Source organism: Salmo trutta, chromosome 12 (assembly GCF_901001165.1).
Source record: "Salmo trutta chromosome 12, fSalTru1.1, whole genome shotgun sequence".
In the NCBI taxonomy this organism is placed as follows: domain Eukaryota; kingdom Metazoa; phylum Chordata; class Actinopteri; order Salmoniformes; family Salmonidae; genus Salmo; species Salmo trutta.
In genome coordinates this window covers 65,461,011-65,604,421 of record NC_042968.1, presented here as the reverse complement: position 1 = coordinate 65,604,421, position 143,411 = coordinate 65,461,011, and the positions used below count along the sequence as shown (strand labels likewise).

At 44.5% G+C, this 143,411-nt stretch overlaps 6 protein-coding genes across 24 annotated transcripts in view; 5 read left to right on the top strand and 1 right to left on the bottom strand.

The window, feature by feature from the left end:
- The window catches only part of LOC115204004 (cytospin-A), a 25,112-nt gene extending 12,906 nt beyond the window's left edge, over nt 1-12,206 (top strand). Inside the window, exons 9-15 of one of the 2 annotated variants that reach the window (XM_029769192.1) lie at nt 3,572-3,650; nt 6,770-6,859; nt 7,025-7,142; nt 7,831-7,933; nt 9,667-9,783; nt 10,026-10,085; nt 10,781-12,206. In XM_029769192.1, coding sequence (XP_029625052.1) covers nt 3,572-3,650; nt 6,770-6,859; nt 7,025-7,142; nt 7,831-7,933; nt 9,667-9,783; nt 10,026-10,085; nt 10,781-10,870 — 657 coding nt within the window. In that variant the 3' untranslated portion in view covers nt 10,871-12,206. Of the gene's footprint in view, nt 1-3,571; nt 3,651-6,766; nt 6,860-7,024; nt 7,143-7,830; nt 7,934-9,666; nt 9,784-10,025; nt 10,086-10,780 lie in introns of both variants that reach the window. The other variant, XM_029769190.1, reaches the window with a different exon arrangement.
- Nucleotides 12,207-30,403: 18,197 nt separating this feature from the next.
- LOC115204003 (adenosine receptor A2b) lies at nt 30,404-36,042 on the top strand. Its single transcript, XM_029769189.1, has 2 exons — nt 30,404-31,278; nt 34,315-36,042. The coding sequence occupies exons 1-2, from the start codon at nt 30,947-30,949 to the stop codon at nt 35,387-35,389; spliced, it is 1,407 nt and encodes a 468-aa protein (XP_029625049.1). The 5' UTR covers nt 30,404-30,946; the 3' UTR covers nt 35,390-36,042.
- A 3,749-nt stretch (nt 36,043-39,791) lies between these two features.
- Nucleotides 39,792-44,536, top strand: LOC115204002 (small nuclear ribonucleoprotein Sm D3). Its single transcript, XM_029769188.1, has 4 exons — nt 39,792-39,915; nt 43,672-43,810; nt 43,948-44,140; nt 44,279-44,536. The coding sequence occupies exons 2-4, from the start codon at nt 43,685-43,687 to the stop codon at nt 44,344-44,346; spliced, it is 387 nt and encodes a 128-aa protein (XP_029625048.1). The 5' UTR covers nt 39,792-39,915; nt 43,672-43,684; the 3' UTR covers nt 44,347-44,536.
- Nucleotides 44,537-45,425: 889 nt separating this feature from the next.
- LOC115203998 (calcium/calmodulin-dependent protein kinase kinase 2) lies at nt 45,426-67,138 on the top strand. Of its 6 annotated transcripts, XM_029769179.1 has the most exons (19): nt 45,426-45,646; nt 46,507-46,568; nt 46,696-46,754; nt 51,730-52,325; nt 53,760-53,807; nt 54,398-54,451; nt 55,238-55,289; nt 56,449-56,582; nt 56,900-56,936; nt 57,216-57,237; nt 57,368-57,459; nt 58,629-58,828; nt 58,965-59,018; nt 59,155-59,228; nt 59,311-59,398; nt 59,496-59,627; nt 60,203-60,315; nt 60,752-60,805; nt 64,899-67,138. In XM_029769179.1, the coding sequence occupies exons 4-19, from the start codon at nt 51,798-51,800 to the stop codon at nt 64,969-64,971; spliced, it is 1,755 nt and encodes a 584-aa protein (XP_029625039.1). In that variant the 5' UTR covers nt 45,426-45,646; nt 46,507-46,568; nt 46,696-46,754; nt 51,730-51,797; the 3' UTR covers nt 64,972-67,138. The 6 variants fall into 6 exon arrangements, with proteins under 6 accessions (XP_029625039.1, XP_029625036.1, XP_029625037.1 ...); XM_029769176.1 differs by having other exon boundaries at nt 46,507-46,754; XM_029769177.1 differs by lacking the exon at nt 46,696-46,754 and having other exon boundaries at nt 45,427-45,646.
- A 199-nt stretch (nt 67,139-67,337) lies between these two features.
- On the top strand, nt 67,338-98,855 carry LOC115204000 (dual specificity testis-specific protein kinase 2). Of its 7 annotated transcripts, none has more exons than XM_029769181.1 (10): nt 67,338-67,976; nt 68,418-68,542; nt 86,154-86,350; nt 92,083-92,204; nt 92,332-92,380; nt 92,704-92,853; nt 95,556-95,762; nt 95,879-95,962; nt 96,777-96,863; nt 98,066-98,855. In XM_029769181.1, the coding sequence occupies exons 1-10, from the start codon at nt 67,855-67,857 to the stop codon at nt 98,165-98,167; spliced, it is 1,245 nt and encodes a 414-aa protein (XP_029625041.1). In that variant the 5' UTR covers nt 67,338-67,854; the 3' UTR covers nt 98,168-98,855. The 7 variants fall into 7 exon arrangements, with proteins under 7 accessions (XP_029625041.1, XP_029625043.1, XP_029625042.1 ...); XM_029769182.1 differs by having other exon boundaries at nt 67,343-67,976; nt 95,556-95,732; XM_029769184.1 differs by having other exon boundaries at nt 67,856-68,011.
- A 19,664-nt stretch (nt 98,856-118,519) lies between these two features.
- Nucleotides 118,520-143,411, bottom strand: part of nsmfa (NMDA receptor synaptonuclear signaling and neuronal migration factor a) — a 58,655-nt gene continuing 33,763 nt past the window's right edge. For 3 of the 7 annotated variants that reach the window (XM_029769170.1, XM_029769171.1, XM_029769173.1), the window contains 10 exons: nt 138,615-138,667; nt 137,782-137,871; nt 135,372-135,499; nt 134,558-134,641; nt 134,276-134,309; nt 133,307-133,377; nt 132,979-133,058; nt 130,187-130,289; nt 123,213-123,288; nt 118,520-120,042 (listed from right to left, as the gene is read on the bottom strand). In XM_029769170.1, the coding sequence (XP_029625030.1) occupies nt 119,945-120,042; nt 123,213-123,288; nt 130,187-130,289; nt 132,979-133,058; nt 133,307-133,377; nt 134,276-134,309; nt 134,558-134,641; nt 135,372-135,499; nt 137,782-137,871; nt 138,615-138,667 (817 nt within the window). In that variant the 3' untranslated portion in view covers nt 118,520-119,944. Of the gene's footprint in view, nt 120,043-123,212; nt 123,289-130,186; nt 130,290-132,978; nt 133,059-133,306; nt 133,378-134,275; nt 134,310-134,557; nt 134,642-135,371; nt 135,500-137,781; nt 137,872-138,614; nt 138,668-143,068; nt 143,138-143,411 lie in introns of all 7 variants that reach the window. The other 4 variants (XM_029769167.1, XM_029769169.1, XM_029769172.1 and 1 more) reach the window with 3 other exon arrangements.

Below are 143,411 nucleotides of genomic sequence, written 5' to 3'. Positions count from 1 at the left end.
CCCTGCAGCAATGTTCCAATATCTAGTGGAAAGCCTTCCCAAAAGAGTGGAGGCTGTTATAGCAGCAAAGGGGGGACCAACTCCATATTCATGCCCATGATTTTGGAATGACATGTTTGACGAGCAGGTGTCCACATACCTTTGGCCATGTAGTGTATTATTTAGTGTATGTAAAGACAAGATTAAATTGAGAATAGTCTAATGGGTGAGAATATAATCACTTGTGAATAATGCCCAGAGTGTACAATCAGGCAAGAAACAGCGCATGCATTTTTTTGCAACCTTTTTTTAATCCTAGTTTCATGCATCATGTGGCATATATGTTTTGCTAAGGTTTGTATCGCAACTGAAGTGGCCAAATAACTCCAAACATTGCCTATAGGCCTAGGACCCCTGAAACATGGTTGGAGAGCCCATTGACTACAGAGCCTAGTTAAGTGTTTATTTTTGTGGGCCGTTCTAAAATAATGTAAATGAGAGACTGATGAAGTGTGTGCAGCCTGCGCAAGAAACAGAGCAGAGTGCTTGCTTTGAGAGTTGTCTCATGTAATCTTAGAATGTGTTAGAGATCAAAACATATAGCCTAACGTTTGTATCACAACTGAAGTTGCATGAATAACTCAATGAATCATAAAGGAGGACATGTTTCTTTTGTTAACCGCTCAACACAGAATGCCCCCATATGCGCACTTCCTCGGAAATCGTTTGGGGAGAAATATCCTTTCTATTTTATTCAGCTATGTTCAATTGTATTATTACTATAAAATAATGCCACAGGAATTATAAGCAAATCTTACCTGCTTAAGTGAACTAGTGTAGCCCACTGACATATGGCATAGCCAGGTTAGGACCTAACATAAGGACGACTCAGAATATGCTATTCTGTTCTTTCTGAAATAGAAACATCAATGTTTCTTTAGACCTGCCTAAAATAATAGATTTATTTTGATTGTGTAGGCTATATTATACTGAACAAAAATATAAATGCAACATGAAACAATTTCAACGATCTTACTGAGTTACAGTTCATATAAGGAAATCAGTCAATTGAAATAAATTCATTAGGCATTAATCTATGGATTTCACATGACAGGCCCACTCACTGGGGAGCCAGGCCCAGCCAATCAGAATTAGTTTTTCCCCACAAAAGGGCTTTGTTACAGACAGAAATACTCCTCAGTTTCATCAGGCTCCCGAGTGGCGCAGCGGTCTAAGGCACTGCATCTGCAGTCCCAGGCTCCATCATATCCGGCCATGATTGGGAGTCCCGTAGGGCGGTGCACAATTGGCCCAGCATCGTCTGGGTTTGTCCGGGGTAGGCTGTCATTGTAAATAAGAATTTGTTCTTAACGGACTTGCCTAGTTAAATAAAAGTTACACATCAGCTGTCCTGTGGTATCGTCTGAGACCAGCCACCTGGTGAAGAAGCCGGATGTGGAGTTCCTGGGCTGGCGTGGTTACACATGGTCTGCCGATTGGAAGTACTGCCAAATTCTCTAAAACGACATTGAAGGCGGCTTATGGTAGAGAAATTAACATTAAATTCTCTGGCAGTCAGCATGCCAATTGCACGCTCCCTAAAAACTTCAGACATCTGTGGCATTGTGTTGTGTGACACAATGGGGTTTGTTAATTTATTGTCCCCTGCACAAGGTGCACCTGTGTAAGGATCATGCTGTTTAATGAGCTTCTTGATATGATTCTTGGCAAAGGAGAAATGTTCACTAACAGGGATGTAAACACATTTGTGGGATCTTTTATTTCAGCTCATGAAACATGGGACCAACACTTGCTACGTTTATATTTTTGTTCAGTATAAATAGATTTATTATACTTTTTAAAAATGTAGATGTTCCAAAGGTCCACAGCAGTGGCTTGTCGGCTATGCGTGGAAGCCGGAAATGCTAAACATGTTTATGTCAATTACCGGAAGTTATTTGCATGACAATCACCGGCTGTCATGACCCCCACAGCCCTAGGAACACCTGCTCTTTCCATGACAGACTGACCAGGTGAAGCTATGATCCCTTATTGATGTCACTTGTTAAGTCCACTTCAGTCAGTGTAGATGAAGGGGAGGAGACAGTTAAAGAAGGATTTTTATGCCTTGATGTAAATGTGTGCCATTCAGATGGTGAATGGGCAAGACAAAAGATTTGTACCTTTTTTGATGGGGTATGGAAGTAGGTGACGGGCACAGCAGCTTGAGTGTGTCAAGAACTGCAACGCTGCTGAGTTTTACACGCTCAACAGTTTCCCGTGTGTATCAAGAATGATCCACCACCCAAAGGACATCCAGCCACCTTGACACCATTGTGGCAACATGGGCCAGCATCTTTGTGAATGCTTTCGACACCTTGTAGAGTCCATGCCTTGACGAATTGAGGCGGTTCTGAGGGCAAAAGGGGGTGAAGCTCAATGTTAGGAAGGTGTTCCTAATGTTTTGTACACTCTGTGTATATTACACAGATATCCAAACTGCACATTTGTGGAGTTCTTAGTAACTCATAGGAAAAATCTTAATAGACTCATGTCCATCAGAATTATTTTCAGAAGTTATGTTAAAAATAATGAATGTTGATGTATTTAAGGTCAAACTTGGTTGTTATTAGGCTGATGTCTCCTTTTCTAAATTTGTGTCGTGTTTCATCGTTGGTTTATTTGTGCCAAGTCAGTAATTGCAGGCCTCCTGGAATAGAAAGAGTAGTGCAGTGAGTCAGAGAGGACAAAGCAGTGCAGGGGGGTGAAATATCTGGCCCGCGGGTAGTTTTGAGTAATAAATCCTATAGTTTCTTGACTGTCCAGTTCGCTAATAATCACCGAAGTGAAAGCTAGACAGAGGGCATCGGAAATTCCAAAACGATGGATAGAGGACTTTTGTTTTTTGTGCAAATTTTGACGGTGAGGAAATCTAACCTATTTTCAGTCCTGCCATCCGGACCTCGTTGAAGACCCAATGCGGCCCCCGGGGCAAAATGAGTTTAATGCCCCTGAAATGGAGGAAACGGGCTCAAGACACTGAAAGTGGAAGCACTCTGTGACCCACATCCTCTTCCAGTACACCATGAGTTATCCTAGCCTAGTCCCATCTGTTTAGCCTTTGTCTTGCCAACTCCATCTCTGTCATTGCAAAGCCAACAATGTTTGGCGTGACGAGGAGTTGGCATGACAGCACAAACAACATGGATGGCACTCAGGCTAGCGTTATTGCTCTGTGGCTCAAACTCAGCACCAACATCATTACATAATGATGGTACACTTCACCTTAATTAACAAACCCCAAAGTTTACTGATCAATTCATTTATAATTTGTAGGTTTTGTTGACTTTTATTTAAAAAAAATACACTTTGGTGTGGTTTTCATATAAGCCCTTGGGCTTTCAACAACTGCACTCTTTTTAAAAATTGTATTTTAATATATATATATATTTTTTAATCACTTTTCTTTGGTGCGACTAAAATATTAGGAAGTTCATTACTTTGAGTAGTTTAGCTCTGCTGTCCTCATTAATGAAGTATATTGCTGTAAGTGCGTGTGTGTGTGTGTAATTCTCCTCTGTTGCTGTGTTAGAGGCACACTGCGTCGACCCCCAAACCCCTGTCCTCCATGGTGGATAAAAGGTCCAGCTACACAGACCTCAATATGCCAGGTGGGTACAACAGTCTTCATTCATATCAACTATATTCTGTTGGACAACCGTTGACTCCAATTAGTCGACTGGTCGATTGTTTGGTCAGTAGGCTGTTGGTCGAGCAAGAGTTATTTTTTTGTCGAGCAGTAGCAAATGTATAGTACCAGTCGAAAGTTTGTTCACCTACTAATTTCAAGGGTTTTTCTTTATTTTTACTATTTTCTACATTGTAGAACAATTAATGAAGACATCAAAACTATGAAATAACACTCATGGAATCATGTGGTAACCAAAAAAGTGTTAAACAAATCAAAATATATTTGCGATTCTTCAAAGTAGCCACCCTTTGCATTTTCCAACAGTCTTGAAGAAGTTCCTACATATGCTGAGCACTTGTTGGCTGCTTTTCCTTCATTCTGCAGTCCAACTCATCCCAAACCATCTCAATTGGGATGAGGTTGGGTGATTGTGGAGGCCAAGTCATCTGATGCAGCACTCCATCGCTCTCCTTCTTGGTCAAATAGCCCTTACACAGCTTGGAGGTGTGTTGGGTCATTGTCCTGTTGAAAAACAAATGATAGTCCCACTCAGCGCAAACCAGATGGGATGGCGTATCACTGCAGAATGCTGTGGTAGCCATGCTGGTTAAGTGTGCCTTGAATTCTAAATAAATCACAGACAGTGTCACCAGCAAAGCACCCCCACACCATCACACCACCTCCTCCATGCTTCACAGTGGGAACCACACATGCGGAGATCATCCGTTTACTTACTCTGCGTCTCACAAAGACACGGCGGTTGGAACCAAAAATCTCTAATTTACCCTCATCAGACCAAAGGACAGATTTCCACCGGTCTAATGTTCATTGCTCGTGTTTCTTGGCCCAAGCAAGTATCTTCTTGTTATTGGTGTCCTTTAGTAGTGGTTTCTTTACAGTAATTCGACCATGAAGGCCTGATTCACGCATTCTCCTCTGAACAGTTGATGTTGAGAGGTGTCTGTTACTTGAACTCTGTGAAGCATTTATCTGGGCTGCAATCTGAGGCTGGTAACTCTAAAGAACTTATCCTCTGCAGCAGAGGTAACTCTGGGTCTTCCTTTCCTGTGGCGGTCCTCATGAGAGCCAGTTTCATCCTAGCGCTTGATGGTTTTTGCGACTGCACTTGAAGAAACTTTCAAAGTTCTTGAAATGTTCCGTATTGACTGGCCTTCAGGTCTTAAAGTAATGATGGACTGTCGTTTCTCTTTGCTTATTTGAGCTGTTCTTGCCATAATATGGACTTGGACTTTTACCAAATAGGGCTATCTTCTGTATACCACCCCTACCTTGTCACAACACAACTGATTGGCTCAAATGTGTTAAGAAGGAAAGAAATTACACAAATTAACTTTTAACAAGGCGCACCTGTTAATTGAAAGGCATTCTAGGTGACTACCTCATGAATCTGGTTGAGAGAATGCCAAGAGTGTGCAAAGCTGTCTACATGATTCCATGTGTGTGTTATTTCATAGTTTTGATGCCTTCACTATTATTGTACAATGTAGAAAATAGTCAAAATAAAGAAAAACCCTTGAATGAGTAGGTGTGTCAACTTTTGAAAATGTGTCTACCTGAATAGCCTACAGCACAAATGGCCTACAGCTGTGTCTGTCCCAAGCTCACTGGTGCAGGAAACTCTTGAGGGCACAGAATATTTTATACAATGTTGCAAGATTGCTGGAATCCGCTTCAGGGCCTGACCCAAGTTAATAGTTGATACAATGTTTTTTAAGTTGGTTGCAGACAGGCCATGCATAGCCAATGTGATTTGTAGGATGTTTATTTTTATCAGGATATTTTCTACCTGTGGCTGCAATGTTTTTATTTGTTGGCTTTATGTAGGCATGTTTTACATAGTTGGCAATAAGTTACTTTTTAGGTTTATCATTTGAATATAGATTTGGATAGAATTCTGGTTAACCACATGACAATGATTTTGCAATATGAATACGTTATTATAAATGGAACTGTTCCACGAAAATGTTCATATGAAAACCATAACTGGCACAGAGATCAGAAGAAATGGTAAGATAAATTGGCATTCCATATGAGAAAGGTTGCCGACTCCTCTAGCCTATTTCCGGCAACTTCAGGAGAGTAACGGCAGAATCTCCGAAAGCCAGCATGTGCGTTTTTAATTGTGTTTCTTCTGGTTATCTTGATCTCTGGCTCTCTTGAATCATTTGTGTTCTATTTCATCAAACGGTGTGCTTAAAGCATCAGACAAGCTCAATGCATATAGTTGATTTCATTAAAACACAGGGTGTTTTTAATAAAAGATTCTAATTGTAATATTTTGACTAATTTGATTGGTCGAAAGAACATACGACTACGATTTCGGGCAATCACATGACATTAGTCATTTTAGTAGATGCTCTTCTAGTCAGGGCATTCAACTAGTTTAGTAGGTTTCCTCACTGCGCCGTGACATCTCAGACAAAGAACCCCGCAAGCCAAGAGTGCCGTCTAGGAGGTCCATGTATCGCCTGGACAGTGGTGGTTGTAACGGTAGGGCAGTGTGTAGCAGAATGGTAGGGGATTGGATAACTCCGACCCACCAGGACTGTGAGATTGACCTCTATCTTGAGTGTCAGGTGTAATAATGGAAGAAGCCCCCCCAACCGACCCTTTCATTTTAAAATGAGGTTCATATAGCAGGCAGCCCTCAGTGGGGAGGCCACAGGCCCAGACAACAGGGCTTGGTGAAAATGGCATCCTATTCCCTGTATAGTGCACCACTTTAATGACCAGAGCCCTATAGGCCCTGGTCAAAAGTAGTGCATTTAATAGGGTGCCATTTGTGCTGCGGACCAGGAGAAATGGGAGTGTGCCACGGTGGATTTAGCCCCCCGTTCACACGCTAATTTAGAGCCACCGCTGCTAGCTCAGCTCACACTGTTTTTCCACGAAGCATGGCACAAAAGCAGCCCACTGCTTTTGTATTTCGAGAAAAAGTCTGCTTGCATTAACAGGTATTAATGAAGGTTTTAACTTGGGCTCTGTCGTTAGCTTATTTTACTGGTAGGGCTCTTAGTTCCCCTATGGGTTCATTTAGAGTAATAGGGACTGGTGTGTGTTCTCCATCCCCTACAGCAGATCACCTGTTCCGGGCCTCCTCTGGGACCCGCACCCCCTCTGTCCTTCAGAGGGTCCCCAACATGGACTCCTCCTCCAAGTCCCTCTCAGGTGTGTGTTTACGCCACCATATGTACCTGTGTCAGAGGCTGTAACATAAATCTGTTCCTGTGTGCTCCAAGTGACCTGATTGCGGCTTGATAGTTAAAGTAATGTGATTGTGGTACTGATGACACTGTGGTAAGCTACTACTAAAACAGTGACCTGTGTCCCCAGTGTCTCGCAGGAGCAGTGAGGAGCTGAAGAGAGACATGTCTTCCTTAGAGAACACCTCCTCCCCCGCAGCCTCCTCCCCCACCGCCTCAGTCCCTCCCTCCACAAGGGGACGCTTACGGTATGCACCCTCTCTCTCTCCGTCTGTGTGCGTCAGTATCTGTGTGGCGTGCTATCTGTTTGTGCGTCTGTGTCCCATGTCCCCATGGCTGAACAAATGAGTAGATGAGCAAAGTGACAGACTGATTGTCCAGTCTAACAGAGGGACGCAGGGGGCGAACTGGAAATGCCAGGTCATTTGGGAGGCGTTGACTGGAAATCTAATTGACTGTAACCTGATAACCATATATTGACCGCTGACAACACACACTGCTCTGAATGGCTGAGGGGCTCGACTGAAAGGACAAATTTCGTTCCTGAGCTCCATCTCTGTATTCCCCTCGCGCTCTCTCTATCCCCCTCTCTCTGAGTCATTCAATCTCATGGAAGGATTCTATTGTTCACCATCTTGACATGCTAGTTGGTGAATGCAGGGGTCTGGGAGAGTATAGTTACATAGGATGAAAGACAGATAACACATTGCATTTTTTAGTTTTTCAATGCCCCCCCGACGTGTTGTAGATCATCTTCTGAAAGAGACACGACGAGACTGTTTCCTGGACACAAAAAAAATCAGGCTCAATGGAGAATCTCCATAGAAAATGTATTTTAGTCCAAGATCAGGCTTACTCTGTGTCTGTAAAACGGCCCTTTGTGTAGGATCCTTCTTTCTGTCCGTGTGCTCTTTCATTCCTTCTGTGTGTCCATAGGGAGGGGAGAAAAGACGCCCTGTCTGCACTGGCCAGGGAGTACGGGGGATCCAAGAGGAACGCCCTGCTCAAGTGGTGCCAGAAGAAGACTGAAGGATACCAGGTACTAACAGGGTGGGGAATGGGTGGAGGGTACAGGCTGCCATAAGACCCCAACTAGCGCACCGTACTCACTCCATCCCATTGGACAATGCTTTGGTTTCTCAACCGGTTTAGATGCAGGAAAGAATATCAGATCATTACCGTTACTCTGTTTTGATCAATAGGGCCATTGCCTTATGCGCTTTCTCCAATAGCTGCAAACACAGGCGGTAAACGCTGCGTTTCCTTCCTGTTCGTTTCCAATCAGAGCCCCTTCCTACTCCTTCCAGGCTTTTAAGATGTTTACCCACCAGGAAGCATTAAGGACTGCCCTGTGTAGTTACCATGGTAGCAGTTAGGCTTTACCCTCTCCAGGAAGTGTGCCAGACTTCACCGACGTCCCGGCCCTTCCTCTGCCCTCTCCCGTTCGCTGAATCTCTGCACGGCATGGGCTGGGGCACGTTGGCACAAATGGGCATTTTGTGCTACAACAGAGACTATAAACCTCTCTTTTTTTAGGGGGGGGCCCCCTATGGAGTTGCCCACGAGTTCTTAGCTGTTCAGTCTGGGAAATGGAACGACAAGGCCTTTGCTACAATGCTAAATAGCCTCTTTAGTTTGTATTTTCTATTGGTCCCCTGGATCCCTTCTAAATCGTAAATTTTCTCTCCACAAACAGTCTTCTCTCTTGTTCTCTTTTTTTATATACGGTATATAGGCCTATGTGGCATTGTTTTCATGTGGCCCATAGTTAATGTGCTCATTACCTGTGCTCTGTTGCTGCTCGGAGTGCTTTGTGCCAGTTGACTCACTCACTGCCATGCTCACTGTAAACACACTGCTACCAGCCAAGCCTTTCCTACCGTAGCTCAGCCCTGTTTTTCCACAGATTATACTTTAATGCTCTCTGCTGGGATCCTCCTGTCGCTTGAACTCTACGATGCATCGTTGATTCATATCCTCCTCTGGTAAAGCACGGGGATGCATAGAGAATGCATTCCTTAAACATGCCTAATTTTTATGTTCCTTGTTTCTAAGTATGTCAGCGTTTTTAACAGTCCTTTCTCAATAGTAGTCCTTTTTGTGTGGGGAAGGTTTCCGAGGAAAAGACGAGTTGGCAAAGCTACGCAACCAGTGTGACTCACCATAGTTAGTGACTAGAGTGCCTTTGTCCGCAGCATGTGTAGTCCTGGTTAACACCAGTGAGACGGGTGTTGTGATCCCGGAGAGCCAGTGAATTGGGGTCCCACAGAGAGCAGTGACACCTCTTGGCGAAGTAAGCAGGCACCCCCTTCCTCTTCCATGCGCCACACTGCGGTGTCCCTTGTGTAATGGTGCCCTGGTATCTGTGCCATTTTCTTCTCCCCATGTCCCTTGACACGCAACCATCTCTGATGATTGACACAGGTTCCCTGTGACCCTTAGAAGACATGTGAGGGCTGCCTTGCTGTAGGCAAGGGCTGCGTCCCAAATGGCACCCTATTCCCTATATAGTGCACTACTTTTGACCAGGGCTCATTGGGCACGCAGAAGGGGGTGGCGGAAGGTTGAAGTCAAACTCTCTCGCTCGAGTGCAAGGCAGTGTGAAGTGTAACTAGTGTGCTAAAACATGTTCCTTCTTCCACTTCCCTTGAAAGACCACAGTTTGCGTAATCTACGGTTGTTGCTGGTGGTTTGGGATGACATGGTCAAACATAAGGATAGCATATGGCTGGGGTTTTGTTGATTCCTTACTGTTATGCTCCTTCTCTGCAGAACATCGACATCACCAACTTCAGCAGTAGCTGGAACGACGGGCTGGCCTTCTGTGCTGTTCTCCACACCTACCTGCCTGCCCACATCCCCTACCAGGAGCTCTCCAGCCAGGACAAGGTGAGAGAGGCTCCCACTGTCAACTAAGGCAGTCATGGTGGAGTCCCTGGACACAGATTAAGTCTAATCGTGGACTTAAAAGCATTTTCATTGGAGATTCTCCATTGAGCTTGCTTTATAGTCCATAGCTAGGCTTAAGCTGTGTCCAGGAATCCGCCCCTACAAGTGTTTGGAAATTTGTGTCATGTACGCGCTTTGTTGTTCGTTCATCAAAAACGTTTATTTTCTCCCTTTTCTTTCAGAAGCAGAATTTCACACTGGCTTTCCAGGCCGCGGAAAGTGTCGGGATCAAGTCCACGTTGGTAGGTGTCCGAGCTAAAAGGAACCCAAGACGGCTCCACCATTTGAACGAAAGGATATTTGACTACCACTAAAAGCGTAGCAGGAAATGAGTGAGATGCTTTATTTGACGGGGGTGAGAGAGACATTCCATGTAACTTCCTCCCCTTTGTAAGGCTTGACTAGGCAACAGAAAGACGGGGCTGATATATAGTTGCACCTACAGCAGCAATGCACACCAACGTCACATAGTTTGGCCGGCTGTAGCCTGTGAGGCCTTAAAAGAAGTGTTCATGTCAATAGCGAGCAGCTCCAGTTTATTTAGGAGCTGTGTCACACCAAGGCCAGTTGACTTCATCTTAACAAGAGACAGGCTGGGTTGCCTCTGTGGGTGATCCACTGTTTTCCCCAATACACACGCCAGAGAGACGACAGAGGGAGGAGATTTGCTATTAAAACAACAGAGACATGCTCTCTGGGTTGACAATTATATGACCATTTAGATATTAAGTAGAGGCAGGAACACCTCTCAATCTTTCTCTGGTGGAAAGTATTGTGACTTCTTACTCTTAGGCCAAACGAGGGGTGCTTGCTTATTCCTCACCATCTCTTACTCAGAGAATATTCTGCACGTACAATTTGCAGCGAAAGAAACTATGCAGTGTGTTACGCATTTGTATTGCAACCCATATTATCTCTCTCTGACTCACTCTCTCAGGACATTGGAGAGATGGTGTACACAGAGAGGCCTGACTGGCAGAGTGTGATGACCTACGTCACGGCCATCTACAAGTACTTTGAGACGTGACCCATCTTCAAGCCTGAACACCTCGCTGCCCCGCACACCCCAGACTACATTTCCAGCCAAGGCTGTCATCGCAACACTGGACAACCTTAGAGCAACATCAGCTAATGCTACCTGCAAGGACTTCTGGGACCCTGAGTTCTACATTTTAAGCGCTATCGCTTCAATCCATCCAATATTTTCCATGTGTACACTGCAATGTTCTACAAACTCTTGGCTTGGGATGCTCATGTGGCTTCTCAGTTAGACTGAAACCCTCGAAGACTATGCTATGGATAGACCGAGGCCCTGGTTATTGGACAATGTGTTGACCAGGCCCCCCATCTGTCACTCAACTTTCCTTGGATCAGTGACTTCCTGTATACTCAAGTCTTTTGACCTCTTGACCCCAGCCTTATGTGAACTCTGCGCTGTCAGCAGTAGCCTATAACGCCATGATCACCTCCAACACTACACTGCAAGTTAGGTAGTACATGTTTAGCGAGCTGAAAAATAATGTGGGTATGGATTTGGAATACTGCAGAGAACAGGACTGCGTTTTAAAAATTGCTTTGCCCATTTTGTCCGAGCAATGACTTTAATGGTAAGTGTGCCTTGCCTGATAGAGGGTCCAGCTTAACTGCAACGGTAGGTGTTGTGTACTGTTTTAGCCCGATGCTTTGCTGTGATGTACATTATCTCTTTGGAATATATATATAAGTTTGGCAGATGAAGATATCTTGAACTTCACAATAGTCAGTGCCATGTTAGTCTCTTGTTTGTCATAATTGGCCAATACAATAAGCATTGACCATTAGTAACAGAAGTCAATCGCATTGAAGTCTTTTACACCATTTTACATTTTTGTTATTTTTCTCAGTCTAGCAGTCTGTTGTGTCCAAACTCTGCGAAACTGATGGTTGGCCATCATGGCCAGTCTCTGGGTGTATAGTGAGGTCAGTTTCCCTGTAACACACCAATCCATAAATAGGCTGAACAACACAGGGAGCTAACCTGATAAGCTAACAGATTTGTCATTACGGTAAAGGCACCGCTTACTGTTCCACAAATCCTCACTGGTTTCAAAGCACAACGACGGGAGGGGAGGCTCTTTACTCAAATGGAATGTGTTTAAACCTTCATCAATGCCATAAAAAAACACTTTGAAGGTTTCAAAGGGTGATTCCTCATGGACAAACAAGGACAAAAAAAATAGACTATGATTTTGGGGATTTTCATGACATGTAATCCATAGAATGGTCCTTTGGAGGAATGATTGTTGACATACAGTGCCTTCGGAAAGTATTAAGACCCCCTTGACTTTTTCCACATTTTGTTAGGTTACAGCCTTATTCTAAAATTGATATAAATAGTTATTTTTTCTACACACACTACTCCATAATTACAAAGCAAAAACTGGTTTTGTAGAAATTTTTGCTAATTTATTAAAAATAAAGACGGATCACATTCACATAAGTATTCATACCCTTTATTCAGTACTTTGTTGAAGCACGTTTGGCAGCAATTACAGCCTTGAGTCTTCTTGGGTATGACGCTACAAGCTTGGCACACCTGTATTTGGGGAGATTCTCCCATTGTTCTCTGCAGATCCTCTCAAGCTCTGTCAGGTTGGATAGGGAGCATCGCTGCACAGCTATTTTCAGGTCTGTCCAGAGATGTTAGATCGGGTTCAAGTTTGGGCTCTCGCTGGGCCAGCCAATGACATTGAGACTTGTCCCAAAGCCACCCCTGAGTTGTCTTGGCTGTGTACTTAGTGTCGTTGTCCTGTTGGAAGGTGAACCGTCGCCGCAGTCTGCGGTCCTGAGCACTCTGGAGCAGGTTTTCATCAAGGATCTCTGTACTTTGCTCCGTTCATCTTTGCCTCTATCCTGACTAGTCTCCCAGTCCCTGCCGCGGAAAAACATCCCCACAGCATGATAGAGATGGTGCCAGGTTTCCTCCAGACGTGATACTTGGCATTCAGGCCAAAGAGTTCAATCTTGGTTTCATCAGACCATAGAATCTTGTTTCCTTTTTAGATGCCTTTTGGCAAACTCCAAGTGGGCTGTCATGTGCTTTTTACTGGGGAGTGGCTTCCGTCTGGCTACTATATCATAAAGGCTCCCATCTTCACAGAGGAACTCTAGAGCTCTGTCAGAGTGACCATTTGGGTTCTTGGTCACCTCCCTGACCAAGGCCCTTCTTCCCCGATTACTCAGTTTAGCTCTAGGATGAGGCTTGTTGGTTCCAAACGTCTTCCATTTTTAAGAATGATGGAGGCCACTGTGTTCTTGGGGACATTAAATGCGGCAGAAATGTTTTTGTAACTTTCCCTAGATTTGTGCCTCGATTACAATCCTCTCTCGGAGCCCTACGGACAATTCCCTCGACCTCATGGCTTGGTTTTTGCTCTGACATGCTGTGGGACCTAATATAGACAGGTGTGTGTTTTTCCAAATCATGTCCAATCAATTGAATTTACCACAGGTGGACTCCAATCAAGTTGTGGAAACATCTCAAGGATGATCAATGGAAACAGGATGCACCTGAGCTTATTTTCGAGTCTCATAGCTAAGGGTCTGAATACTTACGTAAAAGGTATTTCTGTTTTAGTTTTTTTGATAAATTAGCAAAAATGTCGACTTGTTTTTGCTTTGTCATTATGGGGTATTGTGTGTAGATTTCTGAGGATATTGTTTTATGTTATCCATTTTATAAGGCTGTAACGTAACAAAATGTTGACGTCAAGGGGTCTGAATACTTTCCGAAGGCACTGTGTGTCATTTAGTATCTAAAAGCATAATTGAGAAATCATTAATCAAAGTTGGCCTATTTCTGACATTTTGGCCTTATGTGATTGGTTACATTGCCTACTATGCCAATTTCTCTGTATAAAATGGGCCATTACATTTTTATATTTGTTTTATATTCATTAAATTAAGAAAATTATTGAAATCAACACACATTTCAGAGCAAGCGGTATTTTTTTTTTTACCTTTTATTTAACTAGGCAAGTCAGTTAAGAACTAATTCTTATTTACAATGCCGGCCAAACCCGGACGACACTGGGCCAATTGTGCGCCGCCCTATGGGACTCCCAACCACGGCCGGTTATGATACATTGGTAAAGCTTCATATGACACACATTTTTGCTTTGTGTCACCTACATATGAAACATTATGGAGTCTTTAGAGGCCTGCCTGGGTAAGGCTAAAATGCACACTTTGATAAATGATTTCTCGATTATACTTTAAGAATACATTTCATGAAAATCCCATGATAGCTTTTTGTCCTGGTTTCGTGAGGAATTACCCCAAAGACATTTGGTATCCTATACACTAAAGCCCTTTCCTCCACAGTGAAATCAAATTAGCTAAGTATGTTCCCATGCATGGGGAAGGTGTAAAATCTTCAATTGTTTTGAGGTTAGAAAGTATACAACTGTGTGTGTTTGTTTGTTTAGTTTACATACACCTTAGCCAAATACATTTAAACTCACTTTTTCACAATTCCTGACACTTAATCCTAGTCAAAATTCCCTGTTTTAGGTCAGTTAGGATCACCACTTTATTTTAAGAATCTAAAATGCCAGAATAATAGTAGTGGTGTATTTCAGCTTTTATTTCTTTCATCACATTCCCAGTGGGTCAGAAGTTTACATACACTCAATTAGTATTTGGTAGCATTGCCTTTAAATTGTTTAACTTGGGTCAAATGTTTCGGGTAGCCTTCCACAAGCTTCCCACAATAAGTTGGGTGAATTTTGGCCCATTCCTCCTGACAGAGCTGGTGTAACTGAGTCAGGTTTGTAGGCCTCCTTGCTCGCACAAGCTTTTTCAGTTCTACCCACAAATGTTCTATGGGATTGAGGTCAGGGCTTAGTGATGGCCACTCCAATACCTTGACTTTGTTGTCCTTAAGCCATTTTGCCACAACTTTGGAAGTATGCTTGGGGTCATTGTCCATTTGGAAGACCCATTTGCGACCAAGCTTTAACTTCCTGACTGATGTCAAGAGATGTTGCTTCAAAATATCCACAATTTTCCACCCTCATGATGCCATCTATTTTGTGAAGTGCACCAGTCTCTCCTGCAGAAAAGCACCCCCACAACATGATGCTGCCACCCCCGTGCTTCATGGTTGGGATGGTGTTCTTCGGCTTGCAAGCATCCCCCCTTTTCCTCCAAACATAACAGTGGTCAGTATGGCCAAATAGTTCTATTTTTGTTTCATCAGACCAGAGGACATTTCTCCAAAAAGTACAATCTTTGTCCCCATGTGCAGTTGCAAACCGTAGTCTGGCTTTTTTATGGCAGGTTTGGAGCAGTGGCTTCTTCCTTGCTGAGCGGCCTTTTAGGTTATGTCGATATAGGACTTGTTTTACTGTGGATATAGATACTTTTGTATCTGTTTCCTCCATCTTCACAAGGTCCTTTTTGCTGCTGTTCTGGGATTGATTTGCACTTTCCGCACCAAAGTACGTTCATCTCAAGGAGACGGAACGCGTCTCCTTCCTGAGCGGTATGAAGGCTGCGTGGTCCCATAGTGTGTATACTTGCGTAGTATTGTTTGTGCAGATGAACGTGGTACCTTCAGGCGTTTGGAAATTGCTCCCAAGGATGAACCAGACTTGTGGAGGTCTACAATTCTTTTTCTGAGGTCTTGCCTGATTTCTTTTGATTTTGCCATGATGTCAATCAGAGGCGCTGAGTTCGAAGGTATGCCTTGAAATACATCCACAGGTACAACTCCAATTGACTCAAATGATGTCAATTAGCCTATCAGAAGCTTCTAAAGCCATGACATTTTCTGGAATTTTCCAAACCTGTTTACATACACTAAGTTGACTGTGCCTTTAAACTTCTGACCTTCTGGAATTGTGATACATTGAATTATAAGTGAAATAATCTGTAAACAATTGTTGGAAAAATTACTTGTGTCATGCACAAAGTAGATGTCCTAACCGACTTGCCAAAACTATAGTTTGTTAACAAGACATTTTTGGAGTGGTTGAAACACTTAGTTTGGAGTCATTAAAACTCATTTATGTAAACGTATGACTCCAACTGTATGTATGTGTGTATGAGAACTTATGAGTGGTGTTTATGGTACATTGCAAAAGTCTCCTTATCTTAAGATTCTATGTGAATAACTCACAACATTATGTTGTTGCTCATAAAGTCGTCTGATAAGGTTGCCTGACATGCCTCTGCTAAGATGAGCTACATTCATTGAATAGGTACTGGTCATTGCCAGGATTTTATATATATATATATATATATATATATATATTAGTTACCAGTCAAAAGTTTGTACACACCTACTCATTCAAGGGTTTTTCTTTTATTGTACTATTTTCTACATTGTAGAATAATAGTGGTCAAATAGCCCTTACACAACCTGAAGGTGTGTTCGGTCATTGTCCTGTTGAAAAACGAATTATAGTCCCACTAAGCGCAAACCAGATAGATGGGAAGGCGTATCGCTGCAGAATGTTGTGGTAGCTATGCTGGTTAAGTTTTCCTTGAATCTAAAAAAAATCACTGACAGGGTCACCAGCAAAGCACCATCACACCTCCTCCTCCATGCTTCAAAGGCATACCTGTTAATTGAAATGCATTCCAGCTGACTACCTCAAGAAGCTGGTTGAGAGAATGCCAAGAGTCTAAAAAGCTGTCAAGGCAAAGGGTGGCAACTTTGAAGAATCTCAAATATAAAATGTGTTTTTATTTGTTTAACATTTTTGTTTGTTACTACATGATTCCATGTGTTATTTCATAGTTTTGATGTCTTCACTATCATTCTACAATGTATAAAATAGTACAAATAAAGAAAAACCCTTGAATGAGGTGTGTCCAAACCGTTGATTGGTAGTGTGTGTATTTATGTGTCCAAATTTTCCACGGGTGAACTGGTTTCTTCTCTTTTTGAATTTGCCTATAAATAAACTGCACCTCTGTTCACATTGTCATAGTCAAATAAAGTAAGATATTTGATATCTTCATGGTTGAAATGTTGCCCATCTGATGTCAGTGAAATAGATCAACACTGTTGTTCAGGGTTTTCCCAGTGGCTACATTTCCATTAACTTGTAAAGTATTTTTTTGTTGACATTTAGAACGCTTGCATTGAAAATACTGCGGTGTGTTTCCTATGAACTATTTTGCCGCTAAAAAAACAGCTGGATGTAATGACATCACACACAAACCTGGTGTCGAATAAAAAAGTGATTGAAGTGTTTCTATGATCCATTTAGGCAAATTGTGCGTTAATAAGTTGCTGACAGCCTGTATGCCCTCCCACCTATCTGTTTCATGTCTCAGGTAGCCCGCATGGATAGAATGCACACTCCGTGCTATGGTGAAACTTATGCTCCTGTAGCCTATATCTGAAATAATTGGATGGCGAAACTTGCATCCAGCCAACCAGAAAAGCAAGGCGATTAAGACAATCCTTGTTCTGCAAAGAAACATTTAGATGTAAATGTTTTAGATGTAAAACTAGATTTAGCAAGCAGTAGGTATTTAGAATTAGATTTGGAGTGGAGCTTTATAATAACGTGATGACATCACGTGCCCCGCGTACCTTCAAATTTATTCCGCAATCATTTTATATATTTTTTAAAGTTTCCATCATTTTTCGCGATGAAGAAAGTTAGACAAAACAAAAAATCCACCTATGCCGAACGGATACAAAATGTGTCGATTTTTAGAACATTTCTCCTATATCTGCCGTTTCTATTTGTTTGTTGTTGCGACATTGCTTTTATCGAATAAACCTTGATCAATGAAAACCGGCCTAATGACGTCTGATGCTTCACACTGACCACTGTGGTCATGTTGTGGTTGGGTTGGTTTCTGGTTTCTACAGTTCCTGGCTTGCTCATTTTCATGTGTTATCTGAAGAAATGGACTGGCTAAAAAGAGCAATCGGCTACGTGACAAAGGTCTCTGATGTCTCGCTGAAATAGAAATTAGATTAAAAGTAGGGTGAGCATAGCCAGAGCATGGTATGTACTGTGTGGGGAACACTTTATAAAGTAAAGAGTTGTTGAATTTATCAGTCCATCATAGCTAACAGTCGACAGGATGCCAATGTCGTCTTATTTCCTTCCCCCACTCCTTTTATAGCGCCACTCTTCAGTCAATGATTTAAGGGACCTGGGCTCGTTGATGTTTGAACCATAGAGATAGATAGAGGGCTAGTACCTAAAAGCTGTTTTATCATGGGCTGCGACATTGACGACTTCCTATAGGTTAAGGAAGTATCACACAATTCCATCCAGGTCACCAGGAGGGCTCAGCCAATTAATTATACTAGTTTGGAAACGTTCCATAACTGCAGGTCACAGACGCCACAATAGGACAGATAGAATAATGTGATGTCTATGGTTTGAGCCTACGGGCACGATGTATTTTTGTTGGCATGTACCAGTAAAAACTCAAACTACTTACAGTATGTATCAGAGGACCATTCAAACTGGGTCGATTTAACAGGTCTTTGAAGTCCTCAATGTAACGTTAACACTACAAGACCGTTTAACTTATTATGAAATTACAAAAAGCTTTGTTAAATTTGATGAATGAGGTTGAGAAGTAGATTTAACGAAAAATGTATGTATTATGTTTTTTATTCACTTGTCTGTGTTTGCAAGCTAATATCTATAAGCAATACAATTATGACTGCAGTTGAGGACACTGATTAATTTAAATCACATGTTCTTATCATTTTTTTACCCGTCTGTAGTGCCATACACCTCATCAGCAAGCTCTTTTATTTCCCCATTTCTACACAACTAACACACTGAAAGTTACATGGCTTACAGGCTTATTTTTATTTATTTATTCTACCGACATTCTTAAAAATGTAAGCTACAATTGAATTCTTGGCCCAATTTGCTTCGCTCCACTGCAGAATAGAACATTAGATATGACTCCAAAGGCACCACAGACAGTAGATGGAAACTAAGTGGTTCTGCTGATAAAAGGAAGGTGTCACATCCTCTCCACCAACATCCCTCAACATGGGTTGATTGTGTGGGCTAGACCCTGAGCTTCTCTCCTCGTCAGCCTCACAAGGAAATGGTTTGTGAATGTGTTGCTGCCTGAAGATTTTTGTCAACACTCATGTAACATGATTGCGGTCACCATGGTGCACAATTTGACACTTCTTTTATTGTCTGTTTATTTAAATTCCATAGCCGAATTATAGACAAATCAAAGCAGGTTGGCAAATATCCTTTCCGTAGACAAAATTTTGTGACATCAGGTGAGTGATGTTGACTCTCTCCTTTTAAATCCTCATTGGGCCAATGTGAGACACAGGCCCTCCTAATGTACAATACCGGCCAAAAGTTTTAAAACACCAACTCATTCAAGGGTTTTTCTTTATTTTTACTATTTCCTACATTGTGGAATAATAGTAAGACATCAAAACTATGAAATAACACATATGGAATCATGTAGTAACCAAAAAAGTGTTAAATAAATCAAAACATATTTTATATTTGAGATTCTTCAAATAGCCACCCTTTGCCTTGATGGCTTTGCACACAGAAGTCATGGATTACAGGCAACATCCGCACTGAGCTAAAGGCTAGAGCTTTCCTTTCAAGGAGCGGGACTCTAACCCGGAAGCTTCTAAGAAATCCCGCTACACCCTCCAACGAACCATCAAACAGGCAAAGCGTCAATACAGGACCAAGATCGAATCCCACTACACTGGCTCTAACGCTTGTCGGATGTGGCAGGGCTTGCAAACTATCACGGATTACAAGGGAAACCCAGCCACGAGCTGTTCAGTGACACGAGCCTATCAGATGAGCTAAATACCTTCTATGCTCGCTTCGAGGCTAGCATCACTGAACCATGAATGAGAGCACCAGCTGTTCTGGATGACTGTGTGGACACACTCTCCATAGCCGATGTGAGACTTCACTGACATATTCAACCTCTCCCTGACCTTCATGTTTCAAGCATACCACCCAGTAGCAGTGCGTGGGTAAAATCACTGGGGAAGCCAAGCCAGAAAAAAATGAATATTTTATTACAACCTATGTGTCACAGTATCCACAGAAAATGGTGCCCCTCCTCGGCCGGGCGGCGCTCGGCGGTCGTTGTCGCCGGTCTACTAGCTGCCACCGATCTATGTTTCTGTGTTCGTTGTGTTTTGTCTGTCTAAGTCCACACCTGTTTTCGTTTCTGTCATTAGTGGGGGGGGGGGGTATTTAGTTTGTTCCTGTGGGTGTTGTGTCTTGTGCGGGATTATTTTTGATTGTCAGCGGGCAGTGTGGTTGTACTTTGTATGTTGCTCCAGCATTTTATTATTTGGAGTATCGATTTAAGCCGGGCTGCGCCCCGTGCGTATTTTCGCCTCTTCATCTGGATTACCTGTTTCCCTTTTGGGGTTTTCTGCGATCTCTGTGTTGTTGATACACCTAGCGTGTTGAGTGCAATTAAACTTCGGCCTACTGAACTATCACATCCTGCATTTGACTCTGCTCCTTCCTCCTGTCCTACATACCCGCGACACTATGTGTTGTGATAATTGCGTTGTTTGCTCTATAACCTTTTAGTTTATATGCCTTGCGACTGAAATATACGTCTGAGACCGAGACAATAAGAAGACACAGTGGCAGAATAAATTCAACCACATCACAAAACCGGAAAACAACCTCTGTCCGGTGAAGTGCACAAAGCATATTGCATGTACAGTAACAAACAGTTACATGACCTACAGTATGATCAAGCAAATTAAAGTTTCCTTAATTTTCAGACTACTAAACAACTATTGATTTAGAACCACAGAGAGTTACCGTAAGTCGCAAAGAAAACAGGAGCTGCCTCCACTATTCCAGCACCATTTAAACTTCAACATTTCAACATCATCAAATCAGCTATGCTTAGTCTAATACAGTGACAACTAAAAAATACCAAAAATGATTTAGTTCAATCAACGTAAACTAAATATGATGTGGCTGTCTGGTTCTGATTTGTGTGTGTGTGCGTCTGTGTGCGTGTGTGAGTGTGTGCTTATGTTCATGCATGTAGAAAAAACATGTTGACTCACCCTACTTATAGAGAATGTCATCCTCCTGTCTTTCATGTTGATGAAACGGTCTATGACTGTCATACAGTACACACTTGTATTTTTTATTGTCCTAGGCTACCTGGCTAAAATGCTTGCTTACTAGCCTAACTTCCACTCATTGTCAACGTTAGCTAGTTAACGTTAGCCTTCTACATCTAGCTACATATTAAACGTTCATTCCCTCAGTCCAGGGGCACAATGTATGAATTTATGGTTGTATCAGAATCGTTGTTGTAACCATTGGCCAGTACAGAGAATGAAGTAAAACCAGAAGTCCAAATCCCTATCTCCATTCATGGCTAATCTAGGAAATGACCAATTTTAGCTAGCTAGCCACCAGAGGAAAACAACACAACGAGATGCAACAATTGAAGTTGTTTCTGTCAATTACGTATTTCTCTTGATACGATGTGATAGGAGAGAAGCCAAATCCAAACTGGCTTCCCATAACATTTTCCTTTGGTGCACTCAGTTTAGCTCAACACTGACTGGCTATTCTTTTATACTTTTTTTATCAAGGGAGGCAAAATGATCGCTGGCTTCCCTTGCAGTCAATGCTACAGGTGGCAACACTGTCATACTCTTTATGACCAGACAGTATCAGATAGATGGCCTGCACATACAAAGACAGAGGGGCAAAAGACAAATTCTATATATATTGTTTTAAATGTCTTGGTTAATGATTTGGGGAAGCATGGCTACCCTTGGCATCCATGAATACACGCCACTGAGAACACCATAGCCCCTGTGCCCAAGAACGCCAAGGTAACCTGTCTAAATGACTACATCTGTACCCATGAAGTGCTTTGAAAGTCTGGTCATGGCTCACATCTTCATCCCAAACACCCTGGACCCACTCCGATTTGCATACCGCCCCAACAGATCCACAGATGACTGCCCTTTCCCACCTGGACAAAAGGAACACCTACATGAGTCAATGAACACCTGGGGGCTACCCATCCAGGATCCAGTTGCAGAGGGAGGTGTTTAATCCCAGGGTCCTTAGCTTAGTGATGAGCTTGGAGGGCACTATGGTGTTGAACGCTGAGCTGTAGTCAATGAACAGCATTGCATTCAGCTCAGTGTTCAACACTACAGTGCCCTACAAGTTCATCACTAAGGTAAGGACCCTGGGATTAAACACCTCCCTCTGCAACTGGATCCTGGATGGGCCACCCCCAGGTGGTGAGGGTAGGCAACAACACATCCGCCACTCTGACCCTCAACACGGGGCCCATCAGGGGTACGTGCTTAGTCCCTTCCTGTACTCCCTGTTCACCCCCGACTGCGGGGTCGTGCACGACTCCAATACCATCATTAAGTTTGCAGATGACACGACGGTGGTAGGCCTGATCACCGACAATGATGAGACAGCCTATAGGGAGGAGGTCAGAGACCTGGCAGTGTGGTGCCAGGACAACAACCTCTCCCTCAACATCAGCAAGACTAAGGAGCTGATCGTGGACTACAGGAAACGGAGGGCCGAGCACGCCCCCAACCACATCGACAGGGCTGCAGTGGAGCAGGTCGAGAGCTTCGAGTTCCTCTGTGTCCACACCACAAAGGAATGATCATGGTCCACACACACACCAACACAGCTGTAAAGAGGGCACAACAATACCTCCCTCAGGAGACTGAAAAGATTCAGCATAGGCCCTCAGATCCTCAAAAAGTTCTACAGCTGCACCATTGAGAGGATCTTGAAAGGCTGCATCAGCGCTTGTCTTGGCATCTGACCGCAAGGCACTGCAGAGGGTAGTGCGTACTGCCCAGCACATCACAGGGGCCAAGCTCCTTGCCATCCAGGACCTCTATACCAGGCGGTGTCAGAGGAAGGCCCTAGAAATAGTCAAAGACTCCAGCTGCTACCACACCGCAAGCAGTACTGTTGCATCAAGTCTGGAACCAACGTGTATATAGCCAAACTGTGTTTGCTAATTAATTGTGTGTTATTCTTTTTCGAATATTTTTTTTTTTTCTCTCTGCATTGTTGGGAAAGGCCCAGAAGTAAACATTTCACTGTTAGTCTACACCTGCTGTTTACAAAGCGTGACAAAAAAAATAGATACATTGAGTGATCTCTACATTTACATTTACATTTACATCATTTAGCAGACGCTCTTATCCAGAGCAATCTCTAGACCTCAGTGAGCTGGTACCCCCACAACTGTTATAGATTACCCCTGCCACAGTAAAGGGCTAGATTAGTGGTCATATGCCAGGTTTGTACTATTAGATAGATTAGTGGTCATATGCTGCTTGTACAGTAACAATGGATACATTTTACCATGGTCTAATTTTAGCAACAGATCGGTAGAAATTCTGTGGATTCTGATGTCACTTTGGGGATTGACGTTTATCCCACCCGCAATGCTTTTTCATCCACGATAAACTTCAACATGTATCAACGTAATCTGCTCATCATTGAAACTGGTCCAGGTACAGCTATTCTGAAGTAAATGTACAATTATAACAGACCAATAGTTACGTCACACACACATAGCTGAGCTGCCTAAATCCCACCTCCTCTTGACGACCTGTAAGAAAGTGATATATTGCACGTCGTCAGAACCGCGCATTGATCAGAGCATGCAACCGCGTTAACCTGTTCTAGCTTCTGAGTGCATCAAGACCGAAACCTCTCCAACAGGCGGAACATCTATATCATTTACAGCCATATTTTCCTCTAGACAAACTTTCACTTTTTGAAGAAGCATGGATTATGTGAATGTTATGAATACGCTTGTAGCCTATGGAGAGAAGGCTTGAACATATGTTGTACATTTGCGTCGGTGTATGTCTTGACAAGACAAAAAGGCAAGTATTATTTTTTATTTTTTTACTTTCACTGTATGGTTAATCATAAAGGGTAATAACTATTGGTCAAAAATGATTCAAATGTCCCAAATCTCAAAGTGGCTCTTAATTTAATTAAGGTTAAATATAATTGTCGAAATTGTGAAATATTCGAGTTTCTTTTTGTGTCCATTTATTTCAGGTTAGACACAATAGTTTTGGTGATTTAATTTACTTGATCCCTCCTCATTAAATTAGTCAACAAAATTGAAACTGAAAGGAAATATGGCTACAATAAGCTTCATAACTCAATTACTACCTATAATATACTAACATGATCAACAATTACTACCTATTATATACTAACATGATCAACAATTACTACCTATAATATACTAACATGATCAACAGACCTACTTCTTGCAGTCTTCCTGGATTGACTGAGCTGAAATTGGAATTGACCCCGACCCTGCTATCTATCAATATAGAAATATGTTGATTATGTAAACATATTGAAAAACTTTATCCTGAGAATGAATATCATCTGCATCACCTGGCTATAATGCAGATGCTGATTGGTCGCTTGTTTTGGGCTATGTAGTCTCGACTCTAGACTACAACCTCAAAGACCTATTCCACGGCAAACTGTCAATTACAACAACCATAAATTATCCTCACTGTTACACCAACTATAAATTACCATCACTTTTACACCAACCGTAAATTACCCTGGCGTTGTTTGTGTCTGTATTTCAGGACAAAGATGTAGTCAAGCCGTAATTCTCCTTACATCAGCAATTCACATAGTGGTATGGCCAACAGCAACATTCCTGTTATTCATTTTCACTCACTGTGGTGGTCCTCTCCACAACTGGTCCTTTGATTGACAGGTCTGCAATACAGTCCTTCCAAAGGATGTGCGAAGCTTATCACATCCTTCAAGGCGCACGTGCACACATCCACACATCCACACACACACACACACACACTCACATTAATGCCGATTTACACACTATACATTGTACACTGACTCATAGATTACAGTACACCTATGTGCAGTCTTAGAAAAAGGTGCTATGTAGTACCTAAAAGGGTTCTTTGGCTGTCCCCAAAGGAGAACCCTTTGAAGAACCCTTTTTGATTTCAGGTAGAAACCTTTTGGGTTTCAGGAAAAAAAAGACTTTACACAGAGGGTCCTACATGGAACCCAAAAGGGTTCTACCTGGAACCAAAAAGGGTTCTACCTGGAAACAAAAAGGGTTCTCCTATGGGGACAGCCATAGTGTACAAGCAAACAAACTGAAAATAAGCTGCCCCATTTGAATTCCTGCACCACCTTTATCATATAACACATTAATGATCCACGTGAAGCCAGTGAAGCCAGGCACGTAGCTTATTCCTGCCTCTGAGGTTAGGTAAGGCCAGTGGCAACCTGGTCTTGGAGCATTTCGTATTATTCTGTATGCAAATCTGTGACACTCCATTTAGTATGATATGTTACATTTCGTATGGTATGTATTAATTTGTGGATGTCTATCACCCATCGTACCAGTCAAAAGTTTGGAATCATGTAGTAACCAAAAAAATGTTTAAAAAAATCTAAATATATTTTATATTTGAGATTCTTCAAAGTAGCCACCCTTTACCTTGATGACAGCTTTGCACACTCATGGCATTCTCTCAACCAGCTTCACCTGGAATGCTTTTCCAACAGTCTTGAAGAAGTTCCCACTTATGCTGAGCACTTGTTGGCTGTGGTCCAACTCATCCCAAACCATCTCAATTGGGTTGAGGTCGGGTGATTGTGGAGGCCAGGTCATCTGATGCAGCACTCCATCATTCTCATTCTTGGTCAAATAGCCCTTACACAGCCTGGATGTGTGTTGGGTCATTGTCCTGTTAAAAAACAATTGATAGTCCCACTAAGCACAAACCAGATGGGATGGCTTATCGCTGCAGAATGCTGTAGTAGCCATGTTGGTTATGTGTGCCATGAATTCAAAATAAATCACAGACAGTGTCACCAGCAAAACACCCCCACACCATCACATCTCCTCCTCCATGCTTCACGGTGGGAACCACACATGCGGAGATCATCCGTTCACCTACTCTACATCTCACCACAAAGACACAGTGGTTGGAAACAAAAAACTCAAAAGTTGGACTCATCAGACCGAAGGACAGATTTCCACCGGTGTAATGTCCATTGCTCGTGTTTCTTGGCCGAAGCAAGTATCTTCTTATTGGTGTCCTTTAGTAGTAGTTTCTTTGCAGCAATTCGGCCTGATTCACGCAGTCTCCTCTGAACAGTTGATGTTGAGATGTGTCTGTTTACTTGAACTCTGTGAAGCATTTATTTGTGCTGCAATTTGTGAGGCTGGTAACTCTAATGAACTTATCCTCTGCAGCAGAGGTAACTCTGGGTCTTCCTTTCCTGTGGCGGTCCTCATGAGAGCCAGTTTCATCCTAGCGCTTGATGGTTTTTGCTACTGCACTTGAAGACACTTTAAAAGTTCTTGACATTTTCCGTATTGACTGACATTCATGTCTTAAAGTAATGCTGGGCTGTCGTTTCTCTTTGCTTATTTGAGCTGTTCTTGCCATAATATGGACTTGGTCTTTTACCTGTCTTCTATATACCACCCCTACCTTGTCAAAACACAACTGATTGGCTCAAATGCATTAAGAAGGAAAGAAATTCCACAAATTACATTTGAACAAGGCACACCTATTAATTGAAATGCATTCCAGGTGACTACCTCATGAGGCTGGTTGAGAGAATGCCAAGAGTCTGAAAAGCTGTCATCAAGGCATGATTTGCTTAACACTTTTGGTTACTACATGATATGTGTTAGTTCATAGTTTTTAATGTCTTCACTATTTTTCTGAAATGTAGAAAATTGTAAAAAAATATATATTTAAAAAACCCTTGAATGAGTAGGTGTGTACAAACTTTTGACTGGTACTGTTATCATGTCACCTAAATACACTACTGGACCAAGAGTATGTGGACACCTGCTTGTCGAACATCTCATTCCACAATCATGGGCATTAATATGGAGTTGGTCACCCCTTTGCTGCTATAACAGCCTCCACTTTTCTGAGAAGGCTTTCCACTAGATGTTGGAACACTGCTGTGGGGACTTGGTTTCATTCAGTCACAAGAGCATTAGTGAGGTCGGGCATGGATATTGGGCGATTAGGCCTGGCTCGCAGTCGTCATTCCAATTCATCCCAATGGTGTTTGATGGAGTTGAGATCAGGGCTCTGTGCAGGCCAGTTAAGTTCTTCCACACCGATCTCGACAAACCATTTCTGTATGGACCTCGGTTTGTGAACAGGGGCGTTGTCATTCTGAAACAAGAAAGAGCCTTCCCCAAACTGTTGCCACAAAGTTGGAAGCACAGAATCGTCTAGAATGTAATTGTATGCTGTAGCATTAAGATTTCCCTTCACTGGAACTAGGGGGCCTAGCACGAACCATGAAAAACAGCACCTGGACCATTATTCCTCCTCCACCAAACTTTACAGTTGGCACTATGCATTGGGGCAGGTAACGTTCTCCTGGCATCCACCAAACCCAGATTTGTCCGTCAGACTGCCAGATGGTAAAGCGTGATTCATCACTGCAGAGAATGTGTTTCCACTGCTCCAGAGTCCAATGGCGGCTTACACCACTCCAGCCGACGCTTTGCATAGCGCATGGTGATCTTAGGCTTGTGTGCGTCTGCTTGGCCATGGAATTCCATTTCATGAAGCTCCTGACGAACAGTTCTTGTGCTGACGTTGCTTCCAGAGGCAGTTTGGAACTCAACGATTTTAATGCGCTACGCACTTCAGCACTCAGCGTCCCGTTCTGTGAGCTTGTGTGGTCTACTACTTTGGAGCTGAACCGTTTTTTGCTCCTAGACGTTTCTTTACAATAACTGCTCTTACAGTTGACCGGGGCAGCTCTAGCAGGGCAGACATTTGACAAACTGACTTGTTGGAAAGGTGGCATCCTATGATGGTGCTACGTTAAAAGTCACTGAGCTCTTCAGTAAGGTGTTTCTACTGCCAATCTTTGTCTATGGAGATTGCATGGCTGTATGCTCGATTTATACACCTGTTAGCAATGGGTGTGGCTGAATTAGCCGAATCCACTAACTTGAAGGGGCTTCCGCATATTTTTGTATATATAGTGTATGTGGATATTCGTCTGTCATGTTGCCTAAATATGTATGGACAAAACATTATGCACACCTGCTCTGACCAGGTGAATCCAAGTGAAATCTATGATCCCTTATCTATGATCCTCAATCAGTGTAGATGAAGAGGAGGGGACAGTTAAGACATGGAGTGTGTATGTGTGCCATTCAGAGGGTGAATGGGCAAGACAAAATATTTAAGTGCCTTTGAACGGGGTATGGTAGTAGGTGCCAGGCGCACCAATTTGTGTCAAGAATTGCAACACTGCTGGGTTTAACCCACGCTCAACAGTTTCCCGTCTGTCCTCCACCTAAAGGACATCCAGCCAACTTCACCCTACTGTGGGAAGCATTGGAGTCAACATGGGCCAGCATCCCCGTGGAATGCTTTCAACACCTTGTAGAGTCCATGTCCCGACGAACTGAGGCTGTTCTGAGGGTAAAAGGGGGATGCAACTCAATATTAGGAAGGTGTTCCTAATGTTTTGTATACTCAGTGTCTATAGGACATGCACTTTGCCTTCAAACCCCACTAATTGCCCTCAGTACACTTCAGAAGGAAGAGCCCATGTTATGATGTGTCATTGTAGTTGAGAAGACCAGGTTGTGGAAATGTCAGCTTCCATTTATCAGCTCCAATGATCTGCCTGTCTGTCTGCCCACTAACTTACTCTCGAGGAATTCTTTCCCTGACCAGCACCCCTATTACGACCCTTTGCCCCCCTCTCCCTAGATTCCACCGTCCTTAAACCACTCCAGAGGGGCACAGTGGGTTGCAGGGTGAGGGAGGGGGTGAGGTATAACAAACGGCCCCTTTGACCCTTGGGGCCAGGATTAAAGAGCATTCACTCTGATTAAAGGCATGTTTCTTTTTCATATTCGCTCTGCCACGTTCTCAGACATGGCTGCCAACACAGAGTTCAATGGGTTCCAGGGGAAGGAGCTGTCAAATCTTTGTCTAAACTTGATACCCAAGAGGGTTCCCAAGAGGGTTGATAGCCAAGAAGATATTCAAGAGCCAAGAGGGCCTGATAACAACGAGCTACTTACTATAAACAGAAGAAAAGACCAGACCCCTGCATATTATCAGTAAGGGAACAGCAGTGTTTACGCTTTAGGAATGCTTCCTCTCATACCACGTCATGGTTTCCCTCTGTCTACTGTTCTGTCATCATACTGAACATTCAAGTGGTAATATCCATTTGTACAGATCCAGAGGTGTATGTTCGTTCAAAACTGTTCTTTTGAAATATTGTACAATTTTCCTGACCTCAATCATCAAGGTTTGTATAAGGGTATTAAAGTGAGGCTGATACACAGTAATAACTGGCACTGTCCTGTGGATCCCACTACACTCAATTGACTAGCCCACATGTAAATCTCTCTTTGTTAAGGGGTTTGAACTGGCAACAGGAAGGAAAGGGGGATACCTCGTCAGTTGGGGATTGTACTGGCATCAGGAAGGAAAGGGGGATACCTCGTCAGTTGGGGTTTGTACTGGCATCAGGAAGGAAAGGGGGATACCTCGTCAGTTGGGGTTTGTACTGGCATCAGGAAGGAAAGGGGGATACCTCGTCAGTTGGGGTTTGTACTGGCATCAGGAAGGAAAGGGGGATACCTCGTCAGTTGGGGTTTGTACTGGCATCAGGAAGGAAAGGGGGATACCTCGTCAGTTGGGGTTTGTACTGGCAACAGGAAGGAAAGGGGGATACCTCGTCAGTTGGGGTTTGTACTGGCAACAGGAAGGAAAGGGGGATACCTCGTCAGTTGGGGTTTGTACTGGCAACAGGAAGGAAAGGGGGATACCTCGTCAGTTGGGGTTTGTACTGGCAACAGGAAGGAAAGGGGGATACCTCGTCAGTTGGGGTTTGTACTGGCAACAGGAAGGAAAGGGGGATACCTCGTCAGTTGTACAACTGAACGCATTCAACTGAAATGTGTCTTCTGCATTTAACCCAACCCCTCTGAATGAGAGAGGTGCTGGGGGCTGCCTTAATCGACATAGTGAACAGTGGGTTAACAGGCTTGCTCAGGGGCAGAACGACAGATTTTTACCTTGGGCATTCGATCCAGCAACCTTTCCGTTACTGGCCCAACACTCCTACCCGCCAGGCTACCGAATGCCAACAATTGCTTTAGATTTAGAATAACCTGACTGACTATAGTAAATGCTTTGGAGAAGACGACCACACCTTGAATAGAACAAGCACAGCCATGTTAATGATTACTATAGAAACTAGCTGTGTCACTATAATTCCAAAAGTGTGACAGGGTCTGATGATGTGTGAGCTTTTTGGGAGGGAAGCTGTTCTAAAATAAAAATCTGTATTTTGGAAAACAGAGCTGCTGGCTTTGGAAGACAGATTGCTGTTGTGACCTGGTGTGTTGGTTGACCTGCAGCCTGTTTGTACAGGGACTTGTGATGAGATTGTTCTCTCTCTCTCTCTCTCTCTCTCTCTCTCTCTCTCTCTCTCTCTTCGCAGGACACTGATCTTCATGTGACAGTGGGTTGGCCACGGCAACACTCCGCCCCCTCCCAGTGTCCAGCCACCGAGGAGGTTGCTGAGGTTAGCAACAGAAAGCACGATTGGACAGAAGAAGTGGAAGAAGAAGAGAAGCAAAAAACCTTCTGTAGAGTAACAATACATTAGAGTGAATCTCAACTCACTTCTCCATTTGCTGTGTGGTTGGCAGTGGCACCATTTCCTGGGCGTCGGGTGTATAAACAGGAAGTGGTTAGTGGTGGTGGGGCCTGCTAATCACTGAAGGGACAGTCTCTGGCAGCACTGCAATAGCACCTCACCTGTGTGTGTGTGTGTGTGTGTGTGTGTGTGTGTGTGTGTGTGTGTGTGTGTGTGTGTGTGTGTGTGTGTGTGTGTGTGTGTGTGTGTGTGTGTGTGTGTGTGAGGCTTGCTGTTGGAGGGGGAGTGTCTGCACGTGTAGCGATGCGTGTAGAGACGAGGAAGCCCCTTCCCTGCTACCTGACTCAGACTCTGGCTGTGACCTTCAACGTGACCCCAGCCACACCATGCTGAACAATGCCTCCCTGGTCTACATCGCCCTGGAGCTGGTCATAGCCTTTCTGGCCGTGACCGGTAACATGCTGGTCTGCTGGGCCGTTTGCCTCAACAGCACCTTGCAGAGCATCACCAACTACTTCGTGGTGTCCCTGGCGGTGGCAGATATCGCTGTGGGCTTGCTGGCCATACCCTTCGCCATCACCATCAGCACGGGCTTCTGTGCCAACTTCCACGGCTGCCTGTTCATCGCCTGCTTCGTACTGGTGCTCACCCAGAGCTCCATCTTCAGCCTGCTGGCCATCGCTGTGGACCGCTACATCGCCATCAAGTGCCCCCTCAGGTGATCTTAGCAGGGGAGGAGAGGGAGGGGATTGGAGGGGGGGGGACTGGGCTGAGGAAGGTGGTGACACTCTGCTCCTGTTTTCTTTCTAGAAACCAACAATGAAACATAAACAGGTATCATCGATGTTTAACACAATGTTTTATTTGCAGAACACCAAAGGCAGGTCCTCTGTCCTGTTAGATCTTGGCTGTGATCTAAGTGACGCACCACAAAATGCATTTGTGTATCAAAACACATTATAGTGAGGTTATTTGATTAGGGTTCATCTCCCCACCGCAGGGCAGACAGAGGTAAATGTCTCCACGGGCTTCATTGGGTTAGTGTTTGTGTGCTGTTGGAAGGACTAAAAGGACGTTATCATCCTGGTAAATCAACACCAAGGGAGAGCGGTGAGGGAGCAGGCCCAGGCACCGTATCGATAGAAAGGCCAGTGTTCTCACCTTAAACAGCCCTGGTGAACCTTACCAGAAACGTGCACCAGCTCACGTAGTCTCTCTGTCAGTGTGACAGGGTGGACATAGAGCAACGTCATCCCTCTTCAATCGATAGTCAGTTTCCCCAAAGAATGTAGGAACGTGTTTTCATTTCCTTACAATTCAATGTACATTTACAGTCTTTATAGTCTTGCTTTTAATAGCAAATGGAGATTGTTTATACATAACAATAACTGGAATAAACAATATTTTTGTGGATGTCAAGTAGGGTTAGATGAGTTAATAATTTTGACAATTATTTGTTGTCTTTATTAGTTATGTCTTATGGTCTTTTATAATGTGTTGTATGTGGAATGTCCCATGTGCCTCTTCTATTCTATACTGGTCTGTGACTGTGTAGCCGATTAGGATCTGTCAAACTCAACCCTCAGCCTGAAATGTGTCCATTTGCGCTGCCGGAAGAGCCTGTCAAGCCTTAGCTTTAGCGAGTGAGAGAGCGTTGTTATTTTTCTGTTTTCCAGTTCTCCATCAGGGTGTGATGACAGGTAGATAATGCTATCTGCTCAACACCAGTCATTAGCAACATTAACTGCAACAAATTGCTTGCAATAAAAATTTAGATAGCTAGTTTATTAGGACGCGATATAATGTTTGCTTAATAAGGCACTCAAGCTTGCTTAAGGGGCAAATATGTAACTTTGAACATTTGTTAAGGGTTATTTGCTGCCATTCTAATAAAATTTGAAACAAAACATAACAACAACTTATTTTAAATAGGCTATGTCACACTTACCGTACACCATCATTTTCCCCTGTGGGCATATAACACTAAAACAACGCAGACGATGGAGGTTTTTACGCACATCCAAAACGGGACCTGCATGGCTAAAATAATGTGGGCCTGCCTACAATGCAGAGATAAAAAGGGAATGTCAGCTCACTGTTTTACTCCTCTCAAACTTGATATTTTAATACATCTTTGGTGATTAAGATGTATTTCCAATCGGTCTCAGGAGCCAAACCCTTTATCGACAGTATTGACTACTTCGCGATTGCATTGGGAATTTAAACTAAATACAAAGTATACATTCATCAAAGGCACATTGGTCTACTCTTGTTCCACGCGAATATGGACAGTGTGCGTCGTGGCTGGATAGGCTGTGTTTCCGCTCTCAAAATTCATGGCATAACCAACTGCGTTACCTCTAAAAACTGTTTTTGTTTGATCTTAAATATCCCTAACAGCGCTGCCTGAAATTAGAACTTTGGATCATGTTTTTAAGGACACACCTCAAATATTTCCAACCAGCCCATCTAAACTGAAGACAGATAAATTCCCGAACCTGGGTCTGGAAAATGCCAGTGCGCCAGTTTTTTTTTACATGACGAATTTGCAAGCTAACGTACTTTTGACACTAGCGCCGCCTTAACCGCCAGCCGAAAATAGAACCCTTAATAAGTAACCTACCAAACCCTGTTTCCATCAGACTACAATCAAACAACTCAACCTGCAAACAACTTGGCAACAACCAATTAATTCAACTTGCAAATCCCTTTTCTTTACTAGAGTGAAATATTAAGACTCGCATTAATGCTTCATACTACAAATGTGTGGATAATCAAAGCCACTGTTTGGTCACAGTCGCAATTGCAATTTTGATTCTCCCGTGGGAAGGCATTGCTTCCATGGAAAAGTCCTAAAGCAGGTGTTTATTGCAAAAGGGCCCAGCCAGTATGTGTGTGTGTGTGTGTGTGTGTGTGTGTGTGTGTGTGTGTGTGTGTGTGTGTGTGTGTGTGTGTGTGGATATGAATGAGCTTTCATTGGAGCCAGAGCTTTGGTGCCAATGACCATAGATCCAAGGGGCTTAATAAACTTGCCGCCACCCTGGTCCACAGAGGTCTCAGTCAAAGAGGCCTAAATCCCCCCTGGACCCCCCAAACTCACCCCCATAACCACAAACAACAGGGTCATGTGCCTGTGGTGCTGTCCTCTGACTTCCACCCTGGTGTACATTATGAACTCCGGTTTAGACATGACCAATGGAAGAATACAGACAGCTAAACTTGTTAATATAGCCTGGTACCTTGTTCATGACGGCAACACTGATTTCCATTTGTCTAATGTCTGATGCAGAAACAAAGCAAAGCCAAGAAGGGTTACATCAGACTATAGATAAGCTTTTGTGCAATGTTCCCTAAATCACAATACAGGTAGAAAATGCTTTCTTAAATCTAAATGTAGTGCGTGACCTGATATCCACTGCTCCATGTCCTAGTATGGCAGGACTGGTGGAGTCTCCCAAACAATGGACTCATTTTCCAAGAGCTTACTGCTATATATGCAAATACTAGTGTGTTCTCGGGATAAAGCCGTTTTACCCTCTGAAGCCTGTCCCATACGTTCTCTAAGCTCTCTGATTACAGGAAGTAAAAGTCATTGGTTGGGTCCAGGAAAGGTGAACTTGCTTTCTTATTGAGTGTTACTGGGAATGTCTGGACTTGAATAAAGGAACCCTCTCATCCTGGGAGCATTTCTGTGTCATGTAACAATATAAAATGCCTATCTGAATTCCTCTCATGTTTTCATGTGATCCTCTAGGTATAACAGTCTTGTGACGTCCGGGAGGGCAAAGGGCATCATCGCAGTGTGCTGGGTTCTCTCTGTGGGCATCGGCCTCACACCCATGCTGGGCTGGAACAGGGGTGTCAACGGCACCAACAGCAGCTCGTGCCCCGAAGGCATGACAGAGTGCCTGTTCGAGGGCGTGGTCACCCTGGAATACATGGTCTACTTCAACTTCTTCGGTTGTGTGCTGGTGCCCCTGCTGGCCATGCTGGTCATCTACGCCCGCATCTTCATGGCGGCGCGGCACCAGCTGAGACTGATGGACCTGAAGCTGGCTCACATGCACGCCCCTGGGGCATGCTCATCGTCCACATCGTCCCGCTCCACCCTGCAGAAGGAGGTCCACGCAGCCAAGTCTCTGGCCATCATCGTGGGGCTGTTTGCCCTCTGCTGGTTGCCCCTCCACATCATCAACTGCTTCAACCTGTTCTGCCAGGACTGTGGGCGCCCGCACGTCTGGGTGATGAACATTGCCATCATCCTGTCCCACGCCAACTCCGTGGTCAACCCCTTCATCTATGCATACCGCATCCGGGAGTTCCGCCACACCTTCCGCAGGATCCTGCGCAAGCACATCCTGGGGCACCGGGAGGGGCATGGAGCTGGGGGAGGGGGGGGCAGAGGGCTGGGTAGCAGCAGCAGTATCACGCGTGCCTCTACTCGCATCAGCATGGTGGACAGCTCATGTGGCACCATGGGGAACAATTATTCCCTGGAGCCCAGCCCCAAACTTAGCCCCGCTCGAACCCCCATAGAGATCCATAGAGCTGGGAAAGAAGCTTACTCTGACTCCTGCCGATGGTCACCACCACAGTCAGACCCTGCACCAATCAGCTCCATTGAAAACGGACACAACAAAGGTGATGTCCCGGTGTCTCCCAGGCAGCAGCAATGCATCATGGGATGTGCGGACCAAAGTGGGGTTGAGACTACAAAAGAGTTGATGGAGGTGAAGGACAGTGGGAACATATCCTTTGTGCACGTCAGGCCTCTGTCCCCCACACTAACCAGCCCTAACCACTCAGTAGAACTCACTGAGGTGTCATGACATAGTTATCCCCATGATGGACAAGTTACTGATACCCCAACGTACATCATCAACTAGGAGGGGGAGAAGTGAGGGACCAGGTCAAAAGCATGTTCCCTTCATCTGTAAAAGAAATTCTACCGAAATATTGGAAATGGTTGCACTGACTGGAAATATATTTTCTTTCTTTAGGGGGGAGACTTCTTAGCCTGAAAGGGCAACAACAAACTGGTATTAAATCACGTCTAGCCATTGAGCTTTTTTCTTTCTTGAAATGATTGTATCTGTTGTTCTTGTTTACTTATCACATAGCTGTTATTGGTGGACACATTTTGTACACGTTACCTCTGAGGCTCTTTACTGTAGTCTAATAGTCTTTCAGAATTGAACATGTATGACGATATAAATGAATGGTCTGATCTACTGAGCACCTGTCATATGCTGACAGATTATGACCGAAACCATATTGACCCTGGAAACTGTCCAATACGGTATGACTCAATATTTGGTATTGCTGGCCAACCACTACTGAGTTAATGCAACTACTGTATGTCAGTGTGAGACTTCGGGAATGTATTCTCTCTCTCTCTTGCAATGCAGTATTCCTCCAATTGTGTCATATCATGTTTTCAAATGCTTGTCAGATTATTAAAAGACCTAAATAAGCTATGTTATCACTGTGTGTGTGTGTTTTTTTAAGTGAGTCCTGTTGAGGAGAGTGCATTATACAGCAAGTCACATATCGCTAGAAAAGGGTTCCAAAAGGGTTCTTCGCCTGTCCCCATAGAACTCTTTTTGGTTCCAGATAGAACCCTTTTTGATTCCAGGAACTCTTTTGGGTTCCATGTAAAACCCTCTGTGGAAAGGGTTCTACATAAACCCAAAAGGTTTCTACCTGGAACCAAAAAGGGTTCTTCAAAGGGTTATCCTATGAGGACAGGTTCTAGATAGCACCTTTTTTTCTAAGATTGTAGAAATCTAGTAGTTTCTATAGAAAGCTATGACACTGCATCTGATTGGACAGTAAATCGCAGCATCCTATGATTGCACGCTCACTGCTGAAGTGAAAACAAATTACATTACTCCCAAGGGGAAAATGTATTGTTCCATGTAGCCTCCATATATAGCCTCTGTAACAATGAGTCTTGCTTATCTTACAGCCAAATATACTCTGTGTATATCTACTGAACGTATGAGGATGTCAAATCGTTAACCTGGTCAAAAGCACCAGTCACCCGATACAAATCTATTGAGTAACAAGATAATAGTAATCATTTTACTTCAGAGACAGAATCCCCTACAAGCATTGCCAACAAGGCAAAACACACTGTTATCTCACTGTTCAAATAAAAGTGGACACATCTTTAACCTCCCCACACACGCGCGCACACACGCACACACACACACACACACACACACACACACACACACACACACACACACACACACACACACACACACACACACACACACACGCTCACCAACTGGTGTGACTGTGTTTACAGAGTACTTGCTGACGCCAGTCACTGGGCCTAATGCAATGGAAATAAAATAAAGGTGCATTTGATGTCTTTTATTGTGCCATTACACCTTCCTTTTCCTCATTAAAACGCTCCTCCACTGTGGGAAAGACCTACATTAAGCAGTGTTTGCTCCCCAGCGCAATCGAGTGATGTGGAGGAAGAGTTCTCCCAGCTTAGTTAAAAAAAAATATGCATTGCATTTATTGAGCATCTATCATAACATTATGCAGTGAATGAAAATGGAAGGTGGACATTAGCAAATGGCTCTTAAAAATGCTTTGTGTTGTGTTACTGTGATAAACACGAGATAAAGGAAATATGAAAATGAGCTCTATAACTTACAATGATTTCGGTAACCATCATAAAATCTCGAATTAATCACCGTGGTATGTTTTTGCCTTCTGAATGACATAATCAATCATAGTGAAAGCTTGGTAAAAGAAAGAAAGGTTTCAGGTGGAGGCCTTGGCGCCATGGTGTCCTGCAAGAAAACAATGGCTCATTCAAGTGGGTTACGTTTACAGCGAGTTATATAGTAAATGTAACACACAGACAGCCTGGCAATAGTATACAACATTTGTCTGGTGGGTGCCATCATAGATTATACACATAATTAGCCTACGTGATCATCACTATGGTTATTGGTTTGTAAACATGCCATTACAAGCCCTTACATGTGTCTCTGCAGCATTCTCGCCACACATACTGTCACAAACTGCAAATAGGAAGAGGGGACACGTGATTTTGTTTTCTCCTGCAAGTTTGTATAACTGTATATGCATGGGCTTGGTCTCATGAGTGGAAGGTGTTGATGTGGGCAGTTACATCACTAGGGGTTGACTGCAAGTATATTAAAGCAACTTAAAGCAACTTTGACAAAAAATTATAATAAAAAAAATATATATATATATATATAAAGATACCCTGTATATACCCTGTAAACAGTTAATGGACAAAGTATGAAAGCAACTCATACTTTGGTTTTGTTTACTTGGCCACTGTTTCAAATGCTAACTTTTCAGCAAGTCAATGGTACCTATATTAGCATTTTGCGGTTAATATCTAAATCATCTATAAGTAACATCATTGAGTTACACAATCAATTTTTAGATACTTTAGGGTGATTTCAACATGAAGCGTGAAATTGCTAACATAGGTACTATTGACTTGCATTAGATTTGCAACAGTGGACAACACTGTTACGGATTGCTATCATACCTTGTCCATAAACTGGAAACCAATATCTCTTTAAAAAATAAATAACCTGGAACAGCACCATCTAGTGGCCAGAACCTGGTAATATCAGGATGTAGGATGGGACATAAATCGAATAACTTCAATGACTAATTTCTCTGAGCAGTGAAAAAACCCCATCAAAACAATTCACTGATAAAACATTACATACAGTAGGATGAAGAAACAATACTCAGAGCCGCAGCGCCATACTACTTGTCAGACATAGAGAACTGAAACTAGTTCTGAAAGTAGCACTCACAAGCCAAAAGTGGTCGACGGAAACTTCTAACTACATCACATATGAGCAGATATGTGCACCACATCATTGCTCTCTAGCTCTGTTCTGTCCATTGAGCCATTGGGCCCGCCTGGCAACCTCATTGGATAACGCTGGGCAGGCCTCTTTCTAGCTGTCATTCAAATGCGAAGGGCTGAATCTCATTGGCTAGAACTTGAATTGCTAGGGGGCTGGCCCATGTTGGGAAATGTATTAAAATTGCACAGCACAGCCTCAAGAAACCAGTTGCTTCAAACTAGGTATTTCATGGTTAATTGAGGTAAAATAGTAATTCTGCTCATAGATTATGCATGTGTGAACTACACATTGACACATCCAGGCCAAATACTTTTAGTCGCCAAATTAACGGAGCATGTCTTTAAGTATATTTGAGCAGTTACATTTACTTTTGATACTTATGTATATTTAAAAGCAAATACTTTTAGATTTTTACTCAAGTAGCATTTTACTGGGTGTCTTATAACAATTGGGTACTTTTTCCACTACTAGATTCAACCGTGGTGTACAATCCTGTAGCACACCAATACTGACAAAAGGGAGGAGCATTGACAGGGTGCATTGCTTAGAATAAATTACAGTTGCCTACATTACTTCATCCAATGGCAGCCAGGGTCATGGCAATGTTTATCACACCAGCTGTGAAACTGACCAAACGCACTGAGGCGCTTTGAAGGAAGCACGAAACAAATGTTGTGGTTGTCATTGTCAATTAGCCTGAGAAACAGGAGAAATTAGCAAAAGTGGAAGTCGACTTAAGTATCAAAAGTAAAAGTAAAAGTATAAATAATTAAAAATGTCTTATATTAAGCAAACCAGACAGCCTGATTTTCTAGTTTTTTAATTTACTGATAGCAAGGGGCATGCTCCAACACTAAGATATTATTTACAAACAAAGAATGTGCTTAGTGAGTCCGCCAGATCAGAGGCAGCAGGGATGATCAGGGATGTTCTCTTATTAAGTGTGTGAGACCATTTTCCTGTCCTGCTAAGCATTCAAAATGTAAGAAGTACTTTTAGGTGTCAGGGAAAATTCTTTAGGAATGCAGGGAAGTAAAAGTAATCAAAAATATAAACAGCAAAGTAAAGTACAGATACCCCAAAAAACTACTTAAGTAGTACTTTCAAGTATTTTTACTTAAGAACTTTACATCACTTAGTGAAAATGATTTTAAAAAAATGGATTTCACATTGTACGTATATTTAATTTGTTTAAACACGTTAATCTAAACACGTTTATTTATTTTTTACAGTAGGACCATCTGTATTGAAAGAAGTGGGGTATGTCGAGAAAGACAACAAGTCCCATGAGGCATCACTTCATGTTTTAACCGGAAGCACTTTTTTCTTCTTCCTTTCTCAAGTTGCATTCTGGGTAGTCGGAAAACGCACAAAGTATTCTCGCTGCTCGTTCATTCATTCGTCGCACGTTGGGTAAGCTTGAAATAGAGAATACGAAAATCAAGAAAGAACAACTTCGTTCACTTTGAAAGGTAAACAAACTACCAATGTTGAATGTTTGCTGTAGTTAATGTAGGTGTTGTGTTAGTGTGTAGGTGTTGTGTTACACCTGTTGTGTTAGTTGCTAGATTGCTTTTACTATCAGCGAGGTCTACACCCACCCTTGCCAGCATGCTAGACCCACAGATTAGTATTTTTATTTATTTAACTAGGCAAGTCGGTTAATAAGAACACATTTTTATTTTACAATTTTGGCCTACCCCGGCTAAACACTCCACTAATCCGGACGAAGCTGGGCTTTAAAGTCCTATTTTTATTTACCTGGCTCAGAAATTAACTATCAACATTGGTACAAAAACTCCCTTCTATTTTCAGTAGAATTGAAAAGGTGTGTTACTTTGTTTACAATGTAGTCCAAAACATAAGGCCATGCTCAGATTCAGTGTTAAATAGTCACATGTGCAGGTGTGATTGCAGGGTCCAGTGAAAATCGTAGGCTTCGAGCTCCAACATGTAGGACTAAATAACTAGGCCTACAGAGAATTGAATACCATTGCCACAGTAATTGTAAGCTAGGCCAGGTGACAATACAATTGCAAAGAACCGCCACAGGTAGGAGGAAACAAGGAAGGAACCACTCAAGAGGGAGTACATCCTCTGGTTGGCCAATTACAAGTTAAGTGCATCTCATTTTACCAATAGTCCAAGGCTGAATCAGGCAAGGCATGCCATTACCAACAATGGAGACCGATCTTGAACTGGGTCAGCAAGGTGAGTGCATGAACTGAAGACCACACATCGTAGGGGTCGGTTTTCCAGATAAAAGTGGGGCATTGTAGAGGGGGCAGGGCAAACCGAAGGACTCTGGCTCAGCACAACCAGGGGTAAGGCTGAGCAGATCAAGCACTTTATATACAGTTGAAGTTGGAAGTTTACATACACTTAGGTTGGAGTCATTAAAACTCGTTTTTCAACCACTCCACAAATTTCTTGTTAACAAACTATAGTTTTGGCAAGTCGGTTAGGACATTTTATTTATTTATTTCACCTTTATTTAACCAGGTAGGCTAGTTGAGAACAAGTTCTCATTTGCAACTGCGAACTGGCCAAGATAAAGCATAGCAGTTTGACACATACAACAACACAGAGTTACACATGGAATAAATAAAACATAGTCAATAATACAGTAGAACAAAAGAAAACAAAACGTCTATATACAGTGAGTGCAAATGAGGTAAGTTAAGGCAATAAATAGGCCATGGTGGCGAAGTAATTACAATATAGCAATTAAACACTGGAGCAGCATGAGTGAAGGATGCTTTGTTGTGATAGAGGAAACCGATTCTAGATTTAATTTTGGATTGGAGATGCTTAATGTAAGTCTGGAAGGAGAGTTTACAGTCTAACCAGACACCTAGGTATTTGTAATTGTCCACGTATTCTGTCAGAGCTGTCCAGAGTAGTGATGCTGGACGGGCGAGCAGGTGCGGGCAGTGATCGATTGAATAACATGCATTTAGTTTTACTTGCGTTTAAGAGCAGTTGGAGGGCACGGAAGGAGAGTTGTATGGCATTGAAGCTTGTCTGGAGGTTAGTTAAGTGTCCAAAGAGGGGCCAGAAGTATACAGAATGGTGTTGTCTGCGTAGAGGTGGATCAGAGAATCACCAGCAGCAAGAGCAACATCATTGATGTGTACAGAGAAGAGAGTTGGCCCGAGAATTGAACCCTGTGGCACACCCATTGAGACTGCCAGAGTTCTGGACAACAGGCCCTCCGATTTGACACACTGAACTCTATCAAAGAAGTAGTTGGTAAACCAGGCGAGGCAATCATTTGAGAAACCAAGGCTGTCGAGTCTGCCAATAAGAATGTGGTGATTGACAGAGTCAAAAGCCTCGGCCATGTCCATGAATACGGCTGCACAGTGATGGTGGTTATGATGTTGTTTTGGACCTTGAGCGTGGCTGAGGTGCACCCATGACCAGCTCTGAAACCAGATTGCATAGCGGAGAAGGTATGGTGGGATTCGAAATGGTCGGTAATCTGTTTAACTTGGCTTTCAAAGACCTTAGAAGACAGGGTAGGATAGATATAGGTCTGTAGCAGTTTGGGTCTAGTGTCACCCCCTTTGAAGAGGTGGATGACCGTGGCAGCTTTCCAATCTTTGGGGATCTCAGACGATACGAAAGAGGTTGAACAGGCTAGTAATAGGGGTTGCAACAATTTCGGGAGATCATTTTAGAAAGAGAGGGTCCAGATTGTCTAGCCCGGCTGATTTGTATGGGTCCAGATTTTGCAGCTCTTTCAGAATATCAGGTATCTGGGTTTGGGTGAAGGAGAAATGGTGGGGGCTTTTGCTGTGGAGGGTGCCGGGCAGTTGACCGGGGTAGGGGTAGCCAGGTGGAAAGCATGGCCAGCCGTAGAGAGATGCTTATTGAAAATTCTCAATTACTTGTGCATGACACAAGTAATTTTTTCAACAATTGTTTACAGACAGATTATTTCAATTATAATTCACTGTATCACAATTCCAGTGGGTCAGAAGTTTACTTACACTAAGTTGACTGTGCCTTTAAACAGCTTGGAAAATTCCAGAAAATTATGTCATGGCTTTAGAAGCTTCTCAGAAAGAAAACATTTGTAGACCTCCACAAGTCTGGTTCATCCTTGGGAGCAATTTCCAAACGCCTGAAGGTACCACGTTCATCTGTACAAACAATAGTATGCAAGTATAAACACCATGGGATCACGCAGCCTTCATACCGCTCAGGATGGAGACGCGTTCTGTCTCCCTAGAGATGAACGTACTTTGGTACAAAAAGTGCAAATCAATCCCAGAACAACAGCAAAGGTCCTTGTGAAGATGCTGGAGGAAACGGGTACAAAAGTATCTATATCCACAGTAAAACGAGTCCTATATCCTGAAAGGCCGCTCAGCAAGGAAGCCCACTGCTCCAAAACCACCATTAAAAAAAGCCAGACTACGGTTTGCAAATGCACATGGGGACAAATATTGTACTTTTTGGAGTAATGTCCTCTTGTCTGATGAAACAAAATAGAACTGTTTGGCCATGATGACCATCGTTATGTTTGGAGGAAATGGGGGAGGCTTGCAAGCCGACGAACACCATCCCAACCGTGTAGCACGGGGGTGGCAGCATCATGTTGTGGGGGTGCTTTGCTGTAGGAGGGTTTGGTGCACTTCACAAAATAGAAAATTTGTGGGTAGAACTGAAAAAGCTTGTGCGCGCAAGGAGGCCTACAAACCTGACTCAGTTACACCAGCTCTCAGGAGGAATGGGCCAAAATTTGCCCAACTTATTGTGGGAAGCTTGTGGAAGGCTACCCAAAATGTTTGACCCAAGTTAAACAATTTAAAGGCAATGCTACCAAATACTAATTGAGTGTATGTAAACTTCTGACCTACTGGGAATGTGATGAAAGAAATAAAAGCTGAAATAAATAATTATCTTTATTATTCTGACATTTCACATTCGTAAAATAAAGTGGTGATCCTAACTGACCTAAGACAAGGAATTTTTACTATGATTAAATGTCAGGAATTGTGAAACTGAGTTTAAATGTATTTGGCTAAGGTGTATGTAAACTTCCGACTTCAACTGTATTATATGTGTATATACGTGTGTATACATGTATGGTAGGCTAGCCCAATCCTTTCCATTTTACTCAAACCAAATGCTGTCTCTTTTTTATACCTTTTGTTTTGTGATGGGTGCCAATTGTTTTCTGCAGACAATGAGTCTATACCTTGTCTCTGTTTCTACAGGACCCTTGCAAATATGTCCATTGGCGTGCCCATCAAAGTTCTGCATGAAGCCGAGGGCCACATTGTGACCTGTGAGACCAACACTGGTGAAGTGTACAGGGGCAAGCTCATTGAGGCTGAGGACAACATGAACTGCCAGGTCGGTCTTCTGATTGCCTTTAGCATTCAGACAAATGATCTTGTTTTTAGGGGATATTTGTGAGCTCATCGGTATAGGATGGATGTGTTGGTCCTTTTTTGTGAGTTGTGTAGTAAGTGTATATAGCTTCCTTTCAGATGTCCAATATCACTGTGACGCATCGGGATGGCCGTGTAGCCCAGTTGGAGCAGGTCTATATCCGGGGCAGCAAGATTCGCTTCCTGATCCTACCGGACATGTTAAAAAACGCCCCTATGTTAAAGAGCATGAAAAACAAGAACCAGGGATCTGGAGCAGGAAGGGGGAAGGCAGCCATTCTCAAAGCTCAGGGTGAGTGCTGCTGCTTCTACATGCACCTATGGAGAATGAGAGGCAATTGCTCATTTCCGCTCAACTAAGGATTTAAAATAAAAATGCAATTAACTGGTAACTTCTGCATCTTTGACTAATTGTCTTTTTTTTCTGCAGTGGCTGCAAGAGGACGGGGTCGTGGTGGAGGGATGGGAAGAGGAACCATTTTCCAGAAAAGGCGGTAGTATCTGCGTTGGTTTATTTAAAATGATTGCATTGTACAGTTTTTTTATCTTTTTTTTTTTTCTTTACAGAATTGGGTACTCTACTTGATCTAAATCTTTTGCTAGCCTTTTTAATATTTTTTTTCAAGACCTGTGTTTTGACATGGTATGTTTAATTTTGTGAAATAAATTGTTCCCATGTCAATTTGTATTTGAATTGCCTTTGGTCTCAATCTAATTCTTATCATGTGTTTTGTAAACAGGTGTAGACTAACAGTGAAATGCTTATTTACTGGCCCTTTCCAACAATGCTGAGAAATGTCAAATTAATAGATAAATAATAACATGAGGAATAAATACACAATGAGTAACTTGACTATATACATGGGGTGCCAGTACTGAGTTGCTGTGCAGGGGTACAAGGTAATTAAGGTAGATATGTACATATAGGTAGGGATGAAGTAACTAGGCAACAGGATTGCTAAAAAACAGTAGCAGCAGTGTATGTGAAGGGTCAATTCAGATAGTCCGGGTAACTAATTAGCAGCCATGGGGCGGTAGAAGCTGTTTAGGGTCCTGTTGGTTCCAGGCTTGCTGTGCGGTACCAGAGTGAACAGTCTGATTTTGGGGGGCTGGAGTCTGACAATTTTTAGGTCCTTCCTCTGACACCGCCTGGTATAGAGCTCCTGGATGTACTACCCTCTAGTGTCTTGTGGTTGGATGCCAAGCAGTTGCCATACCAAGCGAGGATGCAGCCAGTCAAGATGCTCTCAATGGTGCTGTAGAACATTCTGAAGGGGAAGCGGCTTTGTCATGCCTTCACGACTGTGTGGACTCTTGAGTGATTGTGATGTGCAATGCAACTGCTTTTTGATGAACGTCTTAACTACACATTATTTTACCTGGTTTTCTTGGTCATGAAACCGTTTTTGTACCACATGGTGGAGCCAGAGTGAATCAAGGCTACATTATGCTACTATGCCAAGAAAGGCCAATGCCATGCAAACTTAGTGTTTCAGCTATGCTCCGACAATTAGGGCCGAATATCAATTTTTCCTTTTGTGAGTATTCAGGGAGGGATAAATAAAACGTAACTGTCAGAGCGTCCAGCATATGGTCCACAACCTCCAGCGTTTCACCCGCTGGCCACACGGTGTCTGCCCAGCTGGATTGGTTCTTCAGAGAACGGTCGCCACCTATCACGATGCGTCGTTCACTTTCTTCATGTAGCTAGATATTTCACCAGCAACATCAACGCTGTTTCATACAGTCAGGTGGCTACCATACGGAACGCCCTTAGTTCATAATTGCACATGAAAAGGTAAGTTTTACATCAACGATTAGATGGTAACGTTATTTCTACCGTGCGTCACGTTTGTGGTCGAGAGATTGTTTTTACAAAGCGTGAGCGTTGCACCCACTAATCTTCGTTTAGGTTTGCAGTCTAGCTAGCGATACATATTTTATGCTGTAGCTTGCTAGTTTAATGTAAACTGTTATGACTGTGAACCTTCCAGGGGGCTTTTGATGTTCCGAGTGTGTATGCTTTTGCGATATTCATCGCCCTTGTCTCGCGCCCAGGACATTCTCTATCCGGCCATGAACATTTTAACCTGCAAACTGGATTTACTTTATCTAAGAAATGTCATGGAATGAACCTTTAGTTTGCGTCTACTGCTTGTTTTGATGTGCTAAATGACGTGCCCCCGCCCGTCAGGCGACTGGGGTCCAATATGTTTTGTGTATGTATAGGCCGTCGGAAACATCTGGTTACCGACGATAATAATTGTGGCTTTGCAGAATAACATTGACATTGATGCAAATGACTTCCTATTCAATTGAGGACTGACCATATCGATAAGTCATGGCAGCTACGGTCAAATCCTCATGATACCGAACTTTCCACGTGCACGCTTGCAGCATCTCTGTTTGGTCAAATGTATACCAAATGGGCCTAATAATCGGCACCTTCAGTCCCATTGAGGCCTCTGCATCAATAGTACAGTACAGCAGCTGTAGTCTGCTTGAGAGAGGAGACTCGTTTTGCCATTCACAGGCTCATCTGGTCTCGGACTATCTACAGATCAGTGACAGGGTTGATCTCTAATGATGCTTAGAATACTCCTCTGCTCCAGATGCCATTGTGTTGTTTACCTCTGAGCAGCATCTGTTTGTTTCCAGGGCTGGAAACAAGCTGCTTCTTCAGCGATCCACTTTAGCCTCAGATCTCCAGGAGCAAGGCAGTAAGTTGTCTGTCTTTGCCTGCCATGGACTCCATTATAGCTGCCTTGACAAAAAGTGACAATGTGTAAATAAGTGATCTTGCTACTTGTGTGTGTGAATTTCTCAATCACTGACTGTGTGCATTAGCATCTCAAGCAAGTGGAAATAGATGGCGAGAAACAGGTCAAGACCCATCTGAGATCAAAGTAGGTCACGGGTAGTGCCCTCGGATTCTATTATAGGTTCAGACACTGGGTTAGGCAGGCTAGCTAGGCCTACATCTTGGGTCACTTCTCACTAAGTTTCTCTTCTCTCCTCAAGCTAAATCAGGCTTTTGTGGGAACAGTGTGGGTACATTAAAAGAGAGAGGATCCCAAAACACTAAATATGCTCAGTTGTGATTAGGGTTGCAAAGGGTCAGAAATGTTCCATAGGAAGTTGAGCCCTGGAATTTTTCTTAAATTCATCAAAAGTTATCTTATAAAAGTGAACCTTTTTTGTGGGATACATTTAAGGCATTTCTAGGTCTTGTGGCATATTTTGGTTAAACTATCCCCAATTCAATGGAATTGCAACCCTCTGCATGAACAGTGCATTCTTCCATCACATGTACAGCTGATTCTCAAGATCTTGCACACTAATGAGATGCTATTGAGCCCACACTACTACAGTCAGCCAAGGACTACATGCTTTCTGGTAAGTTTTGATTACAATACTGGGTGGGGTGGATATATTTTATATGACATACATTATTTTTTGTTAACTAGTAAATAGTAGCCTACAACAACGTGTGTTTAAATCATTTCTAACTTGTTAACAATTTCTGCTACCATGTTTTTGCTACCATGTGGGTTTGAGCTAATCTAACTGCTGAACTATTTATCTGTACATGGAATTGTATTTTTTATTTTTTTACTCTTTTCTTTTCTAGTCTTTACATGAAAATGCCACGGGCACTATCTGATGTGAGGAGACATTTCACTGCAGCTAATGTAGAAGGAAAAGCTGTGTACATTTGCAAAAACTGTGCCAAATCATATGTGAAGAATGCAACAAAGATGCAGAATCATCTGGCCAAGTGCATAAAGTTCCCTCAGCGCTCACAAGCAACCTCTGACAAAAGTCCCTCTACTTCTATTCGAGGTGAAAATGTTGAATCAGACACCTTATCGATAGCAACAGCTCATGGTCCTCCTGGAATCAGAAGTTTTTTTGACTCAATGGAGGAATGTAGTCAGAGAAATGCTGATGAATGTCTTGCTCGAGCTGTGTATGCAACTGGTTCACCTGTGATGCTCACAGGTAATGTGTATTGGAAGAGATTTCTGATTGTTCTTCACCCAGCATACACCCCACCAACCAGACATGATTTATCTACTCATTTGCTGGATGCAGAGTTCAACAGAGTTCAAGTGCAGGTCAAGCAAATCATAGAGAAAGCAGACTGTATTGCAATCATCTCTGATGGGTGGTCGAATGTTCGTGGGCCAGGAATAATTAACTACATCTCCAACCCTCAACCAGTATTCTACAAGAGCACAGACACAAGGGACAACAGACACACCGGTCTCTACATTGCAGATGAGCTGAAGGCAGTCATCAATGACCTTGGACCACAGAAGGTATTTGCACTGGTGACAGACAATGCTGTGAACATGAAGGCTGCTTGGTCTAAAGTGGAGTACTACCCTTACATCACACCCATTGGCTGTGTTGTTCATGCATTGAATCTGCTCCTCAATGATGTTGTGGCACTGAAAACAATGGATACACTCTACAAGAGAGCCAAGGAAATGGTTAGGTATGTGAAGGGTCATCAAGTTATATCAGCAATCTACCTCACCAAGCAAAGTGAGAAGAATAAGAGCACCACATTGAAGCTGCCCAGCAACACCCGTTGGGGTGGTGTTGTTATCATGTTTGACAGTCTCCTGGAGGGGAAGGAGTCTCTCCAGGAAATGCCCATATCACAGTCTGCCGATATGGACAGCCCCATCAAGAGGATCCTCCTGGATGATGTACTTTGGGAGAGAGTGGTAAGCAGCCTGAAACTCCTGAAACCTATAGCAGTAGCCATTGCACTGATTGAGGGAGACAATGCCATCCTGTCTGATGTTCAGACTCTGCTTACAGATGTAAGAGAAGAAATCCATACTACCCTGCACTTCACTGTTGCTCCAAGCAGAGGAAACTGCAGTTCTGAAATACATCAAAAAGCATGAAGACTTCTGCCTGAAGCCCATACACGCCACAGTGTATGTTGGACCCCAAGTATACTGGCAAGAGCATCCTATCTGGTGCAGAGATCAACAAGGCCTATGGTGTCATCACTACTGTGTCTCGCCACCTTGGCCTGGATGAGGGCAAAGTTCTTGGCAGTCTGGCAAAGTACACTTCCAAGCAAGGGCTTTGGGATGGAGATGCAATATGGCAGTCGTGCCAACATATCTCATCAGCCACCTGGTGGAAGGGACTTTGTGGATCTGAGGCTCTTTCCCCTGTTGCCTCCATCATCCTCCAAATCCCACCAACATCAGCCGCCTCAGAGCGCAACTGGTCCTTGTTTGGGAACACACACGCAACAGGATGACCAATATAAGAGTTGAAAAATTGGTGGCCATCCGGGCAAATTTGAGCCTCTTTGAGCCAGACAACGAGCCATCCTCAACAAGGTTGGAAAGTGACAGTGAATTTGAGGCCTCAGAGTCTGATGTTCAAGAGCTGGACATTGAGGAGGTCCAGGGAGAAGACATGGAAGCCTGAGAGGAAGACAACCAAAGCTTTAGTTTCTAGACTATCATTTTACAGATGTATGTTGAAACCGTTTTTGGGAGATGTGATGGATCATTGGGGTTCATTCAATATTCTCTTTCTTTTGTTGTTCAGTGAAATCATCCCATGTGAAGAGTCAACTCATTTAATTAAAGTTAAATTCGTGACTAAATAGTTTTTAAAAATTTCTATTGGAAGGATTTAATCATTTGAAATTCTGTCTACTTATAAGGTAAAAGGTTTATGTTTCTGTCTCCATATGATATGGTAAATATATTCAATGCGAAAAACATCTACATTTAAATGGTATTAATATTCATTTGAATATAATCCCATTAATTCCCACGGAAAGTTTCCACCTCTGAATATTCCCTAAGATGTGCAGCCCTTGTTGTGATGCCATTCGTATGATGTTATGTTGCACAGGATATTCTTATAATGTTGACAGAACACCTGGTCTAAGTTCTTTAAATTAACTTATGGTAGTTGTCTGGGATGTTGCAAGAATATTCTTGTGATATTCACATAGGTTGCACAGAACAAATAAGTCACAGTTTAGTTTAGTCTACATGGGAGGGTACAGTGCTCTGCTCTGAAAATAATGAAGGGTCACTTTGTTGTTTATTCTCTGTTGAAACTGGCCCCTGTTTGATAGTGTTATTGTGTTGTTACTTGGTAACGAATGACAGAGGAAGATTCCCAAGGGTTCCACGTCATGTTCTGGAAATGTCTCTCTTCTTCAAAAGATAAACACACAAGAATCACTGCTCCAGCCTGTTTCCCCTGGTAACACTGTGGCCACTAACTTTTTCAGTTGTTGGCACCGGCCCATGATTAAACATTTTGTTGCTGCGTCACGCAATATAAAAAACAATAGTCACCTTATAAAGTTACTCACAGTGAAATAAGCAGTTGAAACAATAACAAAGTGTTCTCTCCGCCACAGTTTCGGTCGGTAAAAAGCTGAGGGAAGAGGCTGGAGAAGTTGGGGTCAATTTCAATTCAGGAAGTACACTGAAATTCAATTTTTTTTTCAATGTTTTTTAATTGGAATTGGGGTTTGGTTTACTTTCTGAATTGACCCGGAATTGAAATGGAATTGACCCCAACCCTGGTGTTTGGTAGGAGATGTAATGAGGTAGGGGTCATTGGTGAGGTACAGCAGGTACCAACAGGGAGAAAGGCTACACAGAGCCTCTACATAGGCTTCGACAACACACGCCACGAGCACCCACTCCAAACTGAGTGGGAGATGTGATTGAGGGGACAGGGAGGGGGTGGATAGAAGTGGTGTGAGGCAGAGCAGGAGAGACACAGAAGACAGAGATTATACAGAGGCAGCTATAGGGAGTTGTATGAATAGAGAAAATGTGAAAGCCAGAGTCCAGGAGAGAGCATAAGCAATTCACTCCCAGAAGACTGGTGGTAAAGAAAGAGGGAGGGAGGGATGTATAGAAGAGCTAGACAGTGTGGAGGCAAGGGGGGGGGAAGAGGAGAGTCAAGGCCACCTGGATGGGGCGTCTCTTCCCACACACCTTCTCCTCGTTGTGAACTTGGCTGGGGGATGAGTATATTTTTTCCCGTCTGCTTTGATTTCACAGTCTATGGGGCCCACTCAGTTTGCACACACTGAGCTCCAATCCCCTCAGCACCATGTCAGGAATCAACCTGCCGAGAAACCGCTCCATCTTTACCACCCTTGACGGGCAGAGTCAACATCAGAACAGATAATGGACCCAGATTGGGTTGTGAACAGTGGGGTGTACTTGAGGTAGAGGTAAACAACCATGTTTGGCTAGAATAGATAACCTAACCCCCTATAGAGACTTTGGGAGTCCAACCATTCTGAGAAGTTGTTACTGATTCCTGCCCTGTTTGAAGTTGTTAGCACATGGAGAAGCAGTATGCTAGTAACGTTGCCTAGCCTAAGTTCAAACAGCTTTAGGTTGATTTGGTTCTGAAGAATGTTTATGAAGTTTACTTTGAGTTTGCGTCATCTTGTTAGGATTTGTTTGTTGGCACCGCAACTCGTTTTCAGTTGAAAGAGCTAAGATAATGTTGCAGGTTGGAATTCCAAGTGTGTCTGGCTCATCTTACATTTACATTTGAGTTACATTTAGCAGGCGCTCTTATCCAGAGCAACTTACAGTTTTGCTATTTTGCCCTTGAGCAAGGTCAGGACCAAGGCTCTATGTCTGTCTACAGACCTGTGTTGTAAATGATATCTAAAATGTCTGTGTCTGTCTACAGACCTGTGTTGTAAATGATAACTAAAATGTCTGTGTCTGTCTACAGACCTGTGTTGTAAATGATGACTAAAATGTCTGACCTTTAGGTTTTTTCATTGTTCATCAAGTCCTCAGTGTTGGAAAGTGAAATATGATTTTAATTTTGTGTTTTTGCTTCTAGTGCTCTGCTCTCCTGATGTAGACCAGTGATGGAGCAGCGACATACAGGCTCTGGGGACAGTCGTTGTCATGTTTCCATGCGTTTCCTCCTGGCCCTCTGCTGAGCCCCCGTCTGAGCCCCCGTCGCCCTGCGGCCATGCCTCCCTGCCCATACACACTCACACACAGCCCCTGCCTGACCTACTGTGCAGCTGCCCCGCCCCGAAGATGAACCCCCGCCCCGTGCCAGACTACATGGAGTCCCTCATCGTTGTGACCGAGTACGAGCCCAAGGGTGATGAGGTGGAGGACATGGAGTGCTCCGAGACCCCTGAGCCCGGCGCGCCCCCCTTCAGAACCCACTCCTGCGACCTGCTGTCCCACTCTGTGGGCAGCCCCGAGGCCCTGTCCCCTGAGCCCCAGGGGCACAGGGGAAGACTAAACCTGTCAGACCGGAAGTTGTCCCTGCAGGAGCGCTCCCAGACGGCGTCGTCCCCCAACGGGCGCTACATCTACCCCTCGCTGCCCTACTCGCCCATCACCTCGCCCCAGTCCTCCCCCCGGCTGCCCCGTAGACCCACTGTGGAGTCTCACCGCGTCTCCATCACTGACCTACAGGTAGGCAACGCCGCCACAGCCCTTCTGCCTTTTAACCCCCCCCCCCGGTCTTTGGAACAAAACACCATTTTGTGTTAGCCAAACTCTATGAGGACACATCAGCTGAACTTGTGCATTTGTCTCCAGTGGTAAATGAAGCAGCTTACTGGTATAAAGGTTGAGCATATGTGAAGGTAAGGTCCATGGTGTTAGTAGATGCCAGCTCACTCCCCAGTAGATCTCAGAAGCGTTGTCCAGTAGACTCCCTGTGGAGATGGTCTGTGTCCCAAATGGCACCCTATTCCCTGCATAGTGCACTACTTTTGACCCGAGCCCTATGGGCCCTGCTATTTGGGATGCAGACATGGGCTGCATTCCACACACTTAAAAGGCACACCCTCCTCCACTTACCCTCGCCTTATGGTCCTTGGGGGAATCCCTGCGTCCATCTTTGCCATCGGTCCAAACAATTAGCCAAGCAAGAAAAGTTGGCAACGAAAGCCCCTCAGCCCTCGTTTGTGATCGAGTGTTCGAGTGTACATTTCTTTTCACTCCGGGGCCTGAAACGCCCCAAAATTCAATTTGCCATGATTGTACATCCGCTAAGAAAAGTCATTCAACACGTAAAACCAACATCAATATGGAGAAGTCAACATACAAGTGTAAGTAAAAACAAATGTAAATAAGTTAGAAATTGTGCTACTAATGCACATGACGGCACAAACACGTCTCCTAAAAGCTTTTGGAAACATTAGCTAGCGCACACAACTTTCCCTGACGTCACACTTCTACGCTGTCATTTTCGATTGACCTGATATCGTCGGCTGGCTAGTATTCGATGCCTGTGGATGTGTTTGTTGTCTTCTAGCCACGATATGAAATTCAGTCATAATCGACTGTAGCGCATACAAAGCACACACAGTAGCTACCGGGGGTTCCGCGATGACTGAAAAACACAACCGTGGGACGAGTGAAGAATTTCCTGGGCAAGGGCGGTCCATTTCAAATGAACTCATTCCTCCCTCGCACTGCAAGTATCAACTCACCATACGTCATGATACGTCATCAGAAGTGTCCACTTAATCTGAGGGCTGAGGGGAGAAGGTGTGTCTTTTACACGTTTGGAATGCAGCCATGATCTCTCTGCTTGCTAGGCTGTTTCCCTGCTCCCTGAACACCCCTAGACTTTACAGGATAAAAAACTAGCAGATCCCATTACTCATGAATGGTACAGGCTTATATATTTTTTTATGTTTAGTCATGCCCACTTCTGGTAGTTTGTTTTCCAAGTTGAAACAAAAGGAAGGTTTTGTTAGTGAACACATTGCTTTTACATGGATTGTTGGTTCTCCTAATTTAACACCTCGCGTGTTTCTGGCAGACCAAGAAAAAGGCATTAGTCATGCAAAGACGTCAGCTTCTCTCTCTGTCTCTCTCTCTCTCTCTCTCTCAAAGGACTGCGTGCAGCTCAACCAGTACAAGCTGAAAGATGAAATCGGAAAGGTACTTTTGTGGCTCCTCAAAGCACTTCACCGTTTCTCTGTCTATGGCTTACTGTGCGTGTTTAAAAAGTCGGGAGGATCATTAAGGACACGGTTGCCGTCATTCTCACTTCTCCCTGCCAGCCTTGTCCTCATTTCAAATTCCCTAAAATCCCTGGCCTAGGGAGAGTTAGAGGAGGATGAGAGGCTGTTATAAATAGCCCTAGTCCCCTCTCCTCTCCTTGGGCGGAGTGGGTCTGTTCTGTGTGAAGCAGTAGACAATGGGAGCCTCAGGATGGGTGAAGTTGGAGAGAGTTCTGCCTGCTGTCTGTGTGCGTGTACATGTGTGTGTGTGGTGGAAGAGGGGTGGGTAGATTTACATTTTACTGTACTTGATTTGAAGCAGCTGGTTCTCATTGAGAGTACTCGGCCCACACATTTCCGGTGGGTCAGCTTGGGAGAGCTATTGTGTGTGTGTGTGTGTGTGTGTGGGGGTGGGTGGGTGTGTGTGTGTGTGTGTTCTCTTGAGTGTGTACTGTAGGTTTTTATTTGTGTGGATGATTGACAGCTACTGAATGTCACACTGCCTGTGCTCTCCTGTTCTCTGACAAGGGCTCCTATGGTGTTGTCAAGCTGGCCTACAATGAAGACAACAACACTTATTACGTGAGTCCTGCTGGCCATCTTACACACACACACACACACACACACACACAGTGGCGATTTTAGCATGTACAGTTGAAGTCGGAAGTTTACATACACCTTAGCCAAATACATTTAAACTCAGTTTTTCACAATTCCTAACATTTAATACTAGTAACAATTCCCTGTCTTAGGTCAGTGAGGATCACCACTTTATTTTAAGAATGTGAAATGCCAGAATAATATTTGAGATAATGATTTATTTCAGCTTTTATTTCTTTCATCACATTCCCAGTGGGTCAGAAGTTTACATACACTCAATTAGTATTTGGTAGCATTGCCTTTAAATAGTTTAACTTGGGTCAAACGTTTCGGGTAGCCTTCCACAAGCTTCCCACAATAAGTTGGGTGAATTTTGGCCCATTCCTCCTGAGCTTGTGTAACTGAGTCAGGTTTGTAGGCCTCCTTACTCGCACACGCCTTTTCAGTTCTGCCCCTCCTGCAGCAAAGCACCCCCACAACATGATGCTGCCACCCCGTGCTTCACGGTTGAGATGGTGTTCTTCGGCTTGTAAGCCTCCCCCTTTTTCCTCCAAACATAACAATGGTCATTATGGCCAAGCAGTTCTATTTTTGCTCCAGCCATTACCACAAGCCCGTCCTCCCCAATTAAGGTGCCACCAACCTCCTGCGATGTGCACAGGTTTGTAGCATGTAACTACATCCCCTTTACTGTACATCTCTGCATACTTTGATGTCAGACCTCTCTCTCTCTGCTCCCTCTCTCTCCTCCTCCCTCTCTCTCTCCAGGCGATGAAAGTGCTGTCCAAGAAGAGGCTGATGAGGCAGGCAGGTTTCCCACGTAAGTACTGAGCCTGAGGCATATGGTCAATCCAGCAGGGAGTACATAGACTATTCTAGGACAGTACAGTGAGACTTTGCTGCTGTAGACCAGTGGTCACCAACCTTTTTCTGAGTCAAGATGCAAGCCAAGATCTACCGCTCAGATAAAAAAAACATGTGCCTATTGAAAACAGTTTTGTAGCGTTGAGGTTTGTACTAGGCTACATTACTGCGTGTTGGCTATGCTTGAATTACCCTGCCAATGTTCTTCTCAGACCATTTTGAAATTATATTTAAAAAAATGTAGATATATGATCATGATAATGCACAGCTGAGTGAGCAATATAATTGGCTTTTTATTTCATTTTACTGGACTGATGGTCAGTCTGAGGAGTGGAGGAAGCAGCGGTGAGGCTGCCTCTCACCCGACTATCCGTCCGTCCTCTCTCCCTCCCTCCACTGAGAATATATCCCTCCACTGAGAATAATATTACTCAATATAAAAAAGTTACCAAGCCGCTAATAATAACAATGCAAACTTATGGGAACACTTTGCTGTACTCATTCATACAGCTGCAGTGCTGGTTGTAGCGTGAGTGGAAGCAGGGAGAACGCACATTTTATGGCTCATAAAAGTTTTGAACAAAGTGTTGACAGTGCTGAATAATGACTTAAACATGAATTTACTCATCAGTGCTTTGCTGTATTCGTTGACTCTCTCTAGTCATGGTTTTGAAGTCTCTCAGTGTCAACTTTGCTGTGTGTTCGAAGTTTCTTTTTACAGTCTATGGCTCGAGGGAACTGTGCAAACACAGTGATCTGAGCTATCTGATTGGCCAGCTGTAGGCCTGTAGGTGCACTTGATTTGCTCTCTGGGCCTGCCGGGTAGGCGGAGTTCTACGTTCAGACACATGAAATGGTTCAAAATGGGAACACTTTGCCTTTCCGGCGCTAGGGCTGCTGAATCAAGTGCACCTACCGTCAGCAGCGCCACAAAATAAATAGGAACGCAAGGCTTTATCGTTGTTGTTTTTTTTACAGAAATGTTTGGTGGTCGACTAGGAATGCCTTGGAGATCGACTAGTCGATCGCGTCGACCGGTTGGTGACCGCTGCTGTACACTAACAAGGCCACTACACTTTCTCCCCTCCCTCCCCTCTCCCCCCTCCTTCCTGTAGGGAGACCACCCCCCCGCGGAGCCAAAGCAGTCCCCGAAGGCCCCCCTCAGCCAAAAGGACCACTGGAACGGGTCTACCAGGAGATTGCCATCCTAAAAAAGCTGGACCATCCCAATGTAGTGAAGCTGGTGGAGGTGAGGCTCTACAGTCTGGATGGTGTTTGTCCTCTTTAACTCAAGCTGTTGTGTATTGCCAATGCATAATACATTTGCAACATACTGTGTCACTGTTTTGAGTTCAGTGTTATTTTCATGAAACAGGAACCTCCCTCCTTCAATTGTTTTCTCAAAACTGTTATACAATATTATTGTGAGTGCTCGTTGGCACTCAGTGATTGCAAGTGAGTGATTGCAAGTGGATTTGCGTTTACAACAGACTGCTAGTGTTGTAGTGTGCCGTCGGTCTAGTATGTGTGTTCCTCTAAACCTGCGTCCCTCTCTTCTCCTGCCAGGTTCTTGACGACCCTGGTGAGGACCATCTGTACATGGGTAAGATTGGCCTGATTCTCCGCTTGGCAACGCATACACACACACACACACACACACACACACACACACACACACACACACACCAATAGATATCCCTTCAGTTCACGTTACACAGTCACTGTTCAACATCCTTACGACTGATCGTTATGAGGTGTGAGACACACACGTCCCACTCACTTCCTAATCAGACCCACTCACAGATTTGATCATTTTAATCGTGATAACTAACTAGCTAAAGCGTTGATGACGTAGCACCGACGGCCTCTGTTCTGTTTACAGTGTTCGAGCTGGTCAAAAAGGGGTGAGTCGATCCTCTTGTTACTGTAATCAGTATAAGCTGGAGTGAGCTCAATCTCGTTAAGCACTGACGCTCAATTTACTGCTCTCTCGCTGTGTCTGTGTCCGTGTCTGTGTGAGTCGCTCGTTCACAGGGCTGTGATGGAGGAGTTGCCCACGGACAAGCCGCTGAATGAGGACCAGGCTCGGTTCTACTTCCAAGACCTGGTCAGGGGGATTGAGTTCTGTGAGTGGATTCTCTTCTCTAATCACAGTACTGTCTGTGCTTTCCCTCTCTTTGCTGCTGCACACCGGTAGCTCACCTGTGTTCCCTATAAATGCTGCTGTGAGTGAATAAAGATTTGCACCCACACCCTGGCTGCAAAGCCGAAACATCTGTGTACGCGATCCCTGATGCAGTGAAAATAATACAAATGAAGCAAGCTTCTTGCGACCTCTTTTTGAGTGTGGACCCATCACACCTTTTTTGCTTGTCTGAAATGACGGGTTTTACGCACCCACCAAACATTTGGGAGAGCACAATGGTCTTCTTCTGATTAGCTACTCTTCCGCTCTACAGCCACCCACTGCCTCCTTTCCCCAATGCACATAATCACAATGACTTTCAGTGGCATTATTGCACTCAAGCACAGGGTGCATCCTAAGTGGCACCCTATTTCCTACATGGGGCTCTGGTCAAAGTAGTGCACTATATAGGGCATAGGGTGCCATTCGGGACACACACAGGCTCACCACAAGCTCTGTCTTCTACCGGAGCAGTACAAACGGAGAGATGGACGGAGAGAGATGCACTGTAAGGATACTACAAGCAGCACTCAAACCTCTCTTCCTCTCCCACATACAACTACTCAGACACCCCCCCCTTCACTTTAACACAAAGAATCCTCATTTCCCTGTATCTTCAGGAGGTGTTATACAGAGGTGTGTTTGTAGCAGATTGAGATCGCACCGGAACAACTCACCCACAGCTTAAAATGGTGCCACTGAATCAGATCAATTTCAGTGGCGCAAATGCTTAGTAGGTTGTCAAATCAAACTTTATTTGCCACATGCGCCGAATACAACAAGTGTAGACTTTACCGTGAAATGCTTACTTACATGCCCTTAACCAACAGTGCAGTTCAGGAAGAAGAAAATATTTACCAGGTAGGCTAAAATAAAAAGTCATAATCAAAAGTAGCACAGTAAGAATAACAAGCAGGCGGTCATGTGTTTGCGGGCAGAGGGTCACTAGTTGGAGCCGTGCTATGGACAGGGACTGTGAAGGAAGCCATACCGTTTAGCAGCACAGTGGCGCTGGTTACAGAAGGAGAAATGAAAAGTAGTCAAATGTATGCCTCGTTACCGTGAGAACGTCTGCTAAATGACTAATAACACTGTGCTGTTGTTGTCCAGTGCATTACCAGAGGATCATCCACCGGGACATCAAGCCCTCTAACCTCCTGGTCGGGGAGGACGGTCACATTAAGATCGCTGACTTCGGGGTCAGTAACCAGTTCGAGGGGGCCGATGCCCTCCTGACCAGCACGGTAGGCACGCCCGCCTTTCTCGCCCCCGAGACCCTCTCCGAGACCAGGAAGAACTTCTCCGGCAAGGTGAATGAGCTTCTCTTACCCCCTGGAAGGCTCTTTGGGAATGAAACATGATCTATTTCCTCTCTGAAATTCCTTATGGGCAGCTGTTATGAGGAAATGATGTGGGTTTTTAAGTGAATTCTGTTTCTTCTTCTAGGCATTGGATGTTTGGGCCATGGGAGTGACGCTGTACTGTTTCGTGTTCGGAGTGGTAAACCTCTCCTCCTACCGTGCTCTATATGTTATTACAATCCACAGCTGCATAATGCAATAGTTCAGCCTTATGGCCGATACGGAACATGTTTCACCTGACGCGTTTCTCATTTGAATGTGACTCCTGTCGACAGTGTCCCTTTATGGATGAACGCATCATCAGTCTTCATCAGAAGATCAAGACTCAGCCAGTGGAGGTGCCAGAGCAGTGAGTTCTCCATTCAACTCTATTGGGAGGGAATCGATCCATGATTAATGAAGGCCCCTAACGCTTGTTGTGACCCCTACAGTTCAGACTTATCTGACGATCTGAAAGATCTGCTACTGAAGATGCTTGACAAGAATCCAGAGACCAGGATATCAGTAGCGCAGATTAAGGTCGGGCTTCTTAGTGATTTGTGTGTGTGTGTGTGTGTGTTTGTAATGCACTTAGTGTGTGTGGCTGCATCACGTTGGGCCTCTCTGCTCCCTCCAGGTGCACCCGTGGGTGACGCGGCAAGGAGCAGAGCCCCTCCCTCTGGAGGATGATAACTGCTGCATGCTGATCGAGGTGACCGAGGAGGAGGTGGAGAACTCTGTCAAACACATCCCCAGCCTGGCCACTGTGGTGAGTGGTGGGAGGAGGACACACACAGGCCACGCTGCACTGCCTTCATAGCTAGAATCTGTAGTTGATACTTCCGTTTTTTTTGGACTTCTAAATGAATGATATATGCCCATTTGATTCTTGAAGAATGTAACTTAGAAATGCCTCGTGAGCTTAGTTCAACTGTCGTACCCCATCAGAACCCGACATATAAACTTGTTTTGCTCCAATGTTTGTAAGCATCGTAAATGTAAACGAACACTGCACAGCCTCAAAACATGGTTAAAACTATCATTTTGATATCCATACCTCTGTTTATGAATTAAAGAGGGGTTATATTTCTCCAGGCCTGTCCCTCAGCTTTTTACCAAAACAGGGGCTTTGATTGTTTCATCTACAATTACTGTTGTACAGCGGGGTAGTTACACTGGTTACAAAGAAGTTATAAAGTAATTACACCACAAGGGCATCTTGATATGAAGTGTTGTATCTAATAAAAGACTCACCAGAAAAAGTGAATGAATGAATCTGCTCATAGCCACGCTGCTCTGTGACTGGTGTCATTCCAGCCCATTCAAATGTCTCTGTCTCTGTAGATCCTGGTGAGGACCATGCTGAGGAAGCGCTCCTTTGGGAACCCCTTTGACTGGGGCCGTCAGAGAACCGAAGACCGAGGCACCGGTCTGTCTGCACCAGGACACATGCTCACGTAAGTCCCCCTCGCTTAGGCCTTGTACACTGCTCTCTAGTCAGTGGATGAAACATCTTTTCTAAGCAGCGAGGGTTGCAAAATATCTGTATTTTTCTCAGGTTTTCCCAAAATCCTGGACGTAGGATTCTGGATTTTCTACTTATTTCTGGAACATTTCTAGAAAACCTGGCAATTTTAAGAAAGTTTCCAGAAATGTGCATCCCTAAAATCACTTAATAATGTAATGTAGCTTCATATTGCAATAGAAAAGCTCAGTGTTGGGGGTTCTTTTGTACATGGCTAACTATTCTTATCTTGCAAAATTGATTCTTAATTGTCATTAAATGATAGTAGGATGTCACGTAGGTGGTGATAAGATTTACTTGTGATATACTTGTCTGTGCTTGCTGTAGCAACCTCTTAATCTGCCCCCTCCCTCCCTCCTGCCCGCCAGCAAAGGGAGAGCAGGCAATGTGAGATACTGCTACATTCATAGTAACCAAAGAAGGTAAAGGACTAAGGGCCTGCCACTGCCTTGCCTGCCTATCTATCTCAGTACTATTCAAGTGGTATGAAACTCACTTAAGTCCATAGGCATGAGTGGTGTTCGTCATCAAGTTCTCCTGTGTAGCAGATCAACATGCAGTTAAGGGAATAATTATAGCCAATACACAGGGGTACTTGAAACTAGAGGTCGACTGATTCTGATTTTTCAACGCCGATACCGATTATTGGAGGACCAAAAAAAGCCGATACTGATTAATCGGCCGATTTATAAAATACAAAAATGTTGTATTTGTAATAATGACAATTACAACAATACTGAATGAACCCTTTTTTTTTTACTTAATATATCAATCAAATCAATTTAGCCTCAAATAAATAATGAAACATGTTCCATTTGGTTTAAATAATGCAAAAACAAAGTTTTGGAGAAGAAAGTAAAAGTGCAATATGTGCCATGTAAAAAAGCTAACGTTTAAGTGCCTTGCTCAGAACATGAGAACATATGAAAGCTGATGGTTCCTTTTAACATGAGTCTTCAATATTCCCAGGTAAGAAGTTTTAGGTTGAGGTTATTGTAGGAATTATAGGACTATTTCTCTCTATACCATTTGTATTTTACATACCTTTGACTATTGGATGTTCTTGCCAGTGTAACAGTATAGCTTCCATCCCTCTCCTCGCCCCTACCTGGGCTCGAACCAGGAACACATCGACAACAGCCACCCTCGAAGCATCATTACCCATCGCTCCACAAAAGCCGCGGCCCTTGCAGAGCAAGGGGAACAACTACTCCAAGTCTCAGAGCGAGTGACGTTTGAAACGCTATTAGCGCGCACCCCGCTAACTAGCTAGCCATTTCACATCGGTTACACCAGCCTAATCTTGGGAGTTGATAGGCTTGAAGTCATAAACAGCACAATGCTTGAAGCATTGCGAAGAGCTGCTGGCAAACGCACGAAAGTGCTGTTTGAATGAGTGCTTACGAGCCTGCTGCTGCCTACCACCGCTCAGTCAGACTGCTCTATCAAATATCAAATCATAGACTTAATTATAACATAATAACATACAGAAATACGAGCCTTAGATCATTAATATGGTCAAATCCGGAAACTATCATTTCGAAAATAGAACATTTATTCTTTCAGTGAAATACGGAACCGTTCCGTATTTTATCTAACGGGTGGCATCCATAAGTCTAAATATTCCTGTTACATTGCACAACCTTATGTCATAATTACGTAAAATTCTGGCAAATTAGTTCGCAATGAGCCAGGCGGCCCAAACTGTTGCATATACCCGACTCTGCGTGCAATGAACGCAAGAGAAGTGACACAATTTCCCTAGTTTAATATTGCCTGCTAACATGAATTTCTTTTAACTAAATATGCAGTTTTAAAAATATATACTTCTGTGTATTGATTTTAAGAAAGGCATTGATGTTTATGGTTAGGTACATTCGTGCTACGTTTGTGCTTTTTTCGCAAATGTGCTTTTGTTAAATCATCCCCCGTTTGGCGAAGTTGGCTGTCTTTGTTAGGAAGAAATAGTATTCACACAGTTCGCAACGAGCCAGGTGGCCCAAACTGCTGCATATACCCTGACTCTGTTGCGCAGAACGCAAGAGAAGTGACACAATTTCCCTAGTTAAAAGAAATTCATGTTAGCAGGCAATATTAACTAAATATGCAGGCTTAAAAATATATACTTGTGTATTGATTTTAAGAAAGGTGTTGATGTTTATGGTTAGGTACACATTGGTGCAACAACAGTGCTTTTTTCGCGAATGCGCTTCTTAACCTCCCTGGGCAACGTCCCACCTAGTCAACAGCCAGTGGAATTGCGTGGCGCGAAATACAAATACCTCATAAATGCTATAACTTCAATTTCTCAAACATATGACTATTTTACACCATTTTAAAGACAAGACTATCGTTAATCTAATCACATTGTCCGATTTCAAAAAGGCTTTACAGCGAAAGCAAAACATTAGATTATGTCAGGAGAGTACCCAGCCAAAAATAATCACACAGCCATTTCATTTTCAAAGCAAGCATATATGTCACAAAAACCAAAACCACAGCTAAATGCAGCCCTAACCTTTGATGATCTTCATCAGATGACACTCCTAGGACATTATGTTATACAATACATGCATGTTTTGTTCAATCAAGTTCATATTTATATAAAAAACCAGCTTTTTACATTAGCATGTGATGTTCAGAACTAGCATACCCACCGCAAACTTCCGGTGAATTTACTAAATTACTCACGATTAACGTTCACAAAATACATAACAATTATTTTAAGAATTATAGATACAGAACTCCTTTATGCAATCGCGGTGTCAGATTTTAAAATAGCTTTTTGGCGAAAGCACATTTCGCAATATTCTGAGTACATAGCCCGGCCATCACGGCTAGCTAATTTGACACCCACCAAGTTTGGCCCTCACCAAACTCAGATTTACTATAAGACAAATTGGATTACCTTTGCTGTTCTTCGTCAGAATGCACTCCCAGGACTTCTACTTCAACAACAAATGTTGTTTTGGTTCCAAATAATCCATAGTTATATCCAAATACCGCCATTTTGTTCATGCGTTCAGGTAACTATCCGAAGGGTGACGCGCGAGCGCATTTCGTGACAAAAATATTCAAAATATTCCATTACCGTACTTCGAAGCATGTCAAACGCTGTTTAAAATAAATTTGTATGCGATTTTTCTCGTAAAATAGCGATAATATTCCAACCAGGCGACGTTGTATTCATTCAAAGGCTGAAAGAACAAAATGTAGAATTCTCATGAACGCGCATCTCCAGTGTCACTGTCCCCAGCCTGACCAGTAACAAACAGAGCTGCTGTACTTCGACCAGAGACTGCAGACATCTCATTCCACTTTCTGGCGCCTTCTGAGAGCCAATGGAAGCCTTAGAAAATGTCATGTTACAGCAGAGATGCTGTATTTTCGATCGAGATGCAACAGAAGGATAACAAATTGTCAGACAGGGCACTTCCTGTACAGAATCTTCTCACGTTTTGGCCTGCCAAATGAGTTCTGTTATACTCACAGACACCATTCAAACAGTTTTAGAAACTTTGGAGTGTTTTCTATCCAAAGCTAATAATTATATGCATATTCTAGTTTCTGGCCAGGACTAATAATCAGATTAAATCGGGTACGTTTTTTATCCAGCCGTGAAAATACTGCCCCCTAGCCATAAGAGGTTAACAAGCACCGCATCGATTATATGCAACGCAGGACAAGCTAGATAAACTAGTAATATCATCAACCATGTGTAGTTAACTAGTGATTATGTTAAGATAGATTTTTTTTATAAGATACGTTTAATGCTAGCTAGCAGCTTACCTTGGCTCCTTGCTGCACTCGCATAACAGGTAGTCAGCCTGCCACGCAGCATCCTCGTGGAGTGCAATGTAATCGGCCATGATCAGTGTCCAAAAATGCCGATTACCGATTGTTATGAAAACTTGAAATCGGCCCTAATTAATCAGCCATTCCGATTAATCAGTCGACCTCTACTTGAAACCATGTCTGGGAACCTCTTGCTGATCCCCAACTGGGGTGACATGGTGTTCCCTTACGACCAAGTGCAATCTAAGGTGTTTCTGGCCAAGTGTGAACTGTACAGCAATGAGCAGAGCAGAAACCGGCAAGTCAGCAAATTAGAATGAATCAATCTCATCCTTGGCCAAGCACTTATAGAACTGCAGCCTAAACACTTTTCCTGTGAAAACCCTGATTTTAAATTTGGCCGAATATCTGTATTTAAAAAATGGGTCACTTATTCCTCCGCATGCAGCATCACAATACCCTCCTCCCTCCCAAGGACATACCAGTGAACTACTTTGATGTTTTTTTGTTTTTTTTATCTCTGACCTGAATGTTCAACTAACAGCTTGCTGAGTTCCCTCTGCTTGCTCTCTCCAGTTATGTAGCTAACAAGCGAATGGTTCCTCTGAGTTTCCCAGCTAAACTGAGGTTAACTAGCTGTATCTCTACAGTGATAGGATTGACACAGCTACTTAGCACTGATGGCTGTATTGAATTCTGCTCCTCCGGTTTGTTTCCTAGGAAACAAGAGAGCGGGGAGGGCATGAGAAGTATGGACCTGCCCTTGGTGGGCGAAGATGAGGCTCTTTCCTGATGCGGTGTGGTTTCTCAGCGCGAGGGTGGAGGCATGCTAGCGAATTATGTTGGTTGAAGCCACTAATGTCTTTTGCGGAGGTGGACAGGACTGTTTTAGGGATGTGACGGGAGCCTGAACACCCTTTTGGTGAAAGCTCCCTCCTGACTGTCACTCACTAACACCCATCTGTAATGCATGCTCATGTTTCTAGTCATAGCATGCTCTGTCTCAGGCTTCTGATATAAAGGTCTGTATTAGCCTAGGTACATGTGTTTCTCCAGCCTCTCCTCCGTTTGAAAAGGCTCTGACGTTTACTGCAGGGGTATGGGGGACGGGAGAGTGTGTTTGGGGACACATATTAGTAGAGCAAGTTACTTGACTATGATTGTCTGGACCACTCATCATTAATGTGGACAGTTTTGTAACGATAAACAGGAGAGGTTTATTGAAACGAAAGATAGAGAAAAAGAAGCTTTGCTACGTTCATAGTATGCATGTGAGTTTGTTTCCTTCCCAATACACCCATTGTATACGCTACATAAGTTGCACGTTCATAGAATTAGTTATTGATGCATAATCTATTTCTTTGATTCATTCAGTCCTCACTAATGGTTTGTTGTACAATGTCTCTCAGTTACTACAACTGGTAAAGAGCTTTTTAAAAACGACGTGTTTTCTAATGTGTTTACTTCTCAAACGTGCAGCGGGTCAAGAGGATGATACAATGTTGAAGCTCAAGTCAAAATAATGTGTTTGTGGCATGTTTGTTTCTTTAAGCTTTTTATATGGTAATAGATTGACGAGTGTGGTTTTTAAACATCTCATTTTCAGGACACCAAAAAGAAAATCGTGTATTTTGTAAACGAATAGCAAACACCTTTAAAACAAGTGATTATTTCTATTGCAATGTCATTGTGAAATTATATGAATTATTGTCTCTTACAAATTCATTTCACTCCCAGGCATATAGTGTGGCTGCAGACCTCTTGTACAAATCTATGCATGGCATATCTGTTATGGAAATGTTGGAATTCATTTGACATAGATAAAGTTGTCATCAGATATGGTAAGATACAAACGTGCTAGTAGAAATCAGACATTGCCACTGGGTTGCAACTCTTTCCATGTCTAAGCGGTCGAATGATCTCCCTAGTTGTCTTGTGGCATGTTGTTTATTTTTTTACCTCTTGCCTTTTTTTGCACGTAGTTAGACAGTGTTTGTGTATGGATAGCTACAGTCACTGGACATGTTTGGGGTTCCATAGTATATCATTGAAACGACATTAATTCAACAATTAATGCTTCCAACATACAGATTTTTTTCAGCACCAACGTGTTGAATATATGACAAAGGTACACTTTTTTTTTTTTGGGGGGGGGGTGAACATTTCTTGCATGTCATTGCTGTATGTTAAAAACAATCTGAATTGTATGTTGTGTGTTTTTTAAGACGTATTACTTACTATGCATACGAAATGTCACTCTGTGGTGCAACGCTCGACCCTGTCATTGGTCTGTCATTTATACTGTGTTGTTAGATGGTACAGTATCTAATTGAGATCACTGTATACAGTAGCTGACCGCTTAGTATGGCAGTACCTGTTTGGAGATCTCACCATCTTGTGTAAAATGTTCAGGAATAATATTACGGAATATTAAAATGAAGGAGAAGATACTGACTATGACCTCAGTCCAGATCAGAAGCGGCGGTTCGAGCGCTGGGCCTGTAACCGAAAGGTTGCTAGTTTGAATCCCTGAGCCGACGAGGGAAAAACATTTAAATTACAACTTATTTTATCACTCCACATCAAAGTGCTCCCCTCCCCTTCATTATATCAAAGAAGAGGTTGGGTTGGACTACAGGGCTGAATTAAATGCAACCCACAGAATTCTGTATTTGTATTTATACATATATTTAATCTTCGCTTTTTGTTTCAGTCTTTGCCCAATATTATTGAAAGGGCTAGGATTACCTTTACTGTCCATATCACACAATGTACTGTAGAATAATGCCATCCATTGTAGTGAGAGCTTTGGTGCCTCTACCCAAATGCATGCCAACATACTATTAAAAATACCATTGAATTGTCATAGCATAACAGAGCTTCTCACAAAACAAGAGCTCATAATGATTGAATCTATAGTATCCAGTTCATTATTTGAGTAAATAACTTTCTGCAATGTGTCCTGTCTCTGTCACATTTATTCTTGGGTATTTTGCTGTAGGGTATTGTTGAAGCAGTTGGTTCACACGTTTTCAGGCCATCATAGGTAATGGCCATACTGTATGAACATCAATTTATGTTACTCAAAATGACCACCAGAGTGCATCCTGTGCCATTTCATGATACAATATGGACTCAGCATATTCACTGCCTCGGTCAAAAATACATGCCTATAGCTGAAATAATACTTATAGGCCTAATAGGTGAAGGTATTATAAGAGTTGTATTAAACAAGTTTGCTTGCAGCTGGTTTATGTCTATGGTGAATTAGTTGAATATGTGGAATAGGGATGTTATTTCATAAATAAGGAATGGTTCAGTTATTCCGGGTTAACATTTTGGGAGGTCATCTAGACTTTACAGAACACAGAAGTGAAAAGGTTATGAGAACAAGCGGTTCTTTAGAATACGAAAGTTTCCCGTTGCGGCAGCAGTGGCAGCTGTCTGTGGTGTGGGAGGGAGAGCCACTACTGGGCAACGCTGTCATTGGTCTCCCTTTTTAACGAGTGACCGGTTGAAGGGCAGTGTGTCATGTAATTGCAGGGAGGCAACAGATAAGGCATGCATTTAATCTGATTTCATCAACCTGCTTGGGTTTTGTTTCTGCACAACAACTGAAACCGACGGTGACGGATTGGGATTGAGGCATTGTTTACTCTGTTTGTGAGACACTCGCATGAACGCGCTAAAAGTGTTGCAGAACTGGCGCAACCTCTATGGGAAATATCAATTTTCATCTACGACGCAGCCAGGGAAATTCATTGAAGAAAACGCGCAACTATACAACAGTTTGCCGCAGTAAGTAGGAAGGTGTCTACACCTTCGAATGATAGGTGAGGTTTAGAATGATATATCTCAATAAAATTATAAATGTTACGTAATATAAGTCAGCTGTTTATTGCATTATTGACACATTTATTAAGCCTACCATCCTAAAATAGAATACATTTTTATGGCAAGTAATGCGTAGTTTGTAACATAAAGATACCCGTAACGTGATCATGCACGAATAAGCGCTGAAACATGCAACAGGTGCTCTCTTATAGGTCCCTATGTCATCCAGATTACACAAGTAGCCCACTGAAAGTGAAATAATAGTTTTATCACCAATAGTGGAATGTTTCATGTGTATCTTGTGGTATGACAGTGACACTTGTTTGCATGTTTAATCACCTTTAGTTGCGTTGTCCCTGTCTGTGCGCTTTGTGTTCATAATGTATGTGGTCTGGTCTCTCTCAGCTGCTGGACAAAGGCACTCACTTCTGCTGCTCTTGCTTGTGTTTACACACACTGTGGGCCTGACTGTGCACCCCTCCTGTCCACCCCTCACAAGATGCATATGAATAGCTTAGTGAACCGATGGAGTAAGTAGTACACTCTTTTAGTCCATCCATATGCTTGCAACAGCTTACTTACTACTGACTTACTTTCTTTTCTTCCTTTGCCCTCAATTCCTCCAGATTCCTGCCCTTGAAAGAAAATAATTGGAGAAAAGCTCTTGTTGAAAGTGATTGCGTTGCTTAAATCCTGTATCTGTGCACCCCAGAGTTTAACAATGTTATATTATCCATCAGCAATGCAGGGGCTTCCCATTTTTCAAGGGCTTAGACTACTGAAATATGGCCTAATGATGTAAACTAAACTTAGATTGTGCAAAGCCAGTCACAGTGATAAAGTAGATCTAAACTTGTGTTGAAATCAGTTCATTTTCTTGAGCTGAAAGAAAAAGGTTGTACAGTAATAAATATAATGTAATTACGGTAATACCGGATAATAACATGATTGGTCAATTATTTCACCTTGACTGACTGCTGATTTTGCAATACCAATTTGCATCACCTTGGAGTTCTGAGTGTCAGGTGAGCAGTGCGGTAATCTCCCTCAATATTTTTCTTTGTTTTGTTATTTATTGTTGGAGTTCTGAGTGTCAGGTGAACAGTGCGGTAATCTCCCTCAATATTTTTCTTTGTTTTGTTATTTATTGTTGGGCGAGATACAGGTACACTATCCGTTTCAAATTATATGTTTATAAAACCTGTAGGCTTCCCCTCAAAAAACGAAAAAATAACATCAAAGACTTATTTTGCGGCAGTGCTGCCTGCCAGCAGTAATCATCTCTAATTGATTGAGAGATTCAATAAGCTATACTCAGTAAGTAACATACTGTGAATGAATTGTATAACTTTGCCCCAGAAGCATTTAACTGTAGGCACTCACTCCCACATCATATGGAGGAATGTGCTTCCCTGCTTTAGGGGACACAGTAAACTGGGAGTTGGGGCCAATCTCATCATAAAAAGTTTCCTTGGTGTTAAATACAGTCTGAACAAACTTAAGTCAATATTTCGGATTACGGGATGCCAAGGTCATATATTTCCATATTCTGTTCCCGTTAACAGGGTTGTTCGGATTCTGTTACATCTGTGGACCATACTTTTGTAATGGCTAGGTCAGAATAAGAGCTTTCCAAAAGTTGTTCATATATTATAGTCATACAGTGCCTTCGGGAAGTATTCAGATCCTTTACTCAGTACTTTGTTGAAGCACCTTAGGCAGCGATTACAACCTCGAGTCTTCCTGGGTATGACGCTACAAGCTTGGCACACCTGTATTTGGGGAGTTTCTCCCATTCTTCTCTGCAGATCCTCTCAAGCTCTATCAGGTTGGTTGGGAAGCGTTGCTGCACAGCTATTTTCAGGTCTCTCCAGAGATGTTCGATTGGGTTCAAGTCCAAGCTCTGGCTGGGCCACTCAAGGACATTCAGAGACTTGTCCCGAAGCCTTTCCTGCGTTGTCTTGGCTGTGTGCTTAGGGTCGTGGTCCTGTTGGAAGATGAACCTTCGCCCCAGTCTGAGGTCCTGAGCGCTCTGGAGCAGGTTTTCATCAAGGATCTCGCTATAATTTGCTCCGTTCATCTTTGCCTCAATCCTGACTAGTCTCTCAGTCCCTGCCGCTGAAAAACATCCCCACAGCATGATGCTGTCACCACCATGCTTCACCATAGAAATGGTGCCAGGTTTCCTCCAGATGTGACGCTTGGCATTCAGGCCAAAGAGTTTCATCAGACCAGAAAATCTTGTTTCTCATGGTCTGAGAATCTTTAGGTGCCTTTTGGCAATCTCCAAGCAGGCTGTCATGTGCGTTTTACTGAGGAGTGGTTTCCGTCTGGTCACTTTACCTTAAAGGCCTGATTGGTGAAGTGCTGCAGAGATGGTTGTTCTTCTGGATGGTTGTCCCATCTCCACAGAAGAACTCTAGAGCTCTGTCAAAGTGATTGTCAGGTTCTTGGTCACCTCCCTGACCAAGAACCTTCTCCCCCGATTGCTCAGTTTGGCCGGGTGGCCAGCTCTAGGAAGAGTTTTAGTGATTCCAAACTTCTTCCATTTAAGAATGATTGAGGCCACTGTGTTCTTGGGGACCTTCAATGCTGCAGAATGTTTTTCGAACCCTTCCGCAGATCTGTGCCTCGACACATTCCTGTCCCGGCGCTCTACAGATAATTCCTTCGTCCTCATAGCTTGGTTTTTACTCTGACATGCACTGTCAACTGTCGGACATAATATAGACAGCTGTGTGCCTTTCCAAATCATGTCCCATCAATTGAATTTAACATAGGTGGACTCCAATGAAGTTGTAGAAACATCTCAATGGAAACAGGATGCACCTGAGCTCAATTTCGAGTCTCATAGCAAAGGGTCTGAATACTTATGTAAATAAGGTATTTCAGGTTTTTAATACATTTGCAAACATTTCAAAAATCCTGTTTTCACTTTGTCATTATGAGGTATTGTGTGTAGATTAGGGTTGCTGTCCCCAATTCAATGGAATTGCAACCCTCTGCATGCACAGTGCATTCTTCTATCACATGTTCAGCTGATTCTCAAGATCTCGCACACTAATGGGATGATATTGAGCCCACACTTCTACACTGTCTGAGCCAAGGACAACATGCTTTCTGGTAAGTTTTGATTATAATACTGGGTGGGATGAATATATTTTATATGACATACATGATTTTTGTTAACGAGTAAATAGTAGCCTACAGCAAAGTGTGTTTAAATCATTTCTAACTTGTTAATAATTTCTGCGAGTTAGTTTTTGCTACCATGTGGGTTTTTAGTTTGCTTGAGCCTGCTAACTGAGGAGTGTTAATTCACCTGTTTCCATACATGTTTCATTTTAAAACATTTATCTTACAAAGGGACTGCGGTTGAAAATTAGCCGGCTGGCTAAAACCGGCACTTTTACTGAAACGTTGATTAATGTGCACTGTCCCTGTAAAAATAAAATAAACTCAAACTCAAGGAGTTGTTTAATCTAACTGCTTAACTATTTATCTGTACATGGAATTGTATTATTATTTTGTTTACTCCTTTTCCCCCTTATTTTTACAGAAAAATGCCACGGGCACTATCTGATGTGTGGAGACATTTCACTGCAGCTAATGTAGAAGGAAACACAGTGTACATTTGCAAAAACTGTGCCAAATCATATGTGAAGAATGCAACAAGGATGCAGAATCATCTGGCCAAGTGCATAAAGTTCCCTCAGTGCTCACAACAAGCAACCTCTGACAAAAGTCCCTCTACTTCTATTCGAGGTGAAAATGTTGAATCAGACACCTTATTGATAGCAACAGCTCATGGTCCTCCTGGAATCAGAAGTTTTTTTGACTCATTGGAGGAACGTAGTCAGAGAAATGCTTATGAATGTCTTGCTCGAGCTGTGTATGCAACTGGTTCACCTGTGATGCTCACAGGTAATGTGTATTGGGAGACATTTCTGAATGTTCTTCACCCAGCATACACCCCTCCAACCAGACATGCTTTATCTACTAATTCGCTGAATGCAGAGTTCAAGTGAAGGTCAAGCAAATCATAGAGAAAGCAGACTGTATTGTAATCATCTCTGACAGGTGGCCGAATGTTCGTGGGCCAGGAATAATTCACTACATCATCTCCACCCCTCAACCAGTATTCTACAAGAGCACAGACACAAGGGCCAACAGACCCACCGGTCTCTACATTGCAGATGAGCTGAAGGCAGTCATCAATGACCTTGGACCACAGAAGGCATTTGCACTGGTGACAGACAATGCTGCGAACATGAAGGCTGCTTGGTCTAAAGTGGAAGAGTCCTGCCCTCACATCACACCCATTGGTTGTGCAGTTAATGCATTGAATCTGCTCCTCAAGGACATCATGGCACTGAAAGGACATTACACCTTCTAGGCAGAGTTGCAATGAAAAATCCATATCTCAGACTGGCCAATAAAAAGAAAAGATTAAGATGGGAAAAAGAACACAGACACTGGAAAGAGAAGCTCTACCTAGAAGGCCAGTCTGAAGCTCTACCTAGAGTCACCTCTCCACTGTTGACATTGAGACTGGTGTTTTGTGGGTAGTGTTTAAACCGCGCTATGGATTTTATCCCAAAAGCCAGAATGGGGAGATATGGGAAGCATTGAAGTACAGATATTCAGCCGTAGCAATATATTCATTTTGACAAAAGATATTTGTCTGGTTAAAGCAACTGAGATATTAGTCCATCAAATGAGGTCGAATTGAATTGAGTGTTCTGTTACGTTTCTGGCAATGGTTTTATCTAAGGAAGGAAATGTCTATTCCCTAATATTTAAAATGGGCAACTATTGGGATTCCATAAGTAGAGATGCCATAGGGCAGATTTGGTTAGATTTATTTTATAACTTGAGCAAAAGTAGGATGGGATCACCTTGCTTGATACTTCTAGTTATTCTGAACGGAACAAAGCATGTATTGCCTTTTTATTGCTATGGCTGAGGGATTGGCATATAGTATTTTAATCATATTAATAAAATTGGAGCCAAGTCCCATATGTTCCAAAACCGACCAAAGATATGACCATTCTAGTCAATGAAAAGCTTTTTCTGCGTCGAGAGAGAGAACTGCCCAAGGAGCTTTGGTTTCTGATGAAGCATGTAAGTTATGTAATAGATGACGGAGGTTATCTGAGGATAATCGTTTTTTAACAAACCCTCTTTACTCCAGATGTACCAATCTGTGTTTATCAAAGATAGGGGACATCCTTTCCTTTTATTTTTTATAATAGCAAAATTAGTGCTCTATTTACATCCCTTCCAATTGAACCTTTGTGAACAGCTGTGTTTATGATTTCAAGTAACGGTGGACCTAATTGGTTCCAAAATGTTAAATAGACCTCAGGAGGAATACCATCACAACCAGGTAATTTGCCTTTATTCATGCTATCCAATGCCCTTTTGATTTCATGGAGAGAGACGTGGGCTTCCAGCAAGCCGGCTTCCTCAGTTGAGAGAAGAGGAGTTCATATATCTTTTAAAAAAGACGACTCAATCTTTGTTAGATTACTTTTTAGATATTACTGCATGGTCGGAACTAGAAGCACAAACATTTCGCAACACTCGCATTAACATCTACTAACCATGTATATGTGACCAATAAAATTTGATTTGATTTGATTGGGCTTGGTGTGGATTTACAATCAGAGGTGTACAATTCTTTATTAAAATGGGGAGAATCTTTGGTTAATACATTTTGGTTCTGATAGTAATTCACCTGATTCAAATTCAATAGTTGCTATATCAGCTAATTGATTATTACTGCGTAGCTTGTTGGCCAGTAAACGACTGGGCCGGTTACCATGGAAGTAAAGGTTGAGTCTAACTCGATGGATGGCACATTCTGCTCTCTGTATTATCAATAGATTTAGTTATCTCGTGACTTTGAAAAGAGTAGTTGCTACCTGGTTTGAAAAAAGTGTTTTTTGAGAACACTCTAACATCGTTAAAATCTTTTCCAATTCTGATATCTTCTTTAATTGTGATTTTATTCATGGTGTCCCAAAAAATCCGAGGGTCATCGACAGAATTTTTGTTAATAATTTTGAATTCATTCAATGCAGTTCAAATTGTTCACAGAGAGTAGGATCTCTTGTAGTAAGGAAAAGCATCATCTTATGGCTCTTTTAGTAGATTCTGAAATGTGTATCTGGCAGTAATAATCATTATGATCAGATAGACTCATACTGTATGTCAAATTTCTATTTTCCTGATGAAAGGAAATAGAGGAGTAGATAATAGTACAAAATGGATTTGGGAGAATGTTTTGTGCCTGTTTGAATAGAAAGTGTGCTCTCTTGCTTTACGGTTATGAGCTCGCTAGGCATCAATGGCATAAGAGAGTTGGAGAGCCTTGGTTGCCTGTGGCTTGTAGTTGGTCTTATTAGATTTGTCCAGGAGCAGGGCAAGAACAGAAACTGTGCCACAGCCCGCCCGAATGAGGACAGAGGAGGACAAGTCATAAACCAGGGCCTTCAGTACAGGAAGCTCTGTAAAAGGGGTGGGCTACAGTTGATTCAGTGCTTGATATACAGGTAAGACAGAAAATTAACTTTCAATTATTATAGTTCACATACTGTATTTTTGTATTGATATTTACACTGACTGGATGCACATCCAGTATACCTGAAGATTTAATAAAATATCAGCACACTTGATAGAAATATTGTATGGATGAAATGATTTGCATCAGCCTTTGTAAGAGGTACGCAAGGTAGCCTACGGATCTACAGTGAGGGAAAAAAGTATTTGATCCCCTGCTGATTTTGTACGTTTGTCCACTGACAAAGAAATGATCAGTCTATAATTTTAATGGTAGGTTTATTTGAACAGTGAGAGACAGAATAACAACAAAGAAATCCAGAAAAACGCATGTCAAAAATGTTATAAAATGATTTGCATTTTAATGAGGGAAATAAGTATTTGACCCCTCTGCAAAACATGACTTAGTACTTGGTGGCAAAACCCTTGTTGGCAATCACAGAGGTCAGACATTTCTTGTAGTTGGCCACCAGGTTTGCACACATCTCAGAAGGGATTTTGTCCCACTCCTCTTTGCAGATCTTCTCCAAGTCATTAAGGTTTCGAGGCAGACGTTTGGCAACTCGAACCTTCAGCTCCCTCCTTTTCTATGGGATTAAGGTCTGGAGACTGGCTAGGCCACTCCAGGACCTTAATGTGCTTCTTCTTGAGCCACTCCTTTGTTGCCTTGGCCGTTTGTTTTGGGTCATTGTCATGCTGGAATACAACACCACGATCCATTTTCAATGCGCTGGCTGAGGGAAGGAGGTTCTCACCCAAGATTTGACGGTACATGGACCCGTCCATCGTCCCTTTATTGCGGTGAAGTTGTCCTGTCCCCTTAGCAGAAAAACACCCCCAAAGCATAATGTTTCCACCTCCATGTTTGACGGTGGGGATGGTGTTAGGCAGGTCATAGGCAGCATTCCTCCTGGGGTCATAGGCAGCATTCCTCCTCCTCCAAACACGGCGAGTTGAGTTGATGCCAAAGAGCTCCATTTTGGTCTCATCTGACCACAACACTTTCACCCAGTTGTCCTCTGAATCATTCAGATGTTCATTGACAAACTTCAGACTGGCATGTATATGTACTTTCTTGAGCAGGGGGACCTTGCGGGCGCTGCATGATTTCAGTTCTTCACGGCGTAGTGTGTTACCAATTGTTTTCTTGGTGACTATGGTCCCAGCTGCCTTGAGATCATTGACAAGATCCTCCCGTGTAGTTCTGGGCTGATTCCTCACCGTTCTCATGATCATTGCAACTCCACGAGGTGAGATCTTGCATGGAGCCCCAGGCCGAGGGAGATTGACAGTTATTTTGTGTTTCTTCCATTTGCGAATAATCGCACCAACTGTTGTCACCTTCTCACCAAGCTGCTTGGCGATGGTCTTGTAGCCCATTCCAGCCTTGTGTAGGTCTACAGTCTTGTCCCTGACATCCTTGGAGAGCTCTTTGGTCTTGGCCATGGTGGAGAGTTTGGAATCTGATTTATTGATTGATTGATTGATTGCTTCTGTGGACAGGTGTCTTTTATACAGGTAACAAGCTGAGATTAGGAGCACTCCCTTTAAGAGTGTGCTCCTAATCTCAGCTCGTTACCTATATAAAAGACACCTGGGAGCCAGAAATCTTTCTGATTGAGAGGGGGTCAAATACTTATTTCCCTCATTAAAATGAAAATCAATTTATAACATTTTTGACATGTGTTTTTCTGGATTTTTTTGTTGTTATTCTGTCTCTCACTGTTCAAATAAACCTACCATTAAAATTATAGACTGATCATTTCTTTGTCAGTGGGCAAATGTACAAAATCAGCAGGGGATCAAGTACTTTTTTCCCTCACTGTATCCATGGTGCATTAGACAAAGACAATATGACTGTCAAACACATCTGTGTTAATTTGTCTCTGAGCCTGGGGAACAGCACTGTCTCTTCTCATGGCGTTTCCATGAAAAGATCAGATCTGTCACCCAGTGTCCTTTCTGCAGGTACAAAGCATTCATCAGATCTAGAAGTCATTGTCACTCACTTAGAGAAGGAATGAGAAAGGCTCTTAAGAATGTTCTCTCCCGCTACGAGTGATGTACATTTTGTCTGTGCTTTCTGTTTGCCATGTACCGTCCTTGGTTAAATTTATATTATTGCTCTGTGGTGTTTCACTACTGGGACATTTTTGTGGTAGCAGTCGATTGTTCAGTTGGAGCAAAGTAGCTGAATGAATGTGCGTAGGTCATCTGTGGGGGTTTGTCCATGGACAAGGAGGTCGATTCATTAGTGGCTTAGCCACACGAGTTAGCCTTTCTCTGTGTGCCACAACGCTGGCACGCAATTGCTGGCTGAACCCTGCCACGTGGTGACCAGCTCTTTTTTTTAAATGACTTTTTACCCCTATTTTTCTCCCGAATTTCGTGATATTCAATTGGTAGTTACAGCCTTGTCCGATCGCTGCAACTCCCGTACGGACTCGGGGGAGGCAAAGGTCGAGAGCCATGCATCCTCCGAAACACGTCCCGGCCAAGCCGCACTGCTTGCTTAACCTGGAAGCCAGCCGCACCAATGTGTCGGAGGAAACACCGTACAGCTGGCGACCGTAGTCAGCGAGCAAACCCTCCCCAAACCCGGACGACGCTGGGCCAATTGTGCGACGCCTGGGTCTCCCGGTCGCGGTCGGCTAAGACAAAGCCTGGGATTGAACCAGAGTCTGTAGTGACACCTCTAGCACTGTGATGCTGTGCCTTCTCACATCCTGGATTGTTTTAGATGACACACAGGCAAGGTAGATCCTTCCCCCGTCCTAAGTAAGATCCTTCCTACAGCCCCGTTTTCTCTCCTGGCCAAGGTTAATCCTTCATAAAAAGTAACTTGCATGACTGGCCACACTTTTACTTGAAACGTATCTACTTAAAAAGCCTGCTTACATAATTGAAATGAAAACAACCTGAATCCCACACGAAGCTGCTGTTTTGTACATAGTTCTGGTCAGGTAAAATATTAATCCCAAATAAATGTTTTCATGGGTATTGTTTGTTTAGTTGGTGTAGAACCCAGTAATATCCTATCCATTGCATTGTATAGTAGGTGCCCCCCGCTGCTTCTAGCCAGAATCTCTGTGGGCTCTCTGATGGTGTGCCAGGGTAACAGTGGTACTGTAGAGAGTTCACCACCAGTAGCAGACTGTGCTCCAGCAGTAGCTAGGTTGGAAGGGAGTTGTCCTGGGCAGGGCTGTGGAATGTGGCAGAGCTGTGAGGATTAGCAGAGCCTTTGAACATCAGGTTGTTCTGTACTCAGGCGCCTGGCCTGGTAGCCTGGTACTGAACCATTCTCACCCATTCCATCTATTCATTCCCTTCAATAAATGCTGGGCCTAGATTGTAATTTGTCTTTGGTTGGTCAAGAGTTTCTCAGAAAGCTGATCCAGTAATAATGCTATCAGGCTTCAGTCACTGACGTCTGATTGATACTCCGTAAGTCTGACTTTGATTACCACCGGCACTTGACAAGATAATGTGACCTGGAGAATGACAATGGAGCAAAACGTGTACAGCACATGTGATTAAAGGAATACAATCTGTCGATATACAGTTGAAGTCAGAAGTTTACATACACATTAGCCAAATACATTTAAACTCAGTTTTTCACAATTCCTGACATTTAATCCTAGTAAAAATTCCCTGTCTTAGGTCAGTTAGGATCACCACTTTTTTTTTAAGAATGTGAAATGTCAGAATAATAGTAGAGAGAATGATTTATTTCAGATTAGATTTTTTTCATCACATTCTCAGTGGGTCAGTAGTTTACATACACTCAATTAGTATTTGGTAGCATTGCCTTTAAATTGTTTAACTTGGGTCAAACGTTTCAGGTAGCCTTCCACAAGCTTCCCACAATAAGTTGGGTGAATTTTGGCCCAATCCTCTTGAACTGGTGTAACTGAGTCAGGTTTGTAGGCCTCCTTGCTCGCACAAGCTTTTTCAGTTCTGCCCACAAATTCTATATAGAATTGAGGTCAGGGCTTTGTGATGGCCACTCCAATACCTTGACTTTGTTGTCCTTAAGCCATTTTGCCACAACTTTGGAAGTATACTTGGGGTTATTCTCCATTTGGAAGACCCATTTGCGATCAAACTAACATCCTGACTGATGTCTTGAGATGTTGCTTCAATATATCCACATAATTTTCCTACCTCACTATGCCATATATTTTGTGAAGTGCACCAGTCCCTCCTGCAGCAAAGCACCCCCACAACATGATGCTGCCACCTCCGTGCTTCACGGTTGGGATGGTATTCTTCGGCTTGCAAGCCTCCCCCTTTTTCCTCCAAACATAACAATGGTCATCATGGCCAAACAGTTCTATTTTTGTTTCATCAGACCAGAGGACATTTCTCCAAAAAGTACAATCTTTGTCCCCATGTGCAGTTGCAAACCGTTGTCTGGCTTTTATATGGCGGTTTTGGAGCAGTGGCTTCTTCCTTGCTGAGCGGCCTTTCAGGTTATGTCAATATAGGACTCGTTTTACTGTGGATATAGATACTTTTGTACCTGTTTCCTCCAGCATCTTCACAAGGTCCTTTGTTGTTGTTCTGGGATTGATTTGCACTTTTCGCACCAAAGTATGTTCATCTGGGACCACGGCTGCGTGTGATGTCAATTAGCCTATCAGAAGCTTCTAAAGCCATGACATAATTTTCTGGAATTTTCCAAGCTGTTTAAAAGCACAGTCACCTTAGTGTATGTAAACTTCTGACCCACTGGATTTGTGATACAGTGAATTATAAGTGAAGTAATCTGTCTGTAAACAATTGTTGGTAACATTACTTGTGTCATGCACAAAGTAGATGTCCTAACCGACTTGCCAGAACTATAGTTTGTTAACAAGAAATGTATGGAGTGGTTGAAAAATGAGTTTTAATGACTCCAACCTAAGTGTATGTAAACTTCCGACTTCAACTGTTGGTCTCTCATGACAAATATAATGATCACGGCATTAGGAGCTTAGAGCACCCTACCCAAGATGCCTAGCGATTCAGCATGAAGATATCTACAGTCCCACACCCTGAATAAGTTCCTGATGGAGTCAGTGTTTTGTATGTTTTACATGATAAATCTTCAACTCTGCCTGGGTGGTTTCCTTACATAGTCTTTTCCAGCAGTTTATCACACACATATACACACACACACACACACACACACACACACACACACACACACACACACACACACACACATTCCCCAAACATACACACAGCCCGCCGCACACCTTATGTAAGCAGCAAGTCGTGACTCCAGGAGCTAAACCATCTAGGTTGACAGGAAGTAACCTGAGAGTGTTGTGTCACAGGGGCCAGGGCCAGAGAGGGAGGGAGCAGAGAGCCATGTCAGAGGGGCCAGGGCCAGAGAGGGAGGGAGCAGAGAGCCATGTCAGAGGGGACGGGGCCAGAAAGTGAGGGAGCAGAGAGCCAGCAGCAGCTCTACAGTTCCACTAGACTGAATTATTTACCCAGCACAGCAAAGCCCAACCAGGTCAGGACACGATGCTTCTTTCCATCAACACAATTCCAAACCCTGCCAGCTCTCCATGCAGCCTCATGACACAGGAGCATAAATGAATTATTATCCACGCGTGGGAGGCCTATTTGGAAAAGCTCTATTCCGTCACTTTTCAACCTGATCTCAATTGTTGCATCGCCTATAAGGATCTTAGACTAACTGTATTGCATATGAGAGTGATATCAACTTGCAAATTGCGTATTAAATAACGCATTGAGTCTGGGCCAGCCTGTGCTGCTGGTCAGTGTAAGGTTGTTGTTGTTGTTGATCAGGTTTCTTTGTATATATTGTTATGCTCATCACATCACCCACACAAGGCCTTGTTCTTTTTGACTCCCCCATCTCTGGCCCTCTCATGAAATCAGGGCTGAGTGCCTCTGTGATTGTTTAGTGGTGGGTGGCCCTCCACATGTCCAACAACGCTTAACCCAGCTTGCATCGTGATTGCCTCTCTCTCCCATCTATCACTCACTGTCTTTCCATACTTATACAGGGTACATACCGTACTCCCATTAGCGCAACCACATTCTCTTTTCAGTAGCTCGTATACTCAGACATGTCGTACTCACACATTCATTTCTCCTTGGGAATTACACAGGCAGACAAAGACTGGCACAGAGTCTGCTTAATGCTCCAGAGGACCACTCAGTGCAAACCCCTGCAAGAGTCCGAATAAACCCTCACACAGGGGCGCAACGTTGGTTTTAGAAGTGGGACACACACATATATATATATATACAGAAAGAGTGTGCAAAGCTGTCATCAAGGCAAATGGTGGCTACTTTGAAGAATCTCAAATATAAAATATATTTTGGTTACCACATGATTCCGTATGTGTTATTTCATAGTTTTGATGTCTTCGCTATTATTCTACAATGTAAAAAATAAAGAAAAACCCATGAATGAGTAGGCGTGTCCAAACTTTTGACTGGTACTATGTATTTATTTTTATCCAGTCGGATAAACACTCCAAACAGCCTATACTACCGCTCGGAGACGTCCGCATGGTCCTAAAGCACACCGCTGCCTCTTTTTGTATCACATTCCAATTATAAACTGGGGGACAAAAATGCGACTTCAGAATGATATGTCCCCCCCCCGTCCCCAGTGAAAGTTGCGCCCCTGCCCTCACACATACACGGTATAATGTTCAGGCAGGAAGTTTAGCTCACACAAACTCAGCTAGTTCTCATGAATCTACACATGCGCACGCACTCACACATACACGCGTGCATGAGCACACAGACATGCGCATACACACACACACGAGGAAGGCCTTTCTGCCCACTCTCCTGCACGCTTTGAGAGTTTTAGTGGGAGAGAATGTGAGGAGGAAGCGCAGAACAGTTTCAGTCCTATAAGAGAAGAAATGTGCTACGGTAAGGGACCAGCCAAGCAGGTTTCTGTGTCTGTGTGTCATGTACAATAGGTGATAGCTCATGGAAGCAGAAAGTTCATATTTAACCAGGTAATTGCCTGTTTGTGTTGATATGACACTGTACTACACTGTACTGTTTGTGTTGATATGACACTGTACTACACTGTACTGTACACCATGGTTGTTAGAAAGAAATATATTACAAAGCAAAAGATGGGTGCAGAAAGGAAACATTAGCCTATCAATGAAAGATTATTGGATATTAGATATTGACTGTGTGCAGTGAAATATGCACGATGCACATATCCCATAGTGCTGAAAGGCTGATGCTGGAATGAAGGAAATAAAAGGGACACTGTATGCAGATAGGAGCAGAAGCAATTGTTTCATAGTTGACATGAGACAGGAAGTGTGGGGTAAAGGATTTCAGATCTATCTCTCTATGTAAACCCCTTAACCCCTTTATCCCTTCTGGGACCTAAATGGGCTGATTATGATTCTCATATTAGGGCTACAGCCCTTATGTAAGTTATCTAACATGTCCTCCTTCCAAGCCCGGTCTGCATGTCTGTACACAACATTACGCCTTGTTTAGCTCAGTCGCTGAGTGAGAGGAGGTTATTCCACTCCCCCCAGTTTTTTGTCTGTTATAACATTGTCAATCATCTGTCTATTGTGATGTGCTTTGTGCCACTGTGGGGGGGCTGGTAAGCAGATTGTGTGAGAGGATGTGTCAGGATGCCCGGGGTTGCAGATATAGCCAGGGGGTAGACTGATGGACTCATTGGACTGATGGCTGTGCAGACTGCAGAGTGGAGTGTGGATGCTAGGACTGCCCATGGGAGTTTGGACTGATGGACTGATGGCTGTGCAGTGGAGTGTGGATGCTAGGACTGCCCATGGGAGTTTGGACTGATGGACTGATGGCTGTGCAGTGGAGTGTGGATGCTAGGACTGCCCATGGGAGTTTGGACTGATGGACTGATGGCTGTGCAGTGGAGTGTGGATGCTAGGACTGCCCATGGGAGTTTGGATTGAGCCTTTGCTGTAAAAGAATGGTTAAAGAGAAAGAAAGCCATTACTGGCAAGCCCCCACGTCATAGATGGCTAAGGATTGAGCCGTGATGGCTTTTTAATGTTGGGATGACGTTACAAGCTCTCATCCACACTGAGGTGTTCATCTGTTGTTGATGAAATAATATCTGTCTTGTACACAATGGACCTGCGGCACGTAACACACGCACACATAAATGTGCACCGACTCTTTGTACTCTCGCTTTTCCAATCTCTCTCTCATCCATTCAACAAGTCATGACTCATTTCTCAAGACAAATGTTTTCTTGATTTTAAGGTAGAATCCTTAATCGAGACTCAACAAAGAACAATCAACAAGGACAGTCAACAAGTGATTGTGGTTTACTAGGAGCCACAAATATGTTACTTTTAATAATCAACTTTATTTGCATGTTAGAGGTAGGTGATGCAGGTTGTGTGAGGTGTTTTGACCCAGTTTGGGAAAGACACTGTCAAAGTCTACGGAAATAACATCTCCAAACCCCTATCCATCCCAACACATATAGTGCCTTCAGAAAGTATTCACACCCATTCACTGTTTCCACATTTTGTTGTGTTACAGCCTGACTTTAACATACTTTACATTTAGAATGTGTCACTGGCATACACATAATACCCCATAATGTCAAAATGGAATTATGTTTTTAGAAATGTTTAAAAATTAATAAAAAATGTGTCAATAAGTATTCAACCCCTTTTGGTATGGCAAGCCTAAATACGTTCAGGAGTAAAAATATGCTTAACAAGTCACATAATAACCTGTATGGACTCACTCTGGGTGCAATAATAGTGTTTAACATGATTTTTGAATGACTACCTCATCTCTGTACCCCACACATACAATTATCTGTAAGGTCTGTCAGTCGAGCAGTGGATTTCAAACACAGATTCAACCACAAAGACCAGGTCGGTTTTCCAATGCCTCGCAAAGAAGGGCACCTATTGGTAGATGGTTAAATACACTGGGGAGCCAGGTCCAGCCAATCAGAATGAGTTTATCCCCATAAAAGGGCTTTATTACAGACAGAAATACTCTTCAGTTAATGGTAGAGCAGTGAACATTCAATTCTCTAGCAATACCTCTAGTGGACATTCCTGCAGTCAGCATGCCAATTGCACGCTCCCTCAAAACATGAGACATCTGTGACATTGTGTTGGTGACAAAACTGCACATTTTAGAGTGGCCTTTTATTGTCCCCAGCACAAGGTGCACCTGTGTAGTGATCATGCTTTTTAATTAGCTTCTTGATATGCCACACCTGTCAGGCAGATGGATTATCTTGATAAAGAATAAAATGATAATTAACAGGGATGTAAACAAATTTCTGAACAAAATCTGATGAGAGATATAATATGTTTGTGCATATGGAATTTTGGGGGGTCTTTTATTTAGACTCATGAAACATGGGACCAGCACTTTACATGTTGCGTTTATATTTGTGGTTGTTACATCAAGATAATTTCATCATCATCATCAGAAGTATGTATATGTTGAAATTGCATACAAACTTCTACTTAGAAATTCTACTTTTTCATCCTGAACTGTATTCAATATACAGTATATTGGGTGGCTGAAATGATGTTGAATGTTATATTTGATTAGACAATACATTGATAATGTTGAAACAACATTGATTCAACCAGAGTGTGGCCAGAGGGCCATGACTGTATTATTGTGGATTATGACATTCCTTGGAGTACTGAACTCTTGGCCTTACTTTGTTTGTAAGACTCTCTGACCTTTCAGATGAAGTCCCTGTCTCAGAGGCCTTGTCTTGCCAGTGGCCTGTGTTTACACATGGCAGGGAGGTGTAATACAGGGGCATGCATGTGACCTGCACCTTAATTGGGGAGGACGTGCTCGTGGTACTGGCTGGTGCGGTATTAGTGGAATGGTATCAGACACATGGTTTCCATGTGTTTGATGCCATGCCATTTGCTCCGTTCCAGCCATTACTAAGAGCCGACCTCCCCTCAGCAGCCTCCACTGGTGACCTGTGTGTAGCCTGGTAGTTGGTCAGAGTTCACTGGCTTTCTCATCTCCACTCAGGGCACACGGCCACGGTTGCCTAACTGGTAATTTGCCGTAGCGTCTTTCCGCAAAGATACCATCGTCATTCCATTTTCTTATCCAACCGTGACATTCCAACTGGGGCTCGACCAATTTCTGTCTCTTTTATGGCGTCGGATATGTTGGAAAATAGTGAGAATGGAGCAAAAATAAGTCCTCTCAAGGCCCTCGGGAAGAAAATAGAAAGCGTGTTCTGTTTTTTTCTGCGGATAAAGAGGGACCTTGGGATGACGGGAGAAATCTGTCACTTCACTTTAGGGAACTTGGCAGTCTGGGAAGTCATGTTTAACTCAGTCTGTCACATCAAGGCTGAACTATCTGCCTCAAGGGTGAATTCCCCACCCAATCCACTCCATGTCAAAGTGACAACATCAGATGTTGCCAGAAACCGGATAGAGATCACTGCAGCCATATTGTGGCCACTTGTCACTTGTGATTGACGACTTTTTATTAAAGACGTTCCAGCTCTTGCGCTAAACTGGCCCTAGAGGATTTGTAAACACTTAAGAATCTACTTTCTCATGGCCTCTTCCTGGTTAATGGTTGCCTTGGCCTAGATGGCGACATTGCCATAACAAACAATGTTCTACACATAAAACTGATTTGATTACATCTATGTCACCATGTGTACTTTCCCACTAAAGTATTGTCACGCCTACCTTATCTGATCATCGCGCTGAAAATATTTAGCGTAACCATTTTCAACTCTGCACCATTGCAGAAGCTATGAGAAGCTTGTCTGATTAAATTCCTGTGAACAAGCCTCTCTCAGTGAGGAGACAACAAGTAGGAGGTTATTTGGCCTTGAGCAGGGGTCACATACAGTAACCAAGGCTTTAACCTTGTGTTTTCTGTCTTGGAGCTGAAAGCACCAATGACATATGCTGTTTTGATGGTGTCATAGACCTCTACTTACGTATGTGTTTGTAGCTTTAGGTTATACACCGCAAAAGCAAAGAATAATCAATCTAAAAACCGCGATTGTGCGTCTCCAACTGGGTGTTAGGTCAGCCAATAGTAGATTACCTTGACAAATTACGTCTGAAATTAGATTTCTCACAGAAGTACCATATTGACTTACAACTTGTAATCCAACTGCCAAGTATATCAGTCTTGAAGATACAAGTCAAAGATTACTGGTGTTCTTAGATGGAAATTGCAAAGTTATTTGGAATTAATTCTAATGCATTCAAAATATTTTCTGTGCAAATTATGTTTTCGTCTCAGAATGTCTTTCATCTCACCAAACAGTTCTCCCTTTCCTCTGAATCTGTTTCATTTGCATTTTAAATTAGTATATTTATCTTTCAAATCACTCCCACTATACTTAAAGATGAAAACTATTTTCTTTTTCAGAAGCTTTTTTTCTCATGTTTACTAGTTTTGAGTGTTTGCCTCCAAAATTTCTAAATTGGGTTGAAGGAGAGCATAGAGATATTTCTAGTGCCTCTGATGTCTTTAACACTGGGATATGGATAGTGAGTGAGACTAAGTGTCTGACCCTGTGACCCTGTGCCTCACCAGACGAGCTGTCTAGGATGAGGTGTGAGGTGGAGGTGACCCCTGAACCCAGCAGCCCCACACTGCTCGGAGAGGCAGCAGACACCTACTGCCAGGTGGACCGATGGCAAAAGCTACGCACCGCCGTCCGCAAGCTGGAATTCTGGGAAGACTTCAGTGCTGAGCTGATTGGGAGTGGCTTCTTCTCCAAGGTGTACAAGGTACGAACTGTTCCATTTGGAAACTGCTGGATTTTTTTTTCTGTGTGCGTGAAAGATAGAGCAAAAAATAATTGACCTTCCACACACCCTCTAATTAAAGTCTATGATTTACTTCCCATTAATTACCATGTTTGTTTCAGTTACGATTACCTCATTAAATCAGCATATTTCAAAAGTGGCATCAAGCTTTATATGGCACACATCCAGATAAGTGTACTACAACATATTTAACAGAATACATACTGTACATACAATACAGTCCCATACAAAGAGCAACCTACATTTTGTCTCCTGCCAACTCCGGTGTCAAAACTGACAGCATTATGCCTTGGCTGATCCCTTAAACACCCCTCAGAGCATCAGACACAACATGCCCAAGTAATTACACTGCAAACATGTTCATCTCTGCGTTCATATTCCCACGAGACAAAGGAACACAGTTTAAGTTCCCTTAATACTGTCTAGGTGTGAGGTGCTGTCTGTAGAGTCAAATGAACAACATTTCAATTTTCATGACTGAACACTGGCAGCGTCTTCAACAGTCCTAGTCCTTTTCCTTTGAGGCCATGTCAGGTCATAATTGTAGCAGGGCCACCGTGGCTTTCCTGCTATTATTAGCGTGTTTGTCTTGAGCTGGAACTCCCAGATGCTCAGATAAGGATCAGAGATAATGGCACCGGAGGAGATGGCTGCCATTTTACGGTCTCCTAACCAATTGAGCTATTGTGTGTGTTTTTTCTCATGTTATTTGTAACTTATTTTGTACATAATGTTTCTGCCACTGTCTCTTATGACCGAAAAGAGCTTCTAGATATCAGAACAGTGAGTACTCACCTCATACTGGACAAAGATTTTGTCTTTAATGAGTCGGACGCAAGGGATTTACTTCAGACACAGGACAAGGCCCAAATCCCCATCATTCGCATGAAGAATCAAATCAAATCAAATCAAATTTATTTATATAGCCCTTCGTATATCAGCTGAAATCTCAAAGTGCTGTACAGAAACCCAGCCTAAAACCCCAAACAGCAAGCAATGCATGTGAAAGAGGCACGGTGGCTAGGAAAAACTCCCTGGGAAAAACTCCCTAGAAAGGCCAAAAACCTAGGAAGAAACCTAGAGAGGAACCAGGCTATGAGGGGTGGCCAGTCCTCTTCTGGCTGTGCCGGGTGGATATTATAACAGAACATGGTCAAGATGTTAAAATGTTCATAAATGACCAGCATGGTCAAATAATAATAATCATTGTAGTTGTCGAGGGTGCAACAAGCACGTCCGGTGAACAGGTCAGGGTTCCGTGGCCGCAGGCAGAACAGTTGAAACTGGAGCAGCAGCATGGCCAGGTGGACTGGGGACAGCAAGGAGTCATCATGCCAGGAAGTCCCGAGGCATGGTCCTAGGGCTCAGGTCCTCCGAGAGAAAGAAAGAAAGAGAGAAAGAGAGAATTAGAGAGAGCATATTTAAATACACACAGGACACCGGATAAGACAAGAGAATACTCCAGATGAAACAGACTGACCCCAGCCCCCCGGCACATAAACTACTGCAGCATAAATACTGGAGGCTGAGACAGGAGGGATCAGAAGACACTGTGGCCCCATCCGATGATACCCCCGGACAGGGCCAAACAGGCAGGATATAACCCCACCCACTTTGCCAAAGCACAAGAAGAGACGGAGATATAGGGGTCGTAGGTCGGGGTGCCTTGTAAGAATCAGTGGGTAACCCGTCTCTACCATCAGTCCTATTAGCCAACATGCAATCATTGCATAATAATCTGGATAAGCAAGACCCTCCTACCAACGGGACATTAAAAACTGTACTACTGTATCTTACGTTTCACGAGTTGTGGCTGAACGACGACATGGAAAACATACAGTGAGGGGAAAAAAGTATTTGATCCCCTGCTGATTTTGTACATTTGCCCACTGACAAAGAAATGATCAGTCTATAATTTTAATGGTAGGTTTATTTGAACTGTGACAGAATAACAACAACAAAAAATCCAGAAAAACGCATGTCAAAAATGTTATAAATTGATTTGCATTTTAATGAGGGAAATAAGTATTTGACCCCCTCTCAATCAGAAAGATTTCTGGCTCCCAGGTGTCTTTTATACAGGTAACGAGCTGAGATTAGGAGCACACTCTTAAAGGGAGTGCTCCTAATCTCAGCTTGTTACATGTATAAAAGACACCTGTCCACAGAAGCAATCAATCAATCAGATTCCAAACTCTCCACCATGGCCAAGACCAAAGAGCTCTCCAAGGATGTCAGGGACAAGATTGTAGACCTACACAAGGCTGGAATGGGCTACAAGACCATCGCCAAGCAGCTTGGTGAGAAGGTGACAACAGTTGGTGTGATTATTCGCAAATGGAAGAAACACAAAATAACTGTCAATCTCCCTCGGCCTGGGGCTCCATGCAAGATCTCACCTCGTGGAGTTGCAATGATCATGAGAACGGTGAGGAATCAGCCCAGAACTACACGGGAGGATCTTGTCAATGATCTCAAGGCAGCTGGGACCATAGTCACCAAGAAAACAATTGGTAACACACTACGCCGTGAAGAACTGAAATCATGCAGCGCCCGCAAGGTCCCCCTGCTCAAGAAAGTACATATACATGCCAGTCTGAAGTTTGTCAATGAACATCTGAATGATTCAGAGGACAACTGGGTGAAAGTGTTGTGGTCAGATGAGACCAAAATGGAGCTCTTTGGCATCAACTCAACTCGCCGTGTTTGGAGGAGGAGGAATGCTGCCTATGACCCCAGGAGGAATGCTGCCTATGACCTGCCTAAAACCATCCCCACCGTCAAACATGGAGGTGGAAACATTATGCTTTGGGGGTGTTTTTCTGCTAAGGGGACAGGACAACTTCACCGCAATAAAGGGACGATGGACGGGTCCATGTACCGTCAAATCTTTGGTGAGAACCTCCTTCCCTCAGCCAGGGCATTGAAAATGGATCGTGGTGTTGTATTCCAGCATGACAATGACCCAAAACAAACGGCCAAGGCAACAAAGGAGTGGCTCAAGAAGAAGCACATTAAGGTCCTGGAGTGGCCTAGCCAGTCTCCAGACCTTAATCCCATAGAAAAGGAGGGAGCTGAAGGTTCGAGTTGCCAAACGTCTGCCTCGAAACCTTAATGACTTGGAGAAGATCTGCAAAGAGGAGTGGGACAAAATCCCTCCTGAGATGTGTGCAAACCTGGTGGCCAACTACAAGAAATGTCTGACCTCTGTGATTGCCAACAAGGGTTTTGCCACCAAGTACTAAGTCATGTTTTGCAGAGGGGTCAAATACTTATTTCCCTCATTAAAATGCAAATCATTTTATAACATTTTTGACATGCGTTTTTCTGGATTTCTTTGTTGTTATTCTGTCTCTCACTGTTCAAATAAACCTACCATTAAAATTATAGACTGATCATTTCTTTGTCAGTGGGCAAACGTACAAAATCAGCAGGGGATCAAATACTTTTTCCCCTCACTGTACAGTCGGCTGGGTTTTCCGTGCATCGGCAAGATAGAACAGTGGGGTGGTGGTCTGTGTCTATTTGTCAATAACAGCTGTTGCACAAAATGTCATATTAATTTAGTCTCTAGCTTTTGCTCGCCTGAGGTAGAGTTTCTCATGATAAGCTGTAGACACACTGTATACCAAGAGAGTTTTCATCTATATTTTTCATAGCTGTCTAGTTACCACCACAAACTGTTTCTGGCACTAAGACCGCACTCAATGAGCTGTATAAAGCCATAAGAAAAAAATGCTCATCCAGAGGCGGCGCTCCTAGTAGCCGGGGACTTTAATGCAGGGAAACTTACATTTCTACCAGCATGTTACATGTGCAAACAGAGGGAAAAAACTCTCGACCACCTTTACTCCACACACAGAGACACGTACAAAGCACTCCCCTGCCCTCCATTTGGTAAATCTAACCATAACTCCATCCTCTCGATTCCTGCTTACAAGCTAAAACTAAAGCAGGAAGTACCAGTGACTTGCTCAATACGGAAGTGGTCAGATGATACAGATGCTAAGCTACAGGACTGTGTTGCTAGCACAGACTGGAATATGTTCTGGGATTCTTCCAATGTCATTGAGGAGTACACCACATCAGTCACTGGCTTCGTCAATAAGTCCATCGATGACGTCATCCCCACAGTAACCGTACGTACATACAGTACCCCAACCAGAAGCCATGGATTACAGGCAACATCCGCACTGAGCTAAAGGGTAGAGCTGATGCTTTCAAGGAGCAGGACTCTAACACGGACGCGTATAATAAATCCCGCTATGCCCTCCAACGAACAATCAAACAAGCAAAGCGTCAATACAGAACTAAGATTGAATCCTACTGCACCAGCTCCGACACTCATCGGAGGTGGCAGGGCTTGCAAATTATTACAGACTACAAAGGGAAGCACAGCCATGAATTGCCCAGTGACACAAGCCTACCAGACGAGCTAAATTACTTCTATGCGTGCTTCAAGGCAAACAACACTAAAGCATGCATGAGAGCACCAGCTGTTCGGGACAACTGTGTGATCACGCTCTCTGTAGCCAATGTGAGTAAGACCTTTAAACAGGTCAACATTCACAAGGCCACAGGACCAGACGGATTACCAGGACGTGTACTCTGAGCATGCGCTGACCAACTGGCAAGTGTCTTCACTGACATTTTCAACATGTCCCTGACCGAGTCTGTAATACCAACATGTTTCAAGCAGACGACCATAGTCCCTGTGCCCCAGAACACCTAGGTAACCTGCCTAAATGACTACCGACCCGTAGCACTCACGTCTAAAGTCATGAAGTGCTTTGAAAGGCTGGTCATGGCTCACATCAACACCATTATCCCAGAAACCCTAGACCCACATCAATTTGCATACCTCCCCAACAGATCCACAGATGATGCAATCTCTGTTGCACTCCACACTGCCCTTTCACACCTGGACAAAAGGAACACCTATATGAGAATGCTATTCATTGACTCCAGCTCAGCATTCAACACCATAGTGCCCTTAAAGCTCATCACTAAGCTAAGGACCCTAGGACTGAACACCTCCCTCTGCAACTGGATCCTGGACTTCCTGACGGGCTGCCACCAGGTGGTAAGGGTAGGTAACAACACATCTGCCACGCCGATCCTCAACACAGGGGCCCCTCAGGGGTGCGTGCTCAGTCCACTCCTGTCCACACCTCTATACCAGATGGTGTCAGAGGAACGCCCTACAAATTGTCAAAGACTCCAGCCACCATAGTCATCGACTGTTCTCTCTGCTACCGCACAGCAAGCGGTACCGGCGCGCCAAGTCTAGGTCCAAAAGGCTTCTTAAAACCTCTTAAGGATCCACTCCTCTTTTTTCATTTGGGATGCAGACAGAGGATGCTACTGTGGAGGATGCTACTGTGGAGGCAACATGGTGTACCACTGAACCAGTATTGCCTTACAGAGAGACAATAGGATGCAGTAAACTTTAATCACCTCAGGAATTTAAGGCTGTTGCTTAAGTCGTTCTATTTTTAGCACGCTTTTGTGTTGTGTTGGTATACAAGAAGGGATTCACTGTTTGTTTTGCTCGTTCGCTCCAGTTCATAGAGATCCAGCCTCGTTTACAACTTGTACAAATGCAGAATAGTGAGATCGCGCCAACTGTTGTCAATCAAACCTGAGCAAGGACGGCTCTGTAAAAATACAGTATATCGCCCTCTGTTGTCTAGGTGTCACACTGTACCACAAGAAAAGTGATGGCGGTCAAGATCTATAAGAACGACGTGGACCAGGACAGCATCGTACGAGAGATCAGTCTACTGCGGAAGCTCTCCCACCCCAACATTGTCAGGTCAGTCCCCTGTCCAACATATATGACAAATGCCTGTTTTTAGAGGAGGATGTGTAGTTGTTGCAAAAACAGCTTAACATTGTGACACTAATGCTAACTATTATTATTATCCGTTGATTCTTCCTAGGTATCTTGGAATCTGCTTGCGGGAGGATAAGCTGTATCCGATACTGGAGGTAAGATTGTCAGTTTGTTTGTGATCGTGTTGATAATCACAGATAGCAGATGTGTTTTCCTCTCAGTACATGTGTGCATTTCACCATAGTAGCAGTGTTGGAAGGGAAGAGACTGGTATGCCTATGTAAAACTCATAGAAACCCGATCTATATGGTATAGCACATAGAAACACATAAGGGATCTCTACGGCACATTCCCTCCTCTGTATTTCAGCACCTGGCTGTAGTCACGGTTGTTGGAGGGAATAGATTGCCGTGTATGTGTATAACCCATGGATCTAGGATATCTATGGTTCTTACACAGCCTCTCTCTGTGCTGTCAGTATGTGAGTGGGGGCTGTCTGGAGGACCTCTTGGCCCAGGAGGACGTGTCTCTGTGTTGGAGGGAGAAGGTGGACCTGGCCTGTGACATCAGCAGAGGCATGACCTACCTGCACTACAAGAACATCTACCACAGAGACCTCAACTCCAAGGTACACACACACACACACACACACACACCCACACACACACACACACACACACACACACACACACACACACAGACACACCACGGTCGGGCTCGGGTCACGTCTGGACAGATAACTACTGTCACGACTTCCGCCGAAGTCGGTCCCTCTCCTTGTTCGGGTGGCGTTCGGCGGTCGACGTCACCGGCCTTCTAGCCATCGCCGATCCACCTTTCATTTTCCATTGGTCTTCCTCACACCTGGTTCCAATTCCATCAATTACATGTTGTGTATTTAACCCTCTGTTCCCCCCATGTCCTTGTCCGGAATTGTTTCTTGCAGTGCTTGTGTACGTTATGCTGGTGGATACCGGGTTTTGTTTGACCCATTCATTGATTGTTCTGTTTACGGTGGTTTTTATGTTTATTAAACGACACCGTTGTAAATCAGTTTTCGCTGTCCTGCGCCTGACTTCTCTGCCGCCAGTACGTACCCCGTTACAACTACAGTGGTGCCAGTCCAAAGCACCTTACTAATGCAATCTGGGCTCCAAATAAAAAAAAGCACGGCACTTTCATTTGACGTCATATTTTTCCCATGTATCAGACGTGAGTTGGATGTTGATTGAAGGTATCAAGGACAAGTAAAGTAAATGTTTCTGATTATTTCTTGATCTGTAAATCAGATAACTGGGGTCAGCCGACTATTTTCTCCAGCACGTAGCCGTGGAGCCGCCTAAGACATCCAATATATCTGCCCTCTACACAAACCCTCCTGATAGGGACCTCACCTAATGCCTAATTTGACCTCCACCAGCTTTCTCAGAACTGAACCTTTCACTGTTTCACTGTGTACAACGCAAATGCCAAGCTCCAGGGTTTGAATTATTCATCGGCAGTTTTAGTTCCACTGGACAACTATGTGAAAGGATAAGAATAAGCCTTTTCTCAAAGGCTGCATCGCCAATGGCAACTATTCCTACTTCATTAGGCAGTACCGTAAGGGATGCTGCCAGACAGGCCCAACTCCTGCACATGTACATTATACAATCAGTCAGTAAGCTTTGTCCAAGCCAAAACAGCCCAAAGGGCAGGGGCCTGTCTCCTGTTTCTGTAGCGTGAGGCACCATGATGTACAAGTACACCCCCTGGACAGGACTCTAGTCTATAGTACTAGTAAGAAGGGGCGTAAGGTTGGGTGTATTCCACCTCCTAGATAATCCTGTATGTGAACGGGATGAAAGGGGGGTTGTTTATATACAAAGCACGCACACACACGCGCACGTCTCCGTTTCTCATCATCTGTCCAGCACAGTCCAAACTCCTCTCTTTGGTGGTAAAACACATCAGTCATGAGATAACGATGGGCTGTTTGGTTGTGATCCTTCCCATTGCTGTGTCATTACAGGCCCATGGTGTGTCAGGAAACGCCCTGCATGCTCTAACTAGCACCAGCCAAGTCTCTCCACCAGCACCAGGGACAGAGGTTAAGGAGAACTCTACACTCTGTTTTATATAACACAGATACTGATCTTCTCTGTCTAGCCACTGACCCATAGGTCTACATACGGATCCTGTCTAAATCACTGTCACAGACTTATTTGTCGAAAATTACTGTTCCGCTCTGTCGTCACTAGTATCGGGACAACAAAATGTCCACCTCGGCCCCCCAGGTCACATCTCAATAATTGACTGTTCAGAGAGGATGGCTGGTGAAGGGACGTTTCAGACCGGATTATGAGGCAGCCTGCTAAACCAGCTGGTTTCATATGGGTACTGTTTAATGCAGGAGCCATAGGCAGATCAGTAATCTTACGTGTGTTTTGACAGTTGTATCCAATGTTATGACTGTGTTCTGTTCTCCATCCCTGTGCCTCTTTGTACATTTGAGAATCTTGTGGTTTGATCTCCAGTACAGTGATAAGTCATACCTGTCAGCACTCCAACACTGAATAAAGAGGTGTTTCGTATCATGTAGAAATACACACTGACTTTCTATGGAATTAGGTTGCAACCTCCAGGCTCAAATGCAAAGAGACGTTTATTGAATGGATGATGTTTATGTTGCCTTGTCGTGTTGATGTAGAAGTGTCACACTGACCTCTTGTGGTTAACATGTTGCACTGCAGTGTGACGACTGTATGACTTCAATGATTGTTTTCTGTGAACTCCAGCTCTATGAATATCTACTGTACATTTCAAGCTGCAATATGTAACGTTTTGGGCGACCTGACAAAATTCATGTAGAAATGTGAGTTATTGATCTGTCATTCTCATTGAAAGCAAGTCTAAGAGGCCTACCGCCTCTGTTCAATGTGCTCTATTTTTATGCTTCCCGTTTTTGTCTTTTTTACTTTTGGTTTTGTACACCAGTGTCAAACAGCTGAACATACAATATTTTTGGTTATGGAAAATATATTTCACAGAGATTTAGATGGTACAATGATTCTCTACACTATACTGATTGTTTTGTCACAGAAACTGAAATTAACTAGAAAATGGTGGAGCGATTCTGCATAGTGCATCTTTAAGTATACATTTTTATGTCAACTTTATAGTCAATTTAAATATATTTAATAGATTTGATAGTAGTGACCAGTCCTGGGAGTAATATTCTGAACGTGTGTGTGTGTGTGTGTGTGCGTGTATGTGTGTGTGTGCGTGTGTGTGTGTGTGTGCGCGTGTGTAGAACTGTTGTCTAACATTGTCTGAACATTGTGTGTTCAGAACTGTCTGATCCGGGAGACGTATCGGGGCAGGGAGGCGGTGGTGACAGACTTTGGTCTGGCCAGAGAGGTGATGGTGGAACTGCCGGTCAACGACCCCGAGAGGAAGATGTCTCTGGTGGGATCTGCCTTCTGGATGGCCCCCGAGATGCTCCGAGGGGAACCCTACGACCGCAAGGTCGGTAGCCTACACACTCTCTGCATCCCAGTTTAGTGCACTACTTTTTACTGTCTATTTAACGTTCATTTAACACGTGTAGTAATTCATAACAATGTAATAATGGAAGTAGGACTTGAGTAAACAAGATAACTGCTTTTCTCCAGGTGGACGTCTTCTCCTTTGGGATCATGCTGTGTGAGATTCTGGGTCGGATCCCAGCAGATCCTGAGATCCTTCCCAGAACACGGGTGAACACAAAACACACGCAGACACTGACGCACACACGCAGGCGCACAAACACACACACACACACACACACACACACACTTCCTAAACCTCTAAACTAAACCTGTACCCTTACCCTAACATTAACCCAAAAAACCTAACCTTAAACCTAACCTTAGTTCTAAAACCCTAAAACTAACCCTAGCTCCTAACCCTAAACCTAATTCTAACATTCATTCCAACCTTAACCCCCCTAGAAATAGCATTTGACATTGTGGGGACCAACAAAATGTCCCCGGTTTGTCAAATTTTGGTTTGTTTACTATTCCTGTGGTCCACACAAGTACAGTTAAACACGTCCACACACACGTCCACACACACACACACGTCCACAAGTCTAGTGACTTGATAGCACTGTTAGTTGCTAGGCCTTTAGTGACAGTGACATTGTCCGTGTCTGTCGTCCCTGGGGTGATCAAGACAAGGTCAGAGACAGCGGGAGCAGAGAGAGACTTTAATGTGCTCGTTGAGGTTTCACTTAAATTTGTTTTGTTTTGTGACATTTGTCATTGGAAGTGGGAGGACCACAGGGTCAGTTAGTCACCCTACTATCTTATCCATACAGTACTTGTTCTGCAAATTCGTCACTAGTCCCCGGTTATTAAAAGTGGGGTGAACAGTAGCCTACAGCAAAAGTCTCCTTGTTTGCCATGACATTGGTTATCTGATCTAGCTCTCTGACCTGTAACTACTTAGTGATAATCTATGGCCCCATACACACACATGTTGTACAAATGGTGTACAATGCATTTGACTTTGTGTTTGTTCTCCCTGCAGGACTATGGTCTAGACATGGAGGCCTTCAGTAAGATGGTGCAGGGTTGTCCACGACGCATCCTGGAGCTGTCAGCCAACTGCTGTCTGGTCAGTGTGAACGGGAGGAGAGACAGACACACAGAGAGAGAGAGACAGACACACAGAGAGAGAGACAGACACACAGAGAGAGAGAGAGAGACACACACAGACAGAGAGAGAGAGAGAGACACACAGACAGAGAGAGAGAGAGAGAGACACACAGACAGAGAGAGAGAGACACACAGACAGAGAGAGAGAGACACAGACAGAGAGAGAGAGACACACAGACAGAGAGAGAGAGACACACAGACAGAGAGAGAGACACACAGACAGAGAGAGAGAGAGACACACAGACAGAGAGAGAGAGACACACACAGACAGAGAGAGAGACACACAGACAGAGAGAGAGAGACACACAGACAGAGAGAGAGACACACAGACAGAGAGAGACACACAGAGAGAGAGAGAGACACACACAGAGAGAGAGAGACAGACAGAGAGAGAGAGACAGAGAGACAGACACACAGAGAGAGAGAGACACAGAGAGAGAGAGAGAGACACACACAGAGAGAGAGAGACACAGAGAGAGAGAGACACAGAGAGAGAGAGACACAGAAAGAGACACAGAGAGAGAGAGAGAGAGACACAGAGAGACAGACACACAGAGAGAGAGACACAGAGAGAGAGACACAGAGAGAGAGACACAGAGAGAGAGACACAGAGAGACAGACACACAGAGAGAGACACAGAGAGACAGACACACAGAGAGAGAGACACAGAGAGACAGACACACAGAGAGAGAGACACAGAGAGACAGACACACAGAGAGAGAGAGACACAGAGAGACACACAGAGAGACAGAGAGACAGACACACAGAGAGAGAGACACACAGAGAGACAGAGAGACAGAGAGACAGAGAGAGACCCCTGTATGAAATTGAGAGACTTAGGATTAATTTCAAACACGTTGTATGACCAACCAACACATTGCGTTTATTTAGGTGTGCCTTTTAAAAGTCATTTAAGTTTGAGCCAACATCCGCAGCATTTATCATGAATGCGATCTCCGTGAGCATCTGGAAAATTCAATTTAAAAGGCTCACTGTCTGTGTTTCAGTGCGTAGAGTTAGAATGCACTTTGACAGCATTTGAACATGCTTTGAATGATCCAGGTAATAGAATCCGCCTCAATAACAAGAGTGTGAGAAAGACTTGCATGTGCGATCTACTGCAGAAGCTAACAATTGTTGTCCTCTTGTCCTGTGGTTCAGATGGATGCGTTTCGGAGACCCTCCTTCTCAGAGCTGCTGGACGAGTTAGAGGACATCGCTGAGAGCCTGGAACCCCCCGACCCAGACCTGACCACGGGGTGAGGGTGTGGGGTCACCGTGTACCCCCAAACCCCTCCAGGAGCATGTGGACTACAGCAGGCAGCCACTCCAAAGTCTTATACAGCAGAGGAACTTTATACTCCAGGACCACTCTACAGTAACACATGCAGGGCTCACAATGCAGCTCTCCCTGCTGACTCTGTGTGACTCTCTGAAACAGAACCGGATGACCAAAAGTTCAATAGGATGGCGGAATTGTGCCATTGTGTGGGTGAGGACCAAACTACACTCTTTCTTTCTCTCATTCCCTCTCTCATCCTTTCTGGTTTGTAATGTCGCATATTTTCTGTTGTTGATGAACAGAGTTGGCAGGTGTTAGGTAAGGGTTGGTGTTCAGTGGTGTTCAGTACTAGGGTTAAGTAGGCAGAGGAAGGAGCACTATCCCTCCCTCTCAGGATGTGAATGAAGTAATACTAAACTCAATGAAACACTAAACCTCAGCAAGACTTTAGCTGCAGTTGTGTATCAGTTTATATGTAATGCCTTTGTGTCTTGTCATGCTTGTACAATAACGATTTTGCTTCACCCTTTTTATGGGGATACATTTTGTTTACCATATCAAATCCATACAGTACTCTGTTTATATTTTGTGTTTTTAGTTGCTATGGGAAACTAGGATCTTGCTTACTTAAAGAAGATTTAAAGCATTGTAATAAAATGCATGAATTGACTTGTGTATTTACTTGAACTGGACTTTCCATGGGTGAAAAAAAGATGGACACAATTTTGCTCGTTAGCCTCATTAGCTTAAGGTCTTTAGTTGGTGTCTGGCTAAAACCAATCTGTTGAATAATTCAAAACAATATGTGGTTATTCACTCAGAAAATGGGCTTGGAGATCTTCCTTCATTCTGACATTCTCATATTTCCTTTTTATTGCAACAGGGGAATCTAAAGGTGATTCCCCTATTGCTTACTCCAGACTATTGATACAGTGCCTTTGGGAAGTATTCAGACCCCTTGACTATTTCCACATTTTGTATGTTACAGCCGTATTCTAAAATGGATTAAATAAAACATTTTCCTCATCAATCTACACACAATACCCCATAATGACAAAGTGAACACAGGTTTTTATAAATGTTATTACCTTATTTACATAAGTATTCAGACTCTTTGCTATGAGACTGGAAATTGTGCTCAGGTGCATCCTGTTTCCATTGATCATCCTGGAGATGTTTCTACAACTTGATTAGAGTCCTCCTGTAAATTGAATTGATTAAATATTATTTGGAAAGGTACACACCTGTCTATTTAAGTGCATGTCAGAGCAAAAACCAAGCCATAAGGTTGAAGGAATTGTCCGTAGAGCTCCGAGACAGGATTGTGTCGAGGCACAGATCTGGGGAAGGGTACCAAAACATTTCTGCAGCATTGAAGGTCCCCAGGAACACAGTGGCCTCCATCATTCTTAAATGGAAGAAGTTTGGAACCTCCAATACTCTTCCTAGAGCTGGCCGCCTGGCCAAACTGAGCAATCAGGGGAGAAGGGCCTTGGTCATTGAGGTGACCAAGAACCTGATGGTCACTGTGACAGAGTTCCTCTTTGGAGAGGAACTCTCCAGAAGGACAACCATCTCTGCAGCACTCCACCAATTAGGCCTTTATGGTAGAGTGGTCAGACATAAGCCACTCCTCAGTAAAAGCCACATGACAGCCCATTTGGAGTTTGCCAAAAGGCACCTAAAGACTCTCAAACCATGAGAAACAAGATTCTCTGGTCTGATGAAACCAAGATTGACCTCTTTGGCCTGAATACCAAGCATCACGTCTGGAGGAAACCTGGCACCATCCCTACAGTGAAGCATAGTGTTGGCAGCATCATGCTGTGGGAATGTTTTTCAGTGGCAGGGACTGGGAGACTGGTCAGGAGAGAGGCAAAGATGAATGGAGCAAAGGTTCACCTTCCAACAGGACAATGACCCTAAGCACACTGCCAAGACAACGCAGGAGTGGCGTCGGCACAAGTCTCTGAATGTCCTTCAGTGGCCCAGCCAGAGCCCGGACTTGAACCTGATCAAACATCTCTGGAGAGACCTGAAAATAGCTGTGCAGCGACACTCCCCATCCAACCTGACAGAGTTTGAGAGAATCTGCAGAGAATGCGAGAAACTCCCCAGATACAGGTATGCCAAGCTTGTAGCTTAATACCCAAGAAGACTTGAGGCTGTAATCGCTGCCAAAGTACTGAGTAAAGGGGTCTGAATACTGAATACTGAAAATTGCAGTTTTTTGTTTGCTTTGTCATTATGGGGTATTGTGTGTAGATTGATGAGGGAAAAAAACGATTTAATCAATTTTAGAATAAGGCTGTAACGTAACATAGTGGAAAAAGTGAAGGGGTCTGAACACTTTCCAAAGGCACTGCATGTCATGCCATGGCTGCCTGATTCCCTTGTTGTGGAAGCAATAATAATGGAAAAAGCTCTTTAAAATTAAGGAGGCTATTTCCTACGGAAGTCCAGAGAGGGCAAATGAATTAAAACAATCATTATGGTGAGATCACAAGATCATTTTCTCGTGATCGCGACGTAACAAAAGTTGTTTTATCACGAGATAACCTCTATAAAGAGGAGTGGACATATTGACGATAGATTGACGGTATGGCTGAAGCAGCAGAGGGAGCAATTGGATTAGTTTTGGTCAGGATGTGGCAGGGTTTTTGTGTGTGTGAATGGTTGTGTTGGTGATTAGGACTCCCAATTGAAGGCAGGTGTGTTGAGTTGCCTTTGATTGGGAGTCCTATATAGGAGTGTGTGTTTTTCTTTGGGGTTGTGGGTAATTGTTTCTTGTTTAGTGTGGTTGCACCTGACAGGACTGTTGGCTGTCAGTTTCCTTGTTTTTGTTCTTGTATAGTGTTCGTTCTAATTAAATTGAAGGATGAATACTAACTCTGCTGCATTTTGGTCAATTTCTGAAGACAGCTGTGACAATCAGGCATTAACTCAGGCAAAAATGGCATTATGTCTGTCAGCTATAGATGGCTTCCAGTTTTGGCTCCAATACAATACAATTTTAAAGACATAAAAGTGTGGTTGCCCATCCATTTTAAATGGATTAAATGTGGAATTCTCAGTGCAGGAAAAGTTAACATTGAGGTCTGTGGTTGCAGACTACCAATGAAAGTTTACCAAAGTTTACCAGACTACCAATCTCTTGAATCTCTTTAATAGTTTTAACAGGGAGGTTAGCCTGTCAATAGCAGCTAAAACACAGTCACATACAACAATTAACAAGTAGTACATACAAATAAATATAGAAGAACAGCTGAAGTGAATCACTTGTGGTTTCTAAATTCTCCAACACTTCATGTAGGCTACAGTCCATTTGTCATTTCAGCCAAAAATGGTGGTCAAAATGTGGTGCTGATGGACAGCTCCGCAATTCATTTAGTTCTAAAATCATCTCATTGACTAGACACGTACTGTAACACATGCAGTTTGTTTGGAATCTGTAATTCCTCAGTTTGCCATTGTTTGCCTTTAATTGCTGGAGCCTTGATTAGAAGGCCCCGGCCTGTACAGTAGTAGCACATGGCCACTTTCAACAGATATGCTCTAATAGATATTTGTAGAGTCATACTGCAACTGGTTAACTATGACACTGCTGTTAAATGATTATTAATATGTCAACTCCTAGAGAGTTTCTCTCGTGATCTCGGCAAAACAACTTTTGTTGTCGTGATCATGAGATAAGTCGTGATCTCTACATAACGAGCTCATTTTTTATTCATTTGTATGTCCTCTGGACTTCCGTAATTTCCTGAGGGTTAACAGCATAATGGTTTAAAAATGTTTACTCTTTGTCCAACAGAAGGGTTTACTTTTTGACCGTGATTTGTGCCAATCAATAGGACATCGTCAAAGGCAAGAAAAACGGCAAGAAAATCACTTGCATTTGAAAGACCTATTTTGTCCACCTCTAAATGAACTTGACAGCACTCGGCTCTCCTGCTCTGAGAGAGATAGCTAATCCCCTGCAATTCTATGGCTACTGATCTAGTGCTTGAAAAACGCGAAAGGACACCACGGACGGGCTGGGTACAGTTGGGGCGACAAGCCGCTCTTCGGATAATTGATGAACACAGATCAAAAATCTATTTGGGGCTGAGGAGCACAGCGGGAGGAGGGTAATAATTCACTCGAGGTAGGCTAATCATTTACAATGTGTGTGTAATACTGGGAAAAGGACGTGGAGTGATCGGAACAAGGCTCAGCCTCGCTGCATTGGGGTGTTAGAGAGCGGGGGTGAAACGGGAGGTTAGGATGATGAAGTTGGGTGAAACTCAAACTGTGGAAAACAGCATTAGTTAGCATTCCAAGCAAGTAAACACTCCCCCTGTGTGAAAGAGGAAAATTATGTGAAGTGCAAATGAGAAAAAGCCAGGGAAGCAAAACAACTCTATGATGTACAGATCCACTCTTCAGAGATTTCTCATTATGAATGGTAAGAAGAGCAGCAAAACAAAACAAAGAGCTGGAACCAGGGACAGACTGGGACCAGAAATCAGCCCTGGCATTTCTAACACACGGGCCCATTTTCTTCCTTGAGGCCCACATTATTAGCCAAATCATTATAATTCGGGGAGATTGGCAGAGTCAGGGTGGAGACCTGAGCCAACTCCTCGAGCTTACCGTGGGGAGAGTATGACTGGTCAGGCACCGTGTTATGCGGTGAAGCGCACGGTGTCTCCAGTGCGCAGCCACAGCCCGGTGCGCTCTGTGAAAGCTCCCTGCAGTTGCCGTGCTAGAGTGGGCATTCAGCCAGGAAGGATTGAGCTCTCCGGTGCGTCTCTTCGGCCCAGGTTATCCTGCGCCAGCTCTACGCACGGTACCCCCAGTTCACCAGCACAACCCAGTGCGGCTTGTTCCAGCTCCCCACACTTGCTGGGCTATGGGGGGATCCAGCCAGGACGAGTTGTGCCAGCACTGTGCTCTAGACCTCCGGTGCGCCTCCACGGTCCAGTGTGTCCTGCGCTTCCTCTACGCACTATGCCTTCAGTGCGCCTTCACAGCCCAGTGCGTCCCGTGCCAGCTCTCCACACTTACCGAGCTAAAATGGGCATCCAGACAGGGTGGGTTGTGCCAGCCCCATGCTCCAGACCTCCAGTTCGTCTTCCCAGTCTGGTGAGACCTGTTCCGGCTCCACGTAAGAAGCCTCCAGTGATGATCCATGGTCCGAAGCCTCCAGTGATGATCCATGGCACGAAGCCTCCAGTGATGATCCATGGCCCGGAGCCTGTAGCGATGATCCATGGCACGAAGCCTCCAGTGATAATCCATGGTGCGGAGCCTGCAGTGATGATCCATGGCACAGAGCCTGCAGCGGCGGTCGGCAGTCCAGAACCTCCAGCGGGGGTTCCCAGTTCAGAGCCTCCGGTGATGAGCCACGGTCCGGTTCCTCCTCTGACGATCCACGGTCCGGTGATAGAAAAGCGGAGGGATCAGCTGGCGGAGCGGGGGCTACGCCCTGAACCGGAGCCGCCACCAAGATTAGATGCCCACCCGGACCCTCCCCTATAGGTTCAGGTTTGCGGCCGGGAGTCCGCACCTTTGGGGGGGTACTGTCACGCCCTGACCTTAGAGAGCCGTGTTTTTTCTCTATTTGGTTAGGTCAGGGTGTGGGGAGGGCATTCTATGCATTCTATTTCTTTCTTTTGGCCGAGTATAGTTTCCAATCAGAGGCAGCTGTCTATCGGTGTCTCTGATTGGGAATCATACATCGGCAGCCTTTTTCCCACCTGTGTTTGTGGGTAGTTGTTTTCTGTTTTGTATTTTCTACCTGACGGAACTGTTGGCTTTTCGTTTTGTTATTTTTGTTTGAGTGTTTCTTTGTTTAATAAATCATGAGCACTTACCACGCTGCGCTTTGGTCCACTCCTTCCACCGAAAGTCGTTACACAGGCCCACTGGGCTAAAGAGATCCATCTTTAACCCAGTGGGTCTGTCTGTATTGGGGTTGTTGCACCGAATTATAATGATTTGGCTAATAATGTGGGCCTCAAGGAAGAAAATGGGCCAGTTTAAGGGCCTTGACAAAAAAAATGGGCCGGTATGTTAGAAATGAAAGGGCTGATTTCTGGTCCCAGTCTGTCCCTGGCTCCAGCTCTTTGTTTTGTTTTGCTGCTCTGCTTACCATTCATAATGAGAAATCTCTGAAGAGTGGATTTGTACATCATACTGCCCAAACTGTCCTTTGACCAGTCCGTTTCCAGCAGAAACATAGGTGGAATTGATATCTACAACCATAACCTACCAAACATTAGTAGGAAGTGATGAAAAAGGGAAAGGGAAGAGAAAGTGGGATACCTAGTCAGTTGTACAACTGAATGCATTCAACTGAAATGTGTCTTCCGCATTTAACCCAACCCCTCTAAATCAGAGAGGTGCGGAGGGCTGCCTTAAATCAACATCCACGTCTTCGGTGCCCGGGGAACTGTGGGTTATCTGCCTTGCTCAGGGGCAGAACGACAGATTTTTACCTAAACCAAGGCATATTAAAGTGAACCATTCCAGTTCTGTTATAAACAATGACCAAGATGGCTGATCAAATCCCAAGGGGCAAACATATCAAAGCGTAAAAAGTCTTTGATCAACTTGGACCAGATTTACACTACAGCACTCATTTCATCACAAAGCTTTGTTTACCAGGCAGCACTGCACACAGTCAATTCAGATCAAAGGCTGTTTTAGGTGTTGTGGTCTAGCTAAGCCAACGGGGGGCACCTGGGGGAACGGGGTGTGGGGGGGGGGGGCAAACCCCCACGTCAGCAGACGGGAAGGGCTGATTGCGAGGGGATGGTGAACCTTCGCTCCTGATCCACATGTAATTGTTTACCGGAGAGAATAAAGGGAGTGAGGGAAAAACACAAACAAACAAAGGATAAAGGTCAGCAGTTTTAGAATTGCACTGGTTCCTGTCTTGTTCCTCCGCTTCTCTTGTTTCTCCCTGCCCTTCCCTGGTCTCCTCATTTGGAGAGATGCCCTCTAAAGAGAAGGAGGGAGCTGACGAAGCAGGTGAGGGAGGGAGGAAAAGAGAGAGGGATGTAAGGAGAAGAGGATTTTTTGGAATTAGAGGAGGGATCTGTTGTAGTACAAGAAGCTAGGTTACCGCAGTCTGTATAAAATATTAAGAGAAAGTCTGGTGGTACTTTAGCATTACTGTCGGATGAAGAGATATCCATTTCCTGAATATGTTTTGTGTAAGGAGTCTGGGGACATCGGAGATGCTACAGGGAATTTAGGCCATGTAAAATTGATTCCAATCTCCCAAAGTACTTCACAAGGAAAATAACCCTCAGTTAGAACTTGTTTGAAAAATTAATAGTGTGGTTCTATGAAATCCACACGCACGCACGCAGCACACACGCACGCACACACACACACACACACACCTTTTAATCTCTATGCAGAATCTTCAAATCACAAGGCACCGCACCTCGCAGCATCAGACAAATGTTCAAAATGTATGCCCTGGGAGTGGAAAAGTAACAAATTAATTCTGTAAATTCAGAGTTCCACACTCCTGACTCTGATTTTGAGATGCTAACATAAACATGGAAGCCCCTTCTCAGCACTTCCATCAGCTGAGCAAAGAGGAGAGAGAAAAGAGAGAGAGAGAGAGAGACGAGCAGTGAGGGGTTCTAGCTGAGACAGACTGTACTGTAGTCAGCTCTCCTTAGACAGGCGTCTCGTCTCACGTGTTTAGTCCAGGAGCCCAACAAGCTCACTGCTTCTCTCACTAACTACCTGTTATCCCACTTACTAGCCCTCCCCCTCCCTCCTGCACATCACTGCTCTGGGTAAACACTGAGTGTACAAATCATTAGGAACACCTTCGTAATATTGAGTTGCACCCCGCTTTGCCCTAAGAACAGCTTCAGTATATTCAGTCAATTAGGAAAGCTAAGGCTAGCTTTTTCAAACAGAAATTTGCGTCCTGTAGCACTAATTACAAAAAGTTTTGGGACACTGTAAAGTCCATGGAGAATAAGAGCACCTCCTCCCAGCTGCCCACTGGACCTCGCTCCACCTTCGGCGTCGCCCACTTCGGTGGCGCCGATAGCTGCGCCGGGCAGACGGGCCACTCGGGCTGACCCTGGCAGACGGACCACTCTGGCTGGGCCTGAGGACAGGCGGGCCACTCGGGCTGGGCCGGAGGACAGGCGGGCCACTCGGGCTGGGCCGAAGGACAGGCGGGCCACTCGGGCTGGGCCGGAGGACAGGCGGGCCACTCGGGCTGGGCCGGAGGACAGGCTGGCCACTCGGGCTGGGCCGGAGGACAGGCGGGCCACTCGGGCTGGGCCGGAGGACAAGCGGGCCACTCGGCTGGGCCGGAGGACAGGCGGGCCACTCGGGCTGGGCCGAAGGACAGGCGGGCCACTCGGGCTGGGCCGGAGGACAGGCGGGCCACTCTGGCAGCTCCGGACAGTCGGGCCACTCTGGCAGCTCCGGGCAGTCGGGTCACTCTGGCAGCTCCGGGCAGTCGGGCCTCTCTGACAGCTCCGGGCAGTCGGGCCACTCGGGCTGGGCCGGAGGACAGGCGGGCCACTCGGGCTGGGCCGGAGGACAGGCGGGCCACTCGGGCTGGGCCGGAGGACAGGCGGGCCACTTGGCTGGGCCGGAGGACAGGCGGGCCACTCGGGCTGGGCCGAAGGACAGGCGGGCCACTCGGGCTGGGCCGGAGGACAGGCGGGCCACTCGGGCTGGGCCGGAGGACATGCGGGCCACTCGGGCTGGGCCGGAGGACAAGCGGGCCACTCGGGCTGGGCCGGAGGACAGGCGGGCCACTCTGGCAGCTCCCGGACAGTCGGGCCACTCTGGCAGCTCCGGGCAGTCGGGCCACTCTGGCAGCTCCGGGCAGTCGGGCCACTCTGACAGCTCCGGGCAGTCGGGCCACTCTGGCAGCTCCGGGCAGTCGGGCCACTCTGGCATCTCCGGGCAGTCGGGCCACTCTGGCATCTCCGGGCAGACGGGCCACTCTGGCATCTCCAGGCAGATGGGCCTCTCTTGCGGCTCCTGACTGGCGGGCGGCTCTGGCGACTCCTGACTGGCGGGCGGCTCTGGTGACTCCTGACTGGCGGGCGGCTCTGGCGACTCCTGACTGGCGGGCGGCTCTGGCGACTCCTGACTGGCGGGCGGCTCTGGCGACTCCTGACTGGCGGGCGGCTCTGGCGACTCCTGACTGGCGGGCTGCTCTGGCGACTCCTGACTGGCGGGCAGCTCTGGCGACTCATGACTGGCGGGCAGCTCTGGCGACTCATGACTGGCGGGCAGCTCTGGCGACTCATGACTGGCGGGCAGCTCTAACGACTGATGACTGGCGGGCAGCTCTGGCGACTCATGACTGGTGGGCAGCTCTGGCAGCTCCTGACTGGCGAGGCTGGGCTGACGCACTAGACGCCTAATGCGTGGAGCTGGTACTGGACGTGCCAGCCTGGAGACACGCACCTCCATGCTAGTGCGTATAGCGGGAAACACCGGACCGTAAAGGCGCACTGGTGGTCTTGAGCGCAGGGTTGGCATCACCCCTTCCGGCTCGACACTCACTTCGCCCTGGCACAAGCGGGGCGCTGGTATTGTCCAGTCTGTTTCAGCCTAAACAGGGTACGGGGAGCTGGCCTGGGGCTCCATCCTCGCCCCGTCAGACAGCCCTTGTGCCCCCCCCCAAAAATGTCTTGGGGCTGCCTCTCGGGTTCCCTTACCCGCTGTGTTCCCCAGTCCTCGCCAGCATTCCTCCGCTGCTTGGTCCTGTTGTGGTGGGTAGTTCTGTCACAACTGTCTTCAAGAATGGACCAAGGCGCAGCGGGAATGTGGATACTCATAGTTTTTTAATACTCAAGTAAGGCATCCACAGGAAAAAACAATAAACAAGACAGCAACAGTTTTGCAGGCTATCAAATGCAGTGCAAAAACAACTACCCACAACCCCAAAGAAAAACACACACTACTATATAGGACTCCCAATCAAAGGCAACTCAACACACCTGCCTTCAATTGGGAGTCCAATCACCAACACAACACTTAACACACAAAAACCCTGCCACGTCTTGACCAAAACTAATACAATTGCTCCCTCTGCTGGTCAGGACGTGACAAACGCCCACCCGTAGCACGCGCTCCAGCAGGTATATCTCACTGGTCATCCCCAAAGCCAACACCGCCTTTCCTTCCAGTTCTCTGCTGCCAATGACTGGAACGAATTGCAAAAATCACTGAAGCTGGAGTCTTATATCTCCCTCTCTAACTTTAAGCATCAGCTGTCAGAGCAGCTTACCGATCACTGTACCTGTACACAGCCAATCTGTAAATAGCACACCCAACTACCTACCTCATCCCCAAATTGTTATTTATCCTCTTGCTTTTTTGCACCCCAGTATCTCTACTTGCACGTCATCATCTGCTCATCTATCACTCCAGTATTAATGCTAAATTGTAATTATTTTGACTCTATGGCCTATTTATTGCCTACCTTCCTACTCTTCTACATTTGCATGAACAATACATAGATTTTTATATTTTTCTTTTAAATTGTACTATTGATTGTTCATTTGTTTATGTGTAACTCTGTGTTGTTGTTTTTGTCACACTGCTTTGCTTTATCTTGGCCAGGTCGCAGTTGTAAATGAGAACTGCTCTCAACTGGCCTACCTGGTTAAATAAAGGTGAAATAAAATTAAAATTAAAATTAAATTTGTCAGGTCATGGACTGTACAAGGTGTTGAAAGCGTTCCACAGGGATGCTGGCCCATGTTGACTCCAATGGTTCCCACAGTTGTGTCAAGTTGGCTGGATATCATTTGGGTGGTGGACCATTCTTGATACACACAGGAAACTGTTGAGTGTGAAAAACCCAGCAGCGTTGCTGTTCTTGACACACTCAAACCAGTGCACCTAGCACCTGCTACCATACACCGTACAAAGGCACTTAAATCTTTTGTCTTGCCCATTCGAATGGCACACATACTGTACACAATCCATGTCTCAAGGCTTAAAAATCCTTCTTTAACCTGCCCACTCCCCTTCATCTACACTGACTGAAGTGGATTTAGCAAGTTACATCAATTAGGGATCATACCGTAGCTTAAACCTGGATTCAGCTGGTCAGTCTGTCATGGAAAGCTGTTCCTACCAATTTGTACACTCTGTGTATATACACAAAGGTCTTTGTTTCACAATTTACGAAACTGAAGTATTTTCTACTGAAACAAACGTATATTCTCCGGAAAGGCCTAACTTTCCATCTCCAGTGTACCATCAATAGTGCATCAACAGTAGGCAGCCGTAGCTCCTCCATCCACAGTGACTGAGACCTTGTGTTGTACACACCACAAGGTAACGGAAGCATTGGGTACATTATTTTGAGCTGATTCATATGTTACAGCTAGCATTTGGCATTGTAAACTGACCTAAAAGAAACAGACAGCTTGCCACTGCAGATGGCTCGTTCCAAATGACTCTTTCTGTGTGTTCTGGTTGGTTAATTGCTCTGCCTTATCATTACGCTCAGTCATCTCAATAACACCTGTGAACTGTAGGTGGTACATACACTGGCAGGCACACACGCAGACGCACACACTCACCGGAACACACTCCTCTGTTTCCAAATGCTCCAAATGGTGATGGATGACATGTTTAGAGCATTAGGCTATGCTCTAGACGATTCTCTATTTCTGAGTTCAACCCAGTGAAAAGTCAGGGGGAGAGAGAGAGAGAGAGAGAGAGAGAGAGAGAGAGAGAGAGAGAGAGAGAGAGAGAGAGAAACAGAGCTAGTAAGAGAAGGAGAGAGGATATTAAAAAAGCTCAATTCCTCCTTATCTTCACCCAGCAGACACCCTGTCAATAATGGCCTAATGTGACATAATCATTAGGCCTACTGATGAGAATCACAGGTAGCCAACAATAGGGCGTTATCAATAAAACGTCACAATAAGGTGCAGAGCGTTCGAATGGAGACCCCCAGCTCCGCTAAAATCATTGACAAGTGCGTGCCATTTTCAAGGGATTGTTAAATAAATGTTAACTATTTGGTTGTAATATCATCACCTCTCGAAAGCATAAGTCAGAAATACACATTTCTGATTATTCCATTCAAAACAATTGCGCACATTTACAGTCGCTCTATCATCAGAGTTATACAGCAGTCACTGCATGCTTTTCATGATCAATAAACATAAATTGATCATGTCACTTCAGATATGTGAGGGTAGCCTGACAATATCTCTCAATATTGGCCACCATTAACTGGATATTTGAGTGATATAAAATCAAATGAACTATACCTAAAAAATATGGTTTAGGTTATTTCCCATCCTTTGTGGGCTCTGCCTGTCAAGCAGCAGAAGGGCCCATTTGCCGATGTACTGTTTGCTGGTAATGTTTACATTGCAAGCTACTGGTAGAAACGTTGTATCGTTGAATAAACATACACTCAGCGGCTAGTTTATTATGTATACCACTCCGTTCACAAAAATTGATCGCTCCTATAGACAGTGAGTCACGTGGCCGTGGCTTATTATATAAAGCAGGCAGACAGGCATCGAGGCATTCAGTTACTGTTCGATAGAACGTTAGAATGGACCTAGGCACCGTTGAGTGTGGTATGATCATTGGTGACAGGTGCGCCGGATCCAGTATCTCAGAAACGGCCGGCCTCCTGGGCTTTTCCCACACGACAGTGTCTAGCGTTTACCGAGAATGGTGCGACAAACAAAAAACATCCAGTCAGCGGCAGTCCTGTGGGTGAAAACAGCTCATTGATGAGAGGTCGAAGGAGAACGGCAAGAATCGTGCAAGCTAACAGGCAGGCCACAAACAGACAAATAACGGTGCAGTACAACAGTGGTGTGCAGAACGACATCTCGGAATGCACAAATCGTCTGTCCTTGTCGCGGATGGGAGCAGATGACCAGCAGACGACCACACGTTCCACTCCTATCAGCTAAAAACAAGAAGAAGCTGCTCCAGTGGGCACGCGATGACCAACATTGGAAAAACATCGCCTGGAACATGACAGTGAATTTAGTTTACTTGAGTAGCCTGCGCAATCCCCAGACTTCAACCCAATAGATTATCTTTGGGATGAGATGGAAGGGGCTGTTCGCAGCATGCATGTACCGCCGTCCAATCTGCAGCAATGGCTAGATACCATCGCGTCAGCATGGCCCAACATCCCTGTGGGATGTTTCCGACACCTTGTAGAATGCCCCGAAGAATTCAGGTTGTTCTGGAGGCAAAGGGGTGGGTACTAGATCGGTGTACCTAATAAACTGGCCCGTGAGTGTATAGTGGTACCTAGTTAGCTAACATCCCCTTGTCAACATTGTTTTTAAGTGTCCAATCACGATTGCTGCTGACAGACATAAAGGCTACATTGATTGACATCAAATTGGCTAGCTAGCTAATAACAGATCACGTCAATATTCCCCCGAGCAGTCAAATCCAACGCTCTGCTCCCTATTGGGATATTTTATTGATAATGACCTATTGCCGGAGAAAACTCTCCTGATTATTTCCATTACTGTCTGATTTAGGATATACTTACTTGGTAGTTGGTACATGTACGTATCTGGCATCAACCTGGACGTTGCACAATCAACTAGAATGTGTAGGCGGGTCATTCTTGAATAGTGGTGGTAAATGCCTTTGGCACCATGTAAAAACACTTGAAAATTACAAAAACATTACATATAATACATTTTCATGTTTTATTGAGCTGTTATTTAATAACAAAACACATGTTAGGCCTTTATAAGTATGTATTTGTACACTTTGTATAAACTACAGAGGGTTAGCAAATTGGGTTGTCCCATTGGTGTTGTGTAGTGACATGGGGATTCAGAGATATTTATCTATTAACTTTAATGCTAGACAGTGAACAAAAGTATTTATGCGTCACAATGCAGTGCATTGTGTTGGATTTGGCTGCTGGGGAGCAAGGAAACCCCCAGCTCCGCTAAAACGATTGACAACTACTTGCCATTTTCAAGGGATTGTTAAATAAATGTTTGAACTATTTTGTTTTAATATCATCACTTCATGAAGAGCATAATCAGAAATACACATTTCCACATTTAGCTCTATCGTCAGAGTTATACAGCAAGTTACTGCATGCTTTTCATTAAACATCAATTGATCATGTCATTTCAGATACGTGAGGGTAGCCTATCCATTTGGCATGAATAGTTTAAGTCGGAAGTTTACATACACATAGGTTGGAGTCATTAAAACTCGTTTTTAAACCACTCCACAAATTTCTTGTAAACAAACGATTGTTTTGGCAAGTCGGTTAGGACATCTACTTTGTGCATGACACATGCTATTTTTCCAACAATTACTTACAGACAGATTATTTCACTTATTATTCACTGTATCACAATTCCAGTGGGTCAGAAGTTTACATACACTAAGTTGACCGTGCCTTCAAACAGCTTGGAAAATTCCAGAAAATGATGTCATGGCTTTAGAAGCTTCTGATAGGCTAATTGACATCATTTGAGTCAATTGGAGGTGTACCTGTGGATGTATTTCAAGGCCTACCTTCAAACTCAGTGCCTCTTTGATTGACATCATGGGAAAATCAAAAGAAATCAGCCAAGACCTCAGAAAACAAATTGTAGACCTCCACAAGTCTGGTTCATCCTTGGGAGCGTTTTCCAAATGCCTGAATGTACCATGTTCATCTGTACAAACAATAGTACGCAAATATAAACACCATGGGACCACACAGCCGTCATACCGCTCAGGAAGGAGACGCGTTCTGTCTCCTTGAGATTAACATACTTTGGTGCAAAAAGTGCAAATCAATCCCAGAATAACAGCAAAAGACCTTGTGACGATGCTGGAGGAAACAGGTACAAAATTATCTATATCCACAGTAAAAGGAGTCGTATATCGACATAACCTGAAAGGCTGCTCAGCAAGAAAGAAGCCACTGCTCCAAAACCGTCATTTAAAAAAGCCAGACTATGGTTTCCAACTGCACATGAGGACAAAGATCGTACTTTTTGGAGAAATGTCCTCTGGTCTGATGAAACAAAAATAGAACTGTTTGGCCATAATTACCATTGTTATGTTTGGAGGAAAAAGAGGGATGTTTGCAAGCCGAAGAACACCATCCCAACCGTCAAGCACGGGGGTGGCAGCATCATGTTGTGGGGGTGCTTTGCTGCAGGAGGGACTGGTCCACATAAAAAATAGATGGCATCATGAGGTAGGAAAAATCTGTGGATATATTGAAGCAAGATATCAGTCAGGAAATTAAAGCTTGGTCGCAAATGGGTCTTCCAAATGGACAATGACTCCAAGCATACTTTCAAAGTTGTGTCAAAATGGCCTAAGAACAACAAAGTCAAGGTATTGGAGTGGCTATCACAAAGCCCTGACCTCAATGCTATAGGGAATTTGTGGGCAGAACTGAAAAAGCGTGTGCGAGCAAGGAGGCCTACAAATTTGACTCAGTTACCCCAGCTCTGTCAGGAGGAATGGGCAAAAATTCACCCAACTTATTGTGGGAAGCTTGTGGAAGCTTGTGGCTACCCGAAACATTTGACCCAAATTAAACAATTTAAAAGCAATTCTACCAAATACTAATTGACTGTACGTAAACTTCTGACCCACTGGGAATGTGATGAAAGAAATAAAAGCTGAAATAAATCATTCACTCTACTATTATTCTGACATTTCACATTCTTAAAATAAAGTGGTGATCCTAACTGACCTAAAACAGGGACTATTTACTAGGGTTAGATTACTTGTGTCATGCACAAAGTAGATGTCCTAACCGACTTGCCAAAACTATAGTTTGTTAACAAGAAATGTGTGGAGTGGTTGAAAAACGAGTTTTAATGATTCCAACCTAAGTGTATGTAAACTTCCGACTTCAACAGTATATAATGAGCATCATCAACAGGGGGAACATATTAGGTGTACGCTAATAAGCTTTAAGTCATTAAGAAACCATATTAGTTTATTTAGAATGGGAAGATGTACCCAAATACATCTAAATAAAAATAAATCAAGAAAAATTAAGTAAATTCTTTCCAAAATGCCATGCTCATGCTGGAGCAGCAATCCACAAAGAGATGTATTGGCTCACCACGTTGTTCACTTTCACCAGCTGCTGCCTCAGATCCCCCACCACCTACATGGAGGACAGGAGAGTTTCTGACAGGATGTCACTGGAGCTCATCTTCTGTCCTCGCTCCTCCTGTCTCCTTTTCAGCCCTTTCAACTTTTGAGAGATGGTCTAAGATTCACTTCTGTTTAAAGGAACATTCTCCAGTGATTATTATAGTTTTGTGACAGGGAGATAAATTGAGAATTCGGAGGCGGGTGAGCCCCTATTTGGTGGTGGTGACGGGATTAGAATTAGGGTTGGGGCTATAGTTTGGGTTATGGAGGGTTGTGGTTGAGGCTAGGGTTAAGGTTGAACTGGGATGTGGACATGAAGCTAGGGTTATAGGGTTGTGGTTAAGGCTAGGGTTAAGGTTGAACTGGGATGTGGACATGAAGCTAGGGTTATAGGGTTGTGGTTGAGGCTAGGGTTAAGGTTGAACTGGGATGTGGACATGAAGCTAGGGTTATAGGGTTGTGGTTAAGGCTAGGGTTTGAGTTGAACCAGGATGTGGACATGAAGCTAGGGTTATAGGGTTGTGGTTAAGGCTAGGGTTAAGGTTGAACTGGGATGTGGACATGAAGCTAGGGTTATAGGGTTGTGGTTAAGGCTAGGGTTTGAGTTGAACCAGGATGTAGGAATGTATCGTAGCGACTGTCAACAGATTGTGGGATGCGATGACTAACGAGGAACTTTGTTCTCGTGCAAAGATTTGGACAAATCATGATTTCGCATCTTTTGGATTTCATAAACTTGCCCATAAATTGCAAAGAAAGGGGGGTGGAGCTCCCGTCCTGCTTACGTTACTAGTTCTAGTATTGTTTATTTCAGAATTTAGGTCTGGATTCAATCCGTATCGCGAAGATACTCGTTACAGCTCAATTTAAATGTAAAGGCAACGTTCCTGCATTCGCTGAGACTTCAATCACGGTAACCGCTGCATATGTCGGCTCAACCGGAAATTACATTTACTTTTTAACAAGGATCTTCCGCACTACATCCACGACACGGATTGAATCCAGTCCTTAATCGAACATCTGATGCAATTACGCAATATATTTGTTCTGCGTTTTCCGAGAGTACCCTTACCCCAGATGGTAGATGACCAGCGAGGATTCAAATTTAGGGACTATAGATGGTGGATCAGATAGCATCTGAGACAGCATCATTCCCTGCAGAAAACGTTTTAGCAAAACATCATCAGACAAGCCCAGAAAATGTTATCTGACCCCTCCCATCTGCTGTTCTTCAGAATTCCAATTTCTCCCCCCAGGCAGGCAGGCATTCTATAGATTTTCGTTTTTGTCTTTACACTGCAACAGACATGAATCCTTGGGATGTGATTATATGACAGACAGAGAGAGAGAAATAGAGAGAAAGAGAGGGAGAGAGAGGGTGAAAGAGAGAGAGAGAGGGAGAGAGAGAGAAAGCAGGAGGTACAAAGAATTGATCACTCAGGTGGAGGGGTGGACGTGGGATAAACATGTCTCTGGTACAGAGAGATAAGGGACCTGAAATGAGCAGAAAACCTGAATAAATACTCAATCACTGCATCCGTCCCCTTATCTTTCTGTCTGTAAGCTCCGTAAAAGATAGTCCTCTAAAGTAGGCTTCATACTGGAGCTTGTTTTCGTCCAACGTCAGTCTATCCCTCTTGTTCTATCGTAGCCTAGTTCAGAGGGGGCAAACAGAGTGTAACGTCATAACGCCAATGTTCGTCAAAGGAGTACACATCCTCAGCCCAACAGATGAAATGATACTGCAAGGCACGGTCAGTTTTCTCTGAAAATATCCAACATAAAAGTCATTTTGTTGAAGCAACCCCTCACTCTTCTTCTCCCCTTCATTTATAAAGTTATAGCCTCCTAATCTAAATCAATGCTAGCCTCTGTAGACTCCCATTGCTTTGTGGAGTGTGCAGTCTGCGTAGCGCGTCGTCAGTTCGGACTTCATTTCCAAGCAAATCCCTCAAATACGTTAAATTGACCAGTTCACCGACCCTGCTATGGACAAGACACAGGGTCACTGGAAGTTGTCATTTCTCCCAGGAGCGGAGTGTGAGCGGAGTAGGAGATGTCCTTCCAGGATCAAAGAACCCAGCTTCAGCACTCTGAAATATGGCTCTTCAGCACAACGCCGTTAATACTCGCTTTAATGAAATGACAAGACGCGATTGAAAAGAAACACAGGCACACCGGTCTCAATTTCAACAGAACACTTTACTGGAAAATATGCTTTAACCCATTATGTACAAGGCAATGTCAGTTGTGTACATCGTTTCTCTCAGTATACTTAATAGCCAACTTTACTCAAAAAGGCATTTTCTCCCTCCCAATACCATGAGGGCAAAGTACAATGAAAGGCTCACTACAGATATTTGCTTTCGATGTTGGTCATTTCAAATGATTCTTATCACCAGTAGAGATTTACACTGTGTATTTTATTGTTGATATCTGCATTGATCATAAAATGCATTGAGAGTCAGAGTGCTCCAAAATAAACAAATTATCACATTATCTTAAATGACTTATAGATTATAATTCAGTTTAGACTACTTGCTATATAATAAAACAGACGTACAAAAGGCTGTGGATTTCTTAATGGAACTAAATATCAATCATGGGGCTTTCCTTACCCTCCCCAAAACAGAATGGTCGCGTTCCAGGCCGACTACATTGCAGACATTGCGTTGCAACAACCAATGGTTGTGTGCCAGGCCATCGACTGTACAGTCGGGCATCAGATTGCTGCTGTATCATATGATGTTGTTTGCTGATGTGTTAAACACCTATCCAGGTGTTGTGAGATCTGACATGGGTGTGTCTGCAATGTAGTCAGCCAGTAACGTGGCCATAATCCACCAGGAGGGCGGGCTGTATACCTCCTCAGTGTGTCATCAAGCGATCCTCCTCTAACTAAGCCAATCATCTTCCAGCTGAGCCAGCCACCGGCCACCTCTGAGTGGGCAGCGGAGGGAGGAGGGAAGACGTGGCTGAAGAGCACACCTACTGAGCTTCGTCCCAAATGTCACACTCTTTCCGTTATAGTGCACTACTTTTGACCAAAGCCCATGTCTACAAGGCAGGCATGAGAAATAGCATCTTCCTCTGTCTGAGTTCCTATGAGACATGAAAGAAAACAAGCATTTTTGTTTTGTTTTCCCTCAGTGCCCAGAACTCTGAAGCGTACAGTACAGTGAGTCGCTGCACACGAAGCCCTGTTGTTAGCAAGAGAGTTTCAAAAAGAGTGAGACATCAATCATTTTAGGGCATTCTCAACTTTCTCACCCCCCCATCTCTTCCACGTTGCTGCTACAAAACACAAATGGAGGAGAAATACATGTTTGTGGATTCTAACTCTGCGCTCTATACCATGCCACATACAGTAACATTGATAGAGGCAAGAAGCAAACAGCTTCAATGATTAGCTAAAACAAATCGTCATTTCTTTTTTTTTTATATTTCTTTTTAATCCGTTCTTATGTTTTCCTTAAGACTTTATATTTCCCTAACACTTTATATTTCCCTAACACTTTATATTGAAAAGGTAACAGTACAGTCATAGAAATTGATGTCACATGAAGGAGAAGATACGGGTGGAGCGAGAGACAGTATGGCTGTTTGCATCTTTAATTAGATGCAGCAACGAAGGCTTATATGAACTACAGAGAACAGAACAGAAGACTACCTATAGAACGTCTGCTGAGTCAGAGTCGGGGCTACATGACTCAGACTCCCACAGGGAGAGCGCTCTCCGTCGCAGACAATGCGTTGGCATCTTTTGCTCTATCTGAAGGATGACATCGATATCCACCACTCAACTCAAGAACGTGAAAAAGGACAACAGAACAGCCACACAAAAGAAGACTAACGCGTTATGTGGCGTTGACTTGGCGCCGACAGAGAAGAACTAGCTGTGCAGGGAATAATGCTGTGTGTGTGTGAACAGGGTGGCTTTGACTAGTGTGGAGTTGTCTCTTTTAGATGTCCACTGGCCGTCCTCTGGCAATCTGACTGCCTGCCCCCAGTGTTCTTGATACAGTGGTTTTATGGTGTGATGCTGATGGACGGACGGACGCACGCACGCACGCACGCACGCACGCACGCACGCACGCACGCACGCACGCACGCACGCACGCACGCACGCACGCACGCACGCACGCACGCACGCAAGCACCACCACCACGCACCACACACACACACACACACACACACCACACACACACACACACACACACACACACACACACACACACACACACACACACACACACACACACTACTCTCTCTCTCCCCTCGGTGCATTACATTACAGCACATAACTCTGCTGAGCCCCAGATGGCTCATTAATGGCTTGGAATGATGAAGATCAGACCAATTCATTAAGTGCCTATTTTCTGACTGGACTAAGGCCCAGTGGAGGAAGAGGTCCTGAGGGGGAGCCAGGACTGTCTAGCTGGTGGTGAGAGCAACCAACAGACTTGAGGCTAGATGGAGTACAGCTACTGATGGAAGGCATTGACATGGGCCATTTAAATGGCATCACCCCGATGGAGACAGCAGAAAGGGATCCACCGGGTAACACTGAGCTATTGGCCACGCTACCAGACCTGACATCACAACTCATCTGCTGGAAGTGTGTGTCAGTGACTTCACTCTGTGGTGAGAAATGGAACCGTTCAGCATGGCTATATCAGAGAGGGAAAACGCACACGCACGCAGGCACACACACACACACACGAACGCACGCACGCACACGGACCTATGAACGCACATGCACACACACATATGTATTTGTGACGTCGCCCCTACACTTTTGGCTCTGGAGCTGAATCAGTTGAAATAGACAGAAGAGAAATGATATATACATTCATCCCAGGCAATGGCAATGAGGATTACAATATCTGGTGCATTAGGGGATCAAACAAACAGAGATGATTTCATGGCTAAAACCTGAGTTATTGAAGAGAGTTCAGAAGAAACAGCAAACAATAACGCTGTATCATGTTCTTACAGAGTGAGAAGTTGCATGACTAGAGCTAGACTATATTCATGTGACGTATACATACACACCTACAGATGGATTGAATGGTGCTTTTCCAATCCGGATTGTCTGAGAGGTCCAACCAGAACCGGACCAAACAACTGCCCTTTAAATTGCTATGAACACCTCAAACATGATAATACGGGTTTTTGTTCCTCGTGTCACAAGGGAGAGAGCAAGGGCACAGAAGATCTCTCTCCCGCTCTACTCTTTCACTCGTCCTCTCCGTCTTCGGGTCTTTTTCTGTCCTTCTAGCATCCCTTCTGCTTGGTGTCTCTCTTTTTGACCCTCGACCTTTGTGGTTGCGTAGGCGGTGAAGAGGAGGGTTGATATAAACAATGGGTGACACACACAGCACCATGACAGCTGCTATGTCACCCCCCCTCACCTCCTCCTCTACCTCTCTATCCCTCCTGTCCCTCTTCTCTTCTTCCTCCTCTTCTTCACCCCCCTCTCCCGGTCCTTTCCTGGATGAAAGCAGGTATGATGGATGTTACAGTGGGGTTGAGCAGTAGGGTTGAGTTGAGCAGTGGTGTTCAGTAGGTCCTCCTGCCCCAGTATAGACGGTATGTACGCTACAGGACTGACTTGACTCGGAGCCCCGTCACAAAAGATCCTCGTAGTCCAGGAGTTTGGAGTGCTGGCGAGTTTTCCACAGACGGAAGAGACGGAAGTCAAAGTACATCTCAATCATCTCTTTTCCTAGATAAATGAAGGTACAGTAAAGGTTCAATTATGCGTTTCACTTCAGGGTACCTTGCCTAGTCAATAATACAAAGAATTTGCTCATTTATATGTTGCCCTCAAGCGATTCCACCTTAAAGAGGCAATCAGCAGTTGAAACAATTACAAAGTGTCCTCCCCATCCCTGTTTCGGTAAAAAGATGAGGGATGGGGCTGGAGAAATGCAAAGACTGACCGTGCATGATATCAAAATGATAGTTTTATCAATGTTTGTGGCTATATAGTGTCTGTTTACATTTGCTTTATTTACAAACATTGGAGTAAAACAAGCTTATATTCTGTCTTCTGATGGGGTACGACAGTTGAACTAAGCTCATGAGGCATTTCTAAGTTATATTCTTCAAGAATCAATGGGTACATATCATTCATTAACAAGTCCAGAAATGGATGTAGCAACTGCTGATTGCCCAGTTAATATGCTGTACGTGTTACACACAGATATCAAATGTGATAATAATCTCTTTAACATTCCACTTGTTATTCTCTAGAACAATATCATTTACAGTGAATGGTTCAACTTCTACCATCTATCATTGTGTGTTGACACTGTGTCGTTCACTGTTTCAGGGAGCACCCAGCTAGCGCAGAAAGAGAACCTTATGTTTCTCAAGGCCATGATACACCGACAATTTGGAGAGGCAATATTGTGAGCAATGTTTCCAGCAATGTTTGCTGCAACTATTTTACATGGAAAATGAGCAACTTTTTATTATCTGGGGGATCTTGATCAGCAGCGCCACCTAGTGGGCAATTTGTAGGAATCCTCCAATCAGAGCACAGATATTGGTCATGTGATCAGTCTGCTGTTCCAAAATATTTTGGAAAACATGGCGACCGTTTTTGAGCTGAAGCGATAAAAAAATCTACTAACATATGTTGGACATTAACGTCTCTTATGTTTCTCACTACAATATTATATCATGATACGTTAATACATACATACTGTGTTCAGTTTGTCATGTTTAACTGACACAAATATCCACAGTGGTGTGCATGTTAATCGATTAGCATGCTAACTGCAACCCATGATAAGTCAATGGGACAAACAGGCTAATTCGTTAGCTAGCTATCCATGTAGATTTTACATTTCATTTTTCATTTTAAATTGTTTTGGTATGTTGAACTAGCTGATTAGCTTACCATTTACACTTCCGTGCTTAGAATTGTGAAGTAAAATGTTTTCTAAATCTGTCTGCATTGGCAGCAGGTTTGAGTGGATAACCAGGGCACAGGTTTGCTAGCTGATAAATTCCAGTTCAGATGTGGGCGTTAACAGCCAACAACAAGCTATAGGAGATGAGTAAATGAATGGGGAAATTGAGTTTTAAATTGATATATGCTGCTTAATATGAAATCTATTATTCATGTCCATGTTGCTCACTGCTCATCACTGCTCATCACTGCTCATCACTGCTCATCACTGCTCATCACTGCTCATCACTGCTCATCACTGCTCATCACTGCTCATCACTGCTCATCACTGCTCATCACTGCTCCAGTGTCCCATACCCCACTCTGTTGCCAGCAACATTGCTCTGCAATATTGCCTCAAAGAAATTGCCAGTGTATCATGGCCTTTAGAGCTTGGTGAGAGTGGTTGTCATATGGTTATTTGCATACAACCTTCCCGTAACTTTTTGGGAATGGTACAGCATAGTTGCTTAGATTTGGAACATTCTCAGCACATTTACGGAACTTTACAAAAAAAAAACGTTGTTTCTTGGTATTTCATTACTTTAACAGAACGCTTCCTAAAGGATCAAACATGGTTACATTTAACTGAAATGTTGGTAATGTTCTAGGATTGTTCTCCAACTGGTTTGACACTGGGAATCATCTCAAATATTTCAGAGAACATTAATAGACAATTAATGTGGAATTTCAGTACTTCAGCATAATGTTTCCTATAGGTTTCCTCGTGGTTCTACTGAAGTCATGTTCTCAAATTGTTTCAAGAACGTTAAGAAACAACATTCTTCCGTGGGAATTTTGGTACTTCCGCATAACAGTTCCTACAGGTTTCCTCATGGTTCTGTTTAAAGTAATGTTTTCAAATTGTTCTGAGAACGTTAAGAAAGCTTTACATAAAAACAACAAGAAAAACTTTAGTAACGTTCAGAGAACGTTCTAAGAATGTTATTTAAAAACATATACATCCCGTTCTCAGCATCAACAAAACTAATTGGCCACACCTGATCTTAATGAGTGCTTGTTTTCTTTGTATTGGGGTCTGTTTGAATAGACTAAATGAACAGCTTTGTATGCGTAACAAAATGTCATGCTAGCTCCATCCTGGTGGCAAACTGGACTAATTCCATAGATAGAGTGTCCTATCTGTGCTTGGAGTAATAAAAAAAAGTTAACCCAAAATAAGCTAGCAGTGTTATTAAAAGTCTTATTGAACGTTTTAAAGAAGTTCATCAAAAACCTCCAAATGACCTATAATTTCCGTTCTCAGAGAGTTAATAAAACCTCCCAGGAAAACGTTCAAAGAAGCTCCCTGCAACCTAAAAATAAATGTTCCCATAACAGGCTAAATGTTCCCTTGTTCTCAGAATGTTGAAAAAAAGTTCAATTTTACTGGTCAAGAAACGCATGGCTTCGTTCCCACAATCAATGTGAAACCAAAGACATACGTTCCCGCTACCTCCAAGGAACCAAATGTGCTAGCTGGGCAGGTTCGTTTGACCCTCTCCACAGTGCCATTTACATTGCAGACCTTATCTAACTCACACCAAAATAGAGTGGGAAATGTAGAGAGGGAGGGAAGGAGAGAGGGAGGGTGGTAGAGGCAGACAAGATAGTCCAGTTACAGTGAATGGACCCAAAGGAGTGACAGAAAAATAAATCAAAAGGAGAGCAAATGAAGAAAGAGAGATAGTTTTATCAGAGTTAATGAATGAAGAATGAACAATGTGACAGACAGAGAGAGAGAAGAAGGAGAAATAATGCCTTTTTTGATTGAGGGAACAAGTCCATCAATAAAAGCTATTGCAGGTCGTGTATATGTGCATGTGTGTGTGTGTGTGTGTGTGTGTGTGTGTGTGTGTGTGTGTGTGTGTGTGTGTGTGTGTGTGTGCGTGCGTGCGTGCGTGCGTGTGTGTGTGTGTGTCGCTGACAGTCCTCACCCTGCGCAGACAGCTCCAGTGGCGACTCAAATTCGATGGAGTAAGGCCTCATCAGGTTCTTCAACTTCTGGAACAGCTGTTGGCCAAAGATAAGAACAGACACCAATTAATCCTGCAGCCTGGCTCTCCCTCCTCATCAGGGGGGCCTGGACCTCGAAAGGACCCAGCTCCAAGCTTTTAGGCTATGGCAAACTCCTCATTCATCCAAGATGGGTGACAGGAAGGGCAAATGAGAGAGAGAGACTGTGTGTGTGTGTGTGTGTGTGGTGTGTGTGTGTGTGTGTGTGTGTGTGTGTGTGTGTGTGTGTGTGTGTGTGTGTGTGTGTGTGTGTGTGTGTGTGTGTGTGTGTGTGTGTGTGTGTGTGTGTGTGTGTGTGTGTGTGTGTGTGTGTGTGTGTGTGTGGAAGAAAACGTTTCAAAGGCACCCAGTGATTGCCAGTCTCTGTGCTTCGCTTCTTCTGTATAAACAACATGATGCTGTACTCTGTGATGACACTCTGAGGAACACACTTCTTTCATACTCACCGCTGGAGACGTGCGCTTGTGGAGAATCAAATAATTAACTAATCTGTAATTGAATGGGCTCTAGAAGCGCTGGCTGACAACTCTCATTCTGGGAGCCTTTGCTTTCGTGTTTTATTGAAGCTAGCTTGATTTCTCTTCATCGAGCACAACAGTCTCCACTCAGCAGCAAGCCCATCCTAGCTGTTTTTCTGATCTGCCAATCTGTCTCCCAGTAAATACACCCTGCCAATACACATAGAATGCTAATGTTCTGGAGGTATTGAGTCAAGAGGGAGAATTCTAAGAACCAGTTCCCAAGATCCTGAATTCTGAGGATACGAGTACTTGAAGTGTAAATTATGATGCATCACCCAGTCAATATGCGATAAATGTAAGCGTGTTAACCCTCGCAAGGCTTCCGGCCCATACGGCATCCCTAGCCACGTCTTCAGAGCATGCACAGACCAGCTGGCTGGAGTGTTTACGGACATATTCAATCTCTCCCTATCCCAGTCTGCTGTACCCACTTGCTTCAAGATGTCCAACATTGTTCCTGTACCCAAGAAAGCAAAGAATACTGAACTAAATGACTATAGCCCTATAGCACTCACTTCTGGAGGAGAGGAGAGGAGAGGAGGAGAGGGAGAGGAAGGAGAGGAGAGGAGAGGAGGGGAGGGGAGGAAAGGAGAGGAGGGGAGGGGAGGGGATGTTCTAACTGTCACAGCTGATTATTTCTGCACACACACACACACACACACACACACACACACACACACACACACAGACACACACACACACACACACACACACACACACACACACACACACACACACAGCAGATAAGTAGAGAGGTAGAGAATAGGAGAGAAAGATGAGGGAGAGAAGTAGAGAGAGAGGAGGGAGAGAAGTAGAGAGAGAGGGGAGAGAAGTAGAGAGGAGGAGGGAGAGAAGTAGAGAGAGAGGAGGGAGAGAAGTAGAGAGGAGGTAGGAAGTAGAGAGAGAGGAGGAGAGAAGTAAGAGGAGAAGAGGAGGGAGAGAAGTAGATGAGAGAGGAGGTAGAGAAGTAGAGAGAGTGGGAGGGAGCGCAAAGTAGATGAGAGAGGAGGGAGAGAGTAGAGATGAGGAGAAAGTAGAGAGAGAGGAGGGAGAGAAGTAGAGAGAGGGAGGGAGAGAGTAGAGGAGAGGAGGGGGAGAGAAGTAGAGAGAGAGTGTAAGGGAGAGAAGTAGAGAGAGAGGAGGGAGAGAAGTAGAGAGAGATGAGGGAGAGAGTAGTAGAGAGGAGGAGAGATAGAGAGAGATATGAGTGAGAGAAGTAGAGAGAGGAGGGAGAGGGAAGAGAGAAGAGGAGGAGAGAAGTAGAGAGAGAGGAGGGATGAGAGTAGAGAGAGTAGGATGGGAGAGAAGTAGAGAGCGGCGGGAGGGAAAGAAATAGAGAGAGATGCGGGAGAAAGTTAGAGAGAGATGAGGGAGCGAAGTAGAGAGAGGAGGGAGAGAAGTAGAGAGAGGAGGGAGAGAAGTAGAGAGATGAGGGAGAGAAGTAGAGAGAGAGGAGGGAGAGAAGAGAGAGAGAGGAGATGAGGGAGAGAGTGAGAAGAGGAGGGAGAGAAGTAGAGGAGGGGAGGGAGGAAAGTAGAGAGAGGAGGGGAGAAGTAGAGAGAGGAGGGAGAGAAGTAGAGAGAGGAGGGAGAGAAGTAGAGAGAGGAGGGAGAGAAGTAGAGAGAGAGGAGGGAGAGAAGTAGAGAGAGGAGGGAGAGAAGTAGAGAGAGGAGGGAGAGAAGTAGAGAGAGGAGGAGAGAAGTAGAGAGAGATGAGGGAGAGAAGTAGAGAGAGGAGGGAGAGAAGTAGAGAGAGGAGGGAGAGAAGTAGAGAGAGAGGAGGGAGAGAAGTAGAGAGAGGAGGGAGAGAAGTAGAGAGAGGAGGGAGAGAAGTAGAGAGAGGAGGGAGAGAAGTAGAGAGAGGAGGGAGAGAAGTAGAGAGAGGAGGGGAGAGAAGTAGAGAGGGAGGAGAGAAGTAGAGAGAGAGGGAGAGAAGTAGAGAGAGGAGGGAGAGAAGTAGAGAGAGAGGAGGGAGAGAAGTAGAGAGAGAGGAGAGAGTAGAAGAGAGAGTTAGGAGAGTAGAGAGGAGGGAGAGAAGTAGAAGAGAGGAGGGAGAGAAGTAGAAAGAGAGGAGGGAGAGAAGTAGAGAGAGAGGAGGGAGAGAAGTTAGAGGAGAGGAGGGAGAGAAGTAGAAGAGAGGAGGGAGAGAAGTAGAGAGAGGAGGGAGAGAAGTAGAGAGAGAGGAGGGAGAGAAGTAGAGAGAGGGAGGGAGAGAAGTAGATAGAGGAGGGAGGCGAGAGGAAGTAGATAGAGGGGAGGGAGAGAAGTAGAGAGAGGGAGGAGGGAGAGAAGTAGAGAGAGAGGAGGGAGAGAAGTAGAGAGAGGAGGGAGAGAAGAGAATAGAGAGAGGAGGGAGAGAAAGTAGAGAGAGGAGGGAGGAGAGAAGTAGGAGAGGAGAGGAGGGCGAGAAGTAGAGAGAGGAGGGGAGAGAAAGTAGAGTAGAGAGAGGAGGGAGAGAAGTAGAGAGTAGGAGAGAGAAGTACGAGAGAGGAGGGAGAGGTAGATGAGAGGAGGGAGAGAGTAGAGAGAGGAGGGAGAGAAGTAGAGAGAGAGGAGGGAGAGAAGTAGAGAGAGAGGGGGAGAGAAGTAGAGAGAGGGGAGGGAGAGAAGTAGAGAGAGGAGGGAGAGAAGTAGAGAGAGGAGGGAGAGAAGTAGAGAGAGATGAGGGAGAGAAGTAGAGAGAGAGAAGTAGAGAAGAGAGCCGGAGGAGAGAAGTAGAGAGAGGAGGGAGAGAAGTAGAGACGAGAGGAGGGACGAGAAGTAGAGAGAGAGGAGGAGGAGAGAAGTATAGAGAGAGGGAGGGAGAGAAGTAGAGAGAGGAGGGAGAGAAGTAGAGAGAGGAGGGAAGAGAAGTAGAGAGAGAGGAGGGAGGAGAAGTTAGCGAGAGGGAGGAGAGAAGTAGAGAGGAGGGAGAGAAGTAGAGAGAGAGGAGGGAGAGAAGTAGAGAGAGAGAGAGGAGGGAGAGAAGTAGCGAGAGAGGAGGGAGAGAAGTAGAGAGAGAGGAGGGAGAGAAGTAGAGAGAGATGAGGGAGAGAAGTAGAGAGAGAGGAGGGAGAGAAGTAGAGAGAGATGAGGGAGAGAAGTAGAGAGAGGAGGGAGAGAAGTAGAGAGAGGAGGGAGAGAAGAAGAGAGAGAGGAGGAGGAGAAGGAGAGAGAGGAGGGAGAGAAGTAGAGAGAGAGAAGGGAGAGAAGTAGAGAGAGAGAAGGGAGAGAAGTAGAGAGAGGAGGGGAGAGAGAAGTAGAGAGAGGGGAGGGAGAGAGAGAAGTAGAGAGAGAGAGGGAGAGAAGTAGAGAGAGGAGGGAGAGAAGTAGAGAGAGGAGGGAGAGAAGTAGAGAGAGGGGAGGGAGAGAAGTAGAGAGAGGGAGGGAGAGAAGTAGAGAGAGGAGGGAGAGAAGTAGAGAGAGGAGGGAGAGAAGTAGAGAGAGATGAGGGAGGGAGAAGAGAAGTAGAGAGAGAGGAGGAGAGAGAAGTGAGAAGTAGAGAGAGGAGGGAGAGAAGTAGAGAGAGGAGGGAGAGAAGTAGAGAGAGGAGGGAGGAGAAGTAGAGAGAGAGGAGGAGAGAAGTAGAGAGAGGAGGGAGAGAAGTAGAGAGAGGAGGGAGAGAAGTAGAGAGAGATGAGGGAGAGAAGTAGAGAGAGAGGAGGGAGGGGAGAAGTAGAGAGAGGAGGGAGAGAAGAGAAGTAGAGAGAGAGGAGGGAGAGAAGTAGAGAGAGGAGGGAGAGAAGTAGAGAGAGAGGAGGGAGAGAAGTAGAGAGAGGAGGGAGAGAAGTAGAGAGAGAGGGGGGAGAGAAGTAGAGAGAGGAGGGAGAGAAGGAGAGAGAGGAGGGAGAGAAGTAGAGAGAGGGGAGGGGAGGAAGTAGAGAGAGAGGAGGGAGAGAAGTAGAGAGAGGAGGGAGAGAAGTAGAGAGAGAGGGAGGGAGAGAAGTAGAGAGAGGAGGGAGAGAAGTAGAGAGAGAGGAGGGAGAGAAGTAGAGAGAGGAGGGAGAGAAGTAGAGAGAGAGGAGGGAGAGAAGTAGAGAGAGGAGGGAGAGAAGTAGAGAGAGGGGGGAGGGAGAGAAGTAGAGAGAGGAGGGAGAGAAGTAGAGAGAGAGGAGGGAGAGAAGTAGAGAGAGGAGGGAGAGAAGTAGAGAGAGATGAGGGAGAGAAGTAGAGAGAGAGGAGGGAGAGAAGTAGAGAGAGGAGGGAGAGAAGTAGAGAGAGGAGGGAGAGAAGTAGAGAGAGAGGAGGGAGAGAAGTAGAGAGAGAGGAGGGAGAGAAGTAGAGAGAGAGGAGGGAGAGAAGTAGAGAGAGGAGGGAGAGAAGTAGAGAGAGGAGGGAGAGAAGTAGAGAGAGGAGGGAGAGAAGTAGAGAGAGAGGAGGGAGAGAAGTAGAGAGAGGAGGGAGAGAAGTAGAGAGAGAGGAGGGAGAGAGTAGAGAGAGGAGGGAGAGAAGTAGAGAGAGGAGGGAGAGAAGTAGAGAGAGAGGAGGAGAGAAGTAGAGAGAGGAGGGAGAGAAGTAGAGAGAGGAGGGAGAGAAGTAGAGAGAGATGAGGGAGAGAAGTAGAGAGAGAGGAGGGAGAGAAGTAGAGAGAGGAGGGAGAGAAGTAGAGAGAGGAGGGAGAGAGGAGGAGAGAGAGGATGAGGAGAGAAGTAGAGAGAGGAGGGAGAGAAGTAGAGAGAGAGGGAGAGAAGTAGAGAGAGAGGGAGAGAAGTAGAGAGAGGAGGGAGAGAAGTAGAGAGAGATGAGGGAGAGAAGTAGAGAGAGAGGAGGGAGAGAAGTAGAGAGAGGGAGGGAGAGAAGTAGAGAGAGGGGGGGGAGAAGTAGAGAGAGAGGAGGGGGAGGAGAGAGTAGAGAGAGAGGAGGGAGAGAAGTAGAGAGAGGAGGGAGAGAAGTAGAGAGAGAGAGGGAGAGAAGTAGTAGAGAGAGGAGGGAGAGAAGTAGAGAGAGGAGGGAGAGAAGTAGAGAGAGATGAGGGAGAGAAGTTAGAGAGAGGAGGAGGAGAGAAGTAGAGAGAGAGGAGGGAGGAGAAGTAGAGAGAGGAGGGAGAGAAGTATAGAGAGGAGGTTGAGAGAAGTAGAGGAGGAGGGGAGAGAGTAGAGAGAGAGGAGGGAGAGAAGTAGAGAGAGGAGGGAGAGAAGTAGAGAGAGAGGAGGGAGAGAAGTAGAGAGAGGAGGAGAGAAAGTAGAGAGGAGGAGGGAGAGAACGAGAAGGAGAGAGAGTAAGAGAAGGTAGGAGAGAGAGGGAGAGAAGTAGAGAGAGATGGAGTGGAGAGAAAAGGAGAGAGAGGAGGGAGAGAAGAAGTAGAGAGAGGAGGGAGAGAAGTAGAGAGAGGAGGGAGAGAAGTAGAGAGTAGAGAGGAGAGGGAGAGAGAGAAGAAGGAGAGGAGGAGAGAGAGAGAGAAGTAGAGAGAGGAGGGAGAGAAGTAGAGAGAGAGGAGGGAGAGAAGTAGAGAGAGATGAGGGAGAGAAGTAGAGAGAGAGGAGGGAGAGAAGTAGAGAGAGAGGAGGGAGAGAAGTAGAGAGAGGGGAGGGAGAGAAGTAGAGAGAGGAGGGAGAGAAGTAGAGAGAGAGGGAGGGAGAGAAGTAGAGAGAGAGGAGGGAGAGAAGTAGAGAGAGAGGAGGGAGAGAAGTAGAGAGAGGGAGGGAGGAGTAGGGAGGGAGGGAGAGAAGTAGAGAGAGGGAGGGAGAGAAGTAGAGAGAGGAGGAGGAGAGTAGAGAGAGGAGGGAGAGAAGTAGAGAGAGGAGGGAGAGAAGTAGAGAGAGAGGAGGGAGAGAAGTAGAGAGAGGAGGGAGAGAAGTAGGAGAGGAGGAGGAGGGAGAGAGAGGAGAGAGAGGGGAGGAGAGAAGTAGAGAGAGAGGAGGGAGAGAAGTAGAGAGAGGAGGGAGAGAAGTAGAGAGAGAGGAGGGAGAGAAGTAGAGAGAGGAGGAGAGAAGTAGAGAGAGATGAGGGAAGAGAGTAGAGAGAGAGGAGGGAGAGAGAGAGAGAGGAGGGAGAGAAGTAGAGAGAGGAGGGAGAGAAGTAGAGAGAGGAGGGAGAGAAGTAGAGAGAGGAGGGAGAGAAGTAGAGAGAGAGGAGGGAGAGAAGTAGAGAGAGAGGAGGGAGAGAAGTAGAGAGAGATGAGGGAGAGAAGTAGAGAGAGATGAGGGAGAGAAGTAGAGAGAGGAGGGAGAGAAGTAGAGAGAGGAGGGAGAGAAGTAGAGAGAGGAGGGAGAGAAGTAGAGAGAGGAGGGAGAGAAGTAGAGAGAGAGGAGGGAGAGAAGTAGAGAGAGGAGGGAGAGAAGTAGAGAGAGGAGGGAGAGAAGTAGAGAGAGGGGAGGGAGAGAAGTAGAGAGAGGAGGGAGAGAAGTAGAGAGAGAAGAGAGAGAGAAAAGAAAAAGATTGAGAACTATAGTGTACCTTCTCTCCATTGGGGTTGCCCAGGACGTAGCAGCCCATAATATGGATGAGGTTGGGTTCAGGGTTCACTTTGCTCATAAACCGACTCAGCCTCCTCCAGAACCTGTTGTCGGAGGACAACATGATTCAGTTACAACAATACTGCTACTCTAACAGTACTAACAGAGAGACAGGGACTGTAAACATGCATTCCAAATGACACCCTATTCCCTATGTAGTGCATTACTTTTGAGCAGGGCCCTTAGGGTTCTGGTAAAAAATAGTGCACTGTATATGGAAAAGATGGAAAAGAGTATGACTGCTGTATGACGAGTATGACCGATGTATCAAGAGTATGACCGATGTATCAAGAGTATGACCGATGTATGAAGGGTATGACCGCTGTATGAAGAGTATGACCGATGTATCAAGAGTATGACCGATGTATGAAGAGTATGACCAATGTATCAAGAGTATGACCGCTGTATGAAGAGTATGACCGATGTATCAAGAGTATGACCGATGTATGAAGAGTATGACCGATGTATCAAGAGTATGACCGCTGTATGAAGAGTATGACCAATGTATCAAGAGTATGACCGATGTATGAAGAGTATGACCAATGTATCAAGAGTATGACCGCTGTATGAAGAGTATGACCGATGTATCAAGAGTATGACCGATGTATGAAGAGTATGACCGCTGTATGAAGAGTATGACCGATGTATGAAGAGTATGACCGATGTATGAAGAGTATGACCGCTGTATGAAGAGTATGACCGATGTATCAAGAGTATGACCGCTGTATGAAGAGTATGACCAATGTATCAAGAGTATGACCGATGTATGAAGAGTATGACCGATATGTCAAGAGTATGACCGCTGTATGAAGAGTATGACCAATGTATCAAGAGTATGACCGCTGTATGAAGAGTATGACCAATATGTCAAGAGTATGACCGCTGTATGAAGAGTATGACCGATGTATGAAGAGTATGACCGATGTATCAAGAGTATGACCGATGTATCAAGAGTATGACCAATGTATCAAGAGTATGACGGATGTATCAAGAGTATGACCGATATATCAAGAGTCTGACCGATGTATCAAGAGTATGACCGCTGTATGAAGAGTATGACCAATGTATCAAGAGTATGACCGATGTATCAAGAGTATGACTGCTATGTGAAGAGTATGAGCGCTGTATGAAGGGTATGACCGCTGTATGAAGAGTATAACTGCTGTATGAAGAGTATGACCGATGTATCAAGAGTATGACCGATGTATCAAGAGTATGACCGATGTATGAAGAGTATGACCGCTGTATGAAGAGTATGACCAATGTATCAAGAGTATGACCGCTGTATGAAGAGTATGACCGATATATCAAGAGTATGACCGATATATCAAGAGTATGACCAATGTATCAAGAGTATGACCGCTGTATCAAGAGTATGACCGATATATCAAGAGTATGACCGATATATCAAGAGTATGACCAATGTATCAAGAGTATGACCGCTGTATGAAGAGTATGACCGATATATCAAGAGTATGACCGATGTATCAAGAGTATGACCGCTGTATGAAGAGTATGACCGATGTATCAAGAGTATGACCGATGTATCAAGAGTATGACCGCTGTATGAAGAGTATGACCGATATATCAAGAGTATGACCGATATATCAAGAGTATGACCAATGTATCAAGAGTATGACCGCTGTATCAAGAGTATGACCGATATATCAAGAGTATGACCGATATATCAAGAGTATGACCGATGTATCAAGAGTATGACCGATGTATCAAGAGTATGACCGATGTATCAAGAGTATGACCGATATATCAAGAGTATGACCAATGTATCAAGAGTATGACCGCTGTATGAAGAGTATGACCGATATATCAAGAGTATGACCGATGTATCAAGAGTATGACCGCTGTATGAAGAGTATGACCGATGTATCAAGAGTATGACCGATGTATCAAGAGTATGACCGCTGTATGAAGAGTATGACCGATATATCAAGAGTATGACCGATATATCAAGAGTATGACCAATGTATCAAGAGTATGACCGCTGTATGAAGAGTATGACCGATATATCAAGAGTATGACCGATATATCAAGAGTATGACCAATGTATCAAGAGTATGACCGCTGTATGAAGAGTATGACTGCTGTATGAAGAGTATGACCAATGTATCAAGAGTATGACCGCTGTATGAAGAGTATGACCGATATATCAAGAGTATGACCGATATATCAAGAGTATGACCAATGTATCAAGAGTATGACCGCTTTATGAAGAGTATGACCGATATATCAAGAGTTTGACCGATGTATCAAGAGTATGACCGCTTTATGAAGAGTATGAGCGCTGTATCAAGAGTATGAGCGCTGTATGAAGAGTATGACTTCTGTATGAAGAGTATGAGCGCTGTATGAAGAGTATGACAGCTGTATGAAGAGTATGACAGCTGTATGAAGAGTATGAGCGCTGTATGAAGAGTATGAGCGCTGTATGAAGAGTATGAGCGCTGTATGAAGAGTATGACAGCTGTATGAAGAGTATGAGCGCTGTATGAAGAGTATGAGCGCTGTATGAAGAGTATGACTGCTGTATGAAGATTATGAGCGCTGTATGAAGAGTATGACAGCTGTATGAAGAGTATGACAGCTATATGAAGAGTATGACAGCTGTATGAAGATTATGAGCGCTGTATGAAGAGTATGACAGCTGTATGAAGAGTATGACAGCTATATGAAGAGTATGACAGCTGTATGAAGAGTATGACTGATGACACTAACTGGCTCATGTCCTCTTCTTTCTCCACCTTGGCGAATGTGGCCACTTTATTCTTCAACAGGTACAGATGCCCTGGACCTCCCTATAACAAACCCACTGCTTTTCAAGTTCACAGTCAAGAGTCAAACAACACCACTACCACAGGACATACAGTAGTCATACAATTAGCCCCTCCACTCCAGAGTTGAAATCGTAATTGAGTTGTTATCTATCTTCCCGCTGGGATTTACATCATTCAACCTAACAAGGGTTTTCTTTTGTCCTTTCATAATCATCATCATCTCTCTTTCTCCCCTATCTTTCTCTCGCTCTACTCTCTCCCTGTCTCACCTGGCAGAAGATGAGCATCCTCCAGATTCTGCTGCCTCTCCTGTAGGCTGTTAGCTTCTTCTCAATCTCCTCTGTGGAGAGAGGGACAGAGAGAGGGGTTGGAGAGAGGGACAGAGAGAGGGGTTGGAGAGAGGGACAGAGAGAGGGGTTGGAGAGAGGGACAGAGAGAGGGGTTGGAGAGAGGGACAGAGAGAGGGGTTGGAGAGAGGGACAGAGAGAGGGGTTGGAGAGAGGGACAGAGAGAGGAGTTGGAGAGAGGGACAGAGAGAGGGGTTGGAGAGAGAGACAGAGAGAGGGGTTGGAGAGAGGGACAGAGAGAGGGGTTGGAAAGAGGGACAGAGAGAGGGGTTGGAGAGAGGGACAGAAAGAGGGTTGGAGAGGGGGACAGAGAGAGGGGTTGGAGAGAGGGACAGAGAGAGGGGTTGGAGAGAGGGACAGAGAGAGGGGTTGGAGAGAGGGACAGAGAGAGGGGTTGGAGAGAGGGACAGAGAGAGGGGTTGGAGAGAGGGACAGAGAGAGGGGTTGGAGAGAGGGACAGAGAGAGGGGTTGGAGAGAGAGACAGAGAAAGGGGTTGGAGAGAGGGACAGAGAGAGGGACAGAGAGAGGAGTTGGCGAGAGGGACAGAGAGAGGGGTTGGAGAGAGGGACAGAGAGAGGGACAGAGAGAGGGGTTGGAGAGAGGGACAGAGAGAGGGGTTGGAGAGAGGGACAGAGAGAGGGACAGAGAGAGGGGTTGGAGAGAGAGACAGGGAGTACAGTAAAAACAGAATTTCCCCACACAAAAAGCCAGCCGTATGGAACACTGCATTATTCTCACAAACACCTTATGCGTCCCAAATGGAACACTAGTCCCTACATAGTTCACTACTTTTGACCGGAGCTCATAAAAAAAAGTAGCAAACTACATAGGGAATAAGGTGCCATTTGGGACTAATAAAGACAAAGTCAGATAAAGGGCAGTTTACCTACCGAGGATATCATCAAACGTAGCATGTTCATGGTCCTGGAGATACAGAGACATGATATCCACTCAATATCCATTCACTGAATATTATGCAGGATAATTGATTTATCATCTGTGCATGCAGACACATAGAGAACAAGTTGATGGAGTCACGTGTGTGTTCGTGTGTGTGTGCGTGTGTGTGTGTGCGTGCGTGTCAAAGACCAAAGCAAAGCAGTTGGCTAGCTACTGCTCTGTTCCAGCTGTTGTGTGCGTGTGTGTACTTGATCATAAATGCTTCCACTCACATAGAGGATAGGGATGATTGAGGGGTCATCCCTGCGGATGATGGTGGGAACGTACTCCGCCTTGGGGACTTTGGAGGAGATCAGCTGAGAGTGAGAGACGGAGAAAGAAGAGAGAAGGAGAAGAAGGAAGAGAAAGGAGGGTCACATTCACTTGTATCTCTCTCTGTTGTGTTTTGTGTCTAAACCAATGGTCCTTAACATTCCTTCTTCATACTAGTTTGTCTGAGCAGATAAGATGCATTATATCTACGGCTCTTTACTGCCATTCAACAGGGTTGGAGTCAATTCCACTTTATTTCAGTCAGTTAAGGATCTAAAAATAGCCAGTTGACTTCTATACATTCATGTGTTGAAGAATCACAACAACCTTGCTATTCCAACTCAGTAAACATGTTCACATGCAGACTAGTCTCGGGAAATAACAGCCCTGTCAGACAGACAACTCTCCCAGCAAATCACACGTTTGGGTCGGCAGGGATTACAAATGACAGGACAGAGGCGGACACAAAGCGGTCCCAGATAGCCACAGCCAGTCAGTGGTGGGAAGCTTGTGACGGTAACGTCATGGCGCATGCAAACTACTCACTTGTGAAATACACTCATTGAAAATATCCTCTTGCGAGCTCCATCTAGCTAGCTAGCGGAAATGTTTACAGCAGGACCTGAGCGGATAGTGCTCTGGACGGATATCCGGCATGCGTACCAACTCTGCCCTATCAGCTCTGCCAAACTGATGGAACATTGGTACATCGTTGAAGGCAACCTGTCTGTCTAGAGAGACTACACCGGAATTTTGCAAACCCTAGCCCCTCACCATGATTTTGGGTGGGATGAAGTCATCTCCCTCACAGGCAAGTCTCTCCATCTCCCTCTCCTCCTCCCAGTCTAGCTCCTCACGCTCCCCCTCATCCAGGGTCCCACACGAGGCAGGCAGGTCCCCACCTGACCCCACGACACAAAGAGCAGGCACACCGTCAGAGAGAGAGAAAGAGAGAGGGAGAGAGGAGGGAGGAGACAGGAGAGAGATGGGACGAGAGGAGGGGAGACAGGGAGTAAGAGAGTGGGGCGGGAGAGGAAGGGAAGAGCAAGAGAGACAGGGAGAGGGAGAGGGGGAGGGAGGGAAGGAAGGAAGGAAGGAAAGAGATGGGCACAGGGAAAGTAAGCAATGCAATAAAGAGAAAGGCATATGGAGGGAGAGAGAATGGAAGGGAGGGAGAGAGAGAGAGTGGAAGGGAGGGAGAGAGAGTGGAAGGGAGGGGAGAGAGTGGAAGGGAGGGAGAGAGAATGGAAGGGAGGGAGAGAGAATGGAAGGGAGGGAGAGAGAGTGGAAGGGAGGGAGAGAGAGTGGAAGGGAGGGAGAGAGTGGAAGGGAGGGAGAGAGAGTGGAAGGGAGGGAGAGAGAATGGAAGGGAGGGAGAGAGAGTGGAAGGGAGGGAGAGAGAGTGGAAGGGAGGGAGAGAGAGAGAATGGAAGGGAGGGAGAGAGAGTGGAAGGGAGGGAGAGAGAGTGGAAGGGAGGGAGAGAGAGTGGAAGGGAGGGAGAGAGAATGGAAGGGAGGGAGAGAGAGTGTAAGGGAGGGAGAGAGAGTGGAAGGGAGGGAGAGAGAGTGAAGGGAGGGAGAGAGAGTGGAAGGGAGGGAGAGAGAGTGGAAGGGAGGGAGAGAGAATGGAAGGGAGGGAGAGAGAGTGTAAGGGAGGGAGAGAGAGTGGAAGGGAGGGAGAGAGAGTGGAAGGGAGGGAGAGAGAGTGGAAGGGAGGGAGAGAGAGTGGAAGGGAGGGAGAGAGAGTGGAAGGGAGGGAGAGAGAGTGGAAGGGAAGGGAGAGAGAATGGAAGGGAGGGAGAGAGAGTGGAAGGGAGGGGAGAGAGGGAGAGAGAGTGGAAGGGAGGGAGAGAGAGTGGAAGGGAGGGAGAGAGAGTGGAAGGGAGGGAGAGAGAGTGGAAGGGAGGGAGAGAGAGTGGAAGGGAGGGAGAGAGAGTGGAAGGGAGGGAGAGAGAGTGGAGGGGAGAGAGAGTGGAAGGAGGGAGAGAGAGTGGAAGGGAGGGAGAGAGAGTGGAAGGGAGGAGAGAGAGTGGAAGGGAAGGAGAGAGAATGGAAGGGAGGGAGAGAGAGTGGAAGGGAGGGAGAGAGAGTGGAAGGGAGGGAGAGAGAGTGGAAGGGAGGGAGAGAGAGTGGAAGGGAGGGAGAGAGAGTGGAAGGGAGGGAGAGAGAGTGGAAGGGAAGGAGAGAGAATGGAAGGGAGGGAGAGAGAGTGGAAGGGAAGGAGAGAGATGTCAATGGAAAGTGACAGTGAGGCACAAAGAGAAACAGACGTGAAGTGACAGAGAATAACAACCTTCCAGATGAATAGGTGGAAGAAAATGAAGAAACAAGGGAACATCGTCTAGTCAAAAAGGAGAGAAGAAAATGAATGAGTAGGTAAAAAGGAGAATGGGAAAGGTGACAGGGTAGAGACAGATTGTGTGAACCATTATGAGGAAAATCATTGGACTGTCAGAGAAGGAGAGAAATACATGACACAAATAGACATTTCAAATGTCATCAACAGTAACCTCTATCAGCAGACTGTCAGTCACACCGTGGCACAAAGTAGATGGAAAAACAGAAAACAAACACACCAACATTCAAAAACGAGAAAAACACATGCCGACACATAGACACACAGTGCGTACACACGCACACACACTCCCAGACCTGAGCTTGACACACTCCCAGACCATTTGAGACAAATACTCACAGAGAAAGCGAGAGAGCATCACAAACTTGGAGACAGACCCACGGTCAGAGGAAGACAGACAGTGTCAGAATCAACAGCAGACACAGCTGATTAGCGTGTGTGTGTGTGCGTGTGTGTGTGTGTGTGTGTGTGTGTGTGTGTGTGTGTGTGTGTGTGTGTGTGTGTGTGTGTGTGTGTGTGTGTGTGTGTGCGTGTTGTGTGAATATGTGTGTTTTATCATAAATGCTTTTCAATGCTTAATGCTTCAGCATCAGGGTTGGGGTCAATTCCATTGTAATTCCAGTCAGTTCAGAAAGGAAACCAAATTCCAATTCAAAATGTTCCTCAATGAAAAGCATGGAAGAGAACTGGAATAGGAATGAACTGGAATTGACCACCCCAAACTCTGTTTAGCATACTTGTACTTGTGTATGAGTGTGTTTGCCTGTGCCCAGTTTGTGAGTGTCTGAGTGAGTGTGTATAGTAACATGTGTGACTGTTTTGACTCACTGTCTCTGGGGTCATGTGGAGAGTCATTCTTGACAGGGGTGGGGTCACTCCAGGAGCGGTTGAAACTCATCGCTCTACGCTCGGCAAATGCTAGTGCAGGTGGGGAGAGAGAGTCACACACCCACGCACCATACACACACCCTGAACACACACACCCTGAACACACACACCCTGAACACACACACCCTGAACACACACACGCTGAACACACACACCTTGAACACACACATCCTGAACACACACATCCTGAACACACACACCCTGAACACACACATCCTGAACACACACATCCTGAACACACACACCCTGAACACACACACCCTGATCACACACACCCTGAACACACACACCCTGAACACACACACCCTGAACACACACATCCTGGACACACACACCCTGAACACACACATCCTGAACACACACACCCTGAACACACACATCCTGGACACACACACACACTCCTCTCCAGAGGACACACTGGGTGGGTGAGTTTTGGCTCGGTGCAACATGACCAGCCTCACAAATGAGAGACTGGGGAGATCTCCCATTCGTTAGCTTAACGTCTCACCTTTCCAGACCACCTACGCCTCAACACCAGCATAAACACACAAACACGTAGGTTCATCAAACATGTGCCAACACACACTCACACACACACACACACACACACTCACCGGTGCACAACGGCATGCCACACACCGATACACACATCACACACAAGGCCATGCATAATCCCCGGCATGCATGAACACAAAGTCAACAAAACACAAAACCACTGATGGAGGGCGGACATGTTGGGAGAACACACAGCACACAGTAACACTGTGACTCACTCTGTGCCTTCATCCTCCTGCTGCCCACCATTCTGAGATGCTTCCGGAAGTTCCTGTGGGCAGATTAGGCATGAGGAGAAAAAGAAGAGGAGACAGTCAAAATCACTTAGAGGGAGAAGTGAATTAATAAGGGAAGGAGAGTGTCTGTGTCCGAAATCGCTCCCTAAATAGTGTACTACTGTTGACACACACAGGAACACAGCACTATGGAAAGCAGTGCACTATATAGGGAATAGGCTGCCATAATAAGGTAAGAGGCGTGAAATTTTTTTTAATTTAAGACTTTCGATGGAATTGTTTCATAATTTAGATCAGTCAAGTGAGTGTTTTAAGTAACAGAGGAAAATGTAACTGCTACTGCATACCCTCTAGCATCTGTCACCTGCTGCCAGCTGCTGCTACTTTTCCAGATGCTTCTGACCAGACATAGAGATGTTTCAACCTGTTTCCTTTAGTAGCCTAGATCCAAAACGTTTCTGATCAGACATAGAGATGTTTCAACCTGTTTCCTTTAGTAGCCTAGATCCAAAACGTTTCTGACCAGACGTAGAGATGTTTCAACCTGTTTCCTTTAGTAGCCTAGATCCAAAACGTTTCTGATCAGACGTAGAGATGTTTCAACCTGTTTCCTTTAGTAGCCTAGATCCAAAACGTTTCTGATCAGACGTAGAGATGTTTCAACCTGTTTCCTTTAGTAGCCTAGATCCAAAACGTTTCTGATCAGACGTAGAGATGTTTCAACCTGTTGCCTTTAGTAGCCTAGATCCAAAACGTTTCTGATCAGACGTAGAGATGTTTCAACCAGTTTCCTTTAGTAGCCTAGATCCAAAACGTTTCTGACCAGACGTAGAGATGTTTCAACATGTTTCCTTTAGTAGCCTAGATCCAAAACGTTTCTGATCAGACGTAGAGATGTTTCAACCTGTTTCCTTTAGTAGCCTAGATCCAAAACGTTTCTGATCAGACGTAGAGATGTTTCAACCTGTTTCCTTTAGTAGCCTAGATCCAAAACGTTTCTGATCAGACGTAGAGATGTTTCAACCTGTTTCCTTTAGTAGCCTAGATCCAAAACGTTTCTGATCAGACATAGAGATGTTTCAACCTGTTTCCTTTAGTAGCCTAGATCCAAAACGTTTCTGACCAGACGTAGAGATGTTTCAACCTGTTTCCTTTAGTAGCCTAGATCCAAAACGTTTCTGATCAGACGTAGAGATGTTTCAACCTGTTTCCTTTAGTAGCCTAGATCCAAAATGTTTCTGATCAGACGTAGAGATGTTTCAACCTGTTTCCTTTAGTAGCCTAGATCCAAAACGTTTCTGACCAGACGTAGAGATGTTTTCAACCTGTTTCCTTTAGTAGCCTAAATCCAAAACGTTTCTGACCAGACGTAGAGATGTTTCGACCTGTTTCCTTTAGTAGCCTAGATCCAAAACGTTTCTGACCAGACGTAGAGATGTTTCAACCTGTTTCCTTTAGTAGCCTAGATCCAAAACGTTTCTGATCAGACGTAGAGATGTTTCAACCTGTTTCCTTTAGTAGCCTAGATCCAAAATGTTTCTGATCAGACGTAGAGATGTTTCAACCTGTTTCCTTTAGTAGCCTAGATCCAAAACGTTTCTGACCAGACGTAGAGATATTTCAACCTGTTTCCTTTAGTAGCCTAGATCCAAAACGTTTCTGACCAGACGTAGAGATGTTTCAACCTGTTTCCTTTAGTAGCCTAGATCCAAAACGTTTCTGACCAGACGTAGAGATGTTTCAACCTGTTTCCTTTAGTAGCCTAGATCCAAAACGTTTCTGATCAGACGTAGAGATGTTTCAACCTGTTTCCTTTAGTAGCCTAGATCCAAAACCAGAAAATACAGAGACGCCTTCTTCATTGATCAGCTAAAAGTGTTCCGGCTCTTCATAACCGCATTAGCTTTGAGTGACATTTCACTAATGGTCCGCCTGTCGTTCCCTATTAATTCTATTCTGTATAATTGCTATTTTCTAAGAGATAAACACCTGATCTCTCTGGCCAACTCCCCCTCATACAATATGTCACATCTCTCCAACACGCCATGCGATTGTTCTCCGCGGCTACAACATGTCTGTTGGTGAAAGGGTAAAAAATAGCCACCGCGTGTGGGTGGATGCATGTGAGACATGAGGAGGCCGGAGTGAGAGAGAGAAAGGGAGAAAGAAGCGAGGGAGAAAGAGTCCTTGTTTCACCCCCAGAAACATTGTTCACTGACAATGAATGATAATCCAATCTTCACCTCATTTCACTCACAGAGTCAAACAAAACTCAGTCGGACTAGCTTTATATTGTGATTAAAACACTTATTTCTCAAACATTCCCTCACCCTAAAACAGAGCAGGCCTCACTATCTTCACGTGTTGGATGGCGAGAGTGTGAGCTGATAGAATGAAGTGGAACAAAGTCTAGCTATCCTCTTTTTTCCCCGCATGCCTGCAGACTAGAGACACGGAGCAGGTCCCTTAATGAGAGGATGAAAGAGAAGGAGAGACCCCCCTCTACACACTCAGACATCTATCTATCTATCTATGCTGCTCACGCGTTAAGGGCCGCTCCGATGCTCCTCTGGCGGTATGTCCCCTTTTTCTCCCTCTTTCTCTCTCCCTCTGTGTACGCTGCTCCAATGCACCTCTCGTCCTCTCTTTTCCCCATCTCTTTCTCCCTACCTCCCTATCCATCTGTCTCCCTATCTCCTCCTCCTCCAGCTCTGTCTACCTCTCCTTCTCTCCCTCTCTCTTTATACCTCTCTATGTCCAGACAGAGGGGAGGGCGGTCTGTTGCTCCTCCATTAACCAGTTGAGGCTTCGTGCCACAGTAACCTTCTACTGCAGCAGCCTGGCATTGTGGGAAAACATCTGTCCGTTCGTCTGCCCAGCTGAATCTGCCTAACCTTACGTAGCAGGAGTAAAAGAAGATGCCTGAGTGGAGTTCCCACATCCGGTTTTCAAAGGAAAAGGAATTAGTTGTATCCCTGAAAACCGGATGCATCCAGTTGTTGACAACTCCGCTAAGCCTCTGCCAGTAATGGGTTCACTCCCAAAGTCAGCTGTCCAGGAGTTAGCTTTAGCCTCGTTAGCGTCACTAACTAACTAGGCCCCATATGCAGTTGCTCATGGGTTTTTAGCCTTGTTACTGCTGAGGTATCCAGGGTAATGAGTTCACTACCAATGTCACCTGACATGTCTCTAGGAGTTAGCTTTAGCTTTATTAAGCATAGCAACGTATGCCTCATATACACTCAGTGGCCAGTTTATTGGGTACGCCCATCCAGTACCGGGTCAGACCCCCCCTTTGCCTCCAGAACAGCCTGAATTCTTCGCGGCAAGGAAACATTGCCCAATTGGTATCAAGGGACCTAACGTGTGCCAGGAAAACATTCCCCACACAATAACACCACCACCACCGGCCTGTACCGTTGACACCAGGCAGGATGGGGCCATGGACTCATGCTGCTTACGCCAAATCCTAACTCTGCCATCAGCATGAACCAACAGAAACCGGGATTCGTCGGACCAGGCCATGTTTTTTCACTCTTTAATTGTCTAGTGTTGGTGATCGCATGCCACTTCTTCTTGTTTTTAGCTGATAGGGGTGGAACCCGGTGTGGTCGTCTGCTGCAGTAGCCCATCTGTGACAAGAACAGACGAGTTGTGCGTTCTGAGATGCCATTCTGCAAACCACTGTTTTACTGCATCGTTATTTGTCTGTTTGTGGCCTGCCTGTTAGCTTGCACGATTCTTGCCGTTCTCCTTCGACCTCTCATCAATGAGCTGTTTTCACCCACAGGACTGCCGCTGACTGGATGTTTTTTGTTTGTCGCACCATTCTTGGTAAACGCTAGACACTGTCGTGCGGGAAAAGCCCAGGAGGCTGGCCGTTTCTGAGATACTGGAACCGGAGTGTCTGGCGCCGACGATCATACCAAGCTCAAAGTCGCTTAGGTCACTCGTTTTTCCCATTCTTACGTTCAATCGAACAGTAACTGAATGCCTCAATGCCTGTCTGCCTGCTTTATACAGCAAGCCACGGCCACGTGACTAATTGTCTGTAGCAGAAAAAAAATGGTGAACGGGGTGTACCTAATAAACTTGTTTAGCTACGATAGCGCTGCACTAGCTGGGTTCCTTACCGTTGTACAACCTCACATATGGCTGACTTACCACACTGAATCCCATTTCCACTTCAGCAGTGAGAGGAAAGTGCAGATGTATGGCATTGTGTTGCACACACCATCTACCTCTGTGGCACAGCGCAATGCACTCTGAGTGGGCTTTTTTCTCTCACTTATGGTAGTGACGTCATTTCAATCTGCTTGTGCCCCATGCTATTTTTACCCCTCCCGGGAGTCTATATCTATGGATAATGGATGGAGGAGTCAGAGAGTACAGGAGCACAGCAGTACACACTGACCAGCCAGGAACACAGTAGATACCTCTGGATGACTTCAGCCGAATCCAGCTCCCTCTCTCCCCTCTTTCTCTGCACAAATCCCCGGAAAGCCCTGCTGGGACGTGGCACAGAATGAAAAGATGAAAGGGGGGGAATGCTGGCTTATCACGAGGAGAGTGAGAGAGCGCTGGGGGAGTGGGGGGGGGGTATTGCTAGGGAAGGGTTTAGCTATAGTACGAGGTTTAGTCAGCTCTGGGGGGGGGGGTATAGCTGTAATGGCTAGATTTGCATCATTGGGATTTGGGATGCTGTCTCTTTGTTTGAGTTAGTTAAGAAGGTTAGCGTTAGAAGTTAGGGCCAGCTGGGGTTTAGCTGAAGAGTTGACC

What these genes read in the sequence shown, in the direction of transcription:
- LOC115203998 (XM_029769179.1), top strand. Translation starts at nt 51,798, where the DNA reads ATGTTTCCATGCGTTTCCTCCTGGCCCTCTGCTGAGCCCCCGTCTGAG. An exon ending in ATGTAGTGAAGCTGGTGGAG is followed by an intron (nt 56,583 to 56,899) that starts GTGAGGCTCTAC and finishes TTCTCCTGCCAG; the next exon opens with GTTCTTGACGACCCTGGTGA. An exon ending in GCACCAGGACACATGCTCAC is followed by an intron (nt 60,316 to 60,751) that starts GTAAGTCCCCCT and finishes CCTGCCCGCCAG; the next exon opens with CAAAGGGAGAGCAGGCAATG.
- LOC115204002 (XM_029769188.1), top strand. Translation starts at nt 43,685, where the DNA reads ATGTCCATTGGCGTGCCCATCAAAGTTCTGCATGAAGCCGAGGGCCAC. An exon ending in AGGACAACATGAACTGCCAG is followed by an intron (nt 43,811 to 43,947) that starts GTCGGTCTTCTG and finishes GCTTCCTTTCAG; the next exon opens with ATGTCCAATATCACTGTGAC. An exon ending in AGCCATTCTCAAAGCTCAGG is followed by an intron (nt 44,141 to 44,278) that starts GTGAGTGCTGCT and finishes TTTTTTCTGCAG; the next exon opens with TGGCTGCAAGAGGACGGGGT.
- LOC115204000 (XM_029769181.1), top strand. Translation starts at nt 67,855, where the DNA reads ATGAACGCGCTAAAAGTGTTGCAGAACTGGCGCAACCTCTATGGGAAA. An exon ending in TAGCTTAGTGAACCGATGGA is followed by an intron (nt 68,543 to 86,153) that starts GTAAGTAGTACA and finishes GTGCCTCACCAG; the next exon opens with ACGAGCTGTCTAGGATGAGG. An exon ending in TACACACTCTCTGCATCCCA is followed by an intron (nt 95,763 to 95,878) that starts GTTTAGTGCACT and finishes GCTTTTCTCCAG; the next exon opens with GTGGACGTCTTCTCCTTTGG.
- LOC115204003 (XM_029769189.1), top strand. Translation starts at nt 30,947, where the DNA reads ATGCTGAACAATGCCTCCCTGGTCTACATCGCCCTGGAGCTGGTCATA. An exon ending in GCCATCAAGTGCCCCCTCAG is followed by an intron (nt 31,279 to 34,314) that starts GTGATCTTAGCA and finishes GTGATCCTCTAG; the next exon opens with GTATAACAGTCTTGTGACGT.